Genomic DNA, 125267 nt, shown 5'->3' with positions numbered 1-125267 from the left:
GCCCCCCTTAATTTCCAAAGCGAAAAATATAGCTACAAACGGCAGTTTGGGGACTGTAAAATGTCAAATTTTTGAAGCTCGCTCGCTTCGCTCGCTCGCATTTAATTATTATTCCATTCTCCTGATGTTGCTGCCAGTAATTGCCAGCAGTTTTCGCCCGGTGCGCCCCCTTAATTTCCAAAGCGAAAAATATAGCTACAAACGGCAGTTTTTGGACTGTCAAATGTCAAAATTTTGAAGCTCGCTCGCTTCGCTCGCTCGCATTTAATCATTATGCCATTCTCCTGATGTTGCTGCCAGTAATTGCCAACAGTTTTTGCCCGGTGCGCCCCCTTAATTTCCAAAGCGAAAAAAATACAGCCACAAACGACAGTTTTTGGGACTGGAAAATGTCAAAATTTTCAAGCTCATTCGCTTCGCTCGCTCGCATTTAATCATTATGCCATTCTCCTGATGTTGCTGCCAGTAATTGCCAGCAGTTTTCGCCCGGTGCGCCCCCCCCCCCCCCTTAATTTCCAAAGCGAAAAAATACTAGTACAGCCACGAAGGACATGTGGGACTGTAAAATATCAAAATTTTCAAGCTCACTCGCTTCGCTCGCTCGCATTTAATCGTTATGCCATTCTGATGTTGCTGCCCGATTGCCGGCAGTTGCCCCCGGTGTGCCCCCATAATTTCCAAAGCGAAAAAATACAGCCACAAACGGCAGTCTTTGGACTGTAAAATGTCAAAATTTTCAAGCTCGCTCGCCCCGCTCGCTCGCATTTAACTGCTATGCCATTCTCCTTATGTTGCTGCCAGTAATTGCCAGCAGTTGCGCCTGATGCGGCCCCCCTTAATTTCCAAAGCGAAAAAGTATAGCTACAAACGGCAGTTTTTAGACTGTATAAAATGTTAAAATTTTCATGCTCGCTCGCTCCGCTCGCTCGCATTTAATCGCTATGCCATTCTCCTGATGTTGCTGCCAGTGATTGACAGCAGTTGCGCCTGGTGTGCCCCCCTTAATTTCCAAAGCGAAGAATATAGCTGCAAACGGCAGTTTTTGGACTGAAAAATGTCAAAATTTTCAACGCAAAGAGATTTCACCGTAGGAGGGGGAAACCCCTCTACCATACCTTCCCCCCTCGCTTGATTCGTTCCCTCACATAACCGCTCCTCCTAAGATCAAATCCTGTCTACGCCGATGATAGGCCCAATTATTTAGTAGGCCTTCACAGTGATGTCGCACAGCAAGAGCTGAAATACCACGATTTTGTCATTCAATAATATATTGTGAATATTTCATTTTCTTATTGTTTTTTTAAAGAAAAGAAAAAATTTTCACCACAAGTGAGCACCAGATCGCTGAATTTCAGGTCTGAAAATACAAAATCTTCCTCGTGTGGGAGAGGGATACCCCACCCCCCCCCCCCCATGCACACCCTTCCCCCGTTCGGTCGTTCCGCTCCCTCTCACAGATATTCCCCCCCCCCCAAAAAAAAAAAAAAAAAAATTTTTCATACTTTTAAGGTCTGATTTTCCGCCGAAAGTTGTCTGACAAGCAAAAAAAAAAAAGCAACAAGAACAAAAAGTCTTTAGGTTGTTGCTGCCACTTTTCTCCCACTTTATATTTCATGCAAAAGAGTGGGGCATCCGATCCCTGTAAAGTGTGTGTGTGTGTGTGGGGGGGGGGGGGGGAGGGGGGCACAAAGCTTCTCTCCCCCCCCCCCCCCACCCAAAAAAAAAAAAAAAAAAGGCTGCGCCGGTCCGGTTATGGGCTTGTAATCGTGGTGATGGTGACCATCCCCCCCACTCCTCAGTATGGATTTACGCCGTTGGTAGACAATGGGCCGAATGCATAAACGCTAGCAATTGCTTGTGCTAGCCTTTTACTCGAATCCGTATGCATAAAAACAAGCAATTGCTTGCAAGCAGAAGCTTTTGCTAGCAAGCACAAGCTATTGCTTGCTGTCCGCAAGCAATTGCTTAGAGACCAAGCATTTGCTTAAAAACGTATGCATAAAACATACCATTTGCTAGTTCTTGCTAGCAATTACTTACGATTTTCCAAGCTCTGTAAAATGAGCTTGAGCTTTTGCTTGAACCGGAACGTTCCCTTTTAAGTATCATTTTCATATTTATGAAAGAAAGACCACACTTGTGAAGGAGTGATATAAATCTACAAGAAATTACTCATAAGTAGTGTAGGAAACTTTTTTCATTTCAACAACGAGAATGTCCGGTGGTTAGCACGCAAAATGTGATGAAAAACAGGTAGGATGTCTGACTTCGGTGGAGAGCGAGGAGACCTCTCTCCACGTGCGATCTGGCAGATCCGGGCTGCTGTAAGCTGCAGTGATGGGAATCAGCCAGTATACGTGTGTGTGTATAGATGTGTGTGTATGTGTCTGTGTGTGCATTTCATAGCTCTTCTGCTATGTCAGGAAATGTTTTCACACACACATGCCCTTTCAAATACATGCTGCCACACTCGCCTTTGTTCTTGTGTTCGCACAGGCGTGACATCCCTTTTGTTGAAAACGCAAGCAATTGCTTATGCGGGACAAGCAAAAGGTATTGGCATAAGCAAAAGATTATGCATATGGATTTGAGCAATTGCTTGAGCTAGACCTTTTGCTAGACGAGCTTCTGCTTTTGCTTGAAGCAATTGCTTACAAGCAATTGCTTGTTTTATGCATTCGGCCCATAGGTAAAGGCACGGGGGTGGGCGAATAGAAATTGCTCAAATATTGCTGAAATAGATATCACAATTACTCGACTGTACGTGTCTGAACGCTAATCTGACATATTAATAATAAAGAACTTTACTTGAAGATGATACCATATTAGTTTCATTTGGCGGAAATAAGGAGAAAAGTGATAAAACCGGCTTTCCATGAGGGTAAAATTTCAAACACTTTCACAAAATACAGCTCAGATTTACACTATTGCACATAATTGCACGAGGGGCCCACAATCTACAAGCTTTGTCTTCTTAGTGGGTCCCTCCATTTTTCGAATTTTGCATACTGTATAATTACTTCTAATCACTTGAGTTATATGATAGTGTATAATTATTATAAGGTGGTACAATCATTGTATATACATTCTTTCATGTTATACTTTACGCACCTTAATTTCTGTTATCAAAAAAGTGATGTTCATATCTTTTTTTGTCGGAAAATGAAATAAAACATTGAATTGAATTGAATTATTTTCGAACGGAATTTACTTTTGTTTTATATGCTTTATCATTAGGTGAAATTTCATTGCATTTGATATATAAACGAGCAGCATATACCCGATATTATGTTAGCGTTAAAAATGAATCTTCAGATTGCTCGGAAAGATGGCGGCTTCAAGCATCGAACATCAAAGGCACAAATGCATCTGTGGAATTCTTTTGTCCATCCATAGAAAACTGACAGCTGATTGAATAATATTATAGTCAGTTGTAACTCCATCTCTCGAACCTCCTTGGCCTAACTGTCGTGCTTCCATGTTCAAAAGACATTGCAGGTAAACATGCAAGTTATGTCCACTATTCTGGGGAAGGCGCATTCCAATGTCTTTTGTTAATCAAGTAGTTCCTGAATTTGGGAGCGTTATGAATGTCAGGGGACTGAGAAAACAGAGGTACATTATGTACTGTATACAACAGTAAGAACTGGTTCTTGATTTCAAGAATTTTGAACTGTATTTCAGAGAAAATTTTGAAATCTTGTATGCAACTTGGTGGTAATCGCGTATGGAATAATAAGTTTTTTTTTTTTCTTCTTCTTCAAATCTCCTTTTTATTAATACCTCCGGACTGAATATCAATAGACAGTAGTCATAAAAAAGGCAATATTTAACAATTTTGCGTATATTAAGTGCTTAATATTGTTTGCCGGGTTTAACACTCTATTGTCAAATCTTACGAATTTAGTATTTGGCAATTGCGTGTTTCTGCCTGTTTAAGTATTTTACAGTTAAAGAAGTACAATTTTGACTACATTTCTTCTGTGTCCTATATTTATATTCTTTCCACATTGAACAATTGCTGCTGAAAATATTAGAGGGACAACGCATTGCTGCTGGCTAGGTATGTAGTATTTTAGGAATGATGCATACTTAAACAGAAGTGCTGTCTTATGCCCTAGCAATTTATCAACACCTGCAGTAGAATGCATAACTTCTCGGCGGGATGGAGCATGTGCAAAAGAAAAGATTCTCGTTTCTTCTCCTTCTCTGACACCTCCCTGCTGTGGATACTGTCAATGACGCGTAATCCCGGAACGTAAAGTAATGTGTAATTTGCCAAAGCGGTTAACGTTTCTTTATTCAAATGAAGCCTTTCGACCGTCGAATATCATGCAAATGCATGTAAAGCTCGGGGCTATTGCTATGCTGTAGGGATTCGCAGAGATACGCCGGAGCCGACTTTTATTTTAAACATGTAAAAAAAAAAAAAAGCTCCAGCGTATCTGTGCGAAACTAGCCACTGAAAACAAAGAACGTCAAACTTGGTGATTGTTATGAACTATTCTTAAGCATTAGCAACGGATCCGAACGCTTTTCAATTTTTTTTTTTAATTCGTTGGGCAGTCGTCTCGATATAAGGCTTTAGAGAAGGAGCGAAGTCTCTTCGCACTTTGTGCAATTTTTTTCGTAGGTTCATTGCATGACAATTCTTGAATGCTTACAGACATTCCACTGTCTTTGACTGTGCTCTAAGCCGCTCTTTTACAGAGTTTGAATATATCACGGAGACCGCCGTTCAGAAGAAATGTGGAAATCCTGTGTGGGACTTGGGAGTAATATGGCAGGGAACAAATCCCTTCAGTTTTTCTTCACTAAAAAAAAAAAAAAAAAATCGATCAACTACCTTGCGCACAAAATGGCTTCGTTTGCGAAGTTTAGAACTTGAACGTGAAATCTTTTTGATTATGAAATGTAATTGGCTAAAACAGGGCCCTTCTTATGTGTATACTTAAGTATTATGCTACAGTTAACGAAGTAGGCCTACATTTTTTTAACTGATTTTTGTTCACTTGTCCTGTTCTCTATACACATTGCTGCCGAAGGTATTGAAAGGGGCATCGAACTGCTGCTCGCTCGGTTTGCTGTGATCATGGACCTACTACACACATGGGCTAGAAACGAAGGTCTTTCTTTGATCCCATCATCACCACCGCCACCCGATTACTAGTATGTACTTTTTAATGAGTATATTCAGGTGCTTGGATAATGACGATTGTGCAATCGTGCATCGTCACTGACAAAAGAACCATTTTCCTCATCCCTTGCTCATCGCGGTCTTATTTTGCTGAGGTGCTTTTTCAGACTCAACAGTCTTTGAATAAACACCAATGAAAGGGAGCAGCAAACCCGAAAACATAACAGTTTTCCTGTCACAAAATTGAAAATTACTGAAGTGGACACAATGATAGGACATACATGTCATCTACGGTTACTGTCCATGTTTACTCTGGAACAATGTGCGAAAAAATGGGGAAAATTAGATTACAAATCACAATCAACCTGCCAAAATAATTGCTTTCTCTTGTATAGCACGCGCATTTCGCAAATGAAATTACTTGAGCAACAATTTCCCAATGTACACTACAACTGCACATATATTTTTCTTGATTTAAGAGAATCACTATCTTCTGCGCATGTATTTTTTTTTTAATTTCTCACATCGTCGTCTTGTTTTTAACCAGACTGGCTATCGGCGGTGATGATATGGTCAATGCAGGAAAGGACGCTTCAAATGCTTTTGTTACGCTTTTGACAGAAACAGGTGCATGAATTATTAACGAGCGATGAATGTCCATTTGTAGTAGGTCCATGCTGTGATTGAGGAACAATGCATATTTAAACAGGAACGCTGTGTTTCGTCAAAGCATAGACCAACTACAAACCGGGCATTAGTATATGCTCACAAAATGTGTGAAGCGTATACTATGAAACCGGGCATATGCCTACAAAATGTGTGAAATGCTGAACCATGAAACCGGGTAAATGCCCACAAAATGTGTGAAGCATCATACCATGAAACCGCGAGCATATGCCTATATGTGTGATTAATGCTGAACCATGGAGCCGAGCATATGCCCACAAAATGTGTAAAGTATCATACCATGAAACCGGGCATATGCCTATGAACTGTGTGAAATATTATACCATGAAACCGGGCATATGCCTACAAAATGTGTGAAATGTTGTATCATGAAACCGGGTATATGCCCACGAAATGTGTGAAGTATTATTCCATGAAACCGGGCATATGCCTATGAAATGTGTGAAATATTATACCATGAAACCGGGCCACATTCCTACAAAATATGTGAGTAGGCCTATTATGCCATGAATCCAGACATATTATTATGCCCATGAAACCGGGATTTAGTATGCAGTGCAGTTTCAGTCATTCAGTTCATATATAGAATATAGATGTGTACATACATTTAACTTTTATAAAATGGACGTTTTATATCTGTACTCACTCATTGGGCCCACAGGCAAGCATTTATCAATGAAACATTATTATATACCTATCACTAACGTCGAATTAAATGTGTTAGAGGATTCCATAATTAAATATTTATGATGGAGTGGAAACGAGTGTGAAAACTGTTGGTGTACATCAGTATAGCATATATACTCGAGTATTCTAAGTATTATAAAATGATAGTGTCACAATGCAGAAACAACAATGAAACGAATAAAATCAAGCTCTTCCCTTCTCTTCATTTATTGATTTCTACTACAACAAAAAATACTTCCAATATACTAAATAGTTTAAAAGCAACATTGCCATTTTTAAAGATGCACCTTGAATACTCTTTAACTTGAATACTTCAAAGTGGCCATGAAGGGGTATTGTGAGATAGAGAATGTAAACCGAGTGGCGGCTACAAGGTCATAAATAACGTCGAGAGATAAACAAGAGTGTAACCTCCATAGGAAAAAACAAATTTATACAAAGACTTAAATTCGGTGACGAAGGAACAACGAGGAAACACAGAAGAAGAAGAAAAAAATACCCGACGAAGTACAGTTATCTGTGGGGATAGGTCGAAAAGCCGGAGGAATTCATTTTGAGAGCTACATACGTTAATACCTTAAAAAGAAATTTCTCTCTCAGCATGCTTTAAAGGGATGGTATGTATGAGCGGAGGTGATGATTAGACTTTAACTTTCTGCAAGATACCAAGAAACCACACAGTCATGATATAGTACAGAACATACCATTCTAAGAGGAATTCAAATTGTATTAGATGAATTCGGTTTGGGTATGGTTGAGACATCCAAAAACAAAGTAAAATAAAGCCATCCTAATAAAAGGTGGGTCACATGCACCTTTTATTAGGATTGTTTTGTTTTGGATATCTCAGCCTTTTCAAAACCGATTTTTATCAAATAAACATTAAATCCCTCTTGGAATTACATGCTTTTTCATATTTCATAAGAGGTTTCTCATTTTCTCATCAAAAAGTGTTAGAAACCTGAAGGTAGGTCTCAGCAAAAACTATATGATCCCTTTAAAACAATTTCGACAGAGGGTGCGCTTATATAGCTACTGGCACGCATCGCTACATAAGCATAATTGTTTTATCACTTTCATTATCAGAAAAATCAGGAACATGTCAAACTATCAGAAATGGTAATACCTCACAGGAGAACTTTTACGAATTCATCCGTTCAATAATTTACCATTACAAATCATTCGCACCAGCTGGTCTCCATTAAGTTTATTCATGCTTTCTCTGCTACATATATCGACGTCTACTACCATTATGTAGTTTCCTTCCATGAGTGGTATCGTGACTCCCTTACATGCCAAACTATCAGAAATGGTAATACCTCACAGGAGAACTTTTACGAATTCATCCGTTCAATAATTTACCATTACAAATCATTCGCACCAGCTGGTCTCCATTAAATTTATTCATGCTCTCTCTGCTACATTATATCGACGTCTACTACCATTATGTAGTTTCCTTCCATGAGTGGTATCATGACTCCGTAAGTATACGAATCACCAACTTTTGTCAAACCATTCACAATGAAAAAGCTAAAGAGAAATGGGGGAGGGGGAGGGCGAGAGAGATGGCTGACTTAAAAATGAATATTGAAAAATTGAATTGAAAAACTGACAAAATTGAACAAAAACGTCTTTCATTTTACTTCTTTCTACAGTCAAACGCTGAGGTAGCCTTTATTGCGTTCATCATTTACTGTACAATTCATACAACCCATTATTAATACATATATTGAAAGGAGAGGGGGGGGGGGAGATGGAGAGAGAGAGAGAGATAAATGCGCTTCATTGACTTTAGCTAATCATTTTCTGGCTGTCTTCATCAAATGAAATCTGCATACTTGCGTTATCTTAATTTTTAATGTGTGTAGCATAAACCACACACACACACACACACACATGAAACCGACGACGAAATTTCACCATACAAATATGAAAAATGAGTGCAACTCTATGCACGATATTTCAGAATGAACATGTATAAAACATGACACACAATATCGCATGTGGCTCCGTGTCATATAGAGGTTTGCAATCATTGTCGGCCGCAATAATTGCATTTACCGTATGGTAGCAGCCAGGAATCAACAGATCAGATCTGAGCAGCTCAATTGTTGCCGCAGTAATTCCTAGTACTGCAGTTTACAAATCTATTGCAAACATCTGCATGAAACAGCCCATAGGCCAACAATCTTGAATAGAAACTACTAAATTTTCTTACACAATAAAGATAATGTTCTTAATAAAGTTGACTATTTACAAAATATGCAGTGATGTATTTGAGATTGCATTCTATTTACACACTTCATTATGCCATATTGAAAAACTCACAAGTACAAAAAAAAAAAAAAAAACCTTCAATCTCTCATGAATTTACTTGATAACAACTCGTAAATAGAATACAAAACCTCCAACGTACATGCCCATACACGACGAAATACATACTTATGAAATGCGAATGTATAGGGCCTACCACTTGTCATTCTTAAATCTGTGCGAACTAATGCATAGAGCGCAAAGTTACACGCCTAAATCATTCTGTATAATGAAATAGATGAGTTCCTATCAATAATACCGATGTAAAGGTGTTCCACAGTCCATCCCACTGAATTTCCTCAAAGACTAGTGATTGACGCCGAAGAACCCTTTCCAACAAAGTATAAGATTCTACTGGATCGCTTTTATTACATAGACAGTTTTTCAGAGGGTTTTTTTTTTTCTGCCGAAAGTGCAAGCTCATTGGCGATCATAATCATATCATGGGTTCTTAAGAAAGTTTATGTACGAAAGCCCGCAAAAATGACTTCCGTTGTACAAAGGACATATTGCACATTTACCATCACACAACTATATTACAAAAGTGAAAGTTCATTCTAATATCTCTCAAGTCAATGGGCCGAATGCATAAAACAAGCAATTGCTTGTAAGCAATTGCTTTAAGCAAAAGCACAAGCTCGTCTAGCAAAAGGTCTAGCTCAAGCAATAGCTTAAATCCATATGCATAACCTTTTGCTTGTACTTATACCTTTTGCTTGTCCCGCACAAGCAATTGCTTGCGTTTTCAACAAAAGGGACGTCACGCCTGTGCGAACACAAGAACAAAGGAGTGTGGCTGCATGTATTTAGGGGTATGTGTGTGCGGAAACATTTCCTGACATAGCAGAAGAGCTGTGAAATAACACTCATAAATGCACACACAGACGCATACACACAACTACACACACACATGTATTACTGGCTGATTCCACCACTGCTTACAGTAGCCCGATCTTCCAGATCACACGTGGAGAGAGGTCTCTTTGCTCTCCACCGAAGTCAGACGTCCTACCTGTTTTTCATCATATTTTGCGTGCTAATCACTGGACATTCCCGTTGTTGAAATGAAAAAGTTTCTTACTCTACTAATGAGTAATTTCTTGTAGATTTATACCACTTCTTCACAAGTGTGGTTTTTCTTTCATGAATATGAAAATGATACTTAAAAGGGAACGTCCCAGTTAAGCAAAAACTCAAGCTCATTTTACAGAGCTTGGAAAATCGTAAGCAATTGCTAGCAAGAACTAGCAAAAGGTATGTTTTATGCATACGTTTTTAAGCAAATGCTTGGCCTCTAAGCAATTGCTTGCGGGCAGCAAGCAATTACTTGTGCTTGCTAGCAAAAGCTTCTGCTCGCAAGCAATTGCTTGTTTTTATGCATACGGATTCGAGTAAAAGGCTAGCACAAGCAATTGCTAGCGTTTATGCATCCGGCCCAATCAATCACCAAAAATATTTACCATACTGTGAACAACTTTGGCCCTTACAAGCGGCACATCAAGTGAAACCTTAATTTTACATATCATATCGGCGGATGATGTTGGGTGTCTAATTCATTTCAATAAGCTAAGACAACATAACCGCTCGTGAAAAATACAATCAAGCAATCATTGTAGAAAATGGCTCTGTATTTTTAGTTCTTACAATATTGTATGAATACCTTCCAACATCTGATTAACCATGAAACTTCAATTTTAATTGCATATCCGCCTTTTTACCAATTTCCAAGTCGACAACGTAACCTGGTTTGTCCAAACCTTCAGAAAGTTTATCATCAATCACTGCCGTGTGTATAGGCTTGGCGTTCACTAAAACAAAGAAAGTGTAAACTACCATCTCAGGCAATGTTAGGAAAATCTCAGGAAATGTAAATTGTATCCCTGTAGATCATTTTGGCAGATATGGTGAAGCGATTTTAAGTGGTAAAGTTCTCCCTGTGACGCGTTGTATGACCAAAATGGTGGCATCAGTCGCTGAATGGTACAATCAGGGCTCCACTAGATAGCACGCCCAGCCTTGAAGGCGTTAGCAACCTTAGTAGCTCGTCGCAACCTCGTCTCTTCATCAATGACCCGCTTGCGCTCATCTGCAACAAAAATCCCAAGGGAAGAAATAAGAAATGATAAAAACTCAACAGATGATGAAAAATAAACAATAGCCAAATACTAGTACTGGTGCAGACGAGTTTCCACCAAAACAGAAAGTGCCTTTAATCACATTGGTAAAATCAGATCAGTATTACCAATCAGTAAAAGGTCGAGTGGGTCGAGTGAGTGCATACACTACAAAATTCTAAAAACATAATGAAATACTACAGCATTTATGTTTCGTCTTCCACGGCTTTTAACAGTAATAGAGGACTTAAAATTCATACCTAATCGTTCGAGAAACGATACTGCTCTACTAGAATGAAGGCCAACATTAGGACGTCCTTATTTTTAATGATGTGAAATATTCACAATAATATCCCTCGTATTCCAAAAAACTACCTATCAGGAACGTCACTAGCAAACGGCAATTCCAAGAATTTAAGAGGACTTTAATGCAAGAGAGTCAAGGCTGGGTGACCAAGGTGACTATTTCTCGAGGCTCATGGAACCTCGGTCATATTTACCAACTTTTGGTCTGTCTCTCTGTCTCTGTCTCTCTCTCTCTCTTTCTCTTCTTTTTTTATATGCTGGTTATGTAAGACCATTACCCTCGTTGAAAACATTATAAAAAAGAGGCTTGATTTTTTCTTTCATATATATATATATATATATATATATATATATATATATGTAATCTCTCTCTCTCTCTCTATATATATATATATATAAAACCCATTTTCTATGCTCAAAGTTTTCGCTATATATATATATATATATACATATATATATATATATATATATATCAATGCTCTCAATATCAACATCATTGTAAAAGATGACATACACGTGCCCTCGTGCACTGTTACAACGCACCACGTAGGTGCCTATGAATCGTTTTAAATTATTACATTACCCCGGACAATAAGTTCCGATTTTGATTTTTATTGTAATTTTAATGAATATGATTACTTAGGAATAATCATGCAAAAATACATAATGAAAAAGCATTCAACTACGACGACGAAAACAACAATAACAACAAAGAAGAGATATTCAATTTAAATAAGCAAACCTTACATGCAAAGAGCACCATATAAACGCCCCAGGTGATGCTCCAGATCCAGCCAATGAGGAGGAAGGTAATGGTGAAGAGCTGAGACACGCCCACACAGATGTTGGTGCAACATGGACCGATGAGGTCGTCCTGCTTGTTGTTTGGTTGCTGAGAGCCACAACACAACATGCTGATTCCAGCTAAGATGGTGCCTATGAATAGGACGGTCATAAATAGGATATGTGGATTACATCTTAAAATACCGTCACACCAATGACAAAGAACCGTCTGAAAACAAGTGACAATAATATGCTGGAAAATTATGATGGTCAATGTTTACACATTTTTTTTTGTATAATTTTTGTAGTTTTCTTCAGAATAATCGATAAAATGCTGAGTATTTTTTATGAACATCATTCGGAGAAACCCGAATTCTATACGAGTTTCACTTCATAACTGATTCGTTTGCTTTTAAAAGGCTGAACAAAAATAAAGAAGATAAACCAGAGCAAAAAACGTTTTTTCCAACACTGTCGGAGAATAGTGGTATTCATATCAATGAAATGAAACAAAGCGTCTTAAAAATGTAAAATGCTTAAAACTGCATGAATTACCAGTTGATGATTTTCTTACAATTTGTGGTCATATTTTTTAAACTTTAAAACTGCTTCTTTTCTTTTTCTCTTTTTTTTTTTGGTCGATTTACTGTTAAACCGAAAGAAAATTGGTTTTGAAAAGAGCATGCTTACTGATCTTGGGCAAAGTTTGTTATCAGCTGTGATATCAGCTCTGATAATTTTTATTAGCACCATAAAATGCCTTAGGTTTCACCATCGTGTTAGGTATAATAGTCTTGTCTGCCAACAACGGATTAACATAGTATGTGTACACTTTCATCTTTGTTTTTCTATGGAAACACTCTTCTAGGTAGGCCTACCTTGTACACCCAGCACTTTAAGTATCATTTGCCCTAAAGTGAAACCTTGGTGAGAACAATTAAAAATTCAATAAAGTAACACACAAACGGAAACTGCTCGAACAGTTAACAGCCTGAAGTGAAAAGCAAAAAACAGCTGGTGTGTATATCAAACATTCAATAATTAATGTCCAACTTGTTGATAAGATGCTGCGTCAACAGAGCCTTTCCAAAACCGGGCAGAACCCGCTCACGAGAACAAAACACTCGACTGAAATTCCTGGTTGCCATGATGTTGTAGGTACCAAACGAGATGAATACCATCCTCATCATGACAAGTCACCATAGATACGCATTTGAATGATAAGTAATATAACACACTCATGAAGCCGAGGAGTTAGCTGATGTAATAGCAGATCCCCTGATTTTAAGGTATATGGAGTGGATCGGATATCTAAATTCATTTATGCCACTCTAACAATAGCAAGCTATTAATATTCATGAGAAAAACACGGTGAAATATTGCAATTTTCTGAAATCATCATTTTTTTTTTGGTCAAATTCTGTCAAACTTACGTTTCAGGTAATTTTGTGATGAGTTCTGATATAAACTGGCTGTGTCCCTGCTATTGTTAACTATCCAAAAAAACCTAGTCATTTTATTGTGATATATGGCAATTGCCATTACATATGTACTTTCAATCTAAAAACGACGTCTGGCTGTCGAGTGCAAGGTAGCGATGCTCTGAATGACAAAAGTACGGGCATGAATGAATTAAGGCACCTGCGCTCAATCGATTTCCATCAATCTTTCTAACAACGATTGCATTGTGACTTCCTCGCAAACAAGTGTAAAAAATGAATGATAATGCACACAGTGAAAGGTATGAGCAAAACGCCATTTTGTATTTTAAAACGAGGTGATAGGTTCTTTGTGCGTCATCTTCGACAATCAATCTGCCGATTTTAAAACTGCATGACTGCCTCGAACCAACGTGTGCTGTTCAACTTGCCACTCTCGTGGTTGATTGTTCAAGTTTTTGATTTATTGTTGCTGTTTTTACTTGGATATTTTTCATTTGTTTGTTTGTTTGTTGTGTGTGTTTGTTTGTTTGTCTGTTTGTTTTTAGCAGGCCTTATAGCATAATGCGTGAAGACATAGCTTCACTTTCCTGATGTACGTGTACCTATCCCGTATATATTTCACTCGTTTAAATCAATTTCATTCCATTTTGCAACAGACGATACCACATGAAAATACAAAGTTCATAAAACCATCGCATACAATAGCATGATAAGCCCAAATAGCATGGCTTCAAGAGCGAGAAAAACACGGAAACTAAACAGCAACTAAGATAGCTATCACACCTACATCTTTTGCCAAAGCCCTCAATCACCTTTCAATCGGGACTCACCTAAACCAGGAACAAGAATGTTGAGAAGGAACAGGATCCATGCCAGATGGACGGGAAGAGAGGGCACTGCTGCTAGGAGAGGATTATCTACCGTGTTGACACTTGTAAACTGCGCTTGCGTTGTGGGATCCTTGCCCGTCCCTGGCAACTCGGTAAAGGATGATCCGGTTCCTATGGCAACGAGAGCCGACGCTACTCTACCTCCGGACACCTGCGAAAACCTCGATTCCGGTCTGGACCCGTATCTGGAGCCTGGTCGGGATCCTTGTAGGGAGCCTGGTCTTGAGTGTCTGGTCCACGTAGAATTCTGACTGAGGTTGTCGCCCTCCATTCTTTCCACCCGTCCGTTTTCCATCACTTCGGAGGTGGGTCCCACCGAGGTGATCACTACCTCCGGATTCTCCTGCGCATCCTGGGTTCCACTGGGCACGGCTACGTGTTTCTGAGACCCAGAAACCTCCCGCGGGATCTCAAGTAAAGTTGTTACCGGTGGCTGGGCCGAAGACAGCTTGGCCTTCCATTTTACAGTGGCGTTGCACACTGCCGAGGATTTGGGGATTTCACTCGTCACCGGCATCTGGTTTGGGAGGGGCACCTCGGGGTCCACCCTCGGGTTTGGAACACTTTCGCTGAGGAGCTCCACCCTGTCGCCCATCGTTGGTTCATTCACAGTCACTGGTTTCCGAGTGACGAAATATGGTAACTTTACGTAATCAACGATAGGTTTTTTGTTTTGTTTTGTTTTGTTTTGTTTTGCGGTTGCCAACAGCTATTAGCATTTGTCAAGTGCATTTGTATTCGTCCATGTGCTGGTCATCGCAACCTACAAGAGATAATAAAAAGACACAAAGGATTGTAATCTTTCAAGTGAGCAGAATGTGAAACTCCACTATGTATTCAATTTGACTATGTCCCCCATATACACAAAAAAGAAAAATAATAATAATCAGAAAGCAAAAACAAACACAGATTAGGAACATTGGCATTTGCAATGCACCGGAAATAGAATACCAAAAAATACGTGTTTTGTGAAACGCTTTTCCAAAACAGCAGTTTCTATCAATATGACACATTTATATACAAGTATGACCAAGGAGGTTCTCTTATACCTCCTTGGTATGACAAGGTTTCTGCATTTAAAGCATCATGAAATATTTATTTTATGCATTATCTCGACAAATGTAACGGCTTTTCTTTAGAAAGTCATCTTTTTGTCTTACTTCTTCCAGCTGTCTGATCATAATTCGCAATATTTCTTCAATGCATGACGAAAGAGAATATTTTCGAATCTTAGTGACGATAATGTATGCAAGAAAATAGATTCTATAATATTTAAACAGGAAGTGGACTCACATTGTACACAATTTCACATCATGGAGCTACAACATACATGTTTCTCCTCGACATTGATTGAGCAGCCATTCATATGAAGGGACTGAAGATAATATTTTAATCACTGACAATAAATGAACGCTAGTTTTAAATCAACTAAAGTAACGGCTAGTAAGAGAGTAAAGAAAAAAACAATTTTAGCAAACCAGACACAAGAATTCCTTAGGGCATTTGTGTCATTATAATGACTGCTCTTGAATCTTGCTTTGATTACGAATATATCAAAAAAGTAGAATATTGCTCGGTATACAAGCAGTGAGGTTCGCGAGTAGATGGAAACCAGACCTCATTGGGGGAAAATTACATTAACTCTGGTTTCAAAAGGATTAAAAAATTCGTACAATAATTTGTTGACTTACTTGGTCAGAATGCAATGAGAGAAGGTCATCGATGATTGATAATAACGGAGGGTCGTTATAACAAAGATGTATATTATGTTTCGCTGTCGCAAAATCTGTTTCTTTCACAATGTGCCGTTTTTCTCTTTTGTCGCAAAAAAGGACGAAGCGTATGTTACGTTCTGTAGAAAGTTGAAGATGAACTTGAATTGAAAAAAAAAAAAACCTTAAAGAAGAAATTAATTAAAAAAAAAGGATAAAGACGTGCTTTAGCTGATTTTGTTTAATCAATTGTCACCCTCTCTAAAATGTATTTGTAAGATTGCAACTGCTGATCTACATTTTAACAAACATGTCGGAAAAATAAACCAGTAGGATTGAACCTGCCATAACATATCTGCTTTCCGGGCAATTTGTAGATTGACAAAAACATTACACCAGCAATTGGTGCCGATAAAGTGACTTATTGCAAACTCACACCGTCAAATTTCGTGTTACAAAGCAAAATTCAACAAGGTTACATCAATAAACTTGACTTACACGTAACGAGTTCAGATATAAAGTTTCCAAGACCATTTTATTTTATTAAAAATAATGCAGGAAAATGCTAATTGACTGGCGGAATGAGGTCTTTTTGTGTTCATTTCATCTCTTTAATTAAAAAACAAGTTTCACTTAAGCTGGATTTTTGACTGATTCTATTCAGCAACTTTTGTTTTATATTTTTGAACCAACTGTTATCATGACATAACATGCATTCCACTCATGTTGCACAATGACATTTATATCATTACAGTTACAAATCTGATTGCTTGAGTTTAGTCGTTATCGCTGAAACTTACCTGATCTTAGGTGGCCGGATCCAGCTTCCATTTTGCTGGTCTAAAGTAGATCATCGTTGCATTCTGGCGGCTCATCATGAACTTTGATCATTAATGTCCGCCAACAAACACAGTCCAATGTCTACCTAAAATTTTTGAAGTGACCACTTGGCTTGGCGACGTAGCACTTATGAGCCAGACTCTCAGTAACTAATAGACACTGTAGTTTCTTAGAAGCAACATCGATTGCTTACTTTGTCAGTATCATTCCACAGCATGTCGCTAATTGACGGAAAAAATGCTGGTCAAATACTGATGCTCTACACGCTTTGACCACTCATAGAAAGAGATGACCGATGACCACTGAAAACAGTGAAGTCGTTTCACCCCACAGTTTGATATTGATTGTCAACATTGACTAATTGCTTCGGGAAGCCGCGAGTTGGCGATGATTTTCGTAGCCGTGTGTGTAACAGACGACACCGCTCACTGTCATGAACGCATGTATATATTGGGTCCCGTGCGCAAAATCATTGAATGAGTGATCCCAAAAAGAAATCTTGCTGTACAGAGTGTGTAGCAAACAACATCGATAGTGCAATGTACAATCACAGCTATCACCAGTACAGACCTGTTCGGTTTGGGTGCTGTAATGTCTATTTCAATTACTAAGCTGAGGGGCTTCAAGTACGCCTAACAATATATATATATACTGATTTATTCACTGACATAGCATTACACGTGACTCATGGGACTATTAGATTATTTCCCTCTTTATCTATTTCGTCTTTGCTATTGTTTTGTGATTTGTTTGTTTTTTCGTTTTTGTTTTGCCCCACGCTATGGTCGCGTAATCATTTACATTGTTTTAAAGCCGAAAAGATCTATGCTCTATATAGAAATATACTGTGAAATGTATGATATAAAACAGGCATTCGAGGAGTGGCATAGCACGTCCGGCTGAGTCACAAAAACTTATTAGGCCTTCAACTATTGGTGTGCTCTGTAGGGTATTCCTTTTGACAAACTTATTGTATAATTGTCCTGCTTTATATGTGTGTATATGTATGTATGTATGTATGTATATACGATGGCCTTAAAAAAAGAATCAAGTCGAATCAATTTAAATTCCAGCTGCGCGATCAGCCAAAGGATAAGCTTTTTGGAAATTTGATAGCCCGACGTCAATTTCTAGTGTCTCCGGGCCACAGGGCCACCGCTAATGTTGAGCCCTAAATATATATATATATATATATATAAAATATAATATAAAGCTATGTACACTGTATATACATGTATCTTTATTTCATGATTCAATTATTCACCTAGAGAAAATTGTTAAAAGCTCACCTCCTTCTCGGAAAATGTGTCAAAAAAGATCAGCGACAATATTTTGACCGTGTTCCAGAACCAGTGACGAGAAGTTAAGTTCAGGTTTATACATGTTTTAGATTTACTTTTATCTTTTTGATTGTTACTATATTTCCAACTCATTCGAATATGAAAGTGAAAATGCCCAATTCACATTACTGCTAGAACGATGATTTGATGAACGAGTGCCACAGATATTCATAACACGAGAAATTGCCTATATAGTTTGTCTCATGCTGTTTTCGGACCGACTACCTACCCCTTCAAATGAGCACATGCTTAAAAGACATGGGCACACAATACTTCAAGAGCAGCTACATCTGCAGTGAATACACCAAAATGAGCTGTCGTTGAACGTTTTGCATTTGGGAATACACTGTATGTCCGTTGGATGACACTGTCTTTGCTGCTGCACCCTATACTCGTTCGACGCAGACGACAGGAACAATGCGCGCCCACTCAGGTCGTCATCGCAACGGCAGTAACGATCATCCGTACACCATGTAGGCTCTCCGTGAGCTTATTATGAAATTCTGGCGTATGCAGGGTTATCATCAATATTTCCCCACGATCTTCACAGTCCACTGCATTGCATTGTGCTCATACACCCCATGGGGCTTCAGATATAGGTCGATTAGCATACTGGATCTGGATGATTTGGGTGATTATTTGTGTGAATTCCTTTAGCGCTTATACAACTTCAATTTTTTCGAACAGCAAATTCTTCAGCCCTACGTGTGAATAGAAAACTACTGGAATAAAAGAGCAAAATGCAAGACAAATTAATGTACGTGAAATATGACAGTCCAAAGGTTAGTTTATTCATAAATTCGCCTTTCTACAAATTGATTTCGAAATGCCAAGAGTAAACACCATCATTTCGAAATGCCAAGAGCAAACACCATTATTTCGATATTCTCACGGTTTAGCAGAAAGGCCTGAATAATCACGAAGCCTATAAGCCTGTGCAATTTGCTGTTTACAAGATGAAATATGTGAAATAGAAGAAATGAAATGATTGGTTTCAAGGTTCTGCATTTCATCATACAATACTGAATGCAAAACACATCTAATATATACAAAGTACACTTGGGGTATAATAAATTCTTTTCGTCATTTGTTCATATCGTATCAATCATTTCCTGATGGGCCAACACGTTTCATCGAAACTGGCCAAATATATAGTGATACAGAAATAGGGGATATTTGACACTTCAAGTCGCTATCTAAACTCAGTGTATAGACCAGGTAACAACACGGGGATAAGACTGAAATAAATAAACTTATCTGTCACTTGACATGCTGACAATAATATTAGCAATAACCACTTCTTACCTCCAAACATGATTTTTTTTTTTTTTTGCACTGAAGTTATTACTAGCAATATTACCCTCTTACTTCTCTAGCATATTACACGCAGGTGGTTCTAGATCCATTTATGAATATACAGTTAAACTCGCCTAAGTCGACATCGCATATGTCGAATAATCGCGCAAGTCGATAATTTTAAAAAGTCCCGATTTTTCCCCATTCACTTACGTGTATTAATTCACTCATAAGTCGAATTTTTTAAGTCGAATACTCGCTTAAGTCGATGAAATTCCAAGAACACTTTCACGGAAAAACCATTGAATTCACTGTGCCTAAGTCGATTAAGATTTTATTGTGTAATAAATCACTGTCAAAATCACGAGACGCCAGTTTTTGTTTACATACAGTATATACCAAAAGAAACTGCGTAAATAAACATTAACGTTTCATTAACGCAAGCGGTTTCACCTGAATCGTTAGTAACGCAAACTAACGATCGGGAAAATTAACGTTTGTAGCAACGATGAGTAACGATCCCTAGCGCAAATTAACGATGTTTCGTTAACATTAACGATAGGTAATGCAAGAACTCACGCGAGATTTTGGTTTTGTAACGAGACCTGGTGAAAGGACGACGTAGCCCCTGCCGAGTGTAGCGATCTATGCCTTATATTTAGCGGAGTCTTTTCGCGAATCGAATCACGATTTCGCGAATGGTTAATTTGCGATCGGGGTCACCAAAAACGCACGCCGGGCCACCAAAAAAGCCGAATGTTTGCCTTCAGTTTTGGAAATGAAGCGGTAACAATCGGTTCCATAAGATGCTGAATAAATGTCAGATGTTTGCTCTTTTAATTTTGGAAATGAATAACGGTAATATTCGATTCCGTATAATACTAAAATAAATGTCGGATGTTTGCTTATACTTTTGGAATGTCAGAGATTTGATTTTGCGTTCGGAAATGAATAAGGATAAAAAAAAGTATCCGGAAGATGCTGAAATAAATGTCGAATGTTTGCTTTGACGTTCGGATATGAAATTTTTTTTTTAATAATGATATTCAACTCCATAAGATGATAAAATAAATGCCGGATGTTTACTTTTACGTTCGAAAGTAAATAACAATTACATTCAGCTCCGGAAGATGCTAAAGTAAATGTCGAATTATCCCTTTGACGTTCGGAAATGAATAACAATAATAATCAACTTCGTACGATGATGAAATAAATGTCGGATGTTTACTTTTACGTTCGAAAGTAAATAACATTAACATTCAGCTCCGGAAGATGCTAAAGTAAATGTCGAATTATCCCTTTGACGTTCGGAAATGAATAACAATAATAATCAACTTCGTACGACGATGAGATAAATGTCGGGTGTTTGCTTTTACTTTCGAAAGTAAATAGCAATAACATTCGGCTCCAGAAGATGCTAAAATAAATGTCAGATGATTGTTTTTACGTTCGGAAGTGAACAGCAGTAATATTCTTCTCCATACGATGCTAAATAACTGTCGGATGTTTGCTTTTAAATTTCGAAATGAATAACGGTAACATTTAGCTGCGTTTGATGGTTAAGTTAATGTTTGATATTTGCTTTAACGTTCGGAAATGAATAACAATAGTATTCAACTCCGTCCGATGATAAAATGAATGTCTTATGTTTGCTTTTATGTTCGAAAATAAATAGCAATAACATTCAGCTCCGGAAGATGCTAAAATAAAATTGTTGAATGTTTGCTTTGGCGTTCGGAAATGAATAACTATGGTATTCAACTCAGTACGATGATGAAATAATTGCCGAAAGTTCGCTTTTACGTTCGAAAGTGAATAGCATGTAACATTCGACTCCTGAAGATGCCAAAATAAATGTCAGATGATTCATTACACTTTCGGAAGTGGATAGCAGTAACATTCGGCTCCTTACGATCATAAAATAAATGTCGGGTGTTTGCTTTTGAATTTGGAGATCGAATAACGGTAATATTCTGCTCCGTACGATGCTAGAATAAGTAACAGATTGTTTCTTTTACATTTGGAAATGATTAACGGTATCAATCGGCTCATTTAGATGATGAAATAAAAAGCGGATGTTTGCTTTCACGTTCGGAAATGAATAAGGATGATATTCAGCTCCGTAAGATCCTAGAATGAATGTCGGTTGCTTGTTTTTACATTTGAAAATGATTAACGGCAACATTCGGCTCCGGAAGGTGTTAAAATATGGACTATACTTGTAAATGGTGGATGATTGCTTTTACAATCAGAAATAAATAATGGTAACTTTCGGACCGAACGTAGGACCGATTTAGTTTTGCTTTTTTCTTTTTTTCTTTTTTTTTTTTTTTTTTGTTCGGGCCACCAAAAAAATAAAAATCAATCATTTTGGGGCCACCAAAATAAAAGTTAGTGTGGAGGCCTGGCCTGCATCAATGTGGATAAAGTGTCTTGCTGAAGGGCAAATATCGGGCACACCGCTCGAACTCTCGGCTCCAGAGTAGACAACATACATGTACATTATACATAATATGTACGTGTGGTGTAACTTTAAGTCGATTTTTTTCGACTTACGTACAAGTCGAAACTCGCCTAAGTCGATGTGTTTTGCTCAGTCCCGAGAAGATCGACTTATGCGAGTTTAACTGTAAATGTATATTATATTCATGTGTATATATGCATAAAATGTATATCATGGTATAATCACCTCCCTGGTATAATAATTATATACATATTATGTACATACATACATATACATGCGTATACATTAACATTCATAGACACACATACAAACACGCACGCGCGCGCGCGCACACACACACACACACACACACACACACACACACAGAGACGTGTAAGTATGCCAGTTGGTTTAGTCATTCACTTGAAGTAGATATGGCGCATGGAACGAGCCGACGAGGGTGGTCGTGTCGTTTATATCGAGAATTTCGCTGGTAGAGGAGACTACATCTCCCGATGGATCGTGAAGACTTTGGATGATGTCGCCCTCAGCCGATACTTCGATTGCCAACCCGTAGCGTGGAATGTACGGAATCAATCTAGCCGGATCTACAAACTGTCAGAGATTGTAAATTGGATGATGTTCGGAGTTGTTTATAATCTCTTGGTGTGCCTTTTCTATTGGAAAAAAAACTTACATATTTATTCCCAGTAATGACTTTATTTCATGGGTAAACAACAGAGGAATTTCTGTCTATTCCATAATGTCTATCATCATACACTAACTCCTCCACCATACCTTTGCGGTATAGAAATTCTTATAGTTTCAATCACATCCAACTATACGATGACATAGGTTAATAAATAAATTTCTGCTTTTTGAAATTGTTTGACTGTCATTATAATTATTTTTCTTGGCAAAAATTTATTTAAGGAAAGAGTGATTAATCGTCGTACACCTTAAGGCAATGTATTCATCAAAGCAAATGACTGTCACTGCTCTGACTCTGCCCTCTGCCTGACACCATTTACACGTCTTTAAACTGAGTGTATGTATAAAAAAATGTCTCACTTTTGCCATGATTTTCCTTAGATGTGGTCTCGGAGCCAGCAGGTCGAAAACGGGTAAGGGACCGAGCCTGCCTCCCACGAAGGCGAGCCCAATCCAATAGCCGCCACGGCGACTCGGCCGAATGTTGTCCGGCACCCCTGGCAGGTTGTCCACGAAGACCTCCGTTTCTCCCTCTTGCGGGCCCGTCAGATGATACCTTTTACAAGGATTTGAAAAGGATATTTACTTGTACATGCAAAAATCCTTAAAGGTACTTAGTTCAGTTAGTTGTCCCAATTTTCACTGATTCAGTTGGTGGAAGAAAAATGGAAAGAGAAACGTAAAGACAGCAATAATTACCGTTCAGTCTTGACTGACAGCAGTATACATTTAGATTGTATTTGTTATTTTCTTTTATTGTTTACTGAGTAAGTTTAATTATGTTGGCCAAACATAATATACACTTGAAAATATACTGTATGTGTGTGTGTGTGTGTGGTGTATGAACAGACCTATACTTACCTACATTGAACTGTAGGCCTACTGAAGTGAATTATACCACATAAACAGTGCTTCTTTACATTTTTTTCCATGCCTTTAGACTTATTTTCCAGCCGCCAACAGGATATATATCTCATTCATCAGCCATCGATGGTGACTATTAAATGAATTTTTGGATCAGAAAGTGTGACATCTGCGTAATGTGTTGAAAGCCATTGAGTTTTTCAGACCTCGTGGTTTGCAAATTCAGTGAACAGTGTCCGGGCATTAGCACTGATATTCTATTTTATTTTTTATTTTTTCCGACCTGCGCATCTCAATATAACTACATGTATATCTTTGCAAATGACTTAATTAATCTATATTAAATACAATACATGTAGTTATAAAAAACCCTCGAATAATATATTATTTACTCATTATTTATCTAGCGATCCACGTCCCACAAGCTTTGCTTTTTAGTGGATCACTATTTTCCATAAACGATTCTATTTTCCGCAAGTATATATGCATTGTTCCTCCTAGTTATTGTATATAACTATATATATATATATATATATATATATATGTTGTTATATAATTTCTCTCGGATACTACATGAATCCTTTGCAAATGTTTGAACAATATTATTTCATGACATGTTATTTTGTACTATGTTTTGATTTTCGTTGATTGGAAATAAACTATGATTGAACTGAAATTGAAGTGAATTAATGTTACGACTGGAGCGATCAAAAGTTGTGTCTGATTAATGTTTTTCTTGGATTTGGTGCGAGAAGGCTATTAAAATCATCCTATTCTGACTTGTTAAAATAGAACAGTTATCAAACACTGCAAGATGTACTCACTTCCAAAACAAATAAAAAGGTGCTTACAAACACACACACACACACATATAGGCCAAAATATAATTATATATATATATATATATATATATATATATATATATATACACGATGCACACAATTATCACACATAATTATCATGTATGTACTAGTATATATGGACCTACTCGAACAGTACACACAACACAACACAGCACAACTCACACACACACACACACACACACACACACACACACACGCGCATACGTATAAATTATTACTGTAACTTGACAGTCATTACCTTATGACCCTAAATAATCGTGTTTCACAGACGAGGAGAGACCTGCCATCGTGAGAGAGCTGAACACCATTCGGGTAGAAGAGGTTGTATAGCGCCACCCCTCTCAGCTTGGTCAGAGGATTAAACCACAGCAACCTGTGAGAGGGGGAAGTGGAATTCCGAAAGTTGAAAATCGGAGTTAAAGACAACCAGTTTTTGCAAGAGTATAGACAATCAGTTTTTGCAAGAGTATACAGCCCCCCCCCCCCCCCCCCCCATTCATGAGAAACCGGGAGATAAAGGAAAGATAAGATGAGGGCACCATTGATCGATCTTTGGGCAGACAAACAATGGACACTACGTCTTTTTACAATTATTTTGAATGAATAACTTCATATAATATATATGTTTGTAGTATGTTGTTGCAATCCGTTATTTGTTTGTCTTCATCGAAATTGCATCGGAAACAAAAATGTGATATTGGAAATAAATTTAGTTTGAATTTGAATTTGAATTTAAAGCAAGCAAGCTTTATTTGCTTCGTGCACTTTTACGCAATAGCAATAGTCCTTGATATTGTTGTGTACATATTTTTGTTTGGAGGAATTACACACACACACACACACACACACACACACACACACACACACACACACACAACAACAACAACAACAACAACAACACATATACGGAGAGAGAAAAATATATCAGAAATCCCTTTCTATTATCGAACGAGGAGTTCTTTATAAATATTTCAATTTATCCAATAACGAGTGAGTAATTCTACATATCGACGTACCGCCCAGTACCCTGAGCTTCCATAATGCTGTATTGGTACGTTTTTCTCTCCCAGCGTTGCGTGCAATCCGTAAAGTATATGGTGCCATCTTCGGCTATGGTGAGGTCATTCCCATATCGAACGGGAAACCCCCCAAAGGACAATTTCGATGACATGATCAGCTCGGAATTTCCTGGTAAGTTAAAAAGAAGATAATATTCCGATGTCAGCCTTGAATAAATCCTTTAATAATATGGAAGAGTACAATGAAGTGTTGAAAGATGACAATGATAATAATGATAATGGATATGATCTTATCTATACAGGGTTGCCTCTTTGGTGTTGCCACTGCTATACCAGAGGACTCTGTTATTGTTATTATCCAGCGTTGCCAAGAGGTATAGTGCAGCTATAAATTCTGGTCGAGAGGGGCGTGGTCGGTAAATTATCTTCTCCAAGGACGTAGGCACTTGACAAGATTCGAACTCGGGACCTCTGAGTCTATCAAGTCAAGAGTCTTGTCCACAATGCCACAGTTCTGTGTCAAAAGTTGACATGAAGGGTACTCTATTTTCTCAATGGTATACAGACTTAAATGTGGAGGGGTGGAGGCCCTACCTGTAGTAAGGTTGACCTGTATGATACCCTTGTAGGCATCCATGACGAGCAGGTTGCCATCAGGGGCTAGTCTCAGTCCAAGAGGGCGTCCGCAGCGAGACTCGGCCTCACGTGTTCCTTTGTTGTCATAGAGAAGACACATTGAATATTGATAAGTTTTGAATCTTATAGAGGTATGTCAAGTGCTCAGAATACGCAATATTAAGCAGATAAGAACCAGTCATTGAGCCAAACTGTTTAATGCTGATAAAAGAAGACCTCTATTTCTCTATAGGTGGCTTCAATGTATTCATCTTTAAAGGGTGTGTACAGTTCTAGTCGAGGTGAGGATTTAGCTTTTAACGCTTTGCGAGATATTCAGAAACCACTCTATGAGATGGCAAAGAGCATGCAATTCTTAGGGGTATCAAAAGTTTATTTGATGAAAATCGGTTTTGAAATGGCCGAGATATCCAAAAACAAGGTGAAACAAAGAGATCCTAATAATTAAAGTTGTGGCCTGTCGCCTTTCATTATCATCACTTTTTTTGATATCTCAGCCATTTGAAAACCAATTTTCATCAAATAAACGTTGAATCCTTCTTAAAATTACATGCTCTTTCATATTTCATAAGAGGTTTCTCATTATCTCACTTAAGAATTTTCAAAACATGAATCCCCACCTCTACCAGTACTGTACAGTCCCTTTAAGGTATACCATTATTCCAGACAGATAAACCTGTCTCTATCAGCTATATAATTTTGAGGCAATACTCTTCTGTGCAATGATGTTAAATGCGGCAACGTTTCCACGGCATTTTCTTCTTAATTCTGAGCATAATGTTAATCATTATCTATAATTTTTCTTATATACGAATTAACTGTTATACTTGCGATGTTGTGTGTAAGCATACCGTCCTCTCTAGCAAGAGGCAAAACACTCTGTCCCTCGGATAGGACATAAAATGGAGGTCCCGTGTATGAGAGAGCAACAACTCATGCACGTAAAAGATCCCGCTTCATTCATTCATCGCAAAGAGCAGGGTGTTTAACCCGGTGAAGTGGTCCCACCTCACATTCAACTGGACCCCATGGAAGACCAGCTTAATGTAGCTGAATATGGGCTATCCAGCCATCTTCTCAGATGGAAAATGAACAAACAAACAAACAAACATACCTTGCTGCTATTTTGACGCATCATCCTATATATATATATGATAGTTTATATGTTTATACTTATATTTTATTCTCTAACAGATATATATCAGATATATGTCTTTTTGTACAATATTTTTGTGGTTTTTGTAACTACTCCAAAAGTATGGATTTTTACTGAAAGTTCCTGTTGCATAATTCATTCGTAGGGATCATCTTCCCATAAACATTGGTTTCAGCTAAAGAAACCCTTAAGAAAAAAAATATGAAACGATACAGAGGTGTAAATAAATCCATCAGCCATAACCCTACCACCATCTTAGCTTTGGGTTTGCATGTGGATTATGTTTCACTTCCTGCTATTCGATTGTGAAAGCGTCAACACATTTGTAAGTTGCACCAGCTTACCACATTCGCCTTCCCCGAGAAAGACTATTTGCTCCAAGGTTAGATGCTGCAGGTCTAATCGAACGATTCTGCTGTCATAGGTGGCCGTGTACACATATCCTGAAAAGAAATTAATGCAAGGGCATTATACGTTACACGAAGACGATTAGGTGATATTAATTGGCATCCCGACAAAATGTCTAATTCGTGAGATGAAGTCTTCACTCTCATTGACATTATTATATTCTTCTAAAAATGTCTGTTTTGAATCTCTGTCATTACGGTTGAAGAAGTGTATCTTGATAGATGATGATGATACAAACGGATGCACCTCAGTATAATGTAGAAATCGTATCACTACGACAATTGATGAACTATTTTAGGTTAACCATGTGCTGCTCATGTGGCACATTTTGCAGCTTGTTTGCTCCTATTTCGATTTCTTCCAATATCATTTAATACAGGCGACCAAATATTTCGAGGTTCAGAGATTAGGTCTATATCATGATTTAATAATTGATAATGAGTACTCACCCTCATGATACAAAAGAGACTCAGGTCCACTCAGCTGTCCGTCAAACAACTTGGTTCCAGTCTGCAGTTTTTCGTTTGGAGACAGCCCATCTCTAAATGGTCTCGCTTCAGGCAAGCTGTATTAGAATCAAGGGTAGGGACTTCTTCCATAAAGTATGTTAATGAGTCTTTGGAAAGAGCACGTCATTTATTTATTTTTTTGACAAAATCTCCTTTAAACTCTTCTGTTGTATCTCCTCTTTGTGTTTTTTTTTTTGTTCTTTTTTTTTTTTTTTTTTGCAACGCCATTCGTTTCCCTTCGCCAAGCATTTGCTAGAGTATGTTTAATGCAATGAGCAAGTAATAGATGGGTCCGTTGACAGTTCGTTATTTCGATTTTTCCTATTTCCAAAGGTTTGTTTATCCATAAATGAAATAAGGTTCGTTAGTCCGAAGGTTTGGTAATCCGAAATTGAAATGATGGAATACCAATGAAAATTCCATGCACCCCCCCCCCCCACACACACACACATACACGGACAGACAAGCATAAGCACGCACAATTGACGAATTGGAATTCAATTGCATTTTGTAATTGTATTTTTAATGAGAAAAAAAAAAAAGCATTTTCTCCTCCTCCGTATAGTGCCAACCTTCCCCCCTCTTCTGCATCATCATCAGGGGGAGCCATTCTTCACCACAGATTATTCAATTTTCGAAATAACGAACCTTGTTATATTTTCGGAAGAACAAACCTTATTTCATTTTCGGATCAACGAATCTTACAGCATTTTTGAATAAACGAACCTTACAATTAACATTTCGGATATACGAGCCATACAACATTTTTGGATAAACGAACCTTCAGAATAACGAACCTTATTTCATTTTCGGATTACGGATTCTTCGGAAAAGATTCCGAACATCAACCCGTTGAGTCTCCTCCTATACTATACTTTTTGTACATGTACTTTCATTTTCAGGACATCTATAGCATATATACCGTTGTATGAATTAAACAACCATTTATATAAGTAAATGCATATGCATACATGAATAATATTTAGAGAGAGTAGAAATTTGAAGGTAGAATAGAAAGTGTTTATACCTGAATCCCCTCGGTTCTATGGGTGATTCAGCCAGTATAGCGTAGAGGATCACAGCTAGCAATGGTATGACGACTGATGCACACAGCAGACTCGAAGAATTCATTCTTTGACTGAAAATAAGCACAAGGGATACGCATCGATTTCATGATAAAGACAAACTTTATCATATCCCTTAGATTCTAAAAAATCACTCCAATACTAGTATGTGATAAGCTTACGCAGTCATGATTAATGTTGGTCTGTAGTTTATGTGATTTGATAATATACATAATTTTGTTTTTTGTTAAGTTGGTTGAAAAAAACACACACACACACACACACTCACCTGTAAATTCTGGTGTAAAACCAATTCATACATGAAAATTTATAACAAAGTTTTTTCATGGATTAGACCGCACACTTAATTTTGAATTATGTAAGGTTTCTTTACATACACATAAAGTTTCTTTTTTATGTTTTCTTCTTTATGTTTCATAAACATAAAGTTTCTTACATAAAGTTTCTTTATCGCACACTTAATTTTGAATTATGTAAAGTTTCTTCTGGTTTAAATGCAATAAATTACTTTTGAATATTGACAAAACTAATTTCATTTATTTTAAAAATGTTTATTTTTCTTTCAATGAATGTAATTTATATATTGATGGGCTACCCCTTGTAAAAAAAAAAAAATTCTACCAAATTTCTTGGTGTAATTATTGATGTTAATCTTACCTGGAATGAACATATAAACAATATAATTAGTATTATATCAAGAAACATGGGTATATTGTTCAAACTGAAATATCTTTTGATAGAAAAGTCTCTTTTTGTTTTATATAATGCATTGATTTTACCATACATCACATACTGCAATATGGTATGGGCATATTCTATCAAGACAAAAATTCAATCAGTTCACCTTCTGCAAAAAAGAGCACTCCGCATTTGCACCAACTCACATTTTCCTGTAAACTCTGAACCATTATTCTTTAAATTGAAAACCCTGAGAATAAACAATATTCATACTTTGCGCAATATTCATGTACAAATACACATCCAACACCCTCCCTTCCTCGTTCCACAACCTATTCACTGTGAACTCCAGCGTCCACGCTTACCCAACTCGACATTCCAAAGATTATCACCTTCACAATCCCAACCTAATGACAGCTCACAAGTCAATTAGACACCATTGACCAGATGTTTGGAAGAATCTCCCTGAGCAAATCAAGGCAACCACTAAATTTATTCTTCTAAGGCACTTATATAAAAAAAAAAAAAAACTTTTGTCGATATATAATAATGTATGACTGATACAAATTTTTGAGGTTTTTATGTTAATTCATAAATAATTTATACCGGTATATTAGGAGTTTAGTAATTTGCTGCATATTAAAATTGATGTTGTAAACAGAAATATGTAACGGATAAGTATATGACACAAAAATACATTGGACACAAACGTATTATATGCCCAAACGTTAAAGGATCGTATAGTTCTGGTTGAGACCTAATTTCAGGTTTCTAACATTTTTTGGTGAGATAATGAGAAACCTCTTATGAAATATAAAAGAGCATGTAATTCTATGAGGGATTCAACGTCTATTTTATGAAAATTGGTTTTGAAATGGCTGAGATATCCAAAAAAAAGAGTAATTCTAATAAAGTGTGGGACCCACACTTTATCACGATCGCTTTGTTTTACTTTGTTTTTGGATGTTTCAGTCATTCCAAACCCGATTTTCATCAAATAAACTTTGAATTCCTCTTAAAATGGTATGCTCTGTACTATATCATAAATGTTTTTTTTTTCTTTTTTGGTATTTCGCAAAAAGTTAAAAGCCCAATTCTCATCTCCACCAATAGTGTACTATCCCTTTAAATTAACAAAATTGTATTTTATGGCATGCACAATACAGCACAGCTCTCACCGCAGCACAGTATCATGGTAAAGAATGCCCGTTGAAAATAAATAAACGATAGCTATTTTGAATTTTCCTTTTATTTTTGACCTCACAAATTACTATGATATTTTGGATTTGATTACTGATTCTATTTTGTAGACACGTCCGTTATACAGTTATGTAAATTTAAATCGAATTTAAGTTTCGAATTTTACCCCGAGGCCTCGATCCATGTGAAGCTGCTGCTTATGATCGCGGTCTCTTGCTTATTTCTATTATAATATATTATAATAGATTTAAAAAAATGCTTAATTTTTTTCTGAAATTCGTTTATCATAACGACATGTCATATTCTGAAAGAACAATCAATCATTATTTACGTAATTTACAAGTTTTAATTCCACGATTCCCTTCTGAACATTTTCTTTTTGTGAGTGATGTTGATATGCTATACGTCTCATACATTGAATACTGTCATGTTCACAGTGTATGTATATATATGTACTTGGAATTAATTTGTAAGGCAGTGTGCTGACTTATACGTCGTGTAATGTTAATTATGTATTCTTTTGTTATGTGTGATTTGAAAAAATGCAGAAATAGAATAAAACCAAACATATCCAGTTTTGTTTGTTTTGTTGTTGTTGTTTTTTTTTTTTCAAATACCTCCGTTAGAACTCATTGCGTTTTGGTAATAAGGGTGTTCAAATTCTTATGCATGCTTTGTTCATAAAAAAACATGCCCTTTACAACCACAAATTTTGACAAAGGTTTGCCCTATCTAGCAACAACCAAGTAAATTCCTGCCTATGGAACTTGATTTGAGGGAGCAGGTGATTACTAGGCAATAGGAAAAAAACAATCGATTGTAATAGATTATACAAAAACGGTTTATTTTTGAAGTGGGTCTGCAATGACCGGTCTTATGTAGGCATTCTTAGATTGTAACCGTAAACTGGCTCATTGGTTATTATAGGAAACAAGCCTCGGAAAAGCTTTCAGGTTGTTAAGGTCAAACCTTGCCAGAAAGCGTTTGAGGAAATCATCCTAAGTCGGTCGACTACAGAGAAATGAAACTATAAGTAGGCCTACCTGGCAATGAGTCCATTGCATGACAGAGAATAAAACCCCTGGGAAACCAGCACACCAACTATAACAGTGGACATTCGAGTATACTCACCATACAGCCATCTTGATATCTTGCCCTGTAAATGTGTGAAGCATGTAAAATAACAACCAGGGATTCGATTTGAAAAGAAACGAGGATAAAGATGCGATTCACCCTTCTAAATTTTTGAAGTATTGTATAATTAAAGTTTTGTGTCATTAAAAACACACAGCACGATTAAGTAAATTAGCAGAAATCATCAAATAAAGTTTAAACTGTATGAAATCGTTTAATTGTTGTTGAAGCTGAGACGTTCCCACTGACACAATGATAATGATGATGATTCACAGCATTTTCATGGCGCCATTTATCTGTTTAAAAACATACAAAGTCGCAGACTCTTCCAAGATTTTGGTTTGGTTTGGTTTGGTTTAGGTCATTACTATGAGTTAGTCATTGAATGTCGGGTGAAAAATGTAAGTCTTGAGTGGAGGTTTGAAGTCTTTGATGAATATCATTAATTTGTTTCTAAGGTAAGAAGATAGATTCTCATAATATGAAAATCCACAGTGCCAACCTTGTGCCAAATCGTTCTCGAAGAGAAGTCACCCATGATTGAATTTGAAAAACAGCATGCGATAGTGATTGGAAAAGAGACGATTTTCAATATTGTCATGTATACTCTAAGATTAGAATGCTCCGCCCTTGTATTTTATAGGCATCATGCGGGGTTTGGCACGATGTGTATAAGCTTTCATCTTATGCTGACACAAATTACCTTTTGTTTTTGAATGGTGAAGATTTCATCCTTTTCTTTCAGAGCCTGGATGGATACATAATGTACCCATTCGAAGACATTTTTACTCTGTCGTCAGTTTATCTAGATCATTGTGAAGTGTATTTCCTTTAATCATTTCACTCGATGTGCGATTATCAAATTTACACACTTAACTCTGTATGACCAGGGATTTCCTCTCACCTCCCTGTGTCAACGGACGGAGCAAGAATAAGAGATCTCGATACACAATCACACGTAAATCTGAGTTAGTACACTCACCGTGTCCCCGGCCGTGTCCGCTGGATGGAGAAATTTGCTGTGTCCAATGCTTTCAGTTCAGACAAAATTGCTTTCAATTGAGACAATGTATGGGTATTAGCCATCATGTACTGTGAGAAGTCTTTTTGTATCACGTGACACTGAAGGGCGAAAGGCGCTGGTACCAGTAACTCAAATTCCGGTGAGGGTATCTTACTCTTCCATTATAGTACTACTATATATACGGAAAGGGGAAAAATGAAACAGGAAATGAAAATGATCTAATTTCAAAACAATAATAACATATTATTTTACTCATCACAATTTTGATAATCTGAACAAAAATATATGACATATAATTCATCTGATAGGATTAGATTATAGTAATTTAGAAATTATACGCGATGTTGTTTCCTTTTGTTGATCAAATCATCGTAATCATCCTTATTGTAATAATTATTTCTTCATATTGCACTTCCTGGACAAAATGAAAGTCAGCTGATGTTGGCAAAGGAAAAATACTATATATTATACAAGTAAAGACGGTGGAGTGACATTTTGATGACACTTCCACTTCGGTTACCTCGTAACACAAGTAACATTTTACAAGCAGTAGCGCCAGCAACAGCAACAACAACAACAACAATAAAATGATACAGCAATGATGACATAAAACACGTGCAGCGATATCAGCAAAAAGTAGGTACACGCCTAAAAGCAAAACAAAACAGGTGTAAACAACATAGCTATATTATGCAGTGACAAATACGGTCTAAAACGGACTTCAGATCCAACGACCTGTCACATAAGAGCATTATAAATTGAACTGGGACAGAGTTTGTTGTGTTAGCCTAAATGTAGAAGCAACGAATGAGTTACCAATCTCAAGACTTTGACCGTAATGTATCTCAGCAGTATCCATTAATTACCTACAATAAAATATCCAAGTGAAGTAAAAATATACGCTCATGCTAGACATGTCATATTCGGCAAAAATAATTTACCTATTTCTTTAAGGCATCATATTCTTTCTTGCAGGTTCAATTGTTTTTAGTGCTTGTCTAGGGTGTCTTTTTTTTTCTATTAAAGTTATAATATTTTTGTTATTAGGTGATCCGAGTATCCTCTCGGATCACCTATTGTATCTGTACGGATTCTTTCTTCTTCTTCTTTATTTCTTTCTCCTCAAATGTTGTGTAGAGGTTAACTCAAAAAGTCATTCACCTATCACTTCTAAACTGATACCATAATGTATCACGTCATAAGGACGACAGATCTAATGTATCACTGTGATCAGTCAACCATGACGTCACTATGACGTCATTATCTGAAAACACGTTCACATTCGTATCTCATTAATGGAATGGATTTTCTCAATGAAATTTACATATCATATAGTTCAAGTCAAGCTCTATTGATATATTTCATAAAATTTAGTCACGTTCATATTTAACGAGCGCGTACGCGCGCGTTGAAATTTTAACATGCTCCAATCGAGCTCAAAATTATTTTGCACACGTTTCAGGTCATTTGGAGTATTTCAGAAAAAATCGACGGACGCGTACGCGCGCGCGCATATACGCACGCACAGCTCATATGCAATAGAAATTTCCCGTTTTTTCACACGTATCGGATGTCTGAAATGTCAAAGAATGTTTCTACCAAGTTTCAAGTCAATCCGACTCAATATGACGTCATACGGGCCCGTCAAAGTTGAAATTCCGCGCGCGCGTCAATGGCGATATACAGTGCAATGCCAAAAAACCGCCAAATTTAAATCCGATTTTACTCGTCAGGATGGACGGTGACCCCTCATTTTCTTTACATATTTTGAAAGCTGATGAGTTGTTCATATCATTTCATGGGTTAGCGATACTGAAAAAATGATTAAAAGATATCAAATTTCTTAAAAAAGTAAAAAAAGTAAATTTTCAAAATGACGTCATCAAAATTCAAGTTTACTCGAGCGTATCTCACTTATCCTTTGCCGATTTTCACCTAACTTTCAGTATGTTGTAGCTTATTTAATGTTCTTTCATATTTATTATTACCATCTTTTGATTGGATGACGTCATCACCTCGTAAAAATGGATTGAAAGTATCCTTGTAAAATTTGACCAGTTTACGTGTTATCTCTATGGGAGAGCAGTTTTTCTGGAAGTGAAAATTGACATGACTATCTTTTTCGAGCACTAGCTCACTTATGCTTCGGTGAATTTTTCCCAGATTTTAATATGTTGTAGCTGAGACTTTGGGCTATCGTATGTGTGCCCTTCGTTTTTTCATACGATGTCGGGATTACGTCAAAAACTTACTTGAAATTAAAGTTTATCTTCGATGTATTGAAATATTTCTTTCTTTTTGCAACGTTATGTGCAATAACTCAAGAAAAACATACCCTATCACCACCATATTTTGCATATATTTAGTTCATGTCACGAACATTATTTCATAAAATAACAACGACTTGATCAGACGCCATCTTGGGTATGTAAATTAGGGTCAAAGGTCATAGATGTTTCATCCTGTATCTTGGTGAATACATGTCCTATCTTTCCCATATTGTGCACACGTAAAGACCATGTTACAGGGATCATTTCATAAAATAACCACTTTTTGCTCAGATGCCATCTTGTCTGTGCAAAGTGGGGTCAAAGGTCATATGTACTTCTTTTTTTCTATTTTCGCTATGACGTGTTATCTCTATGGGAGGGAATTTTTTTAGATGTGAAAATTGACTCTCTTTATCGAGCACTATCTTACTTATGCTTCGGTGAATTTCTCTCAGATTTTAGTATGTTGTAGCTGAGACTTTGCACTATCACGATTCGAATCATTGATTAAAAAAGAAATCGGATCACCTTAATTTGTCAGTGATGACAAATTACAATCTCTAGTTACCACTTGATTCACTACAAATGTGCTTGTATTACTGTCAAATTACTGTCATAGACGCTTCAGCTCCTTTAATTCTCTCTTGATTCTGAATCTTTCCTTCGTCATGTTCAGAGGCCCCATAGGTTCTTTTGAGAGTTTCTTTTTATGGTTTAAAATGTGGTTTAACATGCAATAAAGACTTTTGAATTTGTCTTCGTCTTCCGCAAATGTTTGTTGCCTTAATGGATGCATTTATCATTGAATTAAATTCAACGTCAAAGGACTTTGTATTGGAGCGGAGTGCTAATTAGAGTATAGGTCTGTGTTACGAAGGAGTTGGAGAAGGAGTTCTCAAGGTCTCTTGTAATGTGTGTGCTTCCTTATCAGAGGGATAACGGAGCAGGGATGTTATCGCTTTAATGACAAGAGGGACAAACATAAAGCTAGAAGTCGAGAACTATATACTGAAGTACTGATAAACTGTCTTCTTCTGTTCATTTACTGATTGATACGGGTGAAGATAACGTCAATCCGTTCTTTTTAACCGAGTCAGATACACCTTGCACGAATTTTCACCCAGGCAAAGTTTTCATCCTGGAGTTACAAGTTTAGTGAGGCAAGATGGCGCGGACTTGGGCTGGTTGTGTGGCGTTTCTTGGGGCTGTTCTCTTCGTCTTGCTAGAGCAGAGCGCCATTGTACACGGAGGTAAGAATGTATAAGCATCTCAATACAACAATTCACGATTCCATGTATACATAAGTATGTATGATACCAAAGACGAGACTCGATCATTATAGAGGACAAGTACGAGACATACAGCTGTTTGTGTCTTGAAGAGTTTGTCTTTTCCACCTGTCAGTGTGAGATTATTGGTCTGGCTTTATCTGGATTAAGGAGATAACTGCGGTCGAATCAGGCCAAGCACGACATGGATATATGGATCACCGCTGGTCACTCCAGAATGTATCTAAAGAGTGAGATGATAGTATGGTTTGCAATGGTGATATCTGAGAACGACTGGGTATACGCAATCCGACCAGAGGTATTTTGATTCCTCAAGATAAAAATAACTGAGCTTTGAGTCTCGAAAAGGTGAAAATGCCAACGATAAAAACTCATCAGACATGAAGACGTCAAAGGAAAAAAAATGTCACAGAAACAAAACAAAACAAGAAAAAAATGAAAGTGTTATGGCATCAGAGTTCAAAATGTTAAGCAGACACAAATGTCAGAGGTAATGGTGTCTGAGGTAAGAGGTGGAAAGTCAAATATCAGTGCCAATACTTCATTTAATGTGGCTGCCAATAAGTCCTGCAAATGTTCTACAAAAGAATTTACTTGATACCGGTGACACTGCGGAGTAATTTATCCTTACATAAACAACTCTCTGGCATTGTATGTCTTTAATGTACTATTCATAATGAATCGTGTGCTTTATGTCACAGACAAGCGTTGGTTTGAGGCGTACGAACAAATGGTCGACGACGTGTCGAGCTTGGTGGACTGGAACGAGACGATACCCCTTCTACCCGGCTACGACTGCTTCACGGGGCCAGGATTTCCGGTGAGAGAAGCCCAGCATCACATCACCTAACCTCCTATTTGTCATAGATTTAAGAAAAACAAACATATACAAAAACAAGACTGTTCGCTCAACAAATTTTCGGCGATGTAGTTTACTTGGATGATTAAGTTAATATATATATATATATATATAAAATTGAATGAGGCAAAATCACCGCAATATACAACTTTTTCAGTTTTGGCAAGTTATTTCCTGGCTTTAAAAGCCGTCAGTCACTCCACTTTTCATTCTTCTGTGTACAACATGGGCGTAAATCCCGGGGGGGATGGGGGGGGGGGGATATATCCCCCCTGAAATGGAGGAGGGGGGGATGGCCTGTACAATCATCCCCCCCTGAATTTTGAGGGGAAAAAATGGAGGAAGCAGAAATGTGATTGTATCAATTTTGGCATATTGCATGACGTTTGTACGCCGGCCTTCAGACAGGTAACAGAGCTGAACAGTATTCTATCTTGTAGGAAAATGTATAATTTTCTCAAGCGCTCGCTCGCTTCGCTCGCTCGCGAAGAAAGTGACATCGACATACACTGTAAGGTATGGCTCAGGCGTTGACAACGTCAAATAGTATAGGTCTACATGTAAACATGCTATGACGCGAGTAACTGGGGACCATCTGCAAAATATGTACGAAAACATACAAACAAACAATAACAACAACTTTATCGCCATAATTATTGAATCCCCTCCATTTCCTGAATCATTCCTGAGAAACGACAGTGACTGATGACTCAGTCAGGATACATCTATGGGCATACCAAGGGAAGATCAGGGACGTCGAATCTATGGGGGGCAAAGGGGCATTTGCCCCGCCCCAAAGGAAGTGTTTAGACAGACACATCATTTATCCCCCAAGCAATTCCCGAGATGAGGACAAATCTCGAACTTTCTAAATGGAAAATTGTCCAAATATCGCCAGAACTATGCACCAGATCGTTGTATTGCAATCATGAACATGCAAAAGGTCCGCTATACAGGATAAGGGATAAACTTTGTACACTTTTTGACATAGACGTATATTCCCTAATTTATCAAAGAGTGTGCAGCAGATCTTTTACTTAACAAAAGCAACCTAATATGTATAGAGGCGTCGATGGGGGGTGGTTCTCAAATAAAAGTGGGACAAACAAAAGCGAAAAATATAGCTACAAACGGCAGTTTTTGGAGTGTAAAATGTTACAATTTTAAAGCTCGCTCGCTCCGCTCGCTCGCATTTAACCGCTATGCCATTCTCCTGATGTTGCTGCCAATGATTGACAACAGGTACACCCGGTGCGCCCCCCTTAATTTCCAAAGCGAAAATATAGCTACAAACGACAGTCTTTAGGACTGGAAAATGTCAAAATTTTCAAGCTCACTCGCTTCGCTCGCTAGCATTTAATCAGTATGCCATTCTCCTGATGTTGCTGCCAGTAATTGCCGGCAGTTGCGCCCGGTGTGCCCCCTTAATTTCCAAGCGAAAAAATACAGCCACAAACGGCAGTCTTTGGACTGTAAAATGTCAAAATTTTCAAGCTCGCTCGCTCCGCTCGCTCGCATTTAACCGCTATGCCATTCTCCTGATGTTGCTGCCAGTAATTGCCGGCAGTTGCACTCGGTGTGCCCCCTAAATTTCCAAAGCGAAAAAATATAGCTACAAACGGCAGTTTTTAGACTGTAAAATGTCAAAATTTTCAAGCTCGCTCGCATTTAATCGCTATGCCATTCTCCTGATGTTGCTGCCAATGATTGTGAGCAGGTGCGCCCCCTTAATTTCCAAAGCGAAAAATGTAGCTACAAACGGCAGTTTGGGGGCTGTAAAATGTCAAATTATTGAAGCTCGCTCGCTTCGCTCGCTCGCATTTAATTATTATTCCATTCTCCTGATGTTGCTGCCAGTAACTGCCAGCAGTTTTCGCCCGGTGCGCCCCCTTAATTTCCAAAGCGAAAAATATAGCTACAAACGGCAGTTTTTGGACTGTCAAATGTCAAAATTTTGAAGCTCGCTCGCTTCGCTCGCTCGCATTTAATCATTATGCCATTCTCCTGATGTTGCTGCCAGTAATTGCCAACAGTTTTTGCCCGGTGCGCCCCCTTAATTTCCAAAGCGAAAAAATACAGCCACAAACGACAGTTTTTGGGACTGGAAAATGTCAAAATTTTCAAGCTCACTCGCTTCGCTCGCTAGCATTTAATCGCTATGCCATTCTCCTGATGTTGCTGCCAGTAATTGCCGGCAGTTGCGCCCGGTGTGCTCCCTTAATTTCCAAAGCGAAATAATACAGCCACAAACGGCAGTCTTTGGACTGTGAAATGTCAAAATTTTCAAGCTCGTTCGCTCCCCTCGCTCGCATTTAACCGTTATGCCATTCTCCTGATGTTGCTGCCAGTAATTGCCGGCAGTTGCACTCGGTGTGCTTCCTAAATTTCCAAAGCGAAAAAGTATAGCTACAAACGGCAGTGTTTAGACTGTAAAATGTCAAAATTTTCAAGCTCGCTCGCTCCGCTCGCTCGCATTTAATCGCTATGCCATTCTCCTGATGTTGCTGCCAGTGATTGTGAGCAGGTGCGCCCCCCTTAATTTCCAAAGCGAAAAATATAGCTACAAACGGCAGTTTGGGGACTGTAAAATGTCAAAATGTTGAAGCTCACTCGCTTCGCTCGCTCGCATTTAATCATTATGCCATTCTCCTGATGTTGCTGCCAGTAATTGCCAACAGTTTTTGCCCGGTGCGCCCCCTTAATTTCCAAAGCGAAAAAATACAGCCACAAACGACAGTTTTGGGGACTGGAAAATGTCAAAATTTTCAAGCTCATTCGCTTCGCTCGCTCACATTTAATCATTATGCCATTTTCCTGATGTTGCTGCCAGTAACTGCCAGCAGTTTTCGCCGGGTGCGCCCCCCTTAATTTCCAAAAGGAAAAAATACTAGTACAGCCACAAAGGACATGTGGGACAGTAAAATATCAAAATTTTCCAGCTCACTTGCTTCGCTCGCTCGCATTTAATCGTTATGCCATTCTGATGTTGCTGCCCGATTGCTGTTGCTGCCAGTTGCTGCCAGTAATTGCCGGCAGTTGCACCCGGTGTGCCCCCATAATTTCCAAAGCGAAAAAATACAGCCACAAACGGCAGTCTTTGGACTGTAAAGTGTCAAAATTTTCAAGCTCGCTCGCCCCGCTCGCTCGCATTTAACTGCTATGCCATTCTCCTGATGTTGCTGCCAGTAATTGCCAGCAGTTGCGCCTGATGCGGCCCCCCCCCCTTAATTTCCAAAGCGAAAAAGTATAGCTACAAACGGCAGTTTTTAGACTGTAAAATGTTAAAATTTTCATGCTCGCTCGCTCCGCTCGCTCGCATTTAATCTCTATGCCATTCTCCTGATGTTGCTGCCAGTGATTGACAGCAGTTGCGCCTGGTGTGCCCCCCTTAATTTCCAAAGCGAAGAATATAGCTACAAACGGCAGTTTTTGGACTGAAAAATTTCAAAATTTTCCACGCAAAGAGATTTCATCCTAGGAGGGGGAAACCCCCCTACCATACCCTCCCCCCTCGCTTGATTCGTTCCCTCACATAACCGCTCCTCCTAAGATCAAATCCTGTCTACGCCGATGATAGGCCCCATTATTTAGTAGGCCTTCACAGTGATGTCGCACAGCAAGAGCTGAAATACCACGATTTTGTCATTCAATAATATATTGTGAATATTTCATTTTCTTATTTTTTTTTAAAGAAAAGAAAAGAAAATTTTCACCACAAGTGAGCACCAGATCGCTGAATTTCAGGTCTGAAAATGCAAAATCTTCCTCGTGTGGGAGAGGGATACCCCCCCCCCCCCCCCATACACACCCTTCCCCCGTTCGGTCGTTCCGCTCCCTCTCACAGATATTTCCAAAAAAAAAAAAAAAAAAAAAATGTTTTCATACTTTTAACGTCTGATTTTCCGCCGAAAGTCGTCTGACAAGCAAAAAAAAAAGCAACAAGAACAAAAAGTCTTTATGTTGTTGCTGCCACTTTTCTCCAACTTTATATTTCATGCAAAAGAGTGGGGCATCCGATCCCTGTAAAGTGTGTGTGTGGGGGGGGGGAGGGGGGCACAAAGCTTCTCCCCCCCCCCCCACCCTCCCCCCACCCCCCCCCCAAAAAAAAAGGCTGCGCCGGTCCGGTTATGGGCTTGTAATCGTGGTGATGGTGACCATCCCCCCCCCCACTCCTCAGTATGGATTTACGCCGTTGGTGTACAAGCAGTTCATCTCTTTCTTCCACACCATCTCCTGCTATAAAACTGTGATAACTACCTGAACATTTGTCTTGTTTTACTCAAAATGATACCATGTTTCCAATGCCCACGAGTGAAGTCGCTCGGTGTATGTACAGTTTCAATCTATCTCTGTCTTTCAATATATTCTCTTCGATCATTGATAAACAGTGATTGATGGTGGTGACAGTTTCATTTGTTATTTATTATTCTGGTCACTCGGAATAAAACTTATGAAATGTAATGTAAATGGATGGCAGCATAATTTTCATATTTGCAATACAGTGATTGCTGTGTGAATGTATTTATGAATACTGACGATGCCTAATTTTGGCGTTGAAATAAAAAGGAAATGGTGGAAACCATAATGCAGTGAAAAATGAACAGCAGATTTATTTCATCTGGGTTGGGATTTCTAACCTCACTGTAGTGTATTACACTGTATGACGTCCATTGCCAGTGTACAAAGTACCAATGCACAAAAAATGCCTAATACTGTCTTTACATTAGAAGTAGGAAAAAGGGGGGAAAGGAATTTATGATACTGATGTGTATGATACAATACGCCATATTCGTGTTTATGTGCATGTTTGTGTACATTTTGAAACAAAAGATGCGACATCGAATCTTATGAAGATGTGATTTATTTTTCATACCCTTTTCATCTCGCACAAACAACATTATTGTAGATCCACTTCATTACAGAGTGACAAGCAACCTCACATTACTGCAATATCAAAAAGGCGATTTGCATGCAAAAAAAAAAAGAGTACTTAAATGATTAAAAGTTTCGCTCAAGGAAAATATTTCCATATCTTACGCAAAATAGAAGGTTACTATTTCACGTCTTCCGTGTCTTGTAAATCTCTACAAAGATCAGATAAGACACAAATATACTCCTCCAGACATAATTACTCTAAAACACACAGTCCACTTCACACAAGTTATCTCTATTACAAGGGTCAAGAGACTCGCGGTTTATATCTACTCCCACATTGAATCGCGAGTTTGGAGTGCGTTCATAATATCTATTATTGATTATACATGGAATTATTAAGACACACCCACACCCACATAAAGAGAGTTAAGTCTTCCCCCTGGTGAATAAAGCGTGGCTCTCTACCGTGATTCTGAATTTCTCCTTGTATACGTCGTGATAACATAAGTACCATTACACTCATAAACATACCCACCGAGGTGACAGAATGCTATTATTCATGTGACGTTGCGGGCACAAATCTGTTACCCAGCAACAGGAAAGGATTGCTGCACTTCTCGCACCATTGCCTATCTTCTCACTGATATCGATAAGAGCGATTATGATGCACTTTAATGCGATGATGCAACATCATGTTATGTTAAATGGGTTAGTCTAAATACCGGTTAGTGATTGGCTAAACACAGTCACGTGATGGAGGAACATTCGTTATGTTCGCCCATGGGAGAACATTTTTGTAATGTTCTCCCATGGGAAAACATTTTCACGTAACAAATGACAGAACTGTCAGGAGGACCCGCGCACAACAATGAATTTGGCTCTGCGCGAGCGATCTATCGAGTGCGTCGTGCTGGTGCATGGTTGACGTTGACGTATTTGACTAACCCATATAATATAACAGATGATGACTTTTGTTATCGGGAACATGTACCGAACGTTCCACCCTCAGGGTTTGAAATGCTATTTCGGGAGGCTATAAGTCCCTCGACTTTTTCTCGGGACTTATAACCTCCCTCAATGGCATTTCAAACCCTTCGGGTGGAACATTCGGTATGTTCCCTCCCCCGCCAGTCATCATCTATTAATAGCAATGGAAGTTGCTAACGGTGGTTGAAGCACCTGCTATAGAATAATGATTATTGTTATGATAATATCACTCAGATTCAGACCCACATTTTAGTTTCAATAAGTATGAATCACTGTATTAAGTATAGTAGATATAAGACAGACGTAGGCCTATACATATTTGAATAGTCGTCATAAAAGATTGACTTTATTTCAGTCATCATTTTTATTACCTTTATGTGATATTTCCAACGTTAAACAGAGTCAAAATTATTGTGCCTCTGACCAAAATGAGAGCAGTTAACATGATTACATGCAATAGGGAACCGAAATGGGCTGTACAAAAAGAGTAGTGGCATGTTCACCTATTTAGTTTGGTGGATATGGAGCAAGTGGTAGTGATTTTAATGGCAATGTCAAATGGAAGTTCACGCGAGAGACGTATAGGCGTAAATATTCATCATTCAGCATAGGCGTAAATATTCATCATGTATGCAAATTATCAAAATGTTACTCATGTAATTATATTACAGATGTAGATTGATGAAAATGACGATCATACTGTTATTTTGTACTTTGTTAATGACATTGCAGAAAGTTGATGTATTTGAAAAAAAATGGCATACAGAGAATAAATCAAATCAAAATCAAATCAAACTCAAATCAAATTAAAATATTCATGACATCAGAGAAAAAAGAAATAACATATGACACGAGAAGTTAGCTAAAGATGATGTTGATGTTGTTTTCTTCTCTTTCTCCTTTTCCGTTAAATCTTGGAGCATTATTGGGCAACTTAACACCAAAGACGTGTTGCTGCTGTTCTTCTTATTATCATTATCATTCCATTGTTATTTTCTAAATAAGGCTCCAGGGGAAGAGTTCTACTTTCCATGTGAGATCCTACCACCTTCCGATGAAATACCAACCTCCGGTGAGATTCTGTTTGACAAAATTCACACCCCTCCTACCTATATGAGTTTACATTAAGAATTATTGTTCATGATCTCGACGATTCTACAGGCTTGTATTAATGGTAATGTAAGGTATTTCTTTGAGCCATGATGATTCTGCAGAACTTACAAGTTAGGCAAAAGAAAACAAACCGAGTTTTGCGTTGATGAGAGCAATGAGCATAATAATATAAAAAACCCATTTAATCTTAGTCCGTATATATAGTCTGTATGACCGATAACTCAGACATTTAGTTTTGATGGTAAAGATAATCAGTTGAATATCGTGGAATACGCTGTGTTAGTATGATTTCAAAGACTGCTAATTCTCTCTAAATAAACATCTCAATAGCAACAACAAGTACTTCGGTATAGGGCCTTCGTCACTCTCTACTTATCACTTAAAACATAACTAATGATTACGAAGAAAGATAACTCTGATCTCAAAGTCAATCAAATAGCCGTGCATTTTGCTTTGAGAAGAAAGAAATACCTTGGGTTAAACCTAGGTAAAACCATTTTTTCATTTTGTTTATTTATACGCTCGTTTTGTTTTGTTTTTATTTGTCCTTTTCCGTGCAGCTCATCTTGTTCGGCCCGCCGACATCAAAGTGATAGCAGCAATGGGAGATTCACTCACAGTGAGTCTTAGAAATACTTTTAATCTATATAGCTAAAAAAATGTTTTGCTGAAGAGTTTGTTGTTTTCTTCACAATGGTACAAAATTTTTATCTGTACGTCATAATGACGTCACGCATTGCTCTTTTGTAGGCTAGGACCAATGCAGAAGGGAGAGACTGAATGTTACAAAACGTGATTCGAGTATATACGTGGGATATTGAATCAAAAGAAATCAATCAAAAACAGATCCGATATTGATTGTCTACTAAGAGCTATAGCAAGAGATCTATATAGGATTATAATCCTATCACATCAGAGTCGCTTTTTAGGCTTTTTAACAAACGAATATCCCGATACCGCAGAAGTGTCATTCCTGCTTCTCAGAGCTTGTGGGAAGAATGTTACTCGCTCATGAATGCGTTCATCATTTTTCCCCGTATGATAATTATATTGGTACTGTTTTTCAACCTACAAACATGTCAGGATTTACCAAATATGTATTACATCCTATACATTTCACTTACTGAGGAAAAAATGTACGTAGCATTAAATAGTAAACATGGTAAATAACAATAACGTGTGTATCAGTGCCTACTTTAGCCTACAGTTCTTGTTTGTAAAGGTTCCCTGTGACTCAACTGATAGAATAAAATTTGATATTTTTTTTTTATTAAGAAAGGTATGCAGTGTCACAAAAGGGTTTCTTTAAGGAGTATTTACATTACTAAAATGCGTAACGATCAAAATAACGTCTTTCTTTCTTTCTGTCTAGGCGGCAAATGGAGCTGGGGCGTGTCTTCTTCCTGAGCTTATTTACATGTACAGAGGCCTGACATTTAGGTAGGCTTTATAAGTAAGTGGCTGAAATACCACTCAACAAACAAAACATGCATGATGTATACGACGTACATTATGCATGTTTTGTTTGTTGAGTGGTATGTAACCAATACATGTTTATTCAATGGAAATGGAAATAAAATTGAATTGAATTGAATTGAATTGAATTGAATTGAATGTGTATTTATGGTTCATTCTCCAATACCTGTGTATGAATTATGCATTAAGCGTTTTTACAAGCAGTTACGTTATACATGATTTTAGTTTCATTGCTTATTATACTGTAATGTCTTATTCTTCTTCTTATGGAAATTTAATGATAATCTTGTTTTGGTTTTTGTACTTAAAAGCTTAAAATTTTGTTTGAATAACATTAGAATAAACAAAATAGCTATTTTAATCTCACAGAAACGAGAAAACATGATATTAGTTAGTGTTCAGACGGTCATTCTTTTTAATAATTGCCTGTTTCTCTGAAAATGTTCACTGACGATAAAAATGAAGGGGTCGGTGCATTATAGTGCTAACCCACACAATAGTCACTCTGAGATAATCGCTGTTGAATGTTTGGAAAGTCCATACATTGTACATTAATAAAACATGAATGCATGCATTTTTTACTATCTTATAGGTTGAATTCAAATATGATATTTTCACGGAGGTTAGAGTGAAGGCTAAGGATTATGAAAATGCATGTAACTCAATTTTGACAAAAGTGTGGGTTAGCACTGTAATGGGTGATTTCAAGTTCGGTGCTAGTGCTAGTGCTATCTTAGCACTAGCACCGGCGATAAAACCGAACTTGAAATCACGTCGGTGTTGGGAGTTGACCTCAAAAATTATGACGTATTTCCGGTTGCTGGTGCTGGGCTCGGTGTTGAATGTCGTCTGCTGAACCGAGCTCCGCCGATTGTGTTAGCGATTTACGTGCTTTTCGCCATTGACTAACACTAGCCCCTAGGGATTAACATTTTCGTCATTTCAAGTTCGGTGCTGGTGTTAGCGTTGCCGCGCGAGACCCGTATTCACTTCCATAATAGATGCACATTTTACGTGCAAAGTCTATGCTAATGCAGTGGGTCGCCCACGTAACGTACACGAGCACTCTCGACATGGCTTTATAAATTTGTGCCTTGGAGCAAAATTAAGATAGTTGTATCTTGGAGAATGGATGAAATTTGTGGCATTTTAATCTGTTTTCCTCACTATATGTCTTAAAGTAAGCAGTTTTGGCTACATCTTTTAATATTTGACTGTAATCACGCGCCATCACTTTTTTCGTCGCGCAATTCCCGCGGAGCTCGCGGTGGTGCGATTCAAACACCTAGTGATGGTGATCAATAATTTTGATCGGTATCGCCTCGTTAATCTGACCGTCGGTGTTGGAGGTCGATTTAACGCTGTTATTTGGGGGCTAGCACTAGCACTAGCACTAGCACCGAACTTGAAATCACCCATTGCACCGACCCCTTCAAATATAATGAATATCATGTTTCTCGCAGAACTCCTACTAGAAGTATATGACAACGTAGCAAAAAACAAGGTCGTTTTCAAACACATAGAACTCATGGTTAGCCCTGAATTATAACATAGTGACGGTTTAACGTGCAGAAGTTCAAGTCAATATAACCGCTTTCATTATTAACCATGTATCATTTATCAAATTCTAATCGATTTCTTTTGTCCCGCGATAACTTCACTCCTAGCCATGGTGGTGATGGGACCTTCGAGACCAATCCTTCGCTGGCAAGTGAGTCATATTATACGAATGATTTATGAGTTGTGAGTGCATCTCAGGGCACGAATATCGCACGAGGCGCGAGATAAGCCACTGGTCTATTCAACAAGGCGCGTAGCGCCGCGTTGAATAGACCAGTGGCGAATCTCGCGCCGAGAGCGATATTACGTGCCCCAATGCACGAACAAAATCATAAATTATTCGTTTTATACAACACCTTGTCCACAATCACAGTACTAAATTAGTGACCGCCAACTCAGGAAGGCCCAAAAATAAATGTAACAATTACTATAGGCCGAGAATTGTAAACCACCCTGTGTACTGCTTTCAAACACTCGTCATGATTCGACCACACAGTCACAGGAATCACAAACTCCGCAGGGTCTATACCCATTCTATTCTAACGTTAGATCGAGTTAGGCCTGACTGTTAGGCCGATCTGAGATGTCGGTAGATCTAGTAGTATCTAGGCCCCTAGTAGGTCTAGTCTAGACTTTGTCTATTTCCGAAAATGATTTTGTATAAAAACACAGAAAAATAATCAAATTACGGTTTCTCAACTTGAAATGAAGTCTTGATTTTGGGATCACTGTGGTCCACGTAGCAGATCAGAGTCAAAAGTAAAAACAGAGCAGTAGGTAAGGCCGCAATACATGCAACTAGCTAGGTAAAGTAGCTGCGCGTACACGTTTATAGATACGTTGCAATACTCCGCCGCGCCTGGTCTGCATGTGTGAGACTTACCGGCAGCGCAGCGCAGCCGGCCAGCACTGCTGGCGCTTTGCTAGTGTGAGCCACAGAACTCTGTGAGCGGCCGTGCATTAGTGGCCCCCCGCGAAGCCGTGCTATAGTACCTTCGAGCCGTGCAATAGGCCCATGCCAGGGGCCTATTGCATGGCTGTCACTCTCAATGAGTTTGATAGGTATTTTCTATTGAATGTCATGTGACATGTTCTTGGCCAATCACAATTCGACATCATTCTGAGGTGTTGTATAAAACGTATTACACAATAGAGAAATATACTCCATACAACCGGGCTCAACACTACTAATAGCGGTGGCCCGGTGGCCCGGGTCTACTAAACTTGGTGTTTTGCCACCAAATGTAAAGTTTTGGTGACTCGATCGGACAAATTAAATTCAAAATTTGTTTTGTTTTTGCTTTTACTCGAGCCACTTCATTTTATCCGGTCACTAAATATCGGATTTAATGTGACATAATGGATTCGTACAAGAAAATTATTTATGTAGAATTGGGGAAGTTGTAGACTACAAGGGCCTATGAAATTAATGATTGATGTTTAATTCTCTTCTGTTATTTGAAATTTGTCTTTCTCTCCCATTCTCACTGTAGTAGGGAGTTGAAATAATGCAAAACTGTTTCCACTTGCTCATAGTTATTTATTTTTATAATTCGTTAGTATTTGTGTCTCTCACACACGATGAACAATACCGTGTCGCATTCAAATTCAATTTCTGTTAATGGTAAAAGCCTCCTGCATTTATAATATAATCATTCGTAGATCATAGATATACAATACCCATAAGCAGAAAGTTTATTTTCATCCAAATCTGGCTTGTGAAAAAGTTTTGCAATATCGACTGTGGATAGTTTTCAAAACTGTATGACATTAATCTTTCCTTTGTGCGTTCTGTTATTATATGGTTTACTTTACCTATTCGTTTTATTGAGTCAAGTGCTTTATTTCCATTTAAATCTTCGAGTCTTAATCATACCTAGCTATAATTATTATTCGTAGTTTAATTTCATGTATACGAATTAGGACAGACTCTCATTAATACCTAATTAAAAGCATAACACGTGGTTTATTTGTCTGTTTTTCGGACATCAGTACTTAACTTTCCCGCATTTTTCTCCCAGTAAGAAACATAGCTGACTGTCTTTTTCATCGTTCGGAACTACAAGTTATCACTGACTCTTAATTGTCTTAAAAGATGCAACTTTTGTATTTCCTAAAACTCTGACGTTCACTAATTTTGGAGTCTTTGAGATCAACCCAGGACTTTGAAATACTTTGTGCACTCTTCGATTTCTCATCGTTACCTGCAGATATCTTGAGGAAATACAACCCAAACCTTAAGGGGTACGGGGTGAGGACAGGCAACTGGGATTCTGATGAATCAAACATGAATGTTGGCTACCCTGGAGACAAGGCTAAGTAAGTAAAAACTTGAGAGTTATACGTGCTTTATTGGCTAGCCTGAACAAGGCTAAGTAAGTAAAATCGTTCTTGTCTTGAGAGTATAGTATGTTTTTTTTTTTTTTTTTTTTTAATAATAATAACCTCTGGAAATCGATGAGAACAGCGATTGCTCGGCTCTCACCACCATATATCTTGTTCTAATGTTTGATATTTTTGTTTAATCTTGTCAGGTCATTTCACATTTTGTTTTAATCAGAGGCTTCATCTGGATCTAGAACTGATTTCTAAATGTTCAAGGCCTTATTATTTCATTTCTAAACGTCATACGGTGTGCGTCACACTCGTTGCAGCGACATGCCTCATCAGGCCCGGTGGTTGGTGGACAAGATGAAAGCCAAGGCCGAAATCGACTTTGAGAATGACTGGAAGGTTGTGACCCTGTTCATCGGGGGCAATGACCTTTGTGACTGGTGCGACAACCCTTACTACTACTCTGCAGATAACTACGTCAACTACATCCACGAGGCCCTTATGACCCTTCATGATGAGGTCAGTGGGAGTGACTGCAGTTTAGGCCTAAATTGTGATATTTTACGTGGGCTGGGAGAATGCAAAATAAATAAAGAAGCTGGGCATTGAAATGTGAGCAAATTGTTTTGATGAATTTCTATTCATCTGCCGTCCTCTCTAAATTTGACATGTTCTTGGTTGTTGTCCCTCCCCCCCCCCCCCTCGTATGCACTTTACAATGCCGAGCTGTATCGTCCATGCTCTTTAGAACTGACCAAGTCCTCCTTGTGAACTTGTGAAATGTATTTTGAATTAGCTTAGTAGGGTGTGTGTGTTTATGTGTGTGTGTAACATGTACCCAGATAGATGCATTTGATGTACTAAGTAGGCTTACATAATCGTCACTGTATACAACAGATAAGCTGGCTGTCTCAAGACACTTATCAAGCGATCAGAGTAGAAATTAAGTATACCCAAAAAATTAATCAGTTCGTCATGATTTTTTATTACCGTCACTCTGAGCCTTTGTTCTTAACTTTGTTCTTGACTTAACTGATTATGTGTACGTTTGAGTTCTATATGATTTTGTTGCAGTGCTCTTTGTTTGGAAGGTGGCCTTAAGAATCTGAGTGTATTTTATTTCATTTTCCAAGAAATGCTGTATGCTTCAACTTTCAATATTAAAAGTTCTTATTTTGTCGTGCTTACCTTCAGATGCCGCGAACAATCGTCAACGTTGTAGGGATACTGCAGGTGTACCAAGTTGACATTCTGCGGGCTCCTATCTGCAACTTTTTTCACTGGTGAGGTTCGATGTTCTCCCTTGAATAGATTTTCTTCCTTTTATGTTGACTGTCCGTGTGAGTTCTAATCTGAAACTCAACTCGTGGTTGAGCTGGTTGTAATTGCATGTGCATGTAAAAACATTTCAGTCGGTAGAATACTCCATGAAAAGCATTTCTCTAAGCTTTCGTTCATCCAGCTGTATTCCATCTTGGTGTATGATGGATGGCGGTAGCACTGAAGGGCATATAGGAAATGATGAATGAATATGATGGGAGGAATGTATAAACTTCGCACATAAAAAAATCAAGGAAACCAATTCTATTGTGGTTCTTGTCAATGATCCTCTCAAAATTACCCACACATACAGGCAAAGTTATAACTTCCGTTTGTGAAAAGTGACAGTCAAAATGTGAAAGTGAAAGAGAGACATGAATTTTCCGGAAGAATATAATTAGGGCCGGATTCTACGGTGGTTTCCATATCACACAAGTCAGAGAAATCGTGTCATATGCTAATAGTGATCATCAACATAGTATACATGGCCTGCTTTATATGATTTGTTTAGAGCTCAGGACGTAGATGTCTTAATGACTTGCTGTATTCTTTCTTCCCATTTGCTGCACTCGATAAAAAAGTGTCTTTTACACCACGTGTTGTTGCAAATATTTTGGCAAGTCGCAGTGTCACGGCAATCCTTTCATGCTTTCGTATTATAATCTTCAATTCAATTTTATATTCATCCCATCTTCTGTCAGAGAATAGAAAAGGAACTTACTTAACATTCCCCCCCCCCCCCTCTCTCTCTCTCTCCTTATCAGGGCATTTTGTCAGTGCGGTATGTTTCTGACAGAAAATGAATTAAAAGCCTTCGAGGAGATCAACATAGAATATCAGGTAATGAAATATAACTTGTTTAATCTGTTATAGCAAGTGTGGACCTATCCAATATATCAAAATTGCGAAATTGTACCGATCAGATTCGTTGCCCATACTTGGCGGATATCGGCGACCCTTTTGCGCTATTTCATGTAATTCTGTGAACACTTCCTGAAGAGTTACAGCTCGATTGAGTGAATGAGAGGACCTAGATGAGCTAGGAGATGGAAATAGACATCACCAAAAAAAAAAAAAAAAAAAAAAATGCCCTTGCACACTTCATCTTCGTCTGATCAAATTGCAACAGTCTCCAACACAAACTTTGAATTGTATTGTTGCACGCCGGACCCAATTCCTTAAATAAGCATCCATGGGACCTGGTGAAGCATGTCGTTGCAACGATTATGACGTCACACCATGTGCCTCGAATATTTAGAAATGGGAAATTTTGTAGGACTTGCGAGATGTTTGTTCACATTTTATGCCCACTCACTATGCATAGGAACTATAAGTTAAAAAAAAAAAATGACAGCTTTAACCTATAATAGGCCCCGTGCCGCCTTGTGAGACAGAGTCTGTAGGCCTATAAAGTTGTGTCTTGCCTGTTACTGAGCAGAATCCCCACTAGACTTGTATTCTATATTTATATAATAATTATGTAATATTAAGTCAAAATATTGGAAGTGTTCCGTATCGGACATGGAAAGAGAAAAAGATACATGAATGAATGAATGAATGTATGAATCTATAACCGTTGAAATATCAATGGATTATGCCCCCCTGATGCTTCTTTGCACAATGACAACTACATAAGTGTTCTATGATCTTTCAGGTCAAGATGGAAGAGGCTATTCTCAGTGGTCAGTACGACACCAAGGACGACTTTACGGTGGTCCTTCAGCCATTCCTACACAATACATCAGTCCCGTTTAAAGAGGTATCCAAGTAGGGACCGTCTCTTCAATTAACGCTTTGTGCGATTCATTACTAATTGCTGAATTACTGTAAAAATCGTGAGCTGTGCAATGTTAAACCTAATGATATTATTCAAATAATCTTACACAATTCTCATGGTGTGTAGACTTACAGAATAACTCGAGAGGTGTGTCAGAAAAATTCCAAGAAAGATGTCACAAGAGAAACATTTCAAGCCCGTACTATAAAATCACTATATATTTGTCTTTTTGAAAGTAATCCCCGTGAACACTTTTCCTCTTATCTCCCCCTCTCTCTTTCTCTCTCTCTTTCTCTCTCTCTCTCTCTCTCTCTTTGTTTGTATATAAATATATATATATATATATATATATATATACATATATATATATATATATATATATATATATATATATATATATATATGTATATATATATCCTACAGTGTGTGTGTGTATGCGTGGATGGATGTGTGTGTTTTTTGTTTGTTTTTTGTTTGTTTTTTGGTTCATAATTACAAATGTACGGTTTGAATGATATGTGTATATGGATAAAGCCTTTGTTTATATATTATGTGAATTTATATCATACATGAATTTTACTTGTCAATAACGTCTGTCTACTTACTTCGACCAAATCTGAAATCATTATTTTCATGCAATTCGGGGCTAATTCGATCGATCAACGATATCGAAACCCATAAAAGGAGAAAAATCGCTCGAACATCAGGAATGCTTGTTATCTGTAGAAATCATCATCGATGGGTGGGGGAAATCTATTTTACGTAATTCAGATCATAGTATGAAAGTTTTTGTCTACGTGTATATATATATATATATATATATATATATGTGTGTGTGTTTGTGTGTGTGTGTGTGTGTGCGTGTGGTTGGTTGGTTTGTTACATGTGTATGTAAAGAAAATGTCATCAACATCTCTATTGTCACTTTGTGAGTTGTTAGTTCTATAGGCCATCCACTGTACTTGGAACGTACAGTAGCTAAAGCCTCTCGGTAAAAATATGTAAATATAACGCACTGTGCGTTAATTCTTTGAATTTGCACTCCTTGGTGTGCGAACATTAATTTTGGACTCGTTGTTATGGTTTATTCCATGCCAGGATGGGACTCCGGATTTCTCCTATTTCGCTCCAGACTGCTTTCACTTCAGCGCTAAAGGCCACGCCCAAGGTGGAATGGAGCTCTGGAATAACATGGTCAGTTTTTGTGGACAGACACAAACACACACACACACACACACATATATATATATGTATATGTATATATGTATAAATATATATATATATATATATATATGTATATGTATATATATATATATATATACATATACATATACACACGCTCACACACACACACACCCTATATCTCACATTCTCAACTTTTTTTTCTGAAACTTTCACGAATTATAAGCGATATAGACTCGAGACAGATTGGTAAAAGCTGCTAAAAATAATTTGGCGAATAGATAGACAAGTAGAAGATCAAAATGACTGCAGGAGTAAAGTAAGAAAGAGACGGAGAGAGTGAAAGAGCATGATTTCAAGTGTATATAGTGATTCTCTTTGTCGTGTTTATAAGGGATACGGTCCTCGAATTCAAGAGGGCGCTGTTGAATGACATGGTTATCGACGCCGTAAAACCAGAATAATCTGTAAATCAAAGAAAATCGGGGAGCGTATTTGCATGTTCTCTCTTTTGTACCAGGTTCAGTAGACGTTCACCATTCGCTTCACATGGCGTACGTGTGATACATACGTACACGTTGGACAACCACATCGATCTTATTTAGATCGAGAGTTAGTCTAACACATACAAGGCAATCCGTAGACTACTATGTACCTTTTGCACATGTGAGTTTCTGTGGCCAGCTCTTAAACAAAGTTTGGCCCGGAAGGATCCGTAAAGTAGGTGGAACCGCCGGGAGCAGAATAGTCGAATCAAGAGACGAACTGAGATTGTCATTATTATTTCAGCCATTTTCGACGTTCGACATACTCGCCGTACGAATTGGCCTTGTTTGGACAGTTAGCAACATGGCAGATTGCGCATGTAGGTTTATGCAGATAAGCCCTCATGAATCCGGGGTCCCTTTCCCTCTAATGATACGTTAACCTTTCTTTTGTGTAAATACATGTACCGTACATGACTACATAAATTATTCATGATTTCTTTACTCTTCCGGTTCCAAATGGCAGATCGAACCTGTTGGGGCTAAACGCACCTCTTGGAACCCCGGAAGTAACATTTCTTGCCCGACTGAGGTGCGTATATGCTCTGAATACACTACATTCATTGATATTCATAATGTATGGAGTTTGTATCTCCTCTTTGTTTGCTTCTATTTAGTCCGTCCATGGTTTTATGTCAAGTTCTGATGATTTCAGATTCGTATTTATATCATACTTCATACGAATTTTTAACAATGTGAAAAAGTGTAAGAAATATTATAAGCACAACAAAGACATTGAATAGGACCCTACTTATCGATAAGGTGTCGACATTTTTTGGAATGACATGAAAACATCATGCGTCACAGATACCATTTTCCAGAAGTTAATCAACAGACCAAAAGACGAAAACAGGATATAGAGTTTTGTTGTTTATGATATCATAACGAATGATGTATGAAATTATCTGAAAGTCAATAGTGCTTGTAGTATATCTTCATGTATAACAATATTATCACGTATGATAATTAATTCTTCATATCATGTATGAAGACATTGCATTTATCGAGTTCTATCCTGCTGGTATAGCCAAAAGACTTATTTTCTCATAAAGCGTTTATTTGTTGTTGTTTTTTCTCCTTATCAAAGTGGCAGGAAACATTACTATTATTTGATAAAAATTCTGTAAATATGCTCCCTACATAATCAAGTTACAGAACCGTTCACCGACACTTCACAGAAATTACAAATTACGAGAAATTAAATAAAAAACGTTATCATGCTCTAAGTTTTATAGAAAATGTGGCATAACTGTTAGACGTGAGTGCTGTTGATATGAACTGAAACAAAAGAAGGGTTCACATAACCTTCACGCTTCATCGTATTACGTAGGATTTTTAGAAGTTGTTTTGTTTGCTATCGTTTCTTTTATTTTATTAATTATTTATTAGTCAACCAATCTTTTTGTTCATCTTCTGTGCACATCGAAGAAACAAAAACCACTCCACCACCGCTTCTCTTGCCTCTTATTGGTCATCATTATTACATTTCTTTTCTTTGTATATGCGAGAGGGGGAATGGTAACCTATCACTTGTGCTATTATCACTTGGTCTACTAACCAGTTGGGCTAACACCATTCGAGCTAAACATCGTCTGTTTACTATTTCGTCTAATTCCCACTTGGTCTATAATATCCAGTTCGTGTAATGACCGGTTTGGATAATATATACCACTTAGTCTAATTTTCAGTTGGTCTAACACCATTTGGTCTAATTTCCAATTCGGGTAATTGCCACCTTGTCTAACTTTAACTTCATCTAATTTTCACATGGTCTAAAATTCTCTTTGTCTACATGCCACTTGGTCTGATAGGCATTTGGGCTACACCCATTTCGGCTATTACACATCACTTGATTCAATTTCCATTTCGTCTAATTGCCATTTGGTCTAATATCCACTTGGTCTAATGTCAACTTGGGCTAGTCGTCTCTTGTTCTAATTTTCGTCTAATTCTCACTTGGTCTAATGCCACTTGGAAAATAAATTCATCGCTTAATCATGAATCAAAATCCTCTATTTTATCAGAATTTCGCTCGGTATTCCCTCCAAAGAGAATTATTGGTTTTTACATTGTTTTGTCACTGCAGTCGTTCACTTACAAACTCCGACATCGGATGTATGCGTATACCTTTCACAACATTCCTCATGAATTGATACAATGAACATTCCACTAGAGCTGATAAAAACATTATCATTTGCCGTCAAAATATGCAGGATGAAACAAAAATCAATAAGATATCAATTAACAAGATATCGATTTTGGAAAATGAGAATTTTGCTCACTCCGAACGATTGTCGCAAGCATAATTTTGCCCCCCCCCCCCAAATGTTTGGGTTCCGTCTGCAATTTTCAGGAGGCAAAAATCAGTCATCATGTTCAATGATTAAGGAAAAGAATAATGCATAATAGTAACAGATGTGTTGATGGTGTGATGTGGATACCGAAAGAAGCGATAAACGATTTTTTTTGGTGAAGAATTTAAGGGACTAAACTCATTTGCTATTGATTGATCGTAGCAGATAAAGAAGTTGAGTTTCATTTTTAAAGCTGCCTAATTATGTTTGAAGTAAGTCTTCAAGAGATCTCCATTGTTATTATGATTATTTTCTTAAAAATTAAGAAATGACATAAAAACTGTCATATATATATATATATATATATATACTATGAAACTAGAAAAATAATCAAGCTTGCTCCGCTTCCTTGCATATATAAGTAATATCAGTATAAATAAAACAGGTCAATTTATAATAAATTTACTATCATGATCAGCGTCATCAATATGTAATTATCATTAAACGACAACTTTTTGAGACATCTTACCGCAACGACATCTTTGGTAGCCCAACTGGGAATTAGACCAAATGATGATTAGACGAAATGGCAATTAGACCAAATGGTCATTAGCCCAAGCGGCTATTAGACCAAATGGAATTAGACGAAGTGGAAATTAGACCAAATGTTCATATGACCAACTGTTTATTAGACCAAGCGGAAATTAGACGAACTGGCAATGTACCAACTGGTGGTAGACCAACTGAACATTAGACCAAGTAGCAAAAATGCAGAAGACCAAGTGACAATTTAATGAAATGGGAAGTAGACCAAATGAGAATCAGCCCAATGGTCATAAGACCAACTAGTTATTAGACCATGTGGCAAGTAGACCAAGTGAGAACTAGACCAAATGGGTTTAGCCCGAATGGTGCTAGCCCAACTGGCGATTAGACGAAGTGGAAATAGACCAAGTGGCAGTAAAGTGAATGGAAGTGGACATTGGAGGTTCAAGATAGTAAATAAATGAATATAATGCCTATGACTATATAATTAGGGGGAAAGAGAAGAAATATCATCTTTCAAATGAAATGCTCTTTCTGTCTACATACAGATTGCTTTTTTCTTAATCTATGTAAATATTCACGTATTTATCCATTTACCAGTTAATTCATATTGCCTAAATTGTTATGTTATGTATTCTGTATGCATTCTGTAACAGGCATTCCCGTACATCTACACCAACCTCAACAGCAGAGGACTGTTTACAAATCCCCCTCCGACCGAGGACTCAGGTCGAGCCTGTCTTGTGCACACAAGCCTCACTTTTGTTTTGATGGTCGCCTCACTCACACTCGTGGTACTTGGCATCTTAGGCCGACCCTAGTTCAGTGAATATGTGAATATCAGAAGAAGGAGCATATCTTGTCGCAGGCCCTATAATAAATGTTTAACATTACTATTCATTTTTTGCCATTATGTACAGTCCAGATTATTCCATAGCGTGATGACTTAAATCATTGTAAGCCTTGTATATAACGTATACATTAAGAAAGGACCGTCATGGTGTATCGCTCAAAATGTAAAACGAAAACAAAAACAACTATTCAAGTATAATGTCCCCGTTATTGAATTTAAATCCCGTTTGTTTGTCAAGCCAATGCAATATGTTCCTTATTGATATAATTCAGAATTAAGGAGATGTCATTTTTAATATGCATTCTGTAGTGATACAAAAAGAATTATGATATTATATAGTAGTATTGCATGGGCATGTAAGTGAAATATTCAATGTTCTGTCTACGTTTTTCTCCAGAATAAAATGTACGTAAAGGAAAAACAATAATGTGTTTGTTATATATCATTGCCATCTGTAAAGCTCTTCGTCAGGGATCTATATTATCAACAATAATGATTGCATAATGAATATATCTATATGTTGATGTAACGTGACAAAGTTGCACGTTAACTCCATGTTGTTCAAATTGTTTGGATTGCCAGTATTCATAGTTTTATTCACGAAAGCAAAACAAACAAACAAACAAACAAAAAGACCCCAACAGAGAGCGAGAATGATAGCTGGCTATAAATATCGTGAACAGATCAAACTCCTCATTCGAGGTTGATATGAAACAAAGACACCACACTAAATTTGACTGCAGTAGATCTTTCCACATGGCAGTACACCGTATAGCTAAGAATGAAAGATTTTCCCATGGACCAAGCTACTCTGATCAACCATTAAGACACAGTCTTTCAGTCCATACACTGCAGAAAGTCTGGTGTTGAATATGAAACACCGAGCTGGTTTTAAATTCCCGGTGCTCATTTTTATTTTTAATTAACACCTCCAGGTGTCACTTCAAAACATCAAACTTTTTCTTTTTAATGGGCAATTAGTTACGGTTCTTCTTGTTGATTTTGAACTTCAACAAGGCGAACGAGAACTTTCTGATAACGTACTTATTTTTGAAAATAAAAAAAGTTGTGATTACACTTACATGGCGAAGGGCATAATTATTTTGCTTATTTAATTATGAAACGAAACTTCACCTAAAGATAAAGCGGTTTACTGTCACTTGGTCTATTCCCATTAGGTCTAATCATCAGTTGGGCTTACACCACACGAGCTAAACCCATTTGGTCTACTTCTCACTTGGTCCTCAACTTGCCACATATTCTAATAGCAACTTGGTCTAATTACCACTTAGGCTAATTCTCACTTGGTCTAATTCCCATTTCGTCTAATTGCCAGTTGGTCTCATGCATTTTTCCACTTGGTCTAATACTTGTTCGTCCAATGTTCAATTGGTCTAACACCAAATGGTCTATTGCCAGTTTGTCTAAATCTTTAATAGAATTAAACATTTTATGGATACTGATATCATGCACGTCTGCAAGTAAGCGAAGCGAGCTTAATTATTTTTCCATGTTCATACCCCATACATTGTCATTCATTAAAATTAAAGAAATTCATAACAATAACAATGGAGACTGTAGAAGACGTGCTTCAAACATAATTACATGTAGCTTAAAAAATGAAACTCAACTTCCTCATCTGCTACGGTTAATCAATAACAGAATCAAACAGGCTTAGTCCCTTGTATTCTTCCCAAAAACATCGTTTATCACTACTTTCTGTATCCATATCACACCGTTATTATGTTAACTCATCTGTTGTACTATAATGCACTATTCCTTTCCTTATTATTGACCATGATTAGGCCTATTTTTTACCTGCTGAAAATCGCAGACGGGGGGGGGGGGGAATTTATGCTTGCGATGTTCGTTCGGAGTGGGCAAATATTTGCATTTTCCAAAATTGATATCATGTATAAATTTGTTTAATCCTGTAGATACTTTGATGGTGAATAATGCATTTCTATTAGTTGAAGTTGAATGTTCCTTGAGGCATGTTGTGAAGGGTTATACGCATACAACCGACGTCGGAGTTTGTAGACCCTACGTGAACGAGTGCAGCGAGCGGGCGTATTTCTTTTCTCACTTTTGTACATCCAATTCGGACAAACAATGTTAAGTCCAATATATTTGGCATTTCCTTTTTGCTGTTAAAAAAAATGGGTAAGGGCTACAGAATGAAGATCTGAGAGAATTTTGATTCAGGATTAAACGATAAGTTTACTTAGTATGTGCCAGTGAAGCTGATGTCTGTATGTTGTTTCTAATTATAGATCAAGTGGCATTAGACCAAGTGAGAGTTAGACGAAATGGAATTAAACCAAGTGACGAGTAGCCCAAGGGCCATTAGACCAAGTTGTTATTAGACCAAATGACAATTAGACGAAATGGAAATTGGACCAAGGCATGTATTGACCAAGTGGTAATAGCCGAAATGGGTGGATAGCCCAAGTGACTATTAGACCAAGAACTGTACATAAAGTGAATAGTAGACCATGCAGACACTTTTACGAAGTGAGTAAGACGAAGTGGCAATTAGCCGAAGTAGAAATTAGACCAAATGGTGTTTGACCAGTTGAGAATTAGACGACTGGTAGGACCTATGACCGAACTGGAATACACTGTACAGAGTGTTAAAGCTGTTCATGAGATAATGTGTCTCTTTAATGTTGTCACTGCCTCCAATCTTGCACGCCTTCTGCATAAAGGTTACTCCGGCCTCTCATGTTCAGGGCTCGCTTCCTTTCACACTCATCCCTCCTCATTCGTCTCTGTCCGTTGGCTACATGTCTTCCGTGTCGCTGACCAGACATCCGCTTTCATCTAATCAACACATTCATACCTCCTCTTGCAATAATGTGACTCTTCCCGCCAGCTCACTTGGACAAGAAGCAGTGACAGTCAGAGGGCAGAGTGGATCGGTGTTATGAGAATTGGATGCGCGAGTTTAGTTTTGAGCTGTTTTGGAACTGTTTAAACCCACGAGCGTAGTGAGTGCATGGGTTTTAGACTGTTCCAAAGTTAAACGTCTTACGAGAGCATCAAATTCTCACTGATCCACGAAACAGGCCTCATTCGTGTTATAAAATGGGCCCGTAAATTCATGAAATACAACTATTTTCCCCATCATGCGTCCAGTACACCTACAACACTATACAACACTATTAGAGCCCGATCCGGTTCGGATTTTACCGGACGCATGGCTCAGTGTGGATCAGTAAAAATCAATGCATGACAACTGACCAATCAGATTGCAGTGATTCTAAAGCCCATTTACACAAGTGTAGTTCATCCATGGTGTTAAATCTAACACCGATCTTTTTGCAGTGTAGCAGTACAGTTATACATGTAGTAAAGTAATGGGCCCTAACAGCAATATGTCGATATCATGATGATTGATGATGATAACAATGATGATTCGTAATTCCGAAGGTTCGTTAATCCGAAAATGAACTAGGGTTCGCTTTTCCGAAGGCTCGTTTATCCAAAAATTAAATAGGGTTCGTTATTCCGAAGGTTCGTTAATCCGAAAATGAAGGGTTCGTTGTTCCGAAGGTTCTTTGATCCGAAATGAAATAGGGTCCGTAACGAACCTTCGGAATAACGAGCTTTGTGTCATTTTCGGATTAACGAACCTTCGGAATAACGAACCTTATTTCATTTTCGGATTAATGAACCTTCGGAATAACACACCTTATCACTTGTCATTTTCGGATTAACGAATTAACCTTCGGAATAACGAATCTTCGGAATAACGAACCTACGGAATAACGAACTGAAACCGGCCATTACTAACAGATCAAGCGATCCTCGACAAAAGTAGGCCTATATCGAAAAAAATAATAATGCGACGTGTGAAAAGGGCAAGGAAATACAGAGAAACATATGCAGAAATAACATCTAAGTTGAATCCTATCCCGTAAGTAAGTGAATTAGGATGATAGGGAGGAGAAAATACGTGACAGTGTATCAGCTGTCACTCAAGTTCGAAAAGGTAATAAAATAAGCCAACAGTTCAATCTGTGGAATCATAAAATCATCAACTTGCTTACATGGAGCTGTTTTATATACATAGGCAAGATGATGGAGAAAATTATATGGTTGTGGGATAAGATAATGACAAGATATTTTTCTTTTTTGCATTCCAATTTCTTTTATTGATCATAGTAGATCTACTCTATAGCAATGATTGACAGATGATGTCATTCATAGAATTTTTTTTTCTCTTTTTTTTCCCTCACTGGGATATTTATTATTCTCTTTCATCTGTATACGTAATACATCATATTTCAAATAACATCATACTTTTTCGAATTCAATACAATATAATATACATCAAGAAAAAAGGTGTCTAAAGAGACACCATTTTTTCTGAAACACTTGCAACCTTTTTTATGATTATTTCAAGATAATTATTACAAGATAATGGTCAGTTTCAAGGTACGTTCGTACAGTTGGTCTTCAGTATTTAATGATGATGTGATTATTTTTTTTTTCGCCCATTACGTCATAGCACTCTAGTATTTTTACTTTAGTTAGCATGGAAGATATAATGAGCCAGTTCGGGCTCCAGTTTGCGCATGAGCAGAAAAAGGTCATTTGTACTGAGAGACAGGTTGGTTTTTAAATTCACTGAGATAAGCATCTATATGATGTTTTCTAATTCATGTAATCCTTATAGATGGTGCCCGCCAGTACATCCACCTGACAGCAAGCCTGGTATTTGGCAAGGTTAAAAGAAACATGTTTGTCAACGTATTTAATACAAAACAACGAAATGGATGCTTACCCGAGTGTTGATTGACGAGCCATTCTGGTCACCTGGGCCCTGTCTTATAAAACTTGTGATAGCAATTAATCAATCACAAATCTCTTGAAAGCTGCAATCAATCGCAACCTATGATTGATTGATTGCAGTTCTCCGTCTTAATTTCAATCATAACTTTTTCATAAGATGGATTTGCATTCAATCGTAAAGTTGTGATTGATTTGAATCAATCACAAGTCTTTATAAGACGGGGTCCTGGTCTATGAAAGTCCACTCTTTGTTTGAATACGAATTCCATGATTTGCTATGTTGGGCAAGCCGATGCATTATGTTTCTTTGTATCGCATGAAATGCCTATTTAACCAACTGGAAAGAAAGAAAGGTCATGTGAACACATAAGCACATGAGCTATCTCCGAGCTGGCGAATTTTACCTTGTACGCTGTAAAAATCTCGTTTTTGCCCATAGATCTACAACTTTTCTCGTTTCAAAACACCCTCATTCATACCTTATATTACGCCTATATGTACTTCTATTATATAATAAATACACTCGTAATGTGCTTTCGGAAGTTTCTGGGAAAGGGCATTGAAAGAGGCTATAAAGGCTTTGCACGTATGATTCATTGTAATATGGCTGAGCACAGGTGACGGGCTTCGAAGAGCACATCCTGTCGAGAGAAGTTAAGACCTAACATCCTAGTACCAGGATCTAAATTAAGGATGGAACTGAAGGACGAACGCATTGAGCTTCTGAGAGGCAAAGCAGGTAATATTTTGATGGACAGAGAGAAGGTAAAACCTTGAGATTTAATCAGCTCTGACTGTCCGATACTGTGTGAACCACATACACATTCCCATTGACAATACTCGTATGGGATGGGGGCGACGCCGTGTGTGTAGTCCTACGTATAGCGTCTTGTGTGCAGTACCGGTAGATCAGTCTTCTATATCATTCTGCTTTGTCACCAATTTAGGCCGTGTGCACTCTACAAAAAGTTGGGAAATGTGAAGGAGTTTGAATGCGTAAACTGGAGCCTAAAAATTTTGCTACTAAAAAAATATTTGAATGAGTGACCATGCCATATGTCAATTTTCAGAGTGGATACATGTAAATTTATCCATCACTCTCTTTGAGTCTCTGTGCTGCTGTGTGCTGGCCGGCCTGGCCCTGGGCCCTGGCTGGATTTTTTTTTCTTTGTTTGTTTGTTTGTTTGTTTGTTTTTTATTTAGATTCTACTCTGATTTGAGTTTGACCAAACTGCAACCAGCCCGAATGCTTCATGCATTATAGGATTTTGGATCTGGTTGTACTGCGGCTAAATTTCAACTTAAACAAAACTAAATACAAAAAAAAAAAAAAAAAAGAAAGCGTCAATTTGAATACAAACCGATGTACATAGGTGTCCTAACGTTAGTCTAGTCCAATTTAATAGATGTCTACTGACAACAGGATACGGGGAACCGTTGGTTCCGCTAGTAATCCATTTTTGTCCAAATCAATGACTGTAAATGATTGCGAGAATGGCAACTGCTCTGCAATGTAGGATGGATTTGAAATCTCTGCACTTGCACTAGTTGGTAGCAGTGTAGGCGCCTTCTGACCAGGCACTCAAACCTTTTCGCTTGCTTGCCACTACACAGCATGCAGTGAAAGGGCCTTGTTCAAAGGCTAAAAACATCGTGACTCATACTCAATTCTGAGTGATACACGCCAATAAAATCAAATAATGACAACAACTCATTCATATCGCCAATGCGCATAGTGCCGTGCAAAGGTTGCATTCAAAAGTTAAAGAATGAACCCAGGAGGTATGGAGATGAACTGGTAGAAAAACATTTTTTCAAGACCACATGGGATCAGTGTGGAAATGAACAAGTAAATGTACGGTATGAATTAGGTAAGGCAAGTATGTATATGTGACCCGCTACAACAAAAGGATCCGAAAGTCATGGGAGGACAATTTTCTGAAAATGGCATGACATTATTCCCTTACTCTTTTACTTTAATTTCATATATAGCACAACTCATAAAAGTGCTCGGTTGCAGAGATATCAATGATTTTATTAGCGTATGTCAAGTGGTTGAGGAAATCAGAGTTTTGAGAAAAACGCCTTCAAAGTTTTCCTTCTGACGCTATCATGGTCAAGGGGAGGTGAGACAGTTTTCACCACTTGACAATAGAAGGCATGCTCCTAGCGTCCTCCGCGATGTTCATTCAAGCTTAGCGCCAGCGATCTACGCACGACCAATCAGTAATCAGGATGCCTCGCACTGACCAATAAGATCACTCCCTCATTGCTAGGGGCAGAGTCTAGCTGCGGCACTAAATTCAAATCTTTGGACATGTTTCTGTTACGTTGAAAGTCGGAAAATCATGGCCCAGAAAAATGCTGATTTCTTGCCTTTCCTTTGGTCATTTAGCTTCGAATTATGCCAAAAACAGAAATCCAATTTTTTGACCAATTTTGATGATGTGACTTCAACTCGATTTTCACAGCTCAACTGTTAGCGCCTTTAGGATCCTTTTGTTGTAGCGGGTCACATATTATAAAAGTAAGCCTTTTGCTGGTGAAATACGTAACTTATAGAGGTGTGAAAATGTGTGTTTCTTTTGCACCGTACAGACATAGCACTCTTTTGACTCGGTGCGCTCCCACAGCATAACTGTGTGAAGTAGTGCCCCGGGGTTAAGAAGTTTGACCTTGTCATTTATTGGTTAATAAAGATGATGTCTGAAATAGAATCAAAGTTTGGTTAGACATACAGTAGTACTTGATAGAGTCTGTTACTTTAATCAGGGAGGTCTCTTCCCACCTCCCTACTTTAATGATGAAATACATGTACCAGGGTCTTGACTAACAGTAGAGTATTCTACAAGTCAGAATAATATTAAATGATGCCCTAATGAACTTTTTCATCTCCTAACCTGTGAGTTGTAGATTATTAATGTACCCTGATATTTGTACTCAAAATATTGTTACATGGGAGTACTACATGTAAATCTCATGAAAAACTTTTTTAATGCCATTTCATAAACAGTACCATTCTCTCTGTTTTCACAAAGGCAAACACATGTTTTGTCTTTTCATGCTTTCAGTTTACAATTTTAAAGGGTGTGTACAGCTCTGATTGAGGTGTGAATTTAGTTTTGAATGTTTTGTGAGATATTCAGAAACCACTCTATGAGATGCAAAGAGTGCTCATGCAATTCTAAGGGGTATCAAAAGTTAATTTGATGAAAATCCATTTTGAAATGGCTGAGATATCCAAAAAAAAGGTGAAACAAAGAGATCATAATAAAAGGCATGGCCTGTCGCCTTTTATTATTATCACTTTTTTTTGTGTGTGGATATCTCAGCCATTTGAAAACCAATTTTCATCAAATAAACATTGAATCATTCTTAAAATCACATGTTCTTTCATATTTCATAAGAGGTTTCTCATTATGTCACTTAGGAACGTTCAAAACGTGAATCCCCATCTCAACCAGTGCTGTACAGTCCCTTTAATATTTCCCTGTTCGTGTATGGCAAGCTAAGATTTTACAAGTAAGGGTAAGAATAAGTGATCATATGTACTTTACTCACCTGTATTTCTTTCCTCTGTGGTCAATAGGACTTGGGTTTAATATCAAAGGAGGACTGGACCAACCTCTGATTCCAGGTGACACAGGTATTTTTGTGACCAAGATCAGAGAGGAGGGTGCAGCAGCTAAAGATGGTCGACTACAGCGAGGAGACAAAATCCTTGAAGTAAGATCAATGGTGACTTGTGCCTAATGATTGAGCTTAAGAACGCACAGTATGTACAATGTACTATGCTTTTTCATGTCTTCAGCTGACATCTTTAATTTTTTCTTATCTCATTTTTCTTTGTAATGCTGCAATTTGAGGAGATGAAAACTTGCTGAAGTTGTGCATTTGTATCAATAAGACCAAGATTCAAAATGTGCTACTGCCAGTATTACCCACACTGTTTTGAGGGAAAGTGTTGTGAAAGATATGATATTCCATGAGATGTTTTCTTAGTGTCTGACATGTTTGTTTTTGCCTGTGATTTCCAGCACAAATCATCACTAGCTAATGTCTACAATGTACTTTCCAAAAGAGGTAGCTGCCTATTTGCATCACTCGCTCAACCTTCATAAGAAAATACATTTACCACTATTGCATTGCTACCAATCATCACAAACTGTATGGTTGGCTGTCCTATACATGTACATCAACACCCTAACGTTTTTCTATGAATAGAATTAAAAACTTAAAATATCTCACTATTTGCCTGAAATGTTACTCTTAAGTGTAAAAAAATACTCTGAATTCACAAGTGTGTATTGAAAATGGAATTTGCTGTACGTGTTCTAAGATAAATGCTTTGAATACATGAGGTGTTATTTTTGGATACTCAGTTGTGCTATACTTTGAAACCCACACCCCTACTTTCTATTGCCATTATGTGTAAAGTGCTCGTAATGCTTTTCCAATATGTATCTATAACCTATGTCATCATTGTTCTGTTTTTTTTTTATTATTATTAGGTTTTTCAGTAATATTTTGATATTTTCATAATCCACAGTGAAGAATAGAAAAACACTCGCATAGTCTCATGTGTGCATGTTCGTTCTTTATGCGCGATGCTGTAAATAGAGGGGTGTCGGTTTCAGTGTACAGTGTTGATGTGTTGGGACACCTACCATGTACATTCTTTTTCAGCTCCATCTTATTTGTTGTCCTCACAGATTAATGGTGAAAATGTTAGGGAAGTACCTCACAAGAGGGCAGTGGAATTGTTTGTTGGTGCTGGCGAATCAGTGAGCCTACTGGTAACACACAATGCCGAGGCAGTTCTCCGGGTAAGTTGTACATCCACCTTGGGACAGGGAGTCGTGCCAGATGGGGTCGGTCTGATTCCTCTGTTCTACAGGTGCCATTAGAAAACTTTAGAAAGTAGAATTCCACTTCATGTACAAGTTGTCTCATATGTGCAGAAAGTGTAGAGTAAAGTCAGATAATAAGAGTGGCAGAAGTTTCATCAAACTTTGACTGTGGGATTAAAATAAGGCACACAATAGTAACTTCTAGTTAAGTTTAAAATGTTTTTGCTGAATACTGATACATGTTGTGACATTGATCGCAACCAGAGATACAAGTATGGAGATGCAGTAATGCCGTAACTTCACAGCTCTCTTATAGGATTTAAATACACATAAAAATGACAAAATTTTTTTGTTTTAGTTGATGATTTAACAGCCACACCCCATTTCTTCCAAGCACTCATTTGTTGTTAGATAGAGAGAAGACTTTTATAATTGGATGCAAAGGATACAGCCTATTTTTATTAACGTCAAGCATGCAAGGAGTTAGTGTGTGCATGTGTGTGTGTCAAGTGTCAACATCTTTACTGAAACCTAGCCCCCGCAAGCATCTGCTTTTCAGTTTGTTTCTCCACACATTATCTTTATTTCCAATTACAAATATGAAGTAAGTCAGACTGATCAAAGCGCATCAGTAACTTTGATTATTATGTAAAGTTCATTCTGTATATGTGGGGTTTTTCACAGTTTAGTTGGTGGTATTGTTTAGTCTGTGTGTTTATGTTATGAAGGACAGTAATTGGGAGAAAACTCAGTCAGTGAAGAAAATAATAAATGAAAATGTCAGAGAAAAAAATCTAGTTAAGGAATGTATGTAGGTCAATGGGACACTTAGGAGATGATGTCATCAACTCATCTAATTTGCATATGTTTTGCTTTCTAATACAGCTGTTTTGTAAGATATTATTAATATATATGTACATATAAGATATATTGGGTTTTTTGTGTGATGATATGTGAAACTTTGAATTCTTTAACTCTGTTTTAGGTCTGATTTTGATAAAGCCTCGATCATTCTCTGTTTGATGTTTATGTTACTACATACGTGTAGTGTTACCAATGTGAAGATGATGTAGAATCACATTACCTGGTATATGTAACTCTTCATCCTCAGTGACAAAATACTCGTGCAATCTATTCAATTGATTTGTTTTATATACATGAACTACGCATTGTATTTTAGTGTCATCACATTTCCGACAATGTGTCCTAGATTTGAAGATTGCATGCAATTCCAGTGCTTGATAGTGTACTGTAATGTGTAGCCAGGTAAATTGTTCACAATGAATGTACATCCTTCCCTAGAGTAATGAGGGGTGTGTGTCTCAATGTACTTGAAAGGTTCCTGTCACGTCTGAATTCCCATGCAGAAGGAATACGAAGAGGCCCAGGCTAAAGCAGCAAGCTCCTCGGGTGGTTCTGGACTCCAATGGTTGGTGGTCATCGGTGTGGTGATAGTGGTGGGAGCGTTTGTCTTGATACGGACAAGAAGGCGCTAGCCTCACCCCAGATCTTTTAGAGTATTCAGATTTATATTTGTACCTATCTACTTTGTTACTTGACTTGATATGTTTACATGTTGACATCATGATACAGACAAAGGAAACTTTGAATCTTATACAGACTCTGACAAAGTCTCAGCTCTCCTTGCCATCTCTCTGCGCTGTTTGATAATTTTGTATTTTTGGGGGTAGTCAGGTCAACTAACACTTTACAATGTTTTGTCTCTGAGCTTTTAGTATTTGGGTTGATTAGTGTAGTATGACAAATATATGTAAACATGCCCATAACAGATGTAAACCAAGATGTGAAGGGTGATGCACTGAAGTGCCAAAAAACTCAGTCTTTTGTGTAGGCATATATATATCTGGGTCTTGTAGGCGGGACCCCTTAGTACAGTAGCAATTGTTATGTAACATGTTTATCTATGATAAAACAAGTATTACCATATCATTCTCTGTCTAAGGCTGGTATAAGCTGTCTAATGGCTTTTCAAAGCAGAGGATACAGTGAGTGGTACCTGCTTGTACCAGATACATTCTGTACAGGTTTCTCCATTCTGTAACTGTGGGTTATGACAGTAAATGGAGCCAAGAAGATTTTTTTTTTTTCTTCTTCATGGAGTATGTCGGAGGTGCAAGTACTCCTTGGCGTGCTAAATAACAAACAAACAAACAAACATCACTTTGTTTCTGTATGGCATTTAAAGTAAGTGGGCTATGCTCTACTTTTGAGATACTTGTAAAATCAAATGTCAATATCCATCAGTCATATAAACATGTACTTACAGCTACAATGCATTTGAAGGAAGGGAAGTTGCTCAATCCTTGTGTAATTATGAATATCCAGTCACTGGTATTGTTTACAGTTCTTTTATGGAGTCTTATTCATATTTTGTTGTCACTGATTTTTAGTTGATAGTAAATTTTGTTTTCATTCATTGTAGTTGTAAATGTACAAGGACATACTCAAGTTTGAAGGCTACTGTATACACCATATATTTTATTAAATAGCGAGTCTAATTCTTTGCAAATCGTCACTTCCCAACGAGATCGTGAGTGGTTAAATTCACAATCTTGGAGTACAGTAAGGAATGGAGAAATGTACGCATGCATGTCACATTCATGTTTGGATTCACATGTTGTTAAATTGGCGAATAGCACCAGACTCATGAAATTCATGAAATATATGGTGTATACAGTATTACACTATTTAAAAAACAAAACACATACACACACACAAAAAAAAAAAAAACCAGACACAGTGCTTTAACTGTTAAAAATGTACAAGTGTAGAAATATTCCCTTTGAGGATGTCTTTACTAGTCATTTTTATTTGAATGAAATTTGGGTATTTGCAGTAATATCAGGGTAGATGCATGGTTTTATGTGCATGAAAATGAATGCAAAATTGAACTGAAGTGGAAGTTCGATGACTATGGTTTGCAGAAGGTGTGTTTTTGTTGTTGTTGTTTTTTTTTGACAAGGGTAATGATATCACAAGACATAACATATCACATCCTTGACCAAGAATTTGCAGTCTGCTGTCTGCAAATATAGTACATGTAGTCATCATAACTCCTGATAATGAAAACAGATTGTCCTCACACACACACAAACACATATGCAGTAGCTTCTTCATCTCACTCTTTTTTTTCTTTTTTTTTTTTGTTCTTGTTTACTCTCAATGTTTTTAAGATTTTAATATAGAGCTTCCTTGGGCAAACGGATTGGACAGAGCCCTTACTAGTGGTGTCCGCAAAACTCCTTCTATCAAGACCCTGACTTTCTTGAGTAGTTCAGTACATAGTTGACTAGACATAAAAAAAAAAAAAAAAAAAAAAATCAGGGACTCGAAGTGTACAAGGATTTGCATAGTTTTATTTTTTTTTTTAAAGCAAATTACAGTAAAGACAGTTACTGCTGTAACAACCAAAGTACTGACAGCTGAAAGGCTGTTACACAGTTGCTTCCAATGAAACTGCAGTGACTGTGCTATTTTAAACTGCTTTGCTAACCACTGTGAAGATATTTGCATGATCTACGAAGTCCTGTAAAACAAAGAAATGTTCACGTGCATGAAACTTTAAAAGAGTTTTTGGAGGAACAAAGATACACAATGCATTGAAAGCCAGTTGCGAAAGTTTCATGCCGGGAAAAAGGCCATCTACAGCAGTTATGTTTTCTTCAAGTTTCATGCCGCAAGATTTCTGGTTTTACAGTATTGTATATCATAGGGATGACCGAGAGGCACATTTCTTGCTATTTTTTGCTCTTTTTTTGTTCAGCCACATTGGTAGGTTTGACGTTTTGGGTTTACATGACACTTTGTATGCTCTTTGACCTGTCATCTGTGAAGCATCTTGAATATTCCTTTCTGGAACCACTTTGAGTAATAACAGGAAGCAATGTCGTAAAGGTGACTTCCTCCCAATTCTTACTGGTTCCCAGGTACTTCCCATAATGTTACATCTCTGGATCCTCATCAGACTCTTCTATCTGTATATTTCTGGCAACTTTCTACTTGGAGGGTGATGTAATTCCATGCCAAACTTTGTAACGTACCCTGACAATGCTTTGTACATAATGATTGTAATACCTTCTTAATATAGTCCAATGGTATTATATCCTGGTAGTCTGGGTGTATGCACTGTGTAGAATTACTACAGCCATATAAAGTACATTGCTACCAATATATTTTAATCTTTTTAATCATTTTTGTGTGAGAAGAGTGTTTCACACATCTCGGGCATATCAGTGAGCAGGATGAAGGCCTCACTTTAAACGAGCCAGCAGTGTATGCTTCATGTATATACTCATATTATTTTCAGGAAATATTCTTGTAACTGTTAGTGTTTCGATGCATGGTGTACACTGTATGTGTGACTGTCATTTGGGAGTTGCATGTACCCTGCAGACCATCCAGCCCTAGTGGAAATGGATGCCTGTGTAGATGACAAAGATTTACTATCCATGTCACAGAATTAGAGACAAATACCAACTTGATCCTATTAGGATCAATGTAGACAAACAATCTTTTGATTACGCTGTAACAATGTTCCATAAAAAAGTAGTTGTATTGGTACCACTGATTCTGTTTTGACCTTTGTGTTTGGCTTAAGGGTGTACATCATATTTACTGCAATCGATATCTGCTGTTAAACAAAATGAGATGTCTGTGCACATAAAGACAAATTGCAACCCAGGACAACATAGTTGTGGGTCTAGAATTCTTGATGCCAAATGTTCCGTGTACAGAGGGGCCAGGAAGAGGAACATTGGGTGCCTCCCCCCCCCCCCAAAAAAAAAACAAAACAAAACAAAACAAAAACAAAACTGACTCCCTCATCCATGACACTGACAATGAAAATAACAGCGGGAGATTATGTGTGGAATCTGTGTAAGATGAATGATGTTTAAACACTGAATGACAAACACTACGATGTGAATAAATGATTGATGTGGTTATCCGGAGAGAACTTGTTTTCCGGATCAAGAAAAGAAAATGGAAAAAAAAAACCAAAAAAAAAAAATTTCTCAGTGTCCTTGCTTTGTGTTTTTATCATGTACTGGTTGGTTTCCAGGCAAGCCAGATAGTTGTGAATACAATGTAAGGTCAGAAAGAAGTCAAGAAAGAGCCTATGGTGCAGAGAGAAATTCTAATACACTTGTACAATACACTGTGAAAAGTATGTGTTACGATATACAGTATTGCCACCAGAAACTTTGCACAATCTACACGTATTAAAGGAGCATTCCAGACAGTTTTCACAATTTCGTCGGCCTTATGCCAAAAGGCCCTTAACAGTGTACAAAGTCTATGTGTTAAGGGCCTTTTGGCATAAGGCCAACGATTTCACCTGTACTGTGAACATTGTAATTTGGTTGTGGCTTTGGCTACTGGAAAATCATGCAAAACTGTGTGTGTGGTTGAGGTATGAAATTCTCTTCTACAGTGTACTTGTCTCCCTCTATAAATTAAATTTTTAAGATCGCAACTGCTGATCTACAAAATTTTAACAAACATATGTCGGAAAAAAAGAAACCGCTCATCTCGAACCTGTCATCTACTGCTATCCCGGCAGCGACGCTACCACCAGGCCATCCGTGTGATTGCCGGCAGTGACATGATGAACTTGAAACAAATACCCAAGCTCTGAAATTCCATCATTGTTTATGTTAAGTAGTCTAAGGCAGACAAGGCATTAATGAAAGCATGAGATTATTAAACAGAGGGATGAAGGTTGTTGAAAATTATAGATAAGCAGTTGCAGTCTTACAAATTCCATTTATAGAGGGAGACAAATTGAAGAAAAACTCACACCTCAACTTTCGATCCCCCTCTCTGCATAATAACCTCTCGCTTTCATTATGTGTGTGGTGTCCTAAAACCGAAAATGTACTTGGAGAGATAAAACAGATAAAGGATAGTACATAAAAACTTGATGAAAAATACTTGTCAGACTAGGATAATGTTCTAAGTTTCAATGACAGAATCTTGGTTTGGAAGTTGTTTTTCATTTTGTGGGTGTACGTGTATCAAAGTAATCCGAAGAAAATTACATATATTTGAAAAATTATTGTAAAATATATGGCATGTATTTAGATATTCATTTGATGGCCACATAAGTGATGTTGAGGGTATCATAAGTCAACATAAGTCGGCATGCATTTGCATTGCAAAGGTCCTTCATGAAGGAAGAAAGCTCTGGACTTTAAAAGTGTCACATGATTTCACAACTTGGAGATATTGGTATTGCAAGCATCTTTGCTAATGAGGTGAAAATGTCCTTGCCTCACAAGGCTCCCTTTAAAGCCCAAAGAAAGTTCTGGTACGCCTGCAAAAGTTGTCAAATTTTGCTCCAAAATCTGAACGTATGCCTAGGAAATGTGCGGAATAACGCTGTAATAACAAGATATTCGATGGGTAACGACGAAAATGGGAAATATTAACCAAAAACGTTCAGTCTCAGAACTTACCCGAACGGGGTCAGGCTAGACTCGGACTCGGGGATAACTCGGCCTCGCTTTGCTTGACGGCGGGATGAGGTCTCCGCTTGTATTGGTTGCCCCTCTGGATTGTACAGCGTTGTACTATGGATAATGGGAGCGGCCTGTATAAACTACATTGTAGCGTTCTAGCTACTCGCAGTAATGGTCCGAGTTGTTAAACGCGCGCATCAAAAACCTCTTTGGCGCGCATGCAAAATTAGTGTGCGCCTCTCAAGCACCTCTAAAAACAATCAAAGACGCTTGATAAACAACACCAAAAACTTCAAAGACCGCGCGTCTCAGCAACTGAGGTGATGTGCGTATACTAGGCTTGAGGACCGCGCGCTGTCCATTTGTTTTGTACAGGATTAGCACGCACTTTCCTGTCTGCTCATCAAGGCCTCATTTGGTACCCGTAGTATAGAGTACTGATGAACATGGCGATCACGAACTGTGTGTAAATTGTCTGAAATAGGGTCGAGTTTTCCCTGAGACCGAGTTAGTCTGGAGCCTTCTGGAATAAAAGTCGGTCTACCGACTTTTATTATTTTTCTCAAAATACTCCAAAACGACTCATCATTCCGGCAAACCGCGTCAGCCAGGTAAGTTTATTTGTAGACTCTTTCGATATATTGCAAGCAAATATGAAATGGTGCCAGACGGGTTCTCAGGCCCTTACCAGAACTTTGTTTTCACTTTAACCTGCAAAGGCAGCTTCGATTTCCCTTTATGAAATGAAGCAATGTCAGAATGAATAATGTCTACAACATGACCGGACTGAAGAGTTGTGCATGTAATAACTTGAAGGTACTGTATTAGAAGTTGCTAAATCACCAAGGAAGACATCGTTTTTGTGATATTTTAATCACATCATAATCTCCAATAATACTCTTGTGTGAAAACATGAAACAAAGATCCAGTTTTTCATTTATAGATTAAGCCACTGAAGCGTTTTCTGTTTCATTAAATCCTAGTCAATTCAATATAACTTCTTGAAGTTTTTTTTTCCTCCCCACATTAGAGTAGACCCAGCTTCCAGCGCTTCTAGATGGACTCTGAAAAAATGCAAAGCTGACCAAAACAGACATGGAGGAACAACAAAGAGTTGTGACAGTGCCATTTAATGCAGAGAATCACAGCAATGTTTCAGACACAATTTTTTAATATACCAGAACTCCCTGCCCATCAGGGACACTCAAACACACTGGTCTCCGGTACAGGGAGGGGAGGGAACCCTCGCTCTCCCCAACTCCTGTGTTTCTTAATTTCTTGAAGTATACTTTGGAGATAATAGAGCATGTTATTTGTTGGTTCAACATGTCCTTGTCGTGTTAATACAAACACACGTACATAACTTCATGATGATGTCTATTAATGATTTCACATTCAAGTTACATCAAACATTTTTGGAAACATAGTGCAAATCACCAGAAATTTAGAAAACACTGTTTCAAACTTTTTATGATCACATGATTATGCTCAATAACATAAAAAAGGCCTTTAAATTAAGATGAATCACACTGTCATCAATATGCCTTTAAGGCTGCTCTACGTATATCACACACACTTGTACTTTGTAACAAGATAATATTTCATGTGTTCGTGTTACCCTGTAAGGCAAACTAAAGTTATCACTTCTAAAAGAGCTGGGAGCCCCACATAAATTATTTATCACAATTTGATATAATACAAATAACAGCAACCTCAGAGGTTGTAAAATACAATTTTATCTTCTAGGCATTGGCAATTGTGAACTAGTTTTTTATATCATCATATTAAAAAATCATAAAAGATATATTGTTTATACATAAGATTGGCACAACATTTCATAAACTTGAAGTCGTAATCATATGTAATATTGCATCTGTAGCAAAGAATCGATACATCCATGCTATCAAAAACACCCTTCCAAACACGTGACTAAATGAAGGTCAAAATTGTTCGCATATTTGTTATCAAAATACATATCCTAATATACCACTGTTTGGAAGTTTTCTGTACCTTAATCTACCCAATTTAGTGTTCCCAGCTCATCCAAAGCAGCCTATAAACATTGACAGCTTAGCAAGATGGAAAAAATCAAGGAAAAGAAAAGGGGCATCATCTGTAAGTACCTGACCAAAAAAACAAACAAACAAACAAAACACATTGTCATGCCATAGGTGGGTGCTTTCTCTCGTGTTAGATCTTTGCTTTCTTGCCGAGCTGGGTGCAAATGGAAAGGTGTCTGTCTTTTGTTTGTTTGTTTGTTTGTTTTTTTTTCCAGATCCAAAGACCAGTACAGCCTTATCAAATTGATATACATCTATATATACCATGTAAATATCTCAATATTCATTGGCAGTGGGGGTGAGATGTTGATGATGGAGCACTGGCCAGCACAGTATCTTTTTTACACTAATAGAACTTGAGCACAGCAACACTGCATGCTTTTGCCCCCATTCCATAGCATACATATACATAACACATTGTATGGCCATGGAAGACCCATTGGGCACCATGTAAATACATATCCTCCGTGATACAAAATTGTGAACATTTGACTGGTTTTTCCTCTGCAAACGCTACAGCATTGTCAAAATCTTGTATTAAAGAAACTGATTAACGTGCAATGCGACAAAATAGATATCTGTACTGGTGACACAAATCCTCCAGAACTAGGTCGTCCAGATTTTCTTATACTGCAATGTGCTATGTAAAATATTCTGCCCACTTATATGCAAAAAGTAATCTTTAGCTATCTACAGGTTTTAATCACTTCCTTGACATCTTAGAAACATGAATATATTCTTTTCGAATGCAAATTCACTCATTGGTTAAACATAGCAGGGATACTTCTTAAAGCCTTTCTTCTACAACAACAGAAATTGAAGCTGTATCCTGAAGTATGCAGAACATGACATCCTGTTTCACACGATTACCCAACCATTCACATGTACTAATCCCATTCAGTGCAAATGAACTCGACACGATGCAGTTTTTGTCTCGGCAGTAAAGAATACAAAAGCCCCACATAACAAGAAGTATCTTCTTACCAACATTTTTCTGTGTAATCATGAGAGTTGGGATCCTCTAACAGGATATAAACAGGGCTGCACACTAATCCATTTTCCCCTACTGGTCCGAACCTTAAATTTGTCGGGTCCTGTACTTTTTTTCAACTGGCCCCGACAAAGTTATTTTTGCTATTTTACCTGTACGTGTTGAACCAGTAAATTTAGCAATCCCTGAAAAGTTGCTCGTCCGACTGTGATTTTTACCGGTCAGGGACTGTCGGACCAGTGCCAGTGCTCATCGCTGGTACAAATAATCACACTTGGACTCCAATTGCATGACTTACAACAAACTTTCCTGACATACGTGACTGAAACATATTCCTAGGAGAGAACATGATCAGACATTTGGTATCTTGAATATAAACTTTAGATATTGGCAGAACACTAAAGGATTCATCTTTACAGCTTCATACTGTACAAAAAAAACCCAACATGATATGCCAGGATGACAGTTTAACAATGCCCCTAGGTGATACATCTTCATAATATACACCATCACTGTTCCTATGGGACTTACAATTGTACAGATCTGCAATACTTTAAAAATATAATACATAGTATAAAATGAGTCTACAACAAGTAGATTACTACCAAAAGGCAACATGTGCAACATTTTGGCACCTTTGATTTCTTGCTTATAATAATTTGGTGGTGTAGAAATGGCACACACATCCACTGGTTTTGTTTTTTCTCTAAAGCTATATAATACTGCCCAATTGATCATTGGTACAACAATCACCACTTTTTACCATCAATCAACAAAATTTGTGCTGTGGAAGATTCAACAGTCCTTCTCAAGGTAGTAACTAACTGCTCAACTTTGAGCCAAGAAATCAACAACCAGCAATATGGCAGTTGTTGCTTACAGCATAATGACTGATCTGACACTCGCTAAGAGGATTGGTTTTTAGTGTTTCCTTGCTAATACTTGAACTTAAAAATGCACTGGAGGATGAGGACAAACACTCCAGTATGCCATTGCATGGCAGCACACTTTGGGCAGTGGATCATTTCCCACATACAGACATCATTCTGGTGGATTCTATTGAAGCCAAAAGACAAAGAAATTGGCACATATAAAAAAAAAAGTTTGAACCATTAAATAGAACAATGATGATTGGTACCTCCACCCAACTCATTTCACTTCAGTGTACCTATTTACACCTTTCTGCTATTGTATAGCCATCTATCAAGCCTCAAATAAACACAACTTGCTCTGCTACCGCTCACATTAAAGTAATCTGATATGATCTTGGTGAAATCATTACCAAAGAGATGTAACTTATGGCTTTCATCTTCAATACTTCCACAAAATCAAACTTCATCACCCATTACCTTGACAACCTGGTATATGCCTCATCACCAAATTATTCACTCCTAGGAAAAAATTGAAATTGCAAAATAAAGTGGTTACCCCTTGCTTGTTCTCACAAAATACAGGAAATATATATAGGGTTGTGCAATATTTTGTGAACAAACTGGAGGTACAGTGCTACAGGTAATTGATAACATAATGATAGAAAGTAACTATGATACCAAGGGTGGTATGTCTCAATGCAACTTATAAACAAATTCAACATAGGACGGTATTTGTGATGTGCAGCGTAAACAGTATAAAAAGCAAAGTTTTAGTGCCTTACACTTCTTCTGACTAAACTTCTACAATGGTAATGACAACAGGAAATATATTCTTACAAATGAGTGATAGTAATATCACTGTAAAAAAGGTGCTTAGTGTGAAATGCATCAAGGCACACTACATACCTGTCATAATCAGAGAGAGGACTGAGTGAGGGTTTATCAAGTCTTTGGCGGCACTTCATGGCAATGAGATTTGATTTGGGTAAGTTCATACAGTCAACCTTGCCTAAATCAAATCAACTTGGACTGAAGAAATAGCTTCGGCTTAGAGAACATTTGACTTTTGAGGGATTAAAATCAATAGAATAGAAACAGAAGAGGACTTGAAGAGACCTTTTATGAGAAGTCAACTTAAGCAAGGTTGACTGTATTTGATATCCTCTGTTTACTGCCCAACAAGCATAGCGTGAAGTCAAATCATGCTTTATATTTGAACTGACCGTACCTAATACAGTTGAACCTCTCGTATCCGGACAAGTCGGGACAGGGGCTCATCCGGATAAGGGATTTGGCCGAATACGGGAGACTCAATGCTTTATACATGTACATATACATACACATGTACTGATGTAGCCCATTGTAGTACCACATGTAGTAATGTGTATACTGCAACCTTTTCATTGTAGACCCCAAAATAGAGGTGTATGTTAATGTTGGAAGTAATATGTAATTCATGTGTGTTTGTGTAGGAGTTCTCAAGGAGTTGGGAATCCCCCTTTCCTCCCGTAATTAAAAAAAAAAAAAAAAAAAAAAAAAAAAAAAAAAAAAAAAAAAAAAAAAAAATCACGGCGAGATTGCGTCCGTATAATAGAGAGATCCGGATAAAGGGAGGCCGGATAAGAGAGGTTCAACTGTATTTAGCTATTTATTTCTTCACACCCCTAGGCATAGTTTTGCTTACATTTTGTAGAAAAGCTCAGTAAATGATGATATACCTTGTACATTGTTGGCCAGGTGCAATTCAATAATTCCACTGCATAAACTTGTGGAAATTTGACACAGTGAAAAAAAAAGTTAGAAAAAGTAGCAGAAGGCCATCATGGAATGCTAAAAAATCATTTATGGAAATGTGGGAACTAGCATCATTGTGCATGCATTTTTTCCCCTTCTGTTTCTTCTTCCAACTGGCTAAAAACACAAATCAGGATATATTCCTTCATTTGATTGTGTGAAGATGGCACAGACTTTCACAAAGTTGTTGCCCTGGTGTGCATAAGGCATTGTGGGGAAGGTTGTACTTTTATTAGAAACAGGGTCAAACAACATCTGACCTGCACTGCGAAGGGTACAGAGCAGCATGAACATAAGAAGCAGTAAATCAGCATCCATTGCAAAATTGACTCCACACAAATTGGGGAGTCATCTACGCAATACATTTCATCAAATCAATGCTCCCTTAGAATGACTGAGAGAATTCTACCTGTCTGACAGTTCATGGGATTCACACATTTCAGGAGTGCAGTTTGCTGGTTATCTTAATAATAAAAAAGGCACCAAGTTTGTCAGATAAAATCAAACAATGCAGACTACCTTTAATGATCTTTATGATAATACTGCACCAAAATTTGCATCAATGCAAGCACCATTCTCTCGTTGCTATACAAAAGAATACAAAATATTTATTCAAACAAAATGAAGCCAGGAATCTCACACACTTGCACTAATGAGAATACAGGTAGCCATGGCAAAACCTTAACATGAAAGATTAAAAGGAAATATGACATGGACAACAGCATATAAGAATACTTAAAAACATCACTTCACTTTTTTTTTTTTTTTTTGATCTTAACATGCCACAAGGAATGTATGTATAAACATAAATTCTGTGCAGATCAGGAACTAAGTCACACTAAAAAATCTTGAAAGATCACTTTTTAAGTAATCACTGGCACTTCAAAGTAGGCTCTACATTTATTCAACATCAATGTAGTTGAGGAATGAAGTACAGAGATCAGGCAGGCAAATAGGTGGGGGGAGGGGGGTGGGGGGACTTGAAAAATCACAGTCTCATTAGCTTACAGAATATGACCAAATACTAAACATCAATTGGCAAAACCTTTGGTTGTCGTTCTTGGAAGCAATTGAATACAAATCTAAATCTGTCCGTCATTTCATTTCTTTGTTACAGAGGTGGGCTGAAGAATATGTGTATCTCTCTTTCTTTCTTTTTTTTTTTGGATCAAATCAAAAACTTACAATATATCATGAAAAAGTAACAATGTTAATATCCCCAAATGGAAATGTGGGGACCTCCAGCTGTAGTCAAAATGTTACTATAAAAGAGAAAATCAAGATGATACAACTACATGGCACATTTTACTGCAAGGAGCATTCTCACACGTAACATGTTGATGTGACATCGACTCTGTGGACCAGAATGTGTCCATTACATGGTGGCTTTCCTCTGGGTGTACAGCAAGCGCAAGTCACTCTAACAAGAAGCATGATTAGTCACTCTGACTGAGAAAGCAACAGAGTCATAGAAGTCACAGTCACAACAGCATGGTACACCACTATCCTGTCCCATTATGAATAAAGCAGAGAACACCATCACACTGACCAACGAGCACACTACAGAGTGTGTCCCACTACGAGTACTGTGTAGTCACTCTGACCTGGAATTTATATTATCTCTGCTGACTGGGCCTCCTTCATGAGCAGTGCATATCGATTTCATAGCTGTGTTACATATATACACCCACATGAGGATAGTAGTAGCTCCTTGATTGTAATGCCATAAAGTCCTTTACAGTCAGCCAGCAAAACAGGTCAGTTCTGACTTCACTTTCAATGGAAGAGCTGATGAACTTTCTTCTTTTTAAGCCTCAGGAATGTATGATCCATTTTCCAGAGCAGCATTGATTACCTTAGCATTCTACAGAGTGATATATGAAAGAAAGAAAAAATAAAAAAGCAGAAGTATACATTAAAAGTCACTCATGCAGGTGCACACTACCCATAAAGAAAAAGAAAAAGAAAAGATCAAAATGGCAAAAAACAAAAACAAAACCAACCACCCACAATGATAGTTACATGTACAAAGAATGCTTGATGTATTGACAATACTTTTCTATACATACAAGTGATTGTATTTCAAAGAGTTTTATATACAGTATACCAGTAGGTACCAGAGTGCTTGCTCTGCATACGCTGTGTATGAATGCTCTGTATTAAAGTGCATGGAGCAACATGAGGTGCTAGACTTACCCCTCATGGCAGACAGTGCTCCTTACTGGCATACAAGCCGCCAAGGAGCAGCCAAATCGACAAGGAAAGCGGATTTGAATAAAAGTTCAATAGTACACCCTTTAAAAAAAAATCCTTGTGAAAGCAGAGCACATGCACAGAGCAAAGTCCTCTACTACTAAGTGGCCACCTTAATGCTCATAATCACAGACATACATTTGTATTACAGAGTTCACCCTCTATAGTCAGTGAGTATATAACTTCTTTGTTGTAACCCTGTTGTCCATTCTTTGTGAATGGCACATCTGAAAATGCTAAACCTTTGCCTTTTGTTAAAATTCATCAAATTATAAAACCAAAACAAAACATCTATTTTCTTTTTGTCTTTCTTTTTTGACAGGGACTATCATGTTCTCCTCAAAAAAAAAAAAAAAAAAAAAAATCAATAAATAAAAATAAAAGAACTTACTTAGAACAATCAGGACTAAACTCAGGGCAAAATCATTACTTCATACAGATATATAATGCAAAATTCACCGGGGCTAAAAGTCAAGCTAGTGTATCCAAACAACACAACACCATCAGAGGCAAAAAGAAAGGCAAGTAAAATAAGCCACGCCAAATGAAGCAAATAAAGGCATGTCCACATCGTAGATAGATCTTATTCCATGCTCTGGTGGAAATTATAGTTCCTTGACACCTGTAGCTCATCACACATCACAGGGGCTTTTGTGGATAGCAGGTCACTGCATATGCTTGAACAGAATCTACCTCTACCCTAACCCCTCCCCCTCCCCCCCCCCCCCCCCTCCCCCTTCCACCCACACACACATGAAATAGCCACACAAACTTGAATTGATGAATAAACTTAAATGTAACAGAATTTACAGGATAAACATTACAAGATGGGCACTAACCTTTTCCTCCTCTGGTACCGTCTTGGGGTACGCAATCCTTCGACCAAATGAGATGACAGAAGCCACAAACACCACAATCCCAATGCTGAACATCAACCACTCAACGATAAAGGCGATGTAAGAAGTCAGGACGAATCCTTTCTCATAGTATCCAACGATTCGATCATTTGCCTCCACGCTCTGTTTTGGGCAAAAAGATATGAGGGGAGGGGAAAAAAATTACTGATACACTTGTATGGCTCTGGTGTAATTCTGATGACAGAAATGAATTGTGAAAGATACTGGCTTGATTATGCAAATCCTACATTATACAATGGGTTCAAGAATGTAGTAATCAGAAACAATGAAATTTTCTTACTAACATGCATGGCCCTGCAAAAAGTGTGCAACGAAAAATCAGGACAGCAAGGCATGTTATCCTATAAGACATTACAGAGAAATCATAACTGCATGGTCACTGACGTCACAATGTATACTCTAGCAGTGCACACTCAATCGTTACGAGCGCATCAAGCGCTATGTGCTCTCAATCACCTATTTCTGTCAGCAATTTCTGGTTTGTGCCATCTGCCAGTCTTGTGTATGAATGTACCTGCTACTGTGTACAGTGTTTGCCAAGTGCGCACAATTAAGTGTTTGGAACAAACTTCTTCAGACATCTTTGCTTTTGAGCAAGTTCTACATGTACCTGAATTGGTATTTACCCATAAAGATAAGATACACAAAAAATGTCGATTAATTTTTACTCCATTTATGAACCAAATGATGCATATGTTTAAGTTTGTGCCATTAGTGGAGATGTAGCGCACTCTAAGGTATTCGCAATGTTGTGCAACATGCACTTGGCCTCACCTCGTACATGTTTCACGCCATGACCCCCCCCCCCCCCCCAGTCTTTTCTAGGGTTTAAGGAGTGCTTGTTGGATGATATCAAAACAGTCAATACTTCAAACAAAAAATCAGAAAGATCGCGACATGAAAGGAGATGTTGGCATAATGTCATCTAGAGTGTGGGGAATACCCTAGCATGGTGGGATTGCAGATTCTAATATCTTGATGCAGAGGATTCACAACGGCTTTATCAATTCCTTAAAACAAAAGAAGATATTTAGCTGTAAGATTTGTGTGCAGGTCTGTGGGAGCCTCGTAAAGCACTGGCAGCAATACCTCATTTAATCTCCACATATATGGTTTTGTCACATATGCTGGTGGAAACGTGTGAAACTTACAAAAAAAAAAACTCTAGTCCTTCTTTTCTTCTTCTTTCTCACTGAATTCTAGTGGAACTTCTATCATTTTGTCTGTCTGATTTAACTGTTCTGTGTTGATTCCAACATCAAACAGCATTACATTTTATATTCCAACATGACTCATCCTTTAGAAAAGGATTTCCAATTCTGATTACCATTACTCACCTGTTCAAACCATAATACTGGGAACATCATTTCTGGCACTTTTTCCATCTCCCTGCATTGCCAACCATAGAAAACAAAAGAAAAGAAACACAAACCATATCAGGGCTGCATAACAGTAGCACACGAGTCACAAATTAAACTCATAAGGTGGTAAAGCCAGTTGTCAAATATTTACCTTTCCTGTGACCCTATCAGGGATGACTTCAAATTTTGTAGATAAAGCCAGCGAAAGCAAACAGATTAAAGTAATTTACCTCAAGAACAGGTCACTGTACTAACATGGTGTTAACTACAGTAAGAGCCATACTCTTTAAACAGGCTGTGTTGCTTGCTGTGACCTCATTCTCTTGATGTGTTACACACTCATAGGAATAGAAAGAGATAGCCCAGGGGGTGTTATTACATGCCAGATGAATGTCTGACCATCTCAGGATGCTATTACAGTAGAGTCCACTACTATTAGGTTACCACTGTGGACAGCATGTATCATGGTGGGACACTGACCCCATCACAGCCCAATGAAAGATTATCACAGGCTGCAACAGCACTGGCATTGACATTATGATACTGTGATCGTCAGAGACTCTTGGCCCTTACTTGCAACTTATCAAATGATTCTACGCAATCACAGTACATGTTTCCTAAAATGGTAATCAATTCAAGTAACAGCCAGTTTATGACTAATACGACCTCCAAGAGAGAACATAATCTTAGAAGTACTAAAGTAAAATGGATGGACTCTAAAGAGATATCAGAGATTCCACGGACACTGAAGATTCTTATGGGCAGAGCAGGAGAATGTGACATACATTATCTACATCTGCTATGTAATGTTAAATGAAATCTATAGTGAAAACTTTTGTGGACACTGGAGAACTTGTGAAAGACCACCAGTAATGGCAGTCATAATTGTAAGGCTGATTAATAATTTACAGGTGCAATACTGCAATAACCTGCCATATTCTCTACTCATTATAACAGGCATGCTGCTCATTCATTGGGACCAAAACACATCAACAAAAGGCAAGTTTTGCTAACAGTTTCTGCAGTGAGCTTGTTTTTAGCCTGGTTCAAGAGATGAAGATCTTTATCATTATTTACTTCTTTAGTTACTTCTTTTTTTTCTTTTTCTTTTTTGCTGCCATCAAACATATTTCCAATCATCATTACAATAAGATCTTGTTTGTAATAAAATAAAGATTAATGGTTCCTAAATACCCCATACACACTATGTGTGGGTGGGGGTATAAAAAAAGAAAGATCTTGTGTCATTTGAAAGGGTCCACTGCCTGTTTTCTAAGATTTAAAACTGTACAACTGCTGAAGCCAAGCATATATTCCTGGAGGTATTCAAAGAATGTTTCCCAACTGTCTTTTGTTTGTTTCATTTCTATTTCAGTACATATTTATAGCTTGCAGCTGTTCAAAGTCTTGAAAGATTCCAATGATGCTTGAAGAAAGACATTAAGATCAAGCGCTAGGATCTTTGTTTGTCTTTTAATATTTACAGTCAAACCATTGTGACTACAATTTCATCAGGTTATGTATCATTGTCATGTGATTTCATATGCAATCCCTGCTCAAAATCATACCAGATTTCAGTTTAAACTGTGGGAAAATAAAGAACACAAACCTGATATTGTTTACAAGCTTAATGCACATGAATATAATAACACAAACCTGATATTGTTTACAAGCTTAATGCACATGAATATAATAACACAAACCCTGATATTGTTTACAAGCTTAATGCACATGTATATAATAAACAATGTGTTATGCATTTCGTCTACTCCAAATATTTTCCAAAACTAGGGTGACATATTCATGCAATACAACTTCATATAATCAGACAACAACAACAACAAAGAGAGGGGCATTTACTCCAGAGACTCTGCACAGTGTCAATGCCCTTCCATACACACAAAGGGAATACTCACGTAAGGTGAGCTACAGGCTGTAGCTTCATGTTTATTTGAAGTCTCATCTTCAGAACATATGGCATTCCCATCAGCTAACAGAGACAAAGACAAAGAAATGCCAGCAGAATTAGGGCAAAGAGTATAAATCACTGATTTTGAATGGTATATAAGAGCTCCCAATATGCAGTTCCATAAAGTGTACAGCTGATATAGTTGAATTGACAAAATAACTAGTATGAAGTATGTGTACATGCCATAATCCTTTTTGCCATATTTTAAGCCTTCATTGAAACTACATCATGTGTGCAGAGTGCATCTGAAGTTGTTTCTGAAAGTCTGTATGACCGTACGTGTCTCTAGCTATAGACATAAGATAACCGACCGAAGGATCACCATTACTGATACTGAGAAGCCCACAGTCAAAACTGCAAACTATCACTTGACTCAACTGCTGAAGACACATCGGCACATTCTGTATTTTATTGCATTTTTTAATACCATTAAAAACATAGTTATGTATCACAGAAGCTAATTGGCTGTTGCACTTTGCAAATTGCACATATCTTCATCACTGCAAGATTCTGAGATACCCACAGTGCACATGCCTTCTTAAAACATAAAAAAAAAAGTCCTTCTGCAGGAGACAAACACTGTACAGGCAAGAGAAGAAAAAGATCATCAATTTTGCTCCATACTGTTTTATGCATAGATTTTATGCACACTGGAAATGTGCATATTTTTGCAAAATGAATCTTATCTTGCGCTCCTCCACCAAAGAGCATTTCTCATGGTGTTACTTTGCCAACTGTCAACATCTTTCTAATTCTAGTACACACTTACATACTCTCCTAAACCAAATGTTTGAATGTTGTCATTTTACTGCCGCTATCACATTCTGCAAAGTGAAACCAAATTTCCACCCTACGTACTAGTCCGCAACGTCTACAATGAGAAGTACTCACAGGTTCAACCTCCATGTAATGCTGATGTAATGAGGCCTCCGGGTGAAGACCTATCACTGCCTCATGCAGCATTGGATCCCCCTCAAAGAAGTGGGGATTGGAAATAGCTGACGGACTCCCTGTAAAATGGTACCGAGCAAGAGAAAAAGAAAAAACAGAGTGAGAGATGGTGAGGTTTTAGCCATCTTAGCAAAGATGTTGCATGTATCTTTTTATATTCTTTTAGCTGTTTTTGTCAATCTCTTCAAATTCACCTATGAAGAATTCCTCCAGATACTGTTAAACCAGACACGTTCATGAATTGTAGCAGACGGCCTTTTTCGCAACATGAAACTTCTGCCAACTGCCACTGGCATTCAATGCATTGTACAAGGAATCACTTTCCCGTACATTTTACTTTCGCAAATCTTGGCTCCTCATGAAATTCACAAAAAGTATAATGGGTGTGAAAATTGATGGTGTTACAGAAACTTAACACTGGGGTATGTTCAGTCACAAATTTCAAAGCGTGCCAGAGCAATCTGTGGAGAACCAGAGCAGTCAGTAGCGTATCATGAGTTGGGACTGAACATTCCCACAGTGAACCATGCCAGAGTAAACAGAGCAAGGAAGCGTGCTGTAGTGGACCACCCCTTATAATGTGGTCCAGTGCGTGCTGAAGCAAACCGGAGGGCAACTGCGCCAGAGCAAATTGTGTTACATTGAGCCTGTATTTGTATCTCAGCTTTATCAATTTTGAACGTTGAAATACCAGGAAAGGTGCAGCATTAAAGTTTGAAGGATATGCACACTTGAGCCAATGCCCACCTATATCTAAAATAAATCTTTATTTGGGTATGGTCAGAACCTCTTGTTGTTTTTAAAGGTGGGCGAAGGTGGGGTCCTCCAGCCATGTCTTGGCAAACGTGAGGCTCCATGGTGGAGTAAAGCCATTATTCAGCTAGTGGGAGGGGCAGTTGCCTAGTTGGCTGCTACGTTTGTATTTATCTCACTGCTGTTGCATCTGTCAGAGCAGGACAGCTTCCATTGAATTTTGGCGGCATTTTCAATAAAACTTAGCTAGCTTTAGTCTCACGATCTTCACAGACCTGCAATCTGCAATGCTAGTAATCTTCTACATTTTTTCCCCCTTTTTTCACGAGGGTGTAATCCTTTTACTTTGGAGACTTCCCTTGTTATTATTTGATAAATCTGGAGTTTGGTTACAGCAACAATGTAATGTTATGTGAAATATATTTTTACCCACTGTCCTTATTAGTTTAATAGTTCAAGTAATATTTAAGATCTTCAGCAATTGGTCAAAAAGGATGTATTTGCACATAATGGGCATGTTTAAAGAGTTTATCAGTCCTGTTTCATGATAGAACTCTGGTGATCACAAAGGAGAATATTCATCCTTTTAACACTCACTGAAATTTTACTTGAACAATACCACAAAAACCTTACAGTGATCATAGTCTACTATTGGAAAAGTAGTCAGGTGGAATAAGGAAGATAATGGGCTAAATCTTATTGAGGTAAACAGCCTGGGTGCAATTCATTCAGATTAATCAGTCAAGGTCTTTGATGCTATCATAAATTTCCTGGCTTATAGGGCTGATAAGGTGAACAAAAGTTTATCTTGCAAGGCAAGAGAACATCTTTTGAAGTGTTTTAAGTCAAAATTTGTATTTTAGCTTTCTCGAGTTTGAACTCCGGGACTACTACAGTGCTGACTATAGTTGTATAAAAGCTGTTATTTTCGCATACAGATATTTTTGCGAATGAGGTCACAAACATTGATGCAAGATGTTGTTTTCACGAACGGACACTAAAGCTGTGGTAAATGCACTATTCCCCTAGCGCATGGTGACAAGGGATGGTATAGATTTGGTTCAGATAGGAATTCAGATTTCCAACTTTTTTGTGAGTGTTTGTGAGATAATGAGAAACCTCTTATGAAATATGAAAGAACATGCAATTCATAGAGGAATTCAGTTTATTTGATGAAAATTGCTCTTGAAATGGCTGAGATATCCAAAAAAAGCAATCCTAATAAAATGCAACAGGCCACGACTTTTATTAGGATCTCTTTGTTTTACCTTATTTTTGGGTATCTCAGTCAATTCAAAACCGATTTTTATCAAATAAAATTTCAATTCCCCTTAAAATTGTATGCTCTTTAACATTTCATAGAGTGTTCTTTAAATATCTTGCAAAATGTACAAAGCTAAATCCAATACTATACAGTCGTGATCCAACAGTGATTTGCGAAATTCGCAAAAATGACAGCTTATACAGTAAATGAAGCAACAGTTGCAACTGAACTTTAAAAGACAGCAGTACCATCTTTTAACCTTTTTGTTGCTTTTTATCTATTTGCATCATTAGAATGCTTCTCAGTAGCAATGCATGTAGAAGTGATGTACATTTTGTACTAGTGGTTGATGAAAACCAAGAGGTTAAACTTACCATAGCGACACGGATCTTGCCTCATTACACCACTTGGTCCACAAAGATCTTTGTTGCCGCTGCAAAAGCCTGCATTTGGTGGGTAGCTCGTCCCATTGTCATAGGTGTATGGTGCCAAGACATACTTCAGCAGCGGGACTTTCTTGTAAACAGTGTCATTGTGGTATAGATACTTCACTGACCTACAAACGGAAAACAGGTAAGACCAATCTTTTTATTTTTTTTTTAAGAAGAAAAAAGAAGAAGAAAGACCAACCTACTCACAAGGGAACATGGCAACAATCATATCTTGACCTATTTGTTCACACTTCAATGAAACTCCACAAAATTATTGCATTTGAGAAAGTTCTCACGATTTTTATTTTCACTTAAATTGAGAAGACCAGGCAGCTAGTCAGTGGCCACACAACTATGATTGTAATTTGTATGTACGTATACAGTAGTTTGGCAGGATAGCTGCTATTCACAGTTAACGCATGGCCACATGGGAGAACTCCAAATACCGTGTGGCACATCAAGTTAAGCAACAAAATTTTTCAAGTTTTTTACGGTGTTAGCGCTCACAGCAAATTTTGACTAAACACTTCATGTGACACAAGTAGGAATAGTTCCTCTGCTGCATACACATTTTCTGCTGTTTCAGATGGCATACAAGTGCTTAGCATCTTTCATTGTAATGTCATAATTTTTCTACGTTGTATCTTATATTTCACTTGTTAGTGTATCAAAATGGCCCAAAGGACATTAAGAGTGCCACGGCTTGATTCATGAACCTCCTCAACGAATTGAATGCAGTGCATCATCAAAAAGACAAAAAAGCTGTTCATAAAGTTACGCATGACTTTATGAACTGGATATGCAGTGCCAATATGTGTGCCCATTTTTCCCCCAGCTACATTTTAACAAAGTACAACTGTGTCTCAATAATTCATCTACATTTGGGCAAAAATAGACTTTCAACTACAAACGTGTGTAAAATATAAGAATAATCATTTATCATCTGCAACTTTCAAAATGAGGTTTTGAAATTAACAATGATAAGGAAACCCACTTTTGTTCATAAAGTCATGTGTAACTTTACGAACAGCTTTACGAAACAGGGCCCTGTTCACATTGAACATGTCTTAATGTTTGAATAGGCTGGTCAGATGAAGCTCCAACTTGCTGCAAGTATTGACAATGGAAAATGATTTCCAGAGCAAACATCCTTGCTTCAATCATTCAAGAACGAGGGCTTGCTGTACAGGTCAGCGCTGACCTCACTCAGAATTGATAAGCCTAGATCCAAACAAATATTGATGTGCCAGCATGTCCCACTCCTGGTGGGGACAGCACTAATTGCTGAATCGTGGTAAAATATATCATTCAAGTTCACTCCAAATGCCTAGACTGAATGCAAATACATTCAGGCGGGGCAACACAAGGTCACAAAGTCAATTAACAGGAGCCTGTTTCAAGCCGATACTATCATATTTATTTATGAGTTACTTTAACCTTGCTTACACAGATGTACGATAACATGTTAGGCTTCACTTCAAAATAATACAAGCTTACATCAGACTGGGCACAATGTGCCACCATACTATTGGAAAACCGATATAACGTACAATTAGGAGAAATCAGCAAAAACGCAGTTGAATATACAATACTCCATGTGGAACCCCAGGAAGCCGTCACACCCTGAGTGCAGTGTTATATGGCGCCATCTCATGTTTGGCAGATGTATATTTACCTCTACCAAGGAAGGACGTTATGTTTTTGTCGGCACTGGTTCGTCTGTACGCAAAATAACTCAAAAAGCTCTTAATGGATTTGGATGAAACTTGCAGGAAAAGTTGGTAATACGTAAGGAACAGATGATTAAATTTTGGTAGTGATCCAGGAATTTGTATGAGTTTTTGAAGGATTTTTGATATTTTGGAAGATTGGTTTAGGGTCAACAAACTTGGGAGTTCAAGCTGCAGCTTGAATTTGAGGTTTGCATAAATGCAAAAAGCGCATGCCCTGCTCAAGCACAGCATGCGGGAATTAGCTGATGACATAAAGAAAAGGATTCTATTGTACACTGGGAAATTGGGCGAATTGCAGCATGAGTGTATGGGTGGAAATGAGCTGCATGGCGGAAGTCTGCACTCTCAAAGTGCTTTTCTAGTTACACACTGTGATCATGGCAGCCAAAATTCAGTTCACAGTGGTAATGATCCTAATACCAGTTCAGCCTATAGTTATGGCATTGGTGAATTTATTTCAATTGTAATTACGTATTAATAATGTTTCCTATGTTTTCAAAATATGCCATTACAACTTTGACCAGTAATTCAGAATGCGATTATTTCAGTCAGCAAACTCATCCCAAAATTACTTATTTTACATCTTCCGTGGACTAGTAATGTATAGTGTGGTGCAGCTGCCTGTGTGTGACACTGAGATCACTAATGTACAATTTGTGTGATGAGTGCTGATGTTATGATGATGCCTGCACTGCTGAGAACATTGTTGCAACAAAATTTTCTTCCACTAAGCATTAAAAATCACATTCACTCAACCTTTGGTAACCCACTACCAGGGTACAGTGTAAGAAAAAAAAAAGAAAAATTAATAATTCAACTAAAAGGTGGATTTCTGTTTGATACCCAAGGGTACCACAAAACCACATCACATGCAAACTAGAGCACTCGGCCGGGGGACCCATTCGGACACATGTATCCCCCGATCCTTCCCCCCCCCCCCCACCCCATTTGGTTGACTTTGAGACCAAAATGTTGTGTAATATGGCAACTGGGGACCACTGTCTGCACTTTTGACATCTTTTCAGTTACTTTCTCAGAAGTCACCTTGTAACACTACAGGTTATGGTCTCCAAATACACTGGGTCATGTTCACTGTAGTAGGTGTGTAGTACTCACTCTGTTCATGAGATAGTATAATGAAATCCGACGAGAAATGAGGCTGGTATGGCAGGCACACACAAGGAATATGACATGGCATCCCATAAAAGTTGGCACAATGAGGGCGCTGTCAACGAAAACTTTTGTTACCTAGAATAACACCCCATAAACCTCCATAGCAAGTTTGAATAAAATGCTGGCAAGAAATGTGGCTGACATAGCACATACCTCATCAGGATGACCTTTCACACTGTAAAAGGTGTAACAGTGGGGTCAGCATTACCAATAGGTGTCTAGATTTGACTATGATACATTTACACACTAAATTTTTTTTGGAAAAATCGGTCAAGAAACACGGGCAGAATCGCACACACAAGCAGACCCTGAAAAATTTACCTTGAGTAATAAAGACAGAACAAGCAAGGGCGCCACCACCAAAAACGATGGGCGTCTTTGTTTTACTATAATGCACTTTCATGCCAAATTTGAATATGATCCAAGAAGAAATGCAGGCAGTAGAGCGCTCACAAGAAAATCTCTGCAGCGGAAGCGGCAGTGACGCGATGAGGCCAAATCCATAGTATCCTCCGAACTCTGTTCGGGGGATACAATAAACCATGACATTTTGATTGGACTATCATGATTTATCAGACTTGGAATACAATGAGACATATTACAACAAAATGCCTGATAAAGTCACAAAACATTACATTTTTGATCTTGGAATTTTCAAATTCTTCTGACTCTAGTAAGATTCCAGTGATATGTAATATGTCTTACTTCATTTCCAAAAATCTTAAAAAAAAACAACAACAACAACAAAAATGTAAGGCAAGCAATTACTTCGACACACTATGAGAAAATTGTTTGGACATTTGATGTAGTTATGGTCAATTGAAAATATGATAGTAACATACTTACTAACAATTAAAATGCTTCCATTTTCAAAACAGTTTCAGACATTGAAATTTGAACACGGGGTGGTTAAGATATCAAACTTTAGATTTTTAAAGAATGTTGTTATTTTAATCCAGTGGGAAAGGTGATATAAATCCCCTTATGGGCAGATTTCTCAGCTTTGATGCATGGATTTCTCAGCTTTGATGCATCAGGGTACTGTGATGATAGGTTACGTTGAGACAACAAGTCAACCACACCAGTTGAAGATTAGCAAAAATAAATACAGGCAAGGTGCCAAGTGCCTTCAATTGTGTAACTTTGTGATCTGAGGCAGAGAAGGAAATTTTTGTTTCCTTCAAATCTAAACAGACTTTGAAATGATATGTTGACAATGTCAATCAATCAGAAGGCTATGCCAATACCCTTAAAGATAATAATTGCTATCATCACTGTATCACCTTCATTATCAAAGGAAAAATATTTCTCATCAAAGAAAAAATGTGTGAGTTCGTTCAACTCTTTAGTAATAATTCGGAGTGCATCTGGAGAATGTAAATGCATGGCACAAATTGAGAGGATCATTATTATTATTATTTTTTTTTGGGGGGGGGCGGCATGTGAAAGTCAACAAATATTGAAGAAATCAATCATACTGATTCAATAAATGTGCTTTGGTCAAATCACTTTTGCTAACAACAGTAGTTAAATAATGACTACAAAACTTCACATCTACTTTAATACCTTTTTATATAATCACTTTGCAGATACAATTTCAATATCAGATGTTACACTAACAAAGTTACACTAACAATGCTTCACTAACAAAGTTTTTTCTTGCTGCTGCTTTCAGCCTCAGGCTGAAAATTAGGAAGTGTGTTGTGCACAGAATGCTCTCACAGAGATCTTCAATTTTAAAGGACAGAACAGATTGTGGACAGAGCAGATTCTAGCTTCAGATTCATTCAGGTTGGAGGCATTAACAAACAAACAAACAACTAGAAATGTCGCTATGGCGACTGGTATGCCTCTGCCATAATGTATGATTCTCCTAATAGGTCTATAGTACATGTGGACAATGTGTGATTACATTTTAACAAAACTGGCAAAATATTAAAATGACATGTTTGTCACAAATGTGTTGAATGTTCACCTTCCTTGACCTAGGTTTAAATGGATGAATAGGAGAACACGTATTTGGGGATTGAAGGACTTTAACTTGACTTTGACCCTTTCATAAAATTATGCTTCTCAAATGCGTAATTTTCATGGTATGGAGAAAAAGTGCAATTTCTGCATTGAATAGTAAATTGTTACCATTTTGAGCTGGCCTTTGACCCTAAAATTCATAAGAGAATTACTGTCAGGCAGAACATGCTTATTAAATATGTACAAAGTTTCAAGATAACTTGAGCCACTTCTGAGATATGGAGGAAGAAGTAAGTTCAGCACTTTCACTTGATCTTTGACCTTTGACCTTTTTGGCAAAAAAAAAACACAAAAAAAACCTCTCTATTAGGTTATACATGCACACACCAAGTTAAAAAAAAAAAAAAAGTAATCCTGCTGGCATTGTACAAATATGAGAGAAAAAGTAAAATTTTGTAGTGTTGCCTTGACCTTTGACCCCTGACTTTTGACCCAATGAACCCCAAATTCCGTAGATAATCACTGCCAGTCAGTACATGCATATATACTATGTTCCATGAAGATACCTTGAACAATTTCCAAGATACGGAGAAAAAAGTGAAATTTTACAATTTTACTTTAAGACCTTTTGACCTTTGACCTCATGACCACAAATTTTCACCAGAGAATTTTAATTGGGTAATACATGCATACACTAAGTTTCAAGAAAATATCTTCAGGCATGGCATAGATATGGGGGAAATAGTGAAATTTTAAGCATTTGACCTTTTGACCTTTGACCTTAAGCATGTGCACCCAAAAGTTGATAGACACAACTTCACCCCCTAATACATATACATGCCTAGTTTCATTAAAATACCTCAAAAGGTTTTTTAGTTACGCTGTCCACAAAATTCATTACAGATGGACGGACGGACGGACGGACAACCCAAAAACATAATGCTTCCGACACCACTGCATGGCGGAGGCATAAAAACATGACTACAAAATGACATATGAGACATATTCAACCACAAAATAATCATTTACGTATAGATCTGGGATATATCCCGCCCTATAGTGTGCACTTGTTATTCAAGATATGTCTGGTGTGGTGTCACAGGTCAATTGGTATTAAAGACAAAGCAATAAAATGAACAACAGCAACAGAAAAGCATAAAGTTTGCCTATTACAGTACACTCTGGACCAAGTGATTTACTGAAAGAGAATAAAAAATCTATATGTTCAGCATATTTTTTGTGCCCCCAAAGAGGACTTTTTTTTTTAATTGGTCTTGTACCGTTATTATGACAGGGCTTTTTCTATTATTTCTCCATCTCTTTGGAACAAACTCTCTCTTTATATTCGAATGCTGGAAGTGTAGATAATATCAAATCATTGCCTAAAACTTATCTATTTACTCAATCAAATCTTTTTGTTATATACACAGTGTATATGTATATCAATGGTAACTATATGCTACATTGTAATTTAACATCTTTTACATATTAATGCGCTCTATAAGTGTTATTTATTGTTATCATTATTATCATTATTATTATCATTATCATCATCATCATCATTGGTCACTTATATAATATCATATATGATAGATACTTCACATTATATTTCTTTTCAGAACTTCGTTTTCAGCACAAATTTTGCTGCATTGAGAAGCAAAACGGGTGGATGCAGCACTGACAGACTTACATTGTGCATGTAAATAGAAGTCCAAAATAATGTAATCATTCCACCAATTGTGCAATTTCAGTCAAATGGTGAGCACAATGTAGGGCCATACAACTTAAAAACTATTATAAAATGGGCTTTACAATCTCTGCAATCTGATTGGTCAATTGTCGTGCCTTGATTTTTACTGATCCACACTGAGCCATGCGTCCGGTAAAATCCGAACGTATGGCTCAAGTCTTGTATAGTGTTGTAGGTGTACCGGACGCATGATGGGGAATATGGTTGCATTTCATTGAATTCACTGGCCCATTTTATAACACAAATGATGCAAATGATGCTCTTGTTTAACTTTGGAACAGTCTAAAACCCACTCGCTACGCTCGTGGGTTTAAACAGTTCCAAAGTTGAACTCGTGCATCCAATTCTCACCGATCCACTCTGCCCTGTGCATCATTTGTATACTGGCTCATGAATATTGGATATAATATTCCATAACTGTATTGTCATTGACTTCTTAAAGTTGACAGACTAAGGGGAGAATATCTGTGTCATGATTCATATTGTACGTAAATATATCAATGATCTTTGAGATATGACCGTCATGGGTTCATATCTGAAGTACATGTACACAACGTGTATCTCATGCTCACTGTTTGTCAATTGTGTAGATTTCTTTTCTCTCTTCTTCCCCCTTTGCTCAAGACATTATATGTTTGGGGATATTCTCTTCTTACAGCAAAACCTTGGCCACAGTTGCACTGAAACCTTAATTGAAGTCTATCACTTGTAACACACAGAACTTAACTCACTGTTGCAGCACTAAGAAGTAGTAAACCTCAAGATAATTGTAGCAGCAAAATTACTTAGAGGGACATTCCAGACAATTTTCATGATTTCATGTCATGTAGTACATAAATCAGCAGCTCCATGTATAGATTTGTGGAATTTATTGTAGTTCTTAAGCAGAAAAACAATAGAACAAGTATGACATAGGAGGCTCACATATTTCAGAAATGTATGTAGCAGTGTAATTCCATTACAATACCGCTTGCTTGCGAGTTCATCTGTGTATAATCTATGCATGCCCTCTTCTTTTGTTCTGCTTCCTTGAGCCCCAACTCATGCATTCTTATGGTGATCCTGCCATGTCATCATCCTTGTTCATTGCAATTTGTTATAAATTTTGAAAACATTCTTATTCTTCATCAAAATTATCATTAATTCTGAAACTCTGTCCTCAGTATAGCTAATAAATAGTTGTTCAAATGTAAAAATCAGAAAATCATCTGGAGGTCTCATTAGATTGGCAAGTGGAAAACATATCAGAATATATTCACTAACACTGTCAGTTAATTTACTATCACAGTGACTAAAACAAAATTAATTTCATGACATCCATTAACTACTAGAACTAAAGGAAATCCAACTTAACTAGCTTTAAAGGGTGTGTACAGTTCTGGTAGAGGTGAGGATTTTGCTTTTAACATTTTGCGAGATATTCAGAAACTACTCTATGAGATGTCAAAGAGCATGCAATTCTAAGGGGTATCAAAAGTTTATTTGATAAAAATCAGGTTTGAAATGGCTGAGGTATCAAAAAACAAGGTGAAACAAAGAGATCCTAATAAAAGACATGGCCTGTCGCCTTTTATTATTATCACTTTTTTTGGATATCTCAGTCATTTGAAAACCAATTTTCATAAAATAGACGTTAAATCCTTCTTAAAATTACATGCTCTTTCATATTTCATTAGAGGTTTCTCATTATCTCACTTAGGAATGTTCAAATAATGAATCCCCACCTTATCCAGTATTGTACAGTCCCTTTAAAGGTGCTGTTTACCTTTGGGAGCCGTGAATTGAAAAATGTTCAAGATATCACATTTGATGTATATGTGTAGGTCTGTTGTATCACAAAACATCCTACCATATAAAATGTTCGCAATAAGGCATAAAATATTATAAGGAGATATCAGTGTTTTTCTTAATAAACCGTAATTGTAGACGGTTTAGTCTGGAAACATTTTTATTATAACTATTGTTCACATTTTGTGTATTTAACAACACTTAACATCGATTATAAGGATACAAATTTTTACAGTGGTTGTTTCTAGCCCTAACTCACATTTTAGAACTATTTTACAACACTAATGCTAGGTTTTTGTTTCATCTGCAAATGGTAAATTATGCCTTTGAACCTCATCCAGGATGTACTCCTGAATCATTATTAAATTCACTCTCAAAACCTGAGTTAATTAACTTCATGGAAGAAAAGATCCAACAGTCTTACTGGGTGAAAAGTGTCAACAACAAAACAATAGACAAGGAAAAAAATAACAATAACAAGGAAAAGGAGTAGCATTTTGTAGCCAATGTACAATATCGGTAAAAAATCAATGTCAAAGGTCAAAGAAGTCAAAGGTCAAAATTCTGTGCAGAAGTTTTGAAGCCCTCACCTAGTGCCATCACAAAAAGCAAACGGAATCAAAATCGGGTTAGAAATGGCGAAGGAGTAGCATTTTGTAGCCAATGTACAATATAGGTCAAAAATCAAGGTCAAAGGTCAAAGAAGTCAAAGGTCAAAATTCTGTGTAGAAGTTTTGAAGCCCTCACCTAGTGCCATCACATAAAGAAAATGGAATCGAAATCGGGTTAGAAATGGCAAAGGAGTAGCAGTTTGTAGCCAATGTACAATATAGGTAAAAAATCAAGGTCAAAGGTCAAAGAAGTCAAGGGTCAAAATTCTGTGTAGAAGTTTTGAAGCCCTCACCTAGTGCCATCACATAAAGCAAACAGAAGTGAAATTGGGTTAGAAATGGCAAAGGAGTAGCATTTTGTAGCAAAATGTACAATGCAGGTCAAAAATCAAGGTCAAAGGTCAAAGGTCAAAGAAGTCAAAGGTCAAAATTCTGTGTAGAAGTTTTGAAGCCCTCACCTAGTGCCATCACATAAAGCAAACGGAATCGAAATCGGGTTAGAAATGGCGAAGGAGTAGCATTTTGTAGCAAAATGTACAATATAGGTCAAAAATCAAGGTCAAAGGTCAAAGAAGTCAAAGGTCAAAATTCTGTGTACAAGTTTTGAAGCCCTCACCTAGTGCCATCACATAAAGAAAACGGAATCGAAATTGGGTTAGAAATGGCGGAGTAGCATTTTGAAGCAAAATGTACAATATAGGTTAAAGGTCAAGGTCAAAGGTCACAACTGAAATTCTGTGTAGAAGTTTGAAAGCTCCCATGTAATGCTATCATATAAAGCAAACAGAATCAAAATTGGCTCATAAATGACAGAGAAGTAGCAAATTAACATTTTGATCACACACGGACGCATGGACACACGGACGGACACACACACACGGACACACACACGTACGGAGCCCGTTTCATAGTCCCCTGCTCGAACTCGTTCGGCGGGGACAAATAACCTTTGTATAATAGTCTTTGTGTTAAACGTCAAATTTCTCTAGTGTATGGAATATACTGTAAAAGTGGATATTTTCGCACAACTAATTTTTCGCTCTCTGCAGAGTAAGAAGACTTTTGCGTGTCTTTAATTCCGCGGAATCAAGACGTCAACTACTGGCACATATGGCAAGCAAAATTATTTGCCTGCTTCTATTTTCACGCTAGATTCTGGTAGCTTGAAATGCGTGAAAATTTCAACACCGCAAATATTTCCACTTTTACAGTAGCACATAATCAAACTAAGCATAAAGTCTTTGTGTTATTCAAATGCATCATTCTTGTGCCAAGTTGTTTGTATGGCAACTGATTGACACACTGCCTTTCAATATATGCTTAATGTTGATGAAGGGCAATATGTCAATCACTCATTGTGCTAGTGGGGCGAACTTATTACCGGTACATCATCACACACCAGTATCTTGTCTGAATTTCCACAGGACTGGGGAAAAAACAGTTCTTTTTCAAAAGAACAAGTACTCGATAATAGCAAGATGGACCTGACACATTAGTTTGCTAATGCATTGATCTTGTATTCAAATGTCTTAGGCCAAGTTAAAAAGGAAAGTAGTTTTTAGTCCAGATTTTCAGAGAGAGGTGACACGGGAGGTCATTACTTATTTGATATCTTACTATTTTTTATGCGAAGCTGCTGTGCAGCGCAAGGCGCTGGTGAAGTTTTGCACTGCATTGTAAATTATCTTTAAACATGCACAAACTAACCCTAAACATTTCATAACCCAAAGTACTTGCATTTGAGTCTCCAAAGTCTGGTAAAGTTTGAATATTTACTGCTAATTTTGATACTTTCTACACAGTTTGGAATGACTTTACAGCACTGCTTAAACGGCTGCAATACTGTACATGTAATACTGAGACCGACTACTGACTGCTTGAGTACAGCACGAAGTTTCAAATTCAAGCAATCAAGTTATTCCATGATGTGTAAAAATGTCTTAAAGTGACTTCTACCTGACTTTGGAGACTGAAATGCAAGTGTGTTTAGGTTGTGCAATATGATTTTCAGTGCAAAAATACCACTGGCATCCAAGTTCACTAGCACTACACATGTACATTTTAAACCTTTAAAACCAAGCTGCCTGCCAGGCTCATCGATGACATGTACATTGTACATGAGTACGAATCTGTGCAGAGACTTGTCCATTCATGACGTACATTCTAGTATTCTCAACAGCACATCATGCAAGCCCACAGAATTAAGCCCCTGTTCCACTATTCCGTTCTCGCCACGATTTGACAATTTTCTCAGATTGGTAAGGATATTGGGTAAAACATGAGCCGAGCTGGACACAGTACGATGTTAGAACGCTCTAAGAATGCTGTAGTTGCGACTAACACTTGCTTGCTACACTCTCATTACAATGATCGGAAATGAGACATTACAATCCCTGTCACTGCAGTTACACTTTAGAACGATGTAACTACACTGTCAGTTCATGTTGCAGATGTTATCCAATCTATGCACGCTGTATTTATGCTCCGAACAATCTATACGATCTTATCACGCTGTTCCCCCATCCAGAGAGCTGAAAAGTGCCCGATGTGCCCCGATGTATCCCGATTCTACTGCCGATCCTCAATCAGTCAACCTACTCGCATGCAAAACCAAAGAGATAAACTTGTTCTGTGGACCTCGGACAGGCTCCTCAACTCATGGTTCTTCTGCAGCAACTCATTATCAATCAAAGACTTGCTGATCTTTCCAAGGCCTTCTCTTGATGTCCTTGATTTTATAGGCCGTCTTCTTCCTGTTGTAGATGATTTCACATTCTTCAAAATTCTGCCATGTCCTCTTTTTCCTCCTCTGTTAGCATCACATCCAGTCTCTCTTTCTTCCTTGTGGGTGTCTGCTTCCCTGCTTTCTTCTCTTCTTTGTCTTCCTCTATTCTTCCTCTCTTTCAAAAAATAAATTTGTGCTCCTTCTTCTTCATATTCTGCCTTGACAGGTGCAGTGACAACATTCTCCTTCTCCACAACAGTTTTGCTTCTCGATCTGTTTGATCTTTTTTGGGGAGACATTTTGGCTGTGTATCGGCTGCATCCCTTTTAAAGCGGCGAGAGCAGAAGACGTGTGTAATTGTCTGGGAAAGCGTAGGATTAGTTTAGCTAAAATAGGAATAGCGTAACTAAAGCGGAAATGAAGCATACTGAGAGAGTCGTTAAAGTAGGAAGATCATGCTTTGATCAGGGAAGAGCAGCGCAGCAGCGGGACCATGTTGGCATCTAGTTTACTTCCCGTTCTTGTGCAGATGTTACTACGCTCAAAAAGACCTTGTTTTGAACCTGTTCAAAATTTCTTCCCGATCTGAAAAAATGCCCACTCCAACCCCGTCCTCTAAACGCTTCTGCTATGATGGTTCCGATCCCTGTACGCTTTTCCTGCTCTCGCAGATTGGGATAAATCAGGGTCCAGATCAAATTAGTGGAATGGGGGCTTTACATAGAGGCTGGTGCATAGGATTCTTGGCTAGCGGTATGAGAATAAACACAGTGTCAGAGATTCTAACACAATGTGTGCATGATTTGCAGATGAGTTTGTGATTTTTTTTTTGCATGCCTACACTAGTAAATAAAAAAAAGTCAATGCCGCAACTCAAAAAAGATGCGAATGGAGACATGAAACACAAATTTTTGCTATTTTCATAGGCATTTTGAAAAATAGTAAATAGTAACAAAATATTGACGCAGCACCAATTTCAGATGCACTAGTACAATTAATGCTGCATACATTAGCTGTTGCTATACTGGACAAATGTACAGTATATCAAAAGAGAAGTTTCTTGATTACCAGGAAATAACTTGTTCCCCGCCCCTCCTTACCAAAAAAACAAACAACAACAGCAACAATAACCACGATACCCAGTGGGTCTAGTGCTCATCTAAGTATCACACATTCATCTGGGAGATGGGGGCAAGGTGTCCATTTGTCTATTCTATCACACTGGCAATAATACTGGGATCTGACATGAACAAATTTGAAACTGGACACAAAAATATACTTACTTATTATAGCATTTAAGCTCAGTAAATCCCAGTTCTAAGCATTCCTCAATTTAGGGGCTTTGGCACACAACGCACGCCTGCCAGATGCCAGACAATGAATGATCAGAATGGCTTGGGTGAGCTAAAAATGTACCCTCTTGTATGTACCTGATTTGAATTCAATTTTCTATACACTGGTCTTTTCAAATTACAAGAAGTCATAAGAGGGTAGATGATGACCTAGTTTCTGCCCCCTTGATAGCTAAGTAAACTTTGAGCATTTGTTGACAAAAGTTAAGGACACCCTACTAAGCACACGAGTTAGAAACTGAAGAAACAACTCAATGCAAACACCTGATACTACACTCATCTATATGCTCACTAAGGCGGGAACGTTATCTGGACACTGCAGCAGCTTGGGAAACCACATCTTAAAGGCAGGCGCGGTGATACGGAGCAATTAACTTGCCAAAAGTATAACACCTCAAAGCCTCATTTGCATAAAGTAGACAGCTGGGAAAGTGTTGCAGGACAGTTGCAATATCTCACCTCAGAAGCCATCAAATGATTAAATCTATACAGCAAATTGAAGAAGAAACTATTCTCTAACTCGCAATGTTAGTTGTTTTGGATTTTATAGAGGATAAACCTGTGAAAATAATGTCGAAACTTAGCTTCCAAAACAGAAAATTTGGTCTCAAAACAAGTGTTATTTTTTCACATTTTCCTTCATTGCTCCAAAATGAAACTTCAGTACATGACTTATGGTAGTATATCCATACTGTGTTCCAAATATCTTTTCTGTATCATTTGGCGCACGGATATGTCCAGAAAAAATCGAGATCACTGTCACTTGTGACCCAAGTAAAATCCATTGAGTAAGCAGTACGCAGTCTGATGTATCGGTTTTCGTGCTGCGTGAAACAGTTGAAGCACATTGCAGGGTTCCTCTCTTGCCCACTCACCACCCTGTGGACCGAAAACCGAACCCTGTCGCATTGCGCCAAACCTGACAGCGCTGATTGGCTAAGCGTGCACTGACCAGTAGAGAACGCATGCCCAGGAGGATGATCTAGTTGTGCATGTCCAGTATAAAAAATTAAATTGAGTTGTCTTTTTGCTCTTATTTTTAGCTAACTACTAATTGCTCCAACGCAAAACTTCGCAGATAGTGAGTCTGGTGTACACAGACTAGCAATATGTTAATCAAATGCATATTCATACAGGCGCAGACTTATGTCCAGAAAAAAAAATCATAACCCTTTTCCACGGTCTAATCAAACAGAAAAACACACATATCTAGAAAGATACATCAGCATTTTTGCCCAAATATCATATGAAGGATGATACTGTATATCCATATTAGGTATATGTGTGAAGTTTCAAGGGATTTGGTGCAAAAATAAAGGAGATACGAGGAGGTGAACTTTCGAGATTTTTTTGTCCTTTCCTCTGCACAGTCCGTCGATGACCGTTACGAATTCAAAAGCTTTGGCCTCTATCAGTGAGTTAATTGCACCGTATTGCCGGGGCTGAAAGGGTACCTTTTGTAACGGCTATATCTACCATGGACCCCCCCCCCCAACACACACACATACACACACACACGCACACACACACAGAGATACAAACAGACAGACACACACACACAATCCCTGCAGCAGTTTCTATGTTATAAATCTTTGAAGAAACCCTGTAGTCAGCATTTAGTGAAGAAACAGAATACATCTGACATGCTCTAAACTCTTGATGGCGTGCAAGGTGATACTAATCACAAACAAGCCATTTGAATTCTCAAGCTCCAACTGAATTTACAATCTTGATCAAATGCACTAGTTTTCGCTATACTGGGCAAGCCTTTGGCAAGGTTTTTGGACATCAGTCATGACCCTTGTATCATAGGTATGCCTACACATTGGATGTGTTAGAAAACCAGACTATTGTGAAAACTACTAACCTATTGTGACAACTGTATGGCACATAAGACATTGTTCTCCAAAATGCATAATAACTAGTATGCTACTTAGATGAGATGATTCCCTTATGAGTAGTCAAGTCACATGCACACAAATCTTCCATAAATTTTCTCTGTTTAAGAAAACAAGAGGTTCTAGCACTCATCAGAGTGTCACCAGTTCACCTTCCACACATTCTAGCAGACCATTACCGATCAAGAACATAACAAACCATTTTGCACATTTTGGAGCACACCTCATTTGCATTGTATCAAATTAGATGACATTTGAAATTCATCCTCTCAACGAACTGTCCCTATGACATTTTTTTTTTTCCTCTACACAAGGTGGATTGATGTTCACTGAAAACACTGGAAAGAAATGTTTTCAAACACCTTATGTGTTACAATGATTCACAATTTCTGCAAATCTTTTTTATCTATTACTCTCCTGTAGCATAAATTTCAACTTTTTATCATTACTTCATGAAACTTCAATGTTTTAGCTTTACTCCTTTTCACAATGGTGAAAATTTTCTGCATGGGAATAAATAGCCTGGACTTGGCCTAAAATAATTTGAGCAATGTCACTGCAGCATTTTGGTAGTAATATCTAGATATGTTGCACAAGCTTTGAAAACAAAGGTGATGGTGGCTCCCAATAGGACAGGTACAGTTGTACTTGACAATAACCTTTGTACTTTACACGTGGATGATGCAGTCATTATTATTCCTGGATGAAATCACAATAAAATGATAAGAACTAATATAGGGTCAACCACTCCGCAAACTTTTTAATGGAGTGACATCGTAAACTGGGTCTCAACATACGTAAGCTAAATAATGGTTTACATTTGGTAATTGTCTGAACCATGCCCATCATGTGTGTTGACACTGCTCATCAATACATAAACACCATAGAGATTGCAAGCAATCATTTTTAAATTATACAAACATCATTCTGCTGCAAGAGCAATGAAACATCAAATTGACGTGTAGACTTCCATACAGTGTGAAGTTCATTTATCAACTGCCGCAAATTTTCTCCACCCATAACTGAGAGAACTGAAGCTTTTTCAATGCATGTGCAATAGAGGATCATCTTGCATAAATCCTCATCATGCTAGCAGTGTAGTTTCATTCATCAGGGGCCTGTTGCATTAAACTCTTTACCTGAAAAAAAAAAGGTAAGAACTGGAAACTCAGGTTAGCATGATTCTGCCAATGGTACATGGGAAATAGCTTTGTTAGAAATAAGCCTAGTTGTCTCAGGTTAAAAATTTAACCCGTTTCCTACAGGAACAGGGTAGCCTGTGTGTAAAGTCTATGGGGATTTCAGAATTCAGTATGGAATGGGTCAATGCAACAGGCCCCACACATAAAATAAATTTACAATTCCTATGCAAAACAGAACAGCAAGTTTGTTTGTTTTGGTTGTTTTTTTTTTTGCAGTCCATGATAACTTCACCACACAATTTGTGTGGCATCAGACACAAGACACTTCAGAGGTACAGGTCAGAGTCAGTGACTCTTAGATAGACAGATACTTTTCACAAGCTCTAAATATAGCTGCATTGTGAAATCAAGCATCCCCTGAACTATGAGACATTTACATGGGCTTCGCAAAGTTCTCAAGGCATACATAGAAACCTTTTACTACAATGGCACTGATATATGTGACCCTGCATCAGAAAACCAACAGAAAGTCATCAGACTTGGATTTTTAGCTGAGAGCAGATTCTGAAAGAGCAGACTTTACAGACAGCCAATCCCTTTTGCATGCAAATTGTTGAAAAATTGGTGAGAACACTTAGATATTGAAGAAAACACTATTTGGAAACCTGTAAATTTTAAACTCAAGGGGGTCTTTCTTTGTTAAGTTGAATTTACCCCTGAGATTTGAATAATTTTTTCGTACTATGAAAAAATTGCAAATCTAAACTACTAGTCTAGTTTTACAGACCTGTGTGATGCACTTAGTTGCACATGTAGTTCATGTAAGTGGTGTGTTGTTATTTGCCATCGATAACAAAGTAAGAGAAACTAGTGAATTCTTTTTTTCTGACAGCTTTAACATGCATATTTTTTGTTCGAAGTATAAGTATCATATTACAACCACAGGAGGATTAATGTATGCAGCTGTGCCTAGTACACAAAATACGTCACAGTGAGCGTTTGGTGCATCATTTGAATTTTAACGGCTTACAACCTTCAAATATCACAGAAATGTTATAGCTTTATAATAGTCTTGTCATTCTGGTGGAATATATCATGTTCTGTGCTATTTGGGAAGGAATGCAAAAGGGAAGGCCCATCTTTAAGCTTTGCAAAGATGTAAAACTCAATTCAAATGAACTTTCCTACCCTATCTTAATATTGGAAAGAAAACACACACTCTGGAAAGGTGTGTACCAAGAAAAGAGGTTCTGAAGTATAGGGTATATTCAAGCACTTAATCTTGCCAAGCCAGAATCTGTGCAACTACATGGGAAAAAAAGAAAATTAAACTCCACAGCAACAACAATGAAGGGATTATTAGATTTAGCATTAAGCTAAAATTGAGCATGCTCTGTAAACACATTCTATTCTTGACTAATACCAACTTTCAAACTAGTAGCATTATCCTTTCAAAAGTTATCACTGTTGAAAGAAAGGCCGTGATATGGGTTTTTGAGAAAAAGGGCCTTCTACAGCATACCTAAGGACACTACCACATAAAAAGTATTCTGGACAAACTGCAAAACACATTTCCCATTCACTCCATGATCCCAAACTTTAATACAATGTAGAAAAAGAATTGCTCTTTCAGAAAATACGAAAAACTCAAGATTGACCAGCAGCCGTGTTGACCAGGTTGACCCATTTCACCTATTTTGAGCCTGCACATAAAATCAGGGTGTACAACTTTTTGTTGGTTTTGTGATGTACGGTCACATGTAGCAATCTCCTGATAAAAAGGAAAAAAAATCAGACATGCAAACAAAGAGGGGCCTCATCTTGTTGTGCGAAGCTTGTTGTGAATATATTAGGTAATTATCACTTTAGATTCAAATAGTGCCAGACTGCACATAAACAAGGTGCTAATTTGGAAATGTGTCATGCATCTGGTAATTTGGCAGACCAAAAATATAATTTGCATGTGCCAGAGTTGTAATCAACTTTGGATTCTCTATCTGCAGTGCTCAAATTCATGCAACTTTAGCGTGCAGTGGCTGACTGTTAAATTGCATTCAAATAATCACAGCACAATTCGGACACAAAAGCATCTGTACATACTGCCTTGTTTCTTACAACGAAAATCAAGCAACACAAGTTAAAAAGCATCACCTCACAATGCAATATTTCAAAGTTCACTGACAATGAGCTTCACTCTTCATAAGAATCATCGTCATTGGTGCCAAAGAAAGAACAGCTTTAAAAATTCTACATTAGAATCTCAGTTAGTCACATTACCTGCATAGATCTGGATGAAACAGGTAGATGTCTTCTTCTCTGCTCATGTATGGATGATACATTGTTCCATCTGTGCAACAAAATTTACAAAGAACACTCTCAGAATCTTTTAAAATAAAGTTTTATTACATCAAAAACATTCCAAAAGCATTTGAAAAAATGCATTTTTTTCCTTGTATGTGTGTATGTTTCATTACCACAGCACCTGCACAAATTGTGTGATGTTAAACAAATAGTACAAAATGTGTTACATTAACAACAGACCCGCGGGTCTAGCGCTCACCTGAGTATCGCAAGTTCACCTTTCACGCAGTCACTAATCTAAATTATTCACAGCTCTACTAAAATTTGACCAGGCATTCTCAAGTAGAAGATGAAAATGTACAATAAGGGCCCAAATTTTTTAAGATTCCTTAATTTGGGGGGGGGGGGGATTGGGGCCCCCTGGGGCCCTCTGGGTGGGGCATGGAGCCCATTTTAATAAATTGAGATCCTGACCCCCTAGGGATGATACCTGCCAAGTTTGATGAAAATCCATCATGAGGTTTTCAGGAAGAAGATGAAAATGTACAATTCAGGCCCCCATTTGGACCTTCCCAACTCCCCCCCCCCCCCCCCCCCCAAGAGGGGCACCCCTGAATCTGCTATGAACAAACTTGAAACTACAGTCATTAATGTACTCACTCATAATATTATCTTAGCTCTATAACTTCTGATTCTAGAGAAGTTTTTTAAAGATTCCTTCATTTTGGGGGGTTTGGGCCCCCCTGGGGGCCCCCTGGGTGGGGCATGGTGCCCATTTTAACAAATTGAGATCCTAACTCCCTAGGGATGCTACCTGCCAAGTTTGGTGAAAATGGGTCATGGGGTTCTCAAGAAGAAGATGAAAATGTACAATTTAGGCCCCATTAGGACCCCTCCCCACCACCTTCCCCTGGGTCCCAAGGGGGGCACCCCTGACTCTGCCATGAACAAACTTGAAACTACAGTCATTAATGTACTAACTCATAGTATGAACTTAGCTCTATCACTTCTGGTTCTAGAGAAGAAGATTTTTACAGATTCCTTAATTTTGGGGGTTTGGGCCCCCTTGGGGGCCCCCTGGGTGGGGCATGGTGCCCATTTTAACAAATTGAGTTCCTAACCCCCTAGGGATGCTACCTGCCAAGTTTGATGAAAATCGGTCTTGGGGTTTTCAAGAAGAAGATGAAAATATAAAAAGTTTACACACGACGCACGACGCACGACGCACAACGCACGACGCACGACGGACGCCGGACAAAGGGCGATTGCAATAGCTCACTTGAGCCTTTGGCTCAGGTGAGCGAAAAACATTATGTGAAAGAGACTGCTCCAAGATCTTTACCGTTGGAATTTACATTACATACCAATATTCAAAATTCTGATGTATCCATATCACAGTATGGCCTTTGATGAGATAAGAACATTATGGATCCACACTCTCAGGGTTTAAATGCACATGTTTGTTAAACATTTGCCCCATCCTCCAAAGAAGATCACAGTCTAATCCCTGTTAACCCATCAAAGACGAGTCCCAAGCATATACTCAGGCAGGTGTCAATTGGAAATGTGTATTGTAGCAAAATGAGTCCATTCTCAATCCATGTTAAGCTTAAGTCAAGCTCCCATGTGCCTAAATATCACAAATAGAGCAGTAGGCAAACAATCCGCATTGTATCACAGTGGTCTCCATGAGGGAAGATTACACTCTTACACCATAGTGGATTTGCCTTATTTTTACTTTCACCAAACATTGGGGAAATCAACACTTTGAAAGTAGAACAGCTTTATTCACATCTCAGTATGGCAAGAAGTGCACAGGAAGATGCGGAAAAAACAGGAATGATTCAGTAGCTGTGGTCACACTGGCAATACATTGCTGAAGTTGAAGTTTGCAAAGTTAAGGGTTCTCGAAGTTTTGCAAATGAAACCACAAACTTCCCCAAAACTTCTCATGAAATTTCTCTTGAAACTTCTCACTAAAACTAGGGGAATTTCACGAAAGCCACGCCAATCTTCTCAAGGTTTGTGCAGTCTGAATGCTCGCAACTGAAACTTTAAGTTGATCATGTCATCAGTCCACCACCTGTTTTTGCGAGTGGTGTCTCCAAAGCTTGTGCTCAATGGGATGTACATGCATCCATTGTTACATCACAATCATTAGTTATAGAATGGGTAGCGAGAATCCAGTGATCTCATTGGTCGAGAGCTATGCGAGCTATAAAAGAGTCACAGTGGTAAACATGTTATCGCAAAAGTTGTAGCAAAAGTATGCACACTTGTAGCAAAAGTACGCACACTTGTAACAAAGGTTCGCACACTAAGCAAGTGTTCGTGCACTCAGTACAAGGTGCCTATTGGCTAAAACAATCATGCATCAGTTTTTACTGGATGCATGGTTCTGAAGAATAACCATGCGTCCAGTAAAAACTGATCCATGGTTTTCGGGCTCTCGTCTACGGCAAGCCAAAAGGAAATGCATCCAGTAAATTTGTCATCGGGTAACACGATAGAAAATGGGTTTTTGGCAAGAAAATTACCCATTCTACAACACAGATGACGCACATGTCTTTTCGTGCGTCAGACGGAATATAGTGTGCATGCAGTAACTATAGAATTTAGCCTAAACCCACTCGGCTTCACCTCGTGGGTTAAGCATTCCATAGTTACCTCATGCACACAATTCCGACAGACGCACTCAGACTTGTGCGTCATTTGTATACTGTCAGATGGCAAATGCTTTCTTCTGTTTAGCACATGCACACCAGTAACTCAAACTTCATGAACTGAAACTTCGCAAAGTGTGGCTGCCAGTGTGGATGGACGAGCAAACTTCGCATGGACTTCTCAAAGTTAAACTTTGCAATATTTTGCCAGTTTGATCATGGCTATAGACAGGTCAAGCATGACACTGGGTACAAGAGGGCAAGGATGTGTGAAGACTAGAGAACACTCACCAGTTCCTCTGAGAGCATTGGCCTCCTCTGACCACCACCAAGGCAAAGACGGCTCTCCCTGGTAGTTATTCACTACATTTAACATGGACTGATTCTCCTTACCAGTGAAGACGGTGAAGAGATCATATGTTGTATCATTGAACTATGAGGAGAAAACAAACCAAACAGCATGTCAGAGGGGCACTGAAAACCTCTTTCTTGTGTGGTTAGCAACTGTACAACAATACATACTTAACCCTAAAGAGGCCGGGGGGGGGGGGGTTCAATCAATCCCCCCTCAACATTTTTCATGACTATTCCGCTGCGCGAAATTTTGTGACCGCGCTGTTCGCTGACTTTTTATTTTTGAGTCTCGCACATCTTTTGACACCATTTTCACAAAAATCGTGCATACCGCTACGACGATGCACGACCTTCTGACATGCCTGTCAGACCAAAAATGGCTCAAAAATGTGATTTTCTGTATAAAGTCTATGCAAATGGAGTTTTCTAACCTTATTCATAAAGATATAATTATTTTCACTTTCATAGGCTGAAATCAATCAATTTTAGCATAACTATGCTTGAAATAGGTTCTGTCATAAATTTTGCGAAAAAATTATATAACAAAAGGTTACAAAAAAGGAAATAAATATGAAATTCATGAAACAATAAAATACATAAGAAATTAATTTTGATACAAGATTTTTTTGAGTACATAGTTAGGAATACTACAAAGAATGTTATCATCAAAAATTGGGATTCTAGGAGCTTTACTTTCTGATTTAGAGCAAAATGTATGATTTTATGCATAAATTAGCATAATTAATTAATATACAAAACTGGTGCAAGTCGGATGTGGAAGCTACTCTGTGAAGAAGGACAAAGGGATCACACTCACCCCAATAAGGAAGCCGAATTTGCCCTGATCAAAGCCAGGTATGGGGATGATAGCTTGGATGAGCTCGAAGAGTGGCTCATCGTAGCCCCAGAGGAGCTCTCGTACAGTGAGATTTACAGCTAGTCTCTCACCCAATCTGTTCATCAGAGCATTGGCTAAACTTTGAACCACGAAACCAGAATTTCTCACAAAGTAGGCCACAGTCTATTGTTTAAGGAAACAAGCAAACAAAACAAACTATAAAATTGATAACTGACAAAATGCAACACATATTTCATAATAGGTGGCTTTATGCACAGATTTTGTTTGGTAGTTATGATTGTGTGTAAGCTCTCATTCTTTGCTTACATTGCATATTTTTACATTGTACAATGTAATTCTAAATGCTTTGTGTAAAAGCCATGCATTAAAGACGGTTGAAATCAAGAATATGAATCATACAAAAACTTAACGGTTATTGGCACCACTGAATTGTTTTCAATTGCATAACTACTACTTGTAAATACACTTCTCACAGGTTCTGGTTATTTTTCAGGATCATCTTCTTTTCTTTTCTTTTTTTTTTAAACAATTGGCAAGGACTCTGGAATTATGCCTCACTTCACTGCTTTGAATTAACTGATGACCTCCGCCAAGCATGCAGCTCATTTCCACCACTGATCTTGTTCTTCTATGTGTGTGCTGAAAGTCGCCCAATTTCCCAATGTAGAAGCCTTTGTTACTTCATAAACCATCAGCTGCACGGCGCGCCTCGCCCTAGCAGAAACTAGAGCACGCTGGCACGCACTTTAGTGCGCGCATGCAAACCTCAAATATGCGCAGCCTGAACTTTTAAGTTCATTGACCCTACCTGCCAAAATATCAAAAATCCTTCATAAATTCCCCCAAAATTCTCGGATCACTACCAAAAGTTAATCGTTTGTTACTTGGGTCATTCTTAACCTTTCCTGCAAGTTTCATCCAAATCCGTTCACTACTTTTTGAGTTATTTTGCACAAGGACAAACGAACGAACTAACTAACAAACAAACCAATGGTAACGATAACATAACCTCCTCCCTTGGCGGAGGTAACTAGAAATGTCCCTATGGCGACTGGAATGCCTCCACCATAAAGCATGATTCTCCTAATAGGTCTATAGTACGTCTTGGCAAAGTGCGATGACAGTCTCACATAATTGGCAAAATATGACAATGAAATGTTTGTGCTGAATGTTCACTTTCCTTGAACTAAGTTTAATTGGATGAATGGCTATGTTTTCTAAGAGAGCATGTAATTGAGGATTTGAGGATTTTTACTTGACTTTTGATCCTTTTATAAGTTTATGCATTGAGTAATTTTTAAGGTGTGAAAAAAAGTATAATTTCTGTATTTAATAGGTTACTGTTAGAATTCTAACCTGGCCTTTGACCCTTGACCTTTGACCCTATAACCCTAAAATTCCCAAGAGAATCACTGTTAGGCAAAACATGTATAAATATGTACTAAGTTTCATGATGATACCTTGAGCCACTTCCGAAATATGGAGAAAGAAGTGAAATTCAGCATGTTCACTTGACCTTTGACCTTTTTGGCAAAAAAAAAACTTCACAGAATCTCTATTGGGTAATAGATGTGTAAGTTTAAAAAAAAAAAAAAAAATCCTGCAGGTATTGCATAAATATGAGGGAAAAAGTGAAAGTATGAGTTGACCTTCACATTTGACCCCCTGACCTTTGACCTCATGACCCCAAAATTCCCTAATCACTGCCAGTCAGTACATGCATAATGCACTAAATGCATGAAGATTTCTTAAACTTAAAACCATTTCCAAGATATGGAGAATAAGAGAAATTTTAACATTTTCACTTTACCTTTCGACCTCATGACCCAAAACTCTCACTGGAGAATCTTTATTGGGTAGAACATGTATACACTAAGTTTCAAGAAAATACCTTCAGGCATTACATCTAGATACAGGGGAAATAGTGAAATTTCAAGCATTTGACCTTGACCTTTGACCTTAGATCTTGAGCACCTGCACCCAAAAGTTGAAAGGTACAGCGTCAACCATTCATACATACACATGCCAAGTTAAATTAGGATAACTCAAACGGTTTTTGAGTTACGCTGTCCACAAAATTAAATATGGACGGAAGGATAGAAGGACGGACAGATGGACAACCCGAAAACATAATGCCTCTGGCGACACTTTGTGGCTGAGGCATAAAAAGTGGAAGCAAAACTTTGAGAATGAAAGTACAATCTCTCTGAATACTAGATATCAGAATAGTTTTAGCAAAGTGGGCATTGCTGTAAGGATCAAGCAACAGACACTTCTCATAGTTTCTACTACTATAAAAGCTGTTATTTTTGCTAGGGTTAATTTTCGCCAAATTTTGCGAATCATGGTTGGGCAATGAATTTAATCTCACATGAAAATATTGCAATATTGCATATAGCCTCAAAGTCAAAATGTGAAAACAACATATCGTGAAAATGTCTGTGACTCCTCATTCACAAAAATATCTGTCGGCGAAAATAATAGCTTTTACAGTATCACTCTTCTCCCATGGAGGAAAGTTTAGTTTCCCAATACATTGAATAGTAGGAAAAAACATAGAATTCTTCAGGCAGACAAAGAGTTTTATTGGCTGTTGCATAGAACATCCTCATTCAAAGGAATACAGAACCAAAAGCAATTTACCACGCATGCATCCACATAAAAATTGGTAGTTACTTGGATCAATTATATGGACAGTTGGTAATTGAGATCTCTTCTGAACTTCACAATGCAATATGAAGAAAAGATATGTTGTGATTCTTACCACGAGCGGCATATTCAGCACCATCACAGAGTCAGTATCTGGTCCAACAGATTTTTCCTCATCAAAATAATATAAATACATTGGTCTATGTGACAGTGTGCCATTGTCGTAGAACGTCAAATTCAGCCGATCATATTCAAGCCTGCAAATGAAGCATTGAACACACCAATAAGGGAACATTATCAACTTTCTTTTCGATATCTTGTTTTTCTCTCCAGGGCAAAACTTGACACTAAATAATCCATGGCAAGATGGAACGTGGAATTCATTTCACATCCAGTCCACAGGAATTTTTGAGGTTAAGGTACAGATGACACATTTTGTCATACCAACAGTTTTGCCTGTAATAATGTCTGATTTCAAAGGCAGTAAAATTTATTCATCAGTCTTCTGCAGTCTTCTGCTACTGTTTTTACGACAAAACTGTGTATACCATCAAAATTCTGACTGCCTTTAATGATTAATCTTCACTCTTTAAGAATCATCACAAAGTGCATGTATATCAACAAAGCAGTTTAGAAGAATGTCTGAAGGGTGATGGCAGAGAGAACTCCAACACTGCACTACCAGGTACACTTTTGAAAATCACAAACTTTTGTTTTCTGTAGTCCAATAACAGATCTGTGTACTGAGCAATACAATTGGCTTCATAACCACAAATTTGCAGTTCTTTGGCAAGAACTTTTTGGTCATAAAAGATATTCATTGTGTCACACAGGCCTCCGAGACAAGTGTCTAAATGGAATTTTTTCTTGTATTCCTTTTCATTTTACCTGAACCAACTCTCTAACGGGAAAACATATTAAGTAGGTTAAACATAAACTGGAAAGCAACACATCAACAGTATTTTCATACTGGCTTGTAGCTCAATTCTAAAGGAGGAAAATTTTTATTTTTCATTTTATAGATGAAGGGCACTATATTTGTAAATGTTATTCATCATCACTATCATTACCATAAGCTCTGAAATTATGATTTATACACTATTTTGGTGAAATCAGTAAAGGAGCAGTCCATTACAGTGTGTACTTACCTGTAGACGTAAGGCCCTCTCTCCTTCACAACTGGCTTAGCACCAGCCTTGAATTCCTCTGGGTTTTGGATGTCAAAGAAATAGAAGGACTGGAACATGGGTATGCTGGGAGTTACCCATTCACTAAATAGGGGTGAGGATGGATCAAGCACCATCATCTGAAGTAAATGGAAAGAGACAAATTAGAAGGATTAGAAGGATGGGGGTAAAACATACTGCATGTGTAATGGTCTTGTATCTGTGGCTACACTCTCCATTTATTGCACAGCACTGACCAAGTTTTAAACAATTATAACAGCATTCACTGGTTATGTCATCATTTCAATATTCATTACTACCACATAGTCCACACAGTTTGAAAAGAGCAAAGCTCAAGCATAAGATTTGTAACATATATGTAGAAACTTTGACAGATCTAAAGTACTGAAAATCTGAACCACTTGAACACTCACAGGTTTGCAAATATTGTTTACATTGGGCAACTTGTCTTGGTGAAGCTACAATTAAATTGTAGAATAGATTAGACAGATGGTGATCACTCACCATAATCAAACATCGCACTCCCAACCGACGCTATTCAATTTAAATGTTTCTCATGTTTCACTGAAAATAATTGAAAATTTTCGAAGTTCTACTACCTGCATACCTTTCTGTCCCATATCAGGGCAATCACCACCATGAGGACAACTACCCCGTTTAAATACTGGTTTGTGATAAGGTTAGAGTAAAGATTAGGGTTAGGGTTAGGTTTAGGGTTAGTGTTTGTGTTAGGGGCAGGATTATATTCAGGATTAGGGTTAAGGGGAAGGGTCTGGGGTAATTGTCCTAGAGCCTTCTGTCCATGACTGCCTATCAGCTATGACCTAAGGATGTTATCACAAACATGACTGTTTTAATGGGAAAACAAAAAAATATGGCAATCAGTAAATAGTACTTGGGAAAAAATAACACTATAATCAAAAAGGAAAATGGTTGCTTTAATGAAAATACTTTAATAAAAAAAAAACACACAAATTTATGCAGAATCTAAAGCATATGTTAAAAATTCCAATGCTTCCAACAAAATTACTGCAATTTTACAGAGAAGCCTGGAAATGATAGTAATAAAAACAACAACAACAAACAAAAACATTGGTGGGCCTGGAGGCAAAGAACTTACTTTATCAATGACATACTTGTAGATTTCACTCATTACAAATGGCAAGAGTAGCAATCCCCCCAGCACCAGAAAGAGAGCCAGGATGATGAGGATGCTATGGCAGGCCACACACTTGGCTGTCATGCTGACGCAACGGCGCTTCCCCGAAAACTGAGAGCTTTCGGTCCGACTCTTTGGTAGAAGTAGATCCTCCTCGCTGCCTGCCCCTGAAGTCTGGCTTACTGGCGTCATGGTGGTGAGTACAATGTACACAGCGTTATCAGGCCTATTGGTGGTGTAATCCAAAAAGTAATCACGGTTGGTCCACAGATGGAGGTCTCTTTGATTTTCTTCAGTCGCCCTGATTTGGACAGCAATGACAAATAAACATACATTTACAGTGAGCCAAGTCCATCACGTGTGTCACGTCTATTTGACTTCCTGGCATTGCTGACAACAATAAATCAAACTGAAGAGCATGTGGTATGTAAACAAGGACATTCTCCCCCCCCCCCCCCCCCCCCATGAGAAGACTGCAATAAACGATCCAGGCAGACAATAGGGAACTTAAGATTTTCATGGCGGGGACGTTCAGAGGGAAAAAAAACATGTTCTGAGCATGCGCAGAATTGCACGTCAAGTGGATCTATTTTTAGCTTGCATCATCTGAGTTGTTCACTATGCGTTCTGGGCTATTTTAACGTCCGCACAACTTGCAACGTAGAGAACACTTCATGCACCGATCATATGGGGGCACCATTTTATTTTTTATACGTTGCGTCCCAGCGTAATCTAAAGCTACATTTCAGCACGACGCAGGGGAGAGGAGAACGTCCAGCGCAAATGTCGTCTCAAACGTCCGCATGTCAAAATCTAAAGCTCCCTAATAATATCAAACATCAAAGATAAAAGGCAAGGAATATGCTGGTTCGTCCAACATCTATCATCCTCCTTAAGGAAAGCATGATACAATTCTCGCTATCGGTTGTATGTGCAAAAAGCATTAGTCATGTATCATGCACGTACGAACGGAAGTGACTTGGCTCCCGGACTATCCCATAATGCACCGTAAATGACGCTTAAATCAACATCCGGGCACTTTTTACGTCATTGGCGATAGCGAGAATTAGTATGTTTTGGAAGAGATATTGGAGTTTGTTCATACTTATGAATTTTGGCAATCTCTGACCTTTAACCTTTGAAATTTAGTTTTTATTTTGGTCAACTAATTGTTTTTTCAGTTTTATATTCACAATATTGGACAATACTGTACATTCCTAGCCGAAATTTTTGGCTTAAAAATGACATATTTTAGCCAAGAACAGTGACCTTTGACCTTACACTTAAAGTTACTAGTACTACCCCATGTTCAATGTTCAAACAAATATCTGCCACTTCATTTCTACCCTTACAGCATCACTTGACTTTCCCAGCTGAAGCAGTGGCTCGAAATAAAAGTACAGTGACCCTGACCGATCAAAATTGTCATTTCATGAAAATAATTGCATTTTGATTTCTACCCTTCCAGTCATACAGTACCACTAGACCTTCCGAGATGAAGTTAAAATGCCAATTCTAGTCAAAGTTCAGGGACTTTTCTCCTCTGGTTTTCAGGTATTTTTGCCCCACTGTGGCATAATTCCTAGGTGCCTCAAGGCCAGTCCTGTATTAGGTATATTGTGGAGTGGATCAGCTTAAGTTGGATCCCGTATGATCTGGGCTGCATCTCTTAACCCGCTGAGGACAGGCTGACTTTGCTACAACACAAATTTCCCATAGACCTCTGCCCCGAGTATACTCGGGACTCGTCCTTAGGGGGTTAATAGTGCACAAACAGAATACCTACACGCAAGAACAATTTACATGCATGCTTTAATCGCATAGCTAGCAACTGTACATATGTAATACCCATGCTACGCAGAGTTATTTGGTGTTATCCTGCCACTTATCATGTAATGTTCAAAACATACCGACAGTATGTACAATGTACAGGACAGGTATAAGCAGTGTTGACATTAGCTTTTGCTTTGTCTGCCCTCTTTGTGTTATCATTTTAATTTCTATGACGCCACTTGAAATTCATGCAGATGGAACACTCATCTCGGAACAATCACCTAGGAACTTTGTGGTAATGGCAGTCCCTGAGCTGAAAACATTTTTGACTGAAAGACGGACTAGAATCCTTCCCACAGAAAATGCAAACGTTTGCATAAAGGACACTATAATGTACTTAGCGCCCTCTAAAGCCATACCATGGACAATTTCAAAGCCTAAGGATGTGGACGGGACTGCAATCAAAACTTCACTTCCTGGACTTGGGATTCAGCAGACTATTTAAAAAAAAAAAAAATCACGAAGACTAAAATCAGGACTGCAGTTCAGACATAGGCATTCTTTCCATGATCTCAGACGAGCCAAGAACAACTTATTTCCTAAAGAGTCATCTTGCTGGCTTTAAAAAACAAGTGACCTACATTATATGCATCTTCACTGGCCAAAGCATTCCACAGTACCTCAATCTTGCTACTTCCAAATAGCAGGAGAACACCCACACTCCTAAAGATATTAAGTGCTTTCTCTTGCCAACGCCTTTGAAAAGGGGCAAGTTCAAGATAACGTGCACATTATGCATAGGATATTTCAGAGGCTTTAATGGCCTGTAAGAAAGTGTAAATGGCCTTTGATAAAATTGATCTTCATCATGGTGATTGATCTTCATTATGGTGATTGATACTGGGAGAAGAATAATCATGCAAAAAAGGCATCCAATGATCTTGACAATCATATTTAAGAAGAGACAATATGTGATAGCTGCTACATCCGTATACGGAACCACACACACAGACACACAAAAAATACTTTCAACTTTTTTTTTTCCAACCTGAAAATCCTCTTAAAGTATTTCATTTTACAACTTGTAACTAAGAGTGATTAAAGTCACAACACTCAAGTTTATCAAAAGTAATTTTCATGTCATAAGGAAAAAAGCTTTAATTGCAAGCTCTAATTAAAGACAGATACAACATGTTACGTATGGGACAGCTACGTAAGGGACATTTTGTACTGTATTCGTGGTGTGTGGACAACCATATTTATAGGTACCGGTATTTAGTGTACACACAGAGGTAAAATCAGTTGCAAATTATTGAAATATCGATGCAGACTGTCAAAAAAACAATATTCAAAGAATATTTACTATCATAATCATACACAGTTATATTTCACATTTTTATAACAAACCTGAATATGTACTGTATGCTCATGATTTTTACCGTAGTTACTACTAAAACATGGAATAGTCAAGTGTTTATTTTCATCGATGAAGGGCAGTTTGGCATTCACTTGCACTAAAAAACAGCTTAACCCAAGAAACAATAATTTGTGCAGTAACTACTGCACAGAACCTAGTAAGTAGTTTAGTACATACATATATGACACCTATCTAGCAAGCAGGAGATGGTTCAAGTCAAGCCCCAAGAATGTATGTCCATGATTTTTATCAAAGCTAAGAAAAAGCACTGAATAATCTGTGTTTATTTTGACATGAATGAAGGACAATTTGTTTATCATACATTTGCATAGTAATTTTTCTTTTCCTTCATGGAAATTTTTGAAACTTCAGCTCATTAGCTTTAAAATGATACCAAACATGTCAATATAGAGCAACGATGAAATTTTGTATTCACAGGGGACCTTGTCTGGGACTTGCCCAAATGTAGGCCAAGCAATTGCACTGAATGCCATGTAGTAGTACTATCAGAAAAAAAAAAAACCAACTAAATTGAAAACTATTGAATTCCTGCTGAAATGGCAAATCTTTGTGATAAGCAATCACCGTTTGTTTGTATGGGTTGTTTTTTTTTTACCCATCTACCAAAAACATGATAGGTGCAAGCTTACTGAATAAATTTGTAGGGTGCATGTATTTCATTTGACCTACACTGTATCATGTGCATATTTGTCTGCATTGTGTTTATTCATGATACGAGTGATAATGTCTGTGACAATGACTACAAATTTCAATTTACTCCATGTTATATGTCCTGGCACTCACTGTGTGTGACCTTCATGACTGATAAGCTACAAACTCTGGGTACTAGTAAGTTGCTGAATGAATGACCATAACTCCGGTTCACCCGAGACTGGTACCAAAAAAGAGGTGAATGGTGCCCCACTTTTTTTTTACCCTGGAAGTGGCACTAGGAAAAAAATGGAATGAAACCTTGAGCGCGGTAAGGCCTTTTTGTTTTTTGCTTGTCAGCTGAAGAAACCTGGAAATGGCACCCAATGTTGTGCTGAAGGATATTGTTATTATTATTGTTATCATTTATTTATTTTTTTTTTTCTTGTTACCTCATGAAACCTGGAAGTGGGCCCCAGACTTTTGAAAATGTGGCACTGGCCATGTTATGTCTTGGCACTGATGCCAGCAGTGGGCTAAAAAAAAAAAAAGGTGAGCAAACTTCTCTTGTTCAATGTTGTGGGTCAAACTTTCTTGAAACAAAGCAGGTTATGTGAATTACTGATACCTGTTCATACATTTTTGTTTAAATATGGTTACACTGTACAAATGGAGTTTGAAAATTTTGTGTACATTGCAAATCAAATGTTTTTCATCAGCAGTCCCATTATGTACTGTTGGCTAAGACAAGTTCAACACCCCACATACCATTGAATTACCCTCTCTGAACTGCTCTTGTTACTCATTATCTCTTCTACACAGTTCCCATTCCCATTTCCATCCTTGGCTACGGATACAATGAATGTTGGTTTCAACACATACAAGATTTTTCCCTCTGCCTCAAACAAGCTCTAACAAGTACAGTCAACAGGAAAAACAATCACGCTAAACAATATTGGAATTCCATTCAGTTGAAGAACAAATCACAGACAGTATGGTTTGCTGGGAAGGACACTCCTATTTAGGTGTACGGTTGTACCACTGTATCAAACATTTACATTGTAGCTAGAATTAAAGGGGTGGTATAGTATTGGTTTAAGTGAGAACTTAGCTTTTAACATTTTGCAAGATATTAAAAACTACTCTATGAAATGTTAAAGAGCATACAATTCTAAGAGCAACTGAAAGTTCATTTGATGAAAATTGGTTTTAAAATGACTGAGATGTCCAAACACAAGGTTAAAGGGATCGTATAGGTTTGGTTGAGACCTAATTTCAGGTTTCTAACATTTTTTGGTGAGATAAAGAGAAACCTCTTATGAAATATGAAAGAGCATGTTATTCTACGAGGAATTCAACATTTATTTTATGAAAATTGGTTGTGAAATTGCTGAGATATCCAAAAAAGAGTGATTCTAGACCTATCCTTTATTACGATCGCTTTGTTTTACTTTGTTTTTGGATGTTGCAGTCATTCCAAACCCAATTTTCATCAAATAAACTTTGAATTCCTCTTAAAATGGTATGCTCTGCACTATATCACAAGTGTTTTCTTGGTATCTCACAAAAAGTTAAAAGCCCAATTCTCATCTCCACCAATACTGTACCATCCTTTTAAACAAAGTGATTCTAATAAAACTTGTGGCTTGTCGCATTTTATTAGGATCGCTTTGTTGGATATCTCGGTCATTTCAAGACCAATTTCATCATATAAACTTTGAATTCCTCCTGAAATTGCATGATCTTTCATATTTCACTCGAAGGTTTCTCATTATCTCACAAACACACACACACACACAAAGATTGAAACCTGCAGCCCCATCTAAACCAAAACTGTACCATCTCTTTACTGTGTGTGTGTGTGTGTGTTTGTTCTTTTCAATTGAGAGCAATGAGGGTAAATAGGATCTCCAAAGCATTTCATGCAGGTAGACAACAGATGAAAGGAAGCAGTCACTTCCCACCCAACAAAAAATTCCCTGAAGCAAAACTGTATGGGAGAATTCATTTTTGTGTGTGTGTGTGTGCGTGTGTGTGTGTGTGTGTGTACTCTGGAATGTGCAATGATCATCAGTGCCTTGATTTACCCATACTGTGCAGATAAGAATACCGGTACTATAAAGCCAGAAATATTCATGGCATGAAATGTTCCCGAACTGGAGCCAATGGCCTTTTCACAGCAGGAAAATTTCACTGGCATTCGATGCAAATAGTGTAAACAAGAACTTTCACATGCGTTTTATTTTCACAAATCTTGGCTCGCACAAATTTCATGAAATTAAAATACACATGAGCATTTCTGGTTTTACAGGTTATACTTGTGCTGATCTTCGAACCTCTGAACCTACCCCCCTCAGGAACAAAAACAATGACAACATAATGTTAAAGGGTGTGTACAGTTCTGGTCGAGGTGAGGATTTAGCTTTTACGTTTTGCGAGATATTCAGAAACCACTCTGTGAGATGTCAAAGAGCATGCAATTCTAAGGGGTATCAGAAGTTTATTTGATGAAAATCAGTTTTGAAATGGCTGAGATATCCAAAAACAAGGTGAAACAAAGATATCCTAATAAAAGGCGTGGCCTGTAGTCTTTGATTATTATCACTTTTTTGGATATCTCAGCCATTTGAAAACCAATTTTCATCAAATAAACGTTGAATCCTTCTTAAAATTACATGCTCTTTCATATTTCATTAGAGGTTTCTCATTATCTCACTTAGGAATGCAAAAAACATGAATCCCCACCTCAACCAGTATTGTACAGACCCGGGGTGGCCCTTGCGCTCACCTGAGTACTGTAAAAGTGGAAATTTTCGCGGTGTTGAAATTTTCGCGCATTTCGCGCAACCAGAAACTAGCGCGAAAATAAAAACACGCGAATATTTTTGCTTGCCATACGTTCCTGTGCGTGATGTCTTGATTCCGCGGAATTAAAAACACGCGAAACTCTTCTGACCCGGCCTAGCGCGAAAAATTAGTCCCGCGAAAATATCCACTTTTACAGTATTGCAAGTTCACCTTCCATGCATTCTTACAGACTCTCACAGTCTGCAAACATTGAAAACTTGGGGCGGGGGGCAGCTCTGAGAGTTGGGGGCATGGTGTCCCTTTGCATATTCCATCACACTGGTATACAAAAAATATCTGCTAAGTACACTGTACTTTATAGAAAGTTGGACTATGCAGTTTGGAGGAAAACAGAAAGACTTCAAGCTCTATTACATCAGGGCCCCGTTTTATCAAAAGAGTATAAGTATAGACAGTCTAGGTAGACTCAATTGTAAGACAATTTACAGAAGATGACTATCACACTTTCCTAGTCTAGCTGGGGTCTTGTCACAAATGTTTGTCTGTTAACTGCTCACTTTCTGTAACATTAAGTTATGTTTCTTTCATCTTTCATGATCGGCATGCATTGCTTATGCAACTGCTGCACACAAACACCAAGAATCTACAGCAGTCTAAATCCCATCCTGCATGCCCGACGCCTCGGCCCGCCCGCTTATCAAGCCATCACCGCCAAGGGCGAGTAACCGAGGGCTGGAACTGAGTCTGTGTGCAATGTATATCTTGCCAAAGAATATGCAAGGAAAACAGTGATTTTTTATGTGTGTATGCCTATGTAGAGCTAGCTCGTCAATAGATACTAATTAATAGTTTAGTAGGACTATACAAAAAGTAAAGAGTTGAATTCTATAGTAGAACGAGTATGACATTAAGATCTATTATCCAGTTAGGCCTAACGTTACAGTGGGTCATTTGTACTTACCGTACACTAGTCTGTAGTGTTAGACTACTAATGTTAGGTCTGG

The 125267-nt window shown here is 37.9% G+C and overlaps 5 protein-coding genes across 5 annotated transcripts; 2 read left to right on the top strand and 3 right to left on the bottom strand.

The window, feature by feature from the left end:
* Nucleotides 1-10821: 10821 nt before the first annotated feature.
* Nucleotides 10822-14954, bottom strand: LOC140234055 (uncharacterized). The gene is made up of 3 exons (XM_072314169.1): nucleotides 14300-14954; nucleotides 11992-12180; nucleotides 10822-10910 (listed from the first exon to the last, which is right to left on the bottom strand). Exons 1-3 carry the CDS (start codon nucleotides 14952-14954, stop codon nucleotides 10822-10824), a joined length of 933 nt encoding a protein of 310 aa, XP_072170270.1.
* A 7447-nt stretch (nucleotides 14955-22401) lies between these two features.
* Nucleotides 22402-28766, bottom strand: LOC140233957 (adipocyte plasma membrane-associated protein-like). The gene is made up of 8 exons (XM_072314075.1): nucleotides 28729-28766; nucleotides 28097-28212; nucleotides 27584-27682; nucleotides 26042-26158; nucleotides 25445-25616; nucleotides 24667-24801; nucleotides 23062-23257; nucleotides 22402-22605 (listed from the first exon to the last, which is right to left on the bottom strand). The coding sequence occupies exons 1-8, from the start codon at nucleotides 28764-28766 to the stop codon at nucleotides 22402-22404; spliced, it is 1077 nt and encodes a 358-aa protein (XP_072170176.1).
* A 7946-nt stretch (nucleotides 28767-36712) lies between these two features.
* Nucleotides 36713-58525, top strand: LOC140233870 (phospholipase B1, membrane-associated-like). The gene is made up of 14 exons (XM_072313983.1): nucleotides 36713-36797; nucleotides 37538-37656; nucleotides 44563-44629; nucleotides 45231-45289; nucleotides 46043-46110; nucleotides 47814-47857; nucleotides 49917-50025; nucleotides 50361-50559; nucleotides 51235-51323; nucleotides 52125-52200; nucleotides 53015-53119; nucleotides 54236-54331; nucleotides 55331-55396; nucleotides 58361-58525. Exons 1-14 carry the CDS (start codon nucleotides 36713-36715, stop codon nucleotides 58523-58525), a joined length of 1347 nt encoding a protein of 448 aa, XP_072170084.1.
* Nucleotides 58526-63956: 5431 nt separating this feature from the next.
* Nucleotides 63957-73459, top strand: LOC140235797 (synaptojanin-2-binding protein-like). Its single transcript, XM_072315802.1, has 4 exons — nucleotides 63957-64093; nucleotides 66944-67080; nucleotides 68067-68180; nucleotides 69572-73459. The coding sequence occupies exons 1-4, from the start codon at nucleotides 64048-64050 to the stop codon at nucleotides 69698-69700; spliced, it is 426 nt and encodes a 141-aa protein (XP_072171903.1). The 5' UTR covers nucleotides 63957-64047; the 3' UTR covers nucleotides 69701-73459.
* Nucleotides 73460-81840: 8381 nt separating this feature from the next.
* On the bottom strand, nucleotides 81841-117901 carry LOC140233773 (scavenger receptor class B member 1-like). Its single transcript, XM_072313900.1, has 12 exons — nucleotides 117576-117901; nucleotides 116417-116574; nucleotides 115384-115525; nucleotides 112578-112781; nucleotides 111698-111839; nucleotides 108720-108789; nucleotides 90243-90424; nucleotides 87792-87910; nucleotides 86848-86921; nucleotides 84908-84959; nucleotides 83493-83672; nucleotides 81841-81849 (listed from the first exon to the last, which is right to left on the bottom strand). Exons 1-12 carry the CDS (start codon nucleotides 117804-117806, stop codon nucleotides 81841-81843), a joined length of 1563 nt encoding a protein of 520 aa, XP_072170001.1. The 5' UTR covers nucleotides 117807-117901.
* Nucleotides 117902-125267: the final 7366 nt, after the last annotated feature.

The sequence above is a fragment of the Diadema setosum genome, chromosome 1 (genome assembly GCF_964275005.1).
Source record: "Diadema setosum chromosome 1, eeDiaSeto1, whole genome shotgun sequence".
NCBI lineage: Eukaryota > Metazoa > Echinodermata > Echinoidea > Diadematoida > Diadematidae > Diadema > Diadema setosum.
This window is presented reverse-complemented; position numbering and strand designations above follow the sequence as displayed.

Coding starts and splice junctions, on each gene's coding strand:
- LOC140233957 (XM_072314075.1), bottom strand. CDS start 28,766: ATGGCTCCCCCTGATGATGATGCAGAAGAGGGGGGAAG. Junction 28,213..28,728: donor GATGCAGAAGAGGGGGGAAG/GTTGGCACTATA, acceptor ATTCTAATACAG/CTTGCCTGAAGCGAGACCAT. Junction 25,617..26,041: donor ACAGGTCAACCTTACTACAG/GTAGGGCCTCCA, acceptor TTAACTTACCAG/GAAATTCCGAGCTGATCATG.
- LOC140235797 (XM_072315802.1), top strand. CDS start 64,048: ATGGAACTGAAGGACGAACGCATTGAGCTTCTGAGAGGCAAAGCAG. Junction 64,094..66,943: donor GCTTCTGAGAGGCAAAGCAG/GTAATATTTTGA, acceptor TGTGGTCAATAG/GACTTGGGTTTAATATCAAA. Junction 67,081..68,066: donor GAGGAGACAAAATCCTTGAA/GTAAGATCAATG, acceptor TTGTCCTCACAG/ATTAATGGTGAAAATGTTAG.
- LOC140233773 (XM_072313900.1), bottom strand. CDS start 117,806: ATGACGCCAGTAAGCCAGACTTCAGGGGCAGGCAGCGAGGAGGATCTA. Junction 116,575..117,575: donor ACAAGTATGTCATTGATAAA/GTAAGTTCTTTG, acceptor CATTTACTTCAG/ATGATGGTGCTTGATCCATC. Junction 112,782..115,383: donor TGCTGAATATGCCGCTCGTG/GTAAGAATCACA, acceptor CTTAAACAATAG/ACTGTGGCCTACTTTGTGAG.
- LOC140233870 (XM_072313983.1), top strand. CDS start 36,713: ATGGCGCGGACTTGGGCTGGTTGTGTGGCGTTTCTTGGGGCTGTTCTC. Junction 45,290..46,042: donor CAATGGGAGATTCACTCACA/GTGAGTCTTAGA, acceptor CTTTCTGTCTAG/GCGGCAAATGGAGCTGGGGC. Junction 54,332..55,330: donor TGGAGCTCTGGAATAACATG/GTCAGTTTTTGT, acceptor TCCAAATGGCAG/ATCGAACCTGTTGGGGCTAA.
- LOC140234055 (XM_072314169.1), bottom strand. CDS start 14,954: ATGGGCGACAGGGTGGAGCTCCTCAGCGAAAGTGTTCCAAACCCGAGG. Junction 12,181..14,299: donor CATTCTTGTTCCTGGTTTAG/GTGAGTCCCGAT, acceptor TCCTATTCATAG/GCACCATCTTAGCTGGAATC. Junction 10,911..11,991: donor TTATATGGTGCTCTTTGCAT/GTAAGGTTTGCT, acceptor TTTTTGTTGCAG/ATGAGCGCAAGCGGGTCATT.